The sequence below is a fragment of the Pholcus phalangioides genome, unplaced genomic scaffold (assembly GCF_987345545.1).
Source record: "Pholcus phalangioides strain wild (caught in Gottingen) unplaced genomic scaffold, Ppha-v1.0 ptg000017l_1, whole genome shotgun sequence".
Classification (NCBI taxonomy): Eukaryota; Metazoa; Arthropoda; class Arachnida; order Araneae; family Pholcidae; genus Pholcus; species Pholcus phalangioides.
Window position 1 is genome coordinate 31,228,253 of NW_028301610.1, and position 144,179 is coordinate 31,372,431.

The window sequence follows — 144,179 nt, forward strand, 5'->3', positions numbered from 1 at the left end:
CTGTCATCGAGACTCTGAGATGACCAGCCTGTTTGTCTCTGGGGGAGGGGGAGGGTGAGAGCCATACTCCGATTCCTCGTTTGCGAAGCTTACCTATTTTGCATAAGCAGACCGCAGAGAATCTGACGACGACGGTGTGGGAATTCCGTGGATCACGGACTTTGGATTTCACCGGAACTGCGTGAGCCTCGCAGTACATATTTCTTGTGTGCATTCAATGTTTACGGGTTGGGGTTTGAGTAGGAGGCGAAAGGACAAGGTGTACCAAGCCTTGAACCGAGCACCGACCCTACTCCATTACGGAAGATATACCCCTCCTCCTTCACAATACCAGAGGCTCTACCTCTGCTACACCACTCCGAAGAAATGGCGAACTCGTTCGAGTTTCAAGGGTAGGCTCATGGCCCCCACAAGGGGTGGGCTGACAAGGCTCCAACCCTGGGGACCGGTGTGATTTTACTCATTTTTTTGTTTTTTCACGCTATAAATTCATCATAAAGGGGCCCCGTGAAAGTCTGGTCGGGGGGCCCGTAAAAGATCCCAGCTCAGGGGCCCTGCTTCAGGATGTGGGGGCCATGGGGGCTGGTAGCCGTGAAGCAATCGAAGGAGCTAGAGACCCCCCCCCCCCCAATGTTAAGTCGTCTTAATAGTATCCAGAGCCCCGTTTACATTGTGCAATAAAATATCCCGGGAAGTTACCCGTAACAGGGATTTCCGCTACAACCCGTTTACATGGCGTTTAGTTTATGCCCATGGAGGAAAGAATAACAGGAGGTGGCGTGACCAGCGTGTCCGTTGAGGAAGCATGGGGGAATCAGGGTTGCCAGATGAAGCCAGTGATCGCTCTATTAAAGGGACCAAGTGAGCCCAAACAAACCGTGGCTTCCCATGCTTTCCTATGAGAAACATCCCGTTTTTAAAAAACATTTAAAACTTTACTGTTCACTCTTTAGGAACTCGATTTTTCCCCCTCAAATTCTGTGAACATATTTATACAATTGAACGAGAGCTTTTACAATTTTAGTTGTTATTTGTTTTCGAATATTAACTTCAACAACATGGAACCTTTTGCAAAATAACCAAAATTTACCCATATCTTGTGCCGCAAAATTTCTTTTCAGCATTTTAATACTAAAAAAAATTCTGCCAAAGCATGTGCCTCAGTGCTGAGAGAGAGACAATGTTTAAAGACACTCGAACAATCAAGCGGTGTTTTGAGAAAATCTGACTTTTTTGTGAAAAGAGCATTTTAATGCAAAATATTAGCATATATAATGTCTTTCAGCTGTTTATATTAAAATATTGTAGAAATACTTCCAGTCCAGGTCGAACACAGACAATTTTTTTTTGTCAAATTTTCGTACACATACCACTTTAAAAGCAAAGTAATAGGTACAAAATGAAGAGGAAAAAAACAGCCCAAGTGATTATTTTCCTAAATACTATAGAGATGACTCATCGCGGCTCCTAAAAAAAGTTTTTATTTTTAATATTTTTTTTTTCCTCAATACTATCTATATCCACATAGCGGAAGGTTCGGATGGGCGGCATATATTTCAGTAATGCGTGTTCAAGAATATCAGAGTGGAACAGAAGAAGGGTGGCGAAATTTGTATAGCCTACAGGCAGCAAAACCATGAATACACAGTGGCGGAGGACGTTCGAGCACTTCCAGTACTTTGAGGCACGGGGACGGCAAAATGCTGTTTGCCCCGAGTGGCAAAAATCCTAGCTACGGCCCTGTCAGAAGGTGCTCGAACACCTCAGAATTGATTCAGAAATCAAACTTCCTCATGTAAAGCTTAAGATGAGCGCCCATAGGCCTGAAACACTTTCAAAATGCCCCGGATCTATCATAATGACGAACGAAACAAAGAGGCAAAATAAACAGTTTAAAGAAAAAATTATGAAAATTACATTTTATTGGAGCTTCATGTTATTTTAATTAATCATATTCCCATAGACATTAATGTGATACATCGAATTTTCAAAATAAATTGAAGGCACTGAACTAAAAATGACGAGTTGAGATTGAAAAATGATCTTCCCCTTTCAAAAATAAATTAAAAATATAAAACCCCTTATACAAGGATAAAGTTTTATCTTTCCCCTTTATTGGATCATGTAGATTACCTGAAGACGCATTAAATAGTCATGGTGCTTAAATTTATTTAGTTATTAATATTTGAAAAGAATTCGATCCTGCAAAACACATGTTAAGTACAGGGAAAAAAGCGGTTTGTTTGGGCTTACTTGTCAATCCATAGGGTTGCCGCAACGGCTTCAATTTTCGTGCCTGATGTCTCCTCATTGTATTCTTTCCTCCATGTACAAGAAACTACCAAGAACAAGCAGGCTTTTGCAAACATTGGTGAAAAGAACCGTGACAAGCCGTGAGCCGCAGAAATTCAAGTGAACTGTTTCCCGTTGAAACGCCTCTTGTAATTGATTGGAAATGATCAATGAACCGCTGAGATTTTTTCGCCCGTTTTGCCTGCTGCTATTGGCTACAAATGATCCGTGACGAGCCGCGGAAATTCAAGTGAGCCATGTCCTGTTAAAAGGCCTTTTGTAATTGTTGGAACTCACGACTGGGTCTCGTCCCAAGTCCCACACCTTCCCTTCTAAGAAGTAAGAACGCGTTGGCCACTCTTTCTCTCCCCCCTTTTGCTTCCTACATTTTTATTTTTACGTTGTTTTTTTTTGCTCTTTCACCTCGGACTGGGTGCACTTTTGGAGAGGGGACGGAATTATTTTCCTTATTGTTGTTATTTTGACTGTCAACCAGTGGAGTCTTACGCATGGGGCGATCCCTGGGGGAATCTCAGGTGCAGAGGAGGCCTCGTGAGAATGAGACTCGCCTGCTCCCCCTAGTTGCGGCCCTGCGGACACTCCCCGTTAGCGGACACCTCCCATTACCGAACACTTGAATTACGTCAACGGTACTTCGGATGTGCTATTGATTATTAACGGACACTCCTCGTTGGCGGAAAAATTTTTCGGTCCCGTGAGTGTCCGTTATTGAGAGGTTCTAATATAGCACAAAATTTTTTATGTGCGAGATATTTCAATGCAGTCACAAATCTTTCAACAAAAATCGAAATCACTTAGATATTCAATTGTGAGGATTTGAGATTGCTGCTTAGTAAACCTAAGCGACAGTCACCACACACTTAGAAAATATCTATTAATAATAAAATTATTTTTATTATAACTAAGTGACAATTGTAGTTGTGTCTTTTATTAAAAATAATTTTATTATTAATAGATATTTTTGTGCGATGCCAATATTACTTTGACTTCAATCAATGTAAATATGTATATACATATGTTTTATGAATTATAATTACCAACATAGTAAAATTAAGTTTGTGAATGAAGTTTACTCTAACCGTTCTCGAATTTTTAACCCTTTTTATACTACTCAGTTGCAGGAAAACAGATGCAAAAAAACGAAAATTCACCACCGCATCTTTAAATTTTTTTATGCGGATTTTTAACGTCACTTCACAGGGGGCGATGAACACTGCATACAAACATTTTGTGCGCATTTGATGGATGTAAATGACGGATTTTTTTCAAAAGTTTCCGAGTTTGAGTCGAAGTGAAAACGTCGAATAATTGAGGTTTCACGTTAAATAAATAAATGAATTATTTTAACATTAAAATGTATTTGTTGTATTGTTATTTAAAATGTATTGTTACCAATTGCTACCAAAGCTAAACGTCATATAAATGTGAAAATCGTATAACTGAGTGACTGGATTTTAGCTTTGCTTGCCGTTTTTTTGGGATAGAACCGTATATGATTCATCCAAGTGGAAAAAAAATAACTCCTTTAAATAACTGCTCCACTCATTCAACTATTTTACTAAAACATTTCGAACAACTGTATTTTTGCAGAAGTGAAACATAAATATTTTTCTGTTCAATCGATCCAACAATGTCGTCTGTTAATAGAAGTTTTGAGGGGAGATGTGTCCTCAAGACAGTACAGCGAATAAAAGAGGCCGATGCGGAATGTAGCCTCTTTCTTCAGAAGCAAGGAAAAAAAATCCCTTGATTTGTTCGGACTGGGAGAGGAAGGGGATTATTAGAGGTGCGTGAGCGAAATCACGTGATTCAGTACCAACGTCATTCAACAGCCATTTCGTACAACACTTTTTGCGTGAAAACGCTTTAAACTAGAAATCTCGATGAGTATTAGTTACAAAAGTTGGCACCAGAGAGGAAAATAAGTCGCACTAAGGAGGAAAACGTTATAAGCGGGATCCACTGTATGGATTGAACCCCACGAGAGTAGGGCTGGCGGAGCTTCAGGACTGGGGCCTGGACCATTCTGGTCATTTTTTGTCTTTTTTTCACACTATTAGTTCACTATTGAGGGGGTTCGCTGAAGAGCGCAGCCTACGGGTCCCTGTTCCAGGATGTTGGGGGGGGGGGGGTGTCATGTGCTTTATCGGCACCCAAAGGCAATTTCACTGTGGAATGCAACATCTGTTTATGCCAATTTTCGTTCCATCCGGGCATTATGACCTTCTACGAACTGAAACAGCAGGGGTCGCAAGGTAGCCCTGAGGACACACACAAAATGCTGGTGTCCTTATACGTCCCAGTATTTTTTGTTTTTCCGGCCATCCCAACTTTTTGGCAAAAGCATCCCGTTTTTTCCTGTTTTGTACACGAAGCCTACTTGAGTTTTTATTCTTTATTGAAGTCCTTTTAGACTCATAAATTATGTTATGATAATTACAACTATAAATAAGAACATTAATCACCCACATTTGTCTTGGCGAAGGTTTTTTTTGTGGAATTCATTTTAATCTACTGCAATTTGCAGTAATGCTTCAGTTCCCACCAGCATATTTCGCAAATGCACCACTATTCCGCGATTACACGATGTTTTTCGTAACTTTTTTCCACACAGCCAATCACGTTGCTTCAGCCTCTACAATAATTTGCGTAACTCTACGATATCTTCATTTTCGTATCTGATCGCGGATCTCGTATCTGATGTTCCGCGAGGCATTTCAAATGTTCAATCGCGCTATTTTCAATGTTATAAAAACGATTTTATTTTTTAAACCAACAAAGTTATGCATTGAAAACAAACTTAAATATTCAAACAGTTAAAGGAGGATAACGACTTTAAATTTCTGAAAATGTGATGGAAAATCCTTGTAAATTTTAGTATAAAATTTCTCCAATTTATTAATGCATTTTTCGATAGTAAATCGACTAAAAATAAACCGATAAATTATAGTATGAAAAAATATATCCTGCATGTTAATAATCGCAAACAACTATGAAATATTTAAACATCTATTTAAATATCAGAATTTCTGAAGAGTAAAGATATGCTAAAAGGAATTACATATTTTAGAGCATTATTATTGGTCTAGATAATTTTTTCTACATATTTTTTGTTATAATATTTATTATATACCGAAGTTTTAAGATTCGGCCAAAAAAAATACATTATAAATTCGGTACAAACTGAAATATTCAAACAGCTAAAGGGGCGGATCACAAAAATATTTTCAAATTTTAGTAAAATATTTCGATCCAATTTATCAATGCCTTTTTCGATAGCAAATCGACTAAAAACAAACAGAAAAAGTATTGTATAAAATATATATATATTATGCACGTTAATTAGTCGTACACAGCTATAAAATATTTAAAAATCGGTACTTAGGAAAAGAAAAGACACTAAAAGGCAACTACGTTTTTTTTATTATTAGTCTTAATTTCTTCTGCATGCTTTTATTATGATATTTAACTGATTCACAGTATTTGCATTTTAAGAGTCTGCAAAATATATTGTGTAAAATGTATTGCATCAGCAAAAAGAATTAAAATGTTGAAATCATTTTCTGACGAGGAAAAAAAAAGGAAAATTTTCGCTAGTGAGACTCGAATCTTGGTCTTCAGGTTCGCACTCCGATACACTATCACCTACACTAATTCAGCTGATAGACGAGAACTTAAAACTGTTTATCACCAAAAGCATATACTTCAAGTGAAAATTCTTTTTAGAAATTTATTACCACCATCACTCGCTAGCATTAAGCACGGAATTTTAATCATTTCCTGTTTTAATTAATCCAGTTCCTGTATATCTTGTATTCAATCATTCCCTTACGCGAATTAAAATTAATAATTTTGTTTGGCATACAGTGTTAATTTTTGGAATACATTCTAGTAATTACATAACGAAACCAGGACCCTTTGCAGAGTAAAGTGAGCCTATTGTTCTCAGGGAAAAACAGTCCCAGAATCCTTTGCGTTAGCTCCAGTCAAGGTTACCACAATAAATAGCTTATCGCATGGGCTCTTGTCGCCAAGAAAGATAGAGATGATTTGTTGCCAACTCTTAAAACAAAAACTTGCTCAAGAAAACTAGATGACCATATTTTCTGTATTTTACGGTATAAAAATTTATTTCATTTCAATCAAAATACGGGATTACACTATAAAAGTTTGATATGATAAAAGTCCTTTTATAAAACTTGAAAAATGCTACCAATGAGATCATGGGTTGCATTTTCTAGAATGTAACCAATAATCTTATTATTGGCATTTTTCAAGTTATATAAAAGTATTTTTATTAAAATTTTGTAGTGTAAGGCCGGTATTACACTATAAAAGTTTGATAAAAGTACTATTATAAAACTTGATAAATGCAGCCAATAAGGTCAACGGTTGTATTTTCTAGAATGTAACCAATAACCTTATAGGTTAGATTTTTCAAGTTTTATAAAAGGGATTTTATCAAACTTTTATAGTGTAATACCGGCCTAATCCCGGAATTAGGGGGAATTTGTTTGCACTATAAAAGTTTTATAAAAGGGATTTTATCAGAGTTTGTAATACCGGCCTTAGAGAAATGTGTTAAAATATTTTTTTAATTAGAAATGTTTCACCTCAACAAAAATCATTCACTGCCGCGTTTTGGGAAATATGGTTATTACATCATTACATCAGTACAGATCCGTAGCGTGCCTTATAGGGCGCCCCCCCCCATGCAGACTTTTCTTACGACTCCCTTAAAAAGATCTATTGTTATGCTAAATATGTGTACATTTTCTGGCCCATTTGGCTTGGGCCCTTAGGGCAGTTCCCCGGTTGCCCCAGTCTTCTTACAAGCCTGAATCAGCGCCGAACTTACAAAAGTCAGCGGTCGCACATATATTACTAGGCCGCAAAATATCAGGGGTCGTAAAACGGGCGATTAAATGAAATTAAGATCTGATAAATGAAAAAAATTTGTTCCATTATGAGTTCAAATGCTTGGCAAAGATTTTTACATCATAATTTTATCGATTTATAGAAATGCCGTATGGAAAATATGTCGTTATAACCAAAAGCGGATTAAGGTCGTTTGAGATCTCGAGCGCAGAAGGAGGGGCCCAAAGCGTATCAATAATAAAGCGTCTTTAATACGCTTTGGAGGGGCCCCTTTAATCAGAAAAGGCATGGGTATTTTGCAGTTCTCTTAAGTCGGGCCCCGGGCGTGCCACTGCCATTAAATCGGCCTCTGCTCATAGCATACTCAAATACAGTAAAACCTCGATAAGTCGTCACCTCAAGTTAAAGAAAAATTATGACGGCTTAAGCGGAGTTCCGTCAGATTTAATGTGCAACGTTATGAAAATCGTATAAATTTAAAGTAATATGACATTTATTAAAGTATGAATCAAAATAACAATATTAATAAAATTTATAGATTGCGAAAGAAAAAATAATAGAAATTTTTTACCTTTTTTATCTCTTATTACTTGTGTAGTGAAATATACTGTACATTTAGATTTAAACTAGTAATTTTTAATTTATAGACTAAAAGAGCAACTGTTTGAATATGTAGCTTTTCTTCATAACAGAACTCTCAATTGCACATTAATTTTACATATACATCTGATTTAATTTTAGTGTTTGAATTCTTCATCAGTAGTTCATGATGCAGCTACAAAGTAATCTCGAACACTTTTGACTTGGTGGAGGGGCCCTGGGCAGGGAAAAGTAAACAGAAGACCTCAACTTGGGAAAGCATGTCTAATTTTTTCAACAAAGATATTTTGTTTAAATTTCAAGCCCTAAATTAGTAGATTCCATGCTTTCTATGATTATTTATTTCCCGCGCCTGCGTTGCACTTTGACTTTAACTTGATTAATTTGATTCTTCGATTTATACATAATTTTTGATTTCCTTGCACTATATGTAATCTTTGACATATCAATAAATTTTGGTTTTTCCAGAGATGCCCCCCCCCCCCTCCCCGAAGTGCTTACGTTGCTTCTTGCGACAGAGCTTGGGTGTCTCGGGGTTTGTCCAGTTTCTCTAATGGAGCTCAGGCAGAAATGAGATCTAGCCTGAACAGTCCCCAACGTTCCAAAAACCTTATTTGGCAAATGAACTTCCCCAGCGTAACTTTTGTTACTTAAATTGTTCCGTTTGGGTATATAGGATTTTATGGTGACTTTTAAGCATATGGCAATGCTGTTAACAAGCTCTTTTTTTAATGGGAGCCATAAAAATATTCTGTTTCTCTTTCTCATAACTTTTTCATAGTACAACTTAACCGAAATTAGCAATGAGTAAATGAGGGTTTAATAACATTGTGGTCTATGAGAGCTGGAAGGGTCTGAAGAAAAATGACGATTTAACCGGAGTGACGACTTAACAAGGTTTTATTGTATGTTCGGAATATCATAGTGGAAGCTCCCATCACAACCAAGTCAACACGAATAGTATTAATTGTGGTAACTTTTCATGTAAAATGTGTATATTTTAAGCACAGTTTTTAACAAGCTCATTTCCCTTAGCAACAATAACCGAAAAATAGTATATGCTAAAAGAATTTGCTTTTTTAGTGCAAAAACATATTCAAAGGTTGTTAACCAAGATCTTATATAATGTAGCAAATTTAAATTTATTTCAAGTTATTTTTTTTAGAACTATCCCCATGGAAGTAAAAGTAAACATTCAAATTTTGAATTGCAGTCAAATCCCATTACACTGAAAAAATCAGGACAGAGACCATTTTACTGGTAGTTGCATTATCTCACAGATATTTTCATTTTCTTTCCCATAAGAAGCAACATTATCTGGTTCTGTATATCACTCTTAATATTCAATAATTTTTTTTTCATACTTTCACCATTAAGCCCAGTTAATCAAGGTTCTCCTGTATAGTAGTAACAGATTTATACAGATTATTATACAGGTTGATTATAATTTAAAGTTTTGATTCTAAAACTATACAATAAGAACTACTGGTCAGAATAACTTGAAAATTTGCATGGATACTTCTGAAGCAATGAGAATTTTTTTCGGCAAAAAGGAAAAAGTGCAAAATGTGCAAGTCAAAGACACTTGAAACGTAAGCGTATTCACTGAATGTTAAAGAATGGCAGCGCCATCTGCGAAGCGGAAGGGAAAACTTTCAGATTAATGGCCGTGGCTCCCCCTTTCCTGTACTGCTGATTACGTCATTTTTCCACGGATTTTCGCTGCTAAATCAGCCGTCAATGATGTGAGAATTAACTCATCACCAAAGAAAACTTTTCAAGCGGCGTTACTATCGAATTACAAAGGAAACCGATTCATCATTCAAGCATCGTGATTTAAAAATTAATTAGTCATTATTATTTAATATAGCTGAATTGCATTTCATGACCTCTATCTTGGATTGCAAATGGTGAAATCACCATAAAAAATAAAAAAACGCAGATAGACTATTTATACTTTAACTTTCCGTCCATAACCTTGGAATTATGTTATGAACAGTGGTTGAATTGCAAGCACATCCACATCATGACATACTCTGATCTGTTGTTGAACAAGCATGTTTACGCTTTCACCTCATTGCCAGAACACAGTGGGTAATATATTTAACATTTCTTAAGCAAGTTCAGTTTTATTTATTCAATTACTTCATTTTTGTAATGTTTCCATGAATTATATGAAATTGTGCAATGCTAATTAAATTATTTTGCTCTGACTGGCTATCATTTGCATTCTGCTAGGAAACTTCCCACATGTTGAATGAGTACAGTGTCGTTAATTTTATATTTTTAAATATTTTTCCCATGTAAATTCGAGTCATTCTGATACTGGCTTTTCTAAAAAGTGTTTTGAAACCAGAACTTTAGTTATAATCCCTAAAGCAGAATGTGCCAAAATCTGCGACGTACGTCGCAGAACAATTAGGAAGAATTTTAAGAAAAAGTGCAAAAATGCACTATTACATGTATGGGGATTTTTACCGCAGAACATTTCGTCAGCTGATATCTCGCCACAGAACAGTACTAAACATTCTGCTTTGGGGGGTTATAATCACCATGTATATCATAAATCACTGCTAATTAATCTGCATTATTTCAGCTTCATTAAATACAATATATTCACCTAATTTTTATAGCAGTTTTTGCAAAATAACTTCTTAATTAAGCATACTGAAAGTAACTGGAGGAAAAACATTTGTATTATATGGTTAATAACATTAAGAATTGTCAAACAAAGTAATTTATTGAGTTAAGCAAAAAAATAACTAAACTTCAGAAGTGGATTTTTGTTACAATGTAAGAAATATTTGTAGATTAATATGGGAATAGTGTTAGGTACATTAATAAACATTTTATTTTAATTAATTATTAGAAGTTTGAAAAAACCTGGTTTAAACCAAGAAAAAGTTTTTTTCACCAACCCTGTTCTCCAGTCTCATGGAGTTTGCTAAAACAGGATTTGACTGCATTTTAATTTCGCCACTATAAAAACTATTTTTGCTGAGTTTTTCTTTCTCCCCATGATTTTTACCGCTACGGCAAACATTTGTCAACCCCACTGGCTATTGATGAACAGGTTGGGAGGAGACAAAACTATCACCCGTTTAGACTTTTTAATCCTTTTCTGGCACATACATGAGGGTGAGATGAAAAAAATTGTTTAGAATATCGAATTCTATTAAGGCTCAAAACTTACATATCTGCATGTTAATTCAATGGAAAAATAACACATAAAATCACCGATTCGCACGAAGGGTACAAATTAAAGGTATTATTGGCATGCATTTCAATCTTGACTTACTTCTTCGGCTTAGTTGTGTTAATATATTCTCTATCCTTGGATTGGGTCTTGGCAGCTGCTTCATCCTGGTGGGTCTTCTTTCATCTTTTTCCTCCTGGTCTTTACACATGCTGCCAGGATGTGTATTGCCTTCTCCTTAAGATAGTGTCTCGGGATGACCCTGTGAAAGAAAAATTCATGTCGATAAGAATCTGAATATGGTGCATAAATTATAATAGCTGCATTGTGTTTATTGGCATGCATTTTAATCTTGTATCTAATGATGTATTTGTTTGTGCCGTGTAGAATCAATAAAAATTACCTCTTCGCCATATATTTTATGTCTCCTCTTGAGCTTCATTCATGTAGCCTAGGATGAAATCACCTTTAAAGTCCGGATAGTCTGAATTGAACTCCTGTGGCAATTTATAAACAACATAATTCGTTATTTCTGAGCCAGTGAACGCGAATCGTAAGTGGATGGCCCTGAAAAGGACAGAGTCTTTTCTTCGAAGGTTGACATGACGAAAAAAACTGAAAACTACGAAAAATATGAAAAAAAATTGAAGTATTAAAAAATTAAAAATATAATCAGCGGTACAACCACCGGATTACAGAAAATAAAAACGTGGATGAAAATATAATCAGTGCTGTTGCCAACTTCAATAACGAAAAAAGGCAATAATAAATAATAAGTTAATCGCCAATAGTGCCAATCAACAATCGCGCCAAAGACTATATCGTGTGCTTATCTGTGATTGGTCACCTACTTTCAGAGCATCGAGGGACCAAGGGCAACTAAGCACTGGAATAAAATAAAATTTTACAATGGTGGGGGACAGCAAAATCATGTTTGCTTCCTTCCTCACGCAAGTCCCAGTTATGGCCCTGTAAATAATAATCTTCTCAAGTTATTTAAATAAGTCGTCCTCCAGTATTATCCTCAATGAAAATATTTTAGAGTGATTTATAAAAAAAACTAGCCAAAGCTTGAACATCTATATCAGTGACAATTTGATCGACAAAATTTTTGTAGTCCAAAATTTCATGATTCAACAAAATATTAGCTGTGCAAGCAATGAAAGTGTTTATAATGTTCTGGTCGAATTGACTGGCCATGGTTCCTTTGAATAGAACTAAGAATATCTTGATTTTATTTTTTAAACTGTATAAAGATGAACACCATAATGTTTCAGTATTTTTATGGAAAATATGAAACACACACATAACATTCTGACATGTACAGATTTGTTAGAAATTCTGAGGAATATGTATGATATGCATGTAGGTCTAGTAGTAGTTTTAGAAAAAGTTGTATAATTTCAACATTCTAAACAATCTGGTTCATAATGAAAATGAAGCGAGATCAAAATGATTGGCTTGGTCCTTTGATTGTTCAAATGTCAAACTTCCCTTCATAGGCGGATACAAGGAGAGGGCAAATGAAATAAAAATACATGAAAGAAAAAATGAATATGAACTCAATTGCAACTTCTTGCCTCTCTGCTTTAGTAAGATTTGGATCTTCTAAATCATTAGTATCTCCAGTGACTTTTCCAATGCTGTACTTGAACCTTTTCAGAGCTCACTAGAAGTATTATTTCTGCAGGACACCAGGCATCAATCTTTCTGCTACCTTGACTTTTACAACATCTCTGGCCAGTGGATTTGCTAATGAAATTTCCCGACCTATGACAGACAAAGGTCTTCCGCATTCCTCCTTTTATGCTATACTGATGGTGCCTTCGACAGAAACATTTCGACTGCTTCTCCATTTCCACTTTCCACAAATCAAAATCTGCAACAAAACAAAAAAACCCATCAGTTTCAAAATTATAAATAACTTCATACCTGTCACTTTTAAATACTAGATTGATAACCTTGACAAAAATTACCAATGAAAAAACAACTTTGAGTTGGAGTATTTAGATTAAGGGTCTTAAACCTTCCTGAGCAGTGAGCACTATTTATGCCCACCATCAAATGAAGAGCACCTTCAAGGCAATTTTGACAAACATACCTGAAATTAACATAATTATAATCCTTGGATACAATTTTCAAAGATGTTTAATTTAAATGCTTATCAAACGCCTGCAAACAGTGAAATCAGACATAAGCATTGACATTTAGGTGTTTTGGGGAGCAACAGGGTAGAGATAGCTGGTTGTTTAGATGATTGAAATGAGCTGAGCGGTTCCAGAGAAAAATCAACCTGTGTGGGACTAATATTTTTGGCACTTCTTCTCACCAAAAAACTTTGAACTCCTTCAACTGGACTGGGATTTGACATCCCCTCGTAGACCGAACACATACTGCAGCAAAACGGTAAGAGCTAGAGAAGAGCATCAAAAACAATTGTTTTGTTGTACACCTCACATACTCGAGCAGAGAGACAAAGAGCCCACTCAACAAGGATTGGAAGTAAAAATAATACTTGTTTCCCTCGTGAGGTAAGGTTTTTCTCTATCTACTGTTTGGTTTGTTTCTCCCTCCCTCTTCTGCAGAGGTATCATCACCTCCTTACATTTCAGAACACTTCGGTAATTTTTGCTCTTCCCCACCGTGTTTACTATGTGTGGGCACCTCTTCCTCTGCCCTAATGCATTTTCTCCTTCCAAATCACCTGCTTATCTCTTCGCTCTACTACAACTCCAGCCTTAGGGCTATGCACTGTGCAAGAGTCTACACAGTCCAAGAGTTGCCTTTGGAAATGAGGATGGCATTTAAATCAGACACGGCAGAGTAAATAGCTGTTTACATAAATTCAATATTTCTCTAGTTATCAAGATGGATGCAAATAATGAAGGGAATGTGGGTCCTTGGGACAATTACAAGTTTTAACCTTTTGGGAGTGTAACAGAGAAATCACCTAGTAGTTAATCATAATATCCAAAATGTTCAAATGGTTTAGTGTCAGTAATTGTAATTAAATTTCTAAACTAAGAGCAGAGGCACACCTCCCTGCCTACGCCTCTATATATAAGGAACACCATCGACAAATAAACTCACCTTGGATGGATGAAAATACGTGCTCCTCATACTCTATCACCAGACCATGATTTTCATGCAGATGATTGCGGAGAACATGGTGCCGACCGAACATAGCTTCACATTCGGGGCACTTCAATTTTTCCACGGCTGTATCCGAAATTGAATGGATTGTTCGCACATGCCTTTTCAAGGTATTTGCCCAGGAAAACACCGACTCGCACAAATTGCATCGTAATTCTGAGCGATTCCCCGTATTCTAACGTATCAGAAGACGTATTTGGTCCTGATAAGGGCCGTTTATTTCCATGATCGGATGACATAACAAAGACGGCAACAGAAAAATAAATAGCAGAAACAAGCAAGAAAACAACGACAAACACTAGACAAAAAAAATGGCTGAACGAAAAAAAGCAGAACGCGATTTTCTTCGCCAACCTTCAATTCTACGCCTTTTCGCCAATTTTAGACGCCAATTTTAAAGCAACCTCGCAATGCTCACTTTGCTCTCTAAACGCTCCGAACGAAACCACCTTGTGACCGAAAGCACAACAGATCGTACGATATTAAGGTAGTGGGAATTATTCTAAACCAAGAAGAGATTTTATTGGCTGAAATCGTGTAATCGCGGAATAGCGGTGCATTTGCGAAATTAGCTTCCCGCCATTGTGATTTTTTCCATAATTAAAGCAATATTTGACAACTTTGTCTAGTTTTGGCGTCATTTCTGGCGATGATTAGCAATGTCTCGTATTTTCCCGTATTTGGAGTCCAAATTTCCCTTGAAGAAATATGGTCAGTTTAAGCCTGAACTCCTTTTCTTAAAATGCAAAAAACGGGCCATGCATATGGTCTGATGAAAAATACTTGTCAATTCAATTGTTTGTTAGAACCTAATAACTATATTGAACAAAAAACTTTACTTTATGCACTTAATTTCAAAATCACTGAAGAATATTTAATCATCATCTATATTTCAGATGAAACTAAAAAATCAAGAAACCATAAATATGAGTTCATCTATAGGCTATGACGAATTAAAAAAATTTTATTAAAAAAAAAAGAACATGCTTCAAATGCAAAACAAACTCTGATTGGTTATTTGACGCTGGATACCCACTGTTGTAAAATTCTGGTACTGATTCAGGGGAGATTTTTTTTAGACTGTTTTTGAGACACATTGTGTGGTTATGACCGTTGTTTGTGATGATGATAGTATGTGATGTGATGATCATGTCAAATGTTTAGATTTTAATATCGCTACTAAAAAGATTGTTAGTTTGAATTTTCATCTAAAGAAAACCATTGCGAAACTGAAATGGGAACGTTGCAGGTAATCATCTCTCAAATACTATCACACATAACATCCGATCACGTTGTTCCAATAATCCCATAATATTGCTACCTGTTACTACTTTATAGATTATGAGTGACTTGAAATTTATAAAAATCTGCCATTGTTCAATAAAAACCACGAACGATATACAATATTTATGAAGTAAATAACATCCAACGTTAATAATTGTAGGATGCTACCAAATCAGTTTCATTTTTTGTCATTGCATTTTATTGTAATGAGGAGGCATTCAAATGCCTCTGTCAACATTTAAAAATCGTGTTAGACTATAAAAATACTTCAACTAGTTATATATAGTTATATATGTAATAGTTTAAAAGTGCCTCATAGCGAGCAAATTATTAGAGATATGTACAAATAGGTCAGTTACTGTATATCTTGATTTTGAAAGATGACAAAATGAGGTTATTAAAAGAATGAAAATTTGCTTCATGTAAATGTTATAAAGCAACAATTTTAGTCCATAAATTGATTTTAATTGAAGCTGCTAAAACTGAAATCGACAGCTATGATCTTTGGTAAAAATTATCTTCTCTATCTTGTACGTAGCGATCAGGGCTGCAAGGCCTGAAGATCTAGGGCAATGTTTCCCAAAGTGGGCAATATCGTCCCCCCCCCCCCGGTGGGCGATAGAAGCTACAGGCATAATATGGGAACCCTATGGGTTTGCTTGAGCTGGGGGGGGGAGGCAATAAGAGAAAAAAATTCCTGAAGTAGGGGGCAATGGAACAAAAACCTTGGGAACTATGATCTAGAGAGGATGTGTGAGGCAGGCATGTCTGGTGCCCCGGATGCTGGTTTAGAGGGGCATGGGGCTAAGATTCTATTTGCAAGGTTGTGCCAAGTTGGCAATTTCTAATTTCGCCAAGTTTTTGGACCCTTGGCAATGCAGATTTTTTGCTCGCCAAACATAGTGAGAATTCAACATGGCCACCAAAGAAAATCAGCAATTTTGTGATTAAAGCAAAAACAATAGCGAGAACATTGCAAGAAGGAAGTACGGAACCATAAAGGAAAGTGTTCGTCACGAGATCCAACAAACGATTACATATGGATTGGGAGTGCTGGTTCCAACAAACACTGCACCAACCAAACTTTTTATGACGATTGCTGTTTGAGACCATATCAGTGGCACATTTTCAGTAGGAAACTACGGTAATCTATTGGTGAGAAAAAAAGTTTTTTTCTTCTGATTGAAGAATGTTCATCCAGTTGAAATGTTGAAAAATTCACTATGACGAGACCTACGACACTGGTGATAATATGAATTGATAATGCCACTAAAGTAAGATAAGGATAGCTCATTGGCTTGAAAAAAGTTCTTTTCGCTTATGAAAATTTTGAAAAAGGTCAAAGTGCCAAGGTAGTCTATTTGGGACAACAAAAACTGCAGAACTTGCCACAGTTTCGCTTAAAGAATCTCTGCTTTCTGCGGAATCCACTTTTTGTTCATTAAACATCATGAGAAAAAGGACATAAAAATTGGTGCTTATCCTGGGCATCAGAACAGATTTCTGTTTCTAGTTGCGGCCCTGGTGAAGGTGACCATAAAAAATTATTTACAAAATTCCTTTTTTTTTCATTTTTGGGACCACTCACACTAATTATTCTCACTAATGAACACACTCACTAACTTCTTTGATGGGAATGCTCGTGTAGTAGTGGTGCCATTTGCGTTGCAGGAATAACTTGGTATTTTTCTGTTTCATTTTGCTAACCCTGATTCTATAATGGCCTTAACCAACATTATTCTCAACAACTCAAAAAGTACTTGCTCTAGGGTTTCTCATAAGCATCTGTTATAAAAGATACAGTAAAAGTTTATTCCAAATACATGGTATACTTTTTTCTATGTTTTCAATTGTGCCAGAATAGCTATATGTCGCCAATATCACCTTCCCTGACGCTAAAACATGTTTGTATAACCTAATGCTAAAACATGTTTGTATCACCTAATGCTAAAACATGTTTGTATCACCTAATGCTAAAACATGTTTGTATCACCTAATGCTAAAACATGTTTGTATCACCTAATGCTAAAACATGTTTGTATCACCTAATGCTAAAACATGTATTGGGTATTCCTAGTGTCCGGCCTGCAACTCTAACAAATAGTGCCCAATCGGGTATGGAGATAAAAAAAGTAGTTGCCAAATAGGGGTATATCATGTATTTAAAATTTACCACAGTAAATACCAAAAGCATTGATTACTGCTGTTTGGCTACTTTTTTTCATTCCCTGAACTGACTTGGCGATATTTGCCTTGATCTTTTAAAAAGCACAATCTTTTAACTTGGTGATTGCCATCTATAACAAGACAAACTATATTGGTGACATGTCTGTTCGTTCATGATTGAAAAATTATTGACATAAGTTATCCATTTTCTGGTAAATGGCCCAAGATACAAACACATTATATCAACAGATGATAGAGACAATGTCATATGATGCAATCAGTTGGCCATTTTCAAGAAAAAGACATGAAATGAAATCAAATTATGTTTATGACTGCCATATTATTCCGCTAGATCACTGTTGTTGGCAATATATATCAATATGTTGCAAAATTATCGTCAAATTGTGAATGGTATCTTTGTGCTGTGAGAGTTCTGCTAAAGCTTGCTATAATATAGTGTATAATATTTATGAATTTAGCCTACATATGGGATGCAATATGCATGATCATATGTTAAATAATATTGCCTATTTTATTAATGTTATATTATAATCAAATCAATGCATGAAAATCAAATATAAATTCTTGTAAATGTAAAATTCAAAATTTGCAGCAATATATTTCAAAGTACGATCAAATCACAGCTGCTAGAGTGAGTAGCTGTGAATTGCTCTTTTAAAAAGAAAGTTAAATTTGATAGTTATGCACAAATAGCTGATAAAATTATATAATTTTTAGAAATTGATATTTTTAACTGAGCTGTTATCTTAAAAGGTTGTTGTTTTTCTTCATTATATCATTACAACAATGAAATGAATTGAATATGGTGTCTGAGAGACACCACTTGAGTACCCCAGTTTAAAATACAAGTGGGTCATGCTATGCTAAGAGCAACATGATTTCTTTTGTGTGCCGACCCATCTAAACATGAAGATCACAAAATTAAAATTTGGTGAATTTTTAGTCTGTTTATTATTTATCACTCTGAAACCAGCATTTTAAATCAGCTATTTCTTCAGAGCTAAATATCAGTGTATAATTTGGAGGTTGATTTTATATATTGTGTTAATGTATAGTAGGGTGAATATATAAGACAGAAGATTGAATGTGTGAATCCTTGAAAGAATCTTTGATAATTCTTCTCTCATTGTAGAAGGCAATCGAGCTTGTGACCAAAGCTACAGAGGAAGACAAGAAGAAGAATTATGAAGAAGCCCTGCGGTTATACGAGCATGGGGTTGAATATTTTCTTCATGCAATAAAATGTTAGTATTTTTTTTCAAGTATAATAGAAATGTTCAGAAATTTTGTCTAGGGATGTATAAAAAGTTTATTTTTTTACTATAATCAAATTGTGTTGCATGATAACTTTCTGCGAAATGCTGCTTGATCAACATGCATGCCTGTAAGAATAGGTCCACTGTTTTGATTGACATAATTAGTGTATCACCTGGCTGAAAAAAATCATGGTTTGAATTCTGGTGTTGATATGAATGCTTAGCAATGAATGTAGACTGTGAATCCATAGTCAATTAGAACTGATTAGCTTAAAATTTGGAATAAATCCTTGTCCTTCGATCTGTAAAGTGGCTAGGGTAGACAGAAATTAATTGAATTTTTTCATTTACAGTCACGTAAAATGCAGTGTATATTTGGAACATTTGGCTACCCATGGTATCCTTGCTCTGGTGATCATATGCTTGTGGTGCCCTCAAAGCAATTACTATTGTGTTTGTCAAATAAATTGATTTGTCCTAATCACTGTGTAAGCACTCATCAGTATCATTGACTCTGGAAATACAGTGTGAGAACCACTGATTTAGTGTTCTAGATCTTGATTTGTGTCACATTGATTCTCCTTTTAGATCAAGCTTAATGCTAGGATACAATGTATCCTAGACATAGGCATACACAGAATTTTCTTGAAGGGGGTTCAGATTTTTTCTTCTGAGGGGAGTTTACATTTTTTCCTGCAAATTAACACTATAATCTTGGCTCGAGGGGATTAGAACCCCAAAACCCCCCTTTGCATACACCAATGATCCTAGATATATACTATGTATCTGCAATTTTGCATATTCAGCCCTATGTATGGATATATTATCTAGCTGGAGAACATTCTTATAAGAGAACATATATTTAATTTCTAAAATTGAGATAAATTAACATAAAAGGTTAGATTTAAAAGAGAAATGATATGCAGGGGTGGGAACTCTGCGCCAATTGCGCCGCACTGCGCCAAAACTAATATCTTGCGCCATCCTGCTCCAATAGCGTATTTTCGTATTTTTTGCGCCAAATAGCGAATTTTGCTTCAGTATGCCCGGAATTTCGGAAAGGACGAAAAAAATTTTTTGCTCCAGCTAGCTACGAAACGATTCTTTCCGAGAAAAGCGTGTTTTATTCCACTATATCTAAACTACCGCCTTAGATTATCGGCCCCTCATCGGGCTTTCCATTGTGAAACCCCGATATTATCCGCGATCGTCGAACTGAAGATGGTTTGCAATGTCTTTCAGCGTCAAAGTGCAAATGCGAGTGTTTCCGTTTAAAAAAAAAAGTTGCCACTGGAAGCAACAGAAATTACTGTAGTCGATCGTCATTGTGTTAAATCCCGATGTTTCGTGAAAAAAAATTTCATTCCGGGAGTAAAAAGCGCATGTCCGCCGAATTACGAATGTTAGTTTAGAAACTTTGCAGAATAACGAGCGTTAAATCGTCAATATCGCCAAATAACGGGTGTCAGATCGCCAAATAACGAGTGTCAGATCGCCAATCTCGCCAGATAATGAGTGCTGAATCGCCAAACATCGTGTTGATTCTTCCGAAATTCTCTCCCATTTTGCAACAAAATCTTTTCAAGTATAAAAAAATTGAAAACTTATAAAAATGTTTTAGCTCATTTGAAGTGCTGCTGTTCAAGGCAGCAAATAGTGCCCTCAGTAAGCAAAAATCATCTTAAATAAGCGGGTGCAAAAATTTTTATGACCGCTACTCTTTCAAACAAGGTGTCAAAAGCCTAAAACACCAAAAACAAAAATCAAGCTGACGAAAAGATGTTTGATATCAAAAGACAGTGCAGTTTTATTTTGAAAAGGGTTGAGGGTTAACGAAAATATTCTTGTTAATTTCACTGTTCCAATTTATAAATATCTGCTCCGAATCCCATATTTGCTGCTCCGAAACTGCTCCGAATCCCATATTTGCTGCTCCAAAACTGCTCCGAATCCTGAATTTTACTGCTCCGAATCCTGAATTTTGCTGCTCCAAATCCTGAATCTTGCTGCTCCAAAGTGGACTTAGTCACTTCCCACCCCTGGATATGTTAAAATTTAGCAGAAAAAATTTGTATCTATTTCTTGTTTATCTTTTAACCTTATCATGTTTAACCCTAGCTATCTAAACATTCATCCAATAGACTACCAACTAATAGTTACTGAGTAACACTGAGTTAAGTTTAGTTATCTAGGTTTTAATAGCATTATTATCAATGACTATACATGATCCTAATTATTTTCACCTAATGATGACTTTGGCTGTTAACAATAGTGAAATTAATGATCCAAATATTAATGAAATTAATATCCAAATATTAATGAAATTAATATCCAAATATTAATGAAATTAATATCGAAATATTAATGAAATTAATATCCAAATATTAATGAAATTAATATCCAAATATTAATGAAATTAATATCCAAATATTTTGCTAGAATTTTTGTCATTTATTTTCACTGTAGATGAAGCTCAAAGTGAAAGATCAAAAGAAACTATACGAGGAAAATGTATTCAGTATCTTGAGCGGGCGGAAAAACTGAAGAACTATCTAAAAAAGAATAAAGGAAGGAAGCCTGTTAAAGATTCAGAGTCAGGAACAAAGACGTAAGTTCCTGAAATGTATTTTCTTCATTGTTTTACGGGCAATATTATTTTCTTGTATGCCCTCGAAATCTTTATGGTACCTTAACAATATTTTTATATGTTGACCACATTTCCACCCTACTGTGGTGTCATAGAAATGGTATTTTAGTTAGCCAGGTCATTAAATCTGCACACTAAAGCACTATCTCTGTGTTATGATTTGATTGTGTGAATCAGATAGAGTAGAGATTCCCACATTTTTAAAGTTTTGTAGCACCCTTGTTAATAAGGTTATTATGATTTCGATCAGCTAGAATTCAATGCTTCTTACCAGGAATCAAACTCAGACCTGTTAGACAGGAAGTTTGTATACTAATCACTTAGCTCCAATGCAACAAACATATTTGATCATATGTTAATACATTAAATTTGTCAAATTGGACACCACCTTGTAATAGCCTGTTTTAATTTAAATTGTTGAAAATCCTGTATTACAGGGCTTGACAGGCACCAAGTCACCATGACCACTAAAAAGTTGATATTAGAACCTATAATTTTATGTATGGGATTACTAAATTGGAGTTGAGGACATCAGACCTGACATCATTAACTGTTTGGAAATTATGTCAGCCTGTTTACTAACACAGAAAGTGGTTACAGTAGACACTCCATGATCCAGCTATGCCCTAATCTGGCCCATCCAGTGATCCTATGTTTTTAGGCAGGCTTCCTGTGAGTGTAGAATGGAAAAACATGCCACTCCATATCTGTGTGCAGAAGTTTATATTATTTAGATAAGCTTTTTCAACTGACTTCCAGTATACCTTGGTCTAGGATAACCAGATGAGGTGCCTGCAAAATCGGGACAAATCCTGGATATTGTTGTTTAAAACCAGGACATCCATTAATAATAACCGAGACAAAAAACCAGGAAATTTAAAAACCACACTAATTTCAGCAGTTTTTGTTTTAGAAGCCGCATGTTAATCGAATGAGTAAAACATTCAGTAAGAATTTTCAATCGTGACAGCAAAACAACTAGAAAAGCTTTCATTATTCTATTAACATTGGTATAAAACAAAAGCTATATGAAGGAAACATATGTTTCCTTGATATCTTGGGCTGAGAAAAAAGCTGTTTATCTCTCAAAGCCTTATATGCTTTCCTAGTTTGAGAATTTTCTTAGCTTTTGTTTGTGATAGGTTATTAAATTTTCATCTATTCTAATCCTCCCAATTCTGTGATTTAGCAGCAGCAAAAAAGATGATTGTGATAACAGCAGTGAAAGTGGTGAAGATGATCCTGATAAGAAAAAGCTTCTCAACCAGTTGGAAGGTGATTGAACTTATTGGAACTTTTTTCAAAACTTTTCAGGAGATTAAAATTTAAAATTGGGGTTTCTTTGTGAATGTAATTAATGTTTTAAAAGTTTGATTTCATTAATAGATTAAGATTTTAAAGCACACATGTAATGTAAGATGTAATTTGGGAGTATTATCTATGATTTATAATTTTAGTCAAAAGTTTTTCAATGGGTTCAGTAGATTACTGCATAGGAATTTAGTAATATTTTCATTTATATTATATTATATTTTCATGGCACTAAAAATATTTAGGAGATTTATAGATAGCTTTATAAATTTCTGTAAGAAATAGCCAATACATTCTTGCTGAATATCTATCTCCTGTATGAGTTGTAGAAACTGTCTGACTGTTGTATGGTTAGTGTGTTAAATCCGGCTACACAAGTGAAGTTTAAATTCACAAGGCTGTTTCTGAATGTCATTTAAAATTGCCTTTGGTAGTAGTGATCTCTCATTAGATGGGGACAGGGTTGTTTGGTTTAAACCAACTGTTTTAAACTAAACGGTTTTAACCAAGTGGTTTTTTTCAAAAAATCAAATAAAAGTTGCCTAAATATCATTTTTTTCCTTGAAAAATATCATATTCATTCATTATTAGCCAAAAATGTTTCATTTTTACCACATTTTATATCCTTGGGGTACATTCTGATGGTATATCTTTAAATGACATTTAAATGACATAAGATTTTATAAGTGGTTTTTTTCAAAAAGTCTCATAAAAGTGGCCAGAATATATATATATATTTCATATGAAGTATCTTGGTTATTTAAAGTTATATATAAAAGTCAAAATTTCTCATTCTTACAACATTTTCTAACCTTTGGCTATGTTCTGATGCTCTATCTTTAGCAAATTCATGAATAAGGATTGCATCACACATCTAAATGCAGTGGTGTATTATCTCACAGGGTTTCTTTTTCCCTTCACAAAGAAGCAGCTACAGTAGTGACATTATCATGCTAGGGGCAGGTGGTCCTATAATCCAATAAAGACACCAGCTGTCCTTAAAGGACAAAGACTAGTGTACTAGTAGTTACATTACCTCACATACATTTTCATTTTCTTTCCCATAAGAAGTTGCACATCTCCTACTGTATATCTCCCAGTCTTAACATTCAATAGTTGTTTTTTTTATACTTTCACGCACACACACTGTTAAGCCCAATTAATCAAGGCTCTACTGTATAGTAGTAACAGATTTATGAACAATAATCAGCTATATACAGGGTGATTATAATTTAAGTTTTGATTCTCCAAAACTATACAATAAGTACTGATCAGAATGACTTGAAAATTTGCATGGATATTCCTGAAGTAATGGAAATTTCTTTCGCAAAAGAAAAACGTGCAAAATGTGCAAGTAGATGATGCTGTACTTGACGAGCAGTATAATCTATTTTGTGCAACCACATCATTTCGGCACTTCCACAGCATCAGTGTGTGGATAGAACTTCTATCAAGATGCACATTGCAATACCAGCAAAGCAGCTGCTGAAGACCCATTTTGACAGGATGCACCTTAACCCTTGTAACTTCTGGCTGTGGGTGTAGCTCAAAATGTTGTAAACAGTGGTCAGATTGCAAACTTTGGTGAATTGCAATCTCCAGCATATTCCCTATATGTTACAAGTTCCTCAGGAATATTAACGGGGGGTGGAGCGTTTGGTTTAATAAAAAGCTGAATTGCAAGAACATCCACATCATGACCATGGCATACTCCGATTCTGTTGTTGAACAACAATTTTTGTGCTTTCAGCCTCAGGTTGGACAACATATTTAACATTTCTTAAGTAAGTTGTAGTTATTTGTTCAATTACTTCGTTTTTTGTAATGTTTCCATGAATTATGAAATCGTGCAATGCTATAATTAAGGTATCATTTTGCCATGACTGGCTATCATTTCAATTCTGCGAGCAAATATCCCACATGTTGGATGATGTCATTAATTTTACATTTTTAAGTATTTTTTCCCCTTTACCAAATAAAATTGCATTTTTTCAGGAATATTTCATGTCAATTTTCAAGTCATTTTGACAATCATTCTTTTTTTACAGTGTTTTGAAATCAGAACCTTAGTTATAATCACCCTGTATATCATAAATCATTGCTAATTAATCTGCATTATTTATGCTTCATTAAATACATTATATTCACCTAATTTTTATTACTTTTTGCAAAATAGCTTCCTAATTAAGCATACTGAAAGTAACTGGAGAAAAACCTTTATATACTATATGATTAATAATAACATTGAAAGAATTTTCGAACACACAGTAATCCATTGAGTTAAGCAAAAATAATTAAATTGCAAAAGTTGGTTTTTGTTAAAATGTAATGAATATTTATTGATTAATTAGCATGGGAATAGTGTTAATTGCATTAATAAACATTTTATTTTAGTTAATTGTTAGAAGTTTGAAGGACTTTTCAGAAATTTCATTGTTTTTGATGTTAACACTATTTAAAACAAAAAACCGGTTTAAACCAAAAAAACCTGGTTTAAACCAAAAAACCCCGGTTTTTTTACCAACCCTGGATGGGGATGACATGTATTCATTGTGAATATCGGAACAAATACAGGGCTTGACAAATTAAGCTATAAATAAATAAATAAATATATTTTTTCAACTTTCCAGGACTTGACCTGGTGAACATGACCTTTGCCATGTTGGAAACATGCTGGCATAGATCCCAAAATAATAAGGAAATAAGTTGGTGAATGTTTCACCATGTGTGCAAGCAGTATCATTTAAATATATTCAAATTTATTCCAGTGAAAGTTCATTTGTATGTGACAGAGGAGGTAGATTAAGTAAGTGATAATGAGATAATAGTAAGTGGTAATATAAGTGATAATGAGATAATAGTAAGTGGTAATATAAGTGATAATGAGATAATAATAAGTGGTAATATAAGTGATAATGAGATAATAGTAAGTGGTAATATAAGTGATAATGAGATAATAGTAAGTGGTAATATAAGTGATAATGAGATAATAGTAAGTGGTAATATAAGTGATAATGAGATAATAGTAAGTGGTAATATAAGTGATAATGAGATAATAGTAAGTGATAATATAAGTGATAATGAGATAATAGTAAGTGGTAATATAAGTGATAATGAGATAATAGTAAGTGGTAATATAAGTGATAATGAGATAATAGTAAGTGGTAATATAAGTGATAATGAGATAATAGTAAGTGGTAATATAAGTGATAATGAGATAATAGTAAGTGGTAATATAAGTGATAATGAGATAATAGTAAGTGGTAATATAAGTGATAATGAGATAATAGTAAGTGGTAATATAAGTGATAATGAGATAATAGTAAGTGGTAATATAAGTGATAATGAGATAATAGTAAGTGGTAATATAAGTGATAATGAGATAATAGTAAGTGGTAATATAAGTGATAATGAGATAATAGTAAGTGGTAATATAAGTGATAATGAGATAATAGTAAGTGGTAATATAAGTGATAATAGAGTAAGTGATATTTTGATTAACATGATTTCTTTTTCTTAAAGGGGCTATTGTAATAGAGAAGCCAAATATCCAATGGAGCGATGTCGCTGGGTTAGAAGGAGCAAAGGAAGCTCTGAAAGAAGCTGTCATACTGCCTATTCGTTTCCCTCATTTATTTCAGGGGAAACGCAAACCATGGAAAGGCATTCTGCTTTTTGGTGTGAGTGAATTTTCTATAAATATAATCTGATCTGAATGTGTAATTATATTATGCATATCAATTTTGTCATAAAAACTGGCGTCTTTTATATTTCATTAAGTAAAAACTGAAATTTTGTATTTTTGTCATTTTAAGCACTTGTGGTATTCATACTTTTATTCTTCAAAGCAGTATAGTAGAGTAAATTGCAATGAACTTCTTGTATAAAGAAAAATTTGTGAAATACTTTTTCATAAGTCACTTACAATAAAAGTCATGCACTTCCATCAAAGTTTATAACATAGAAAATTTGTTATTCAGAAGTAATTTTTTTTTTCTATGTTATAAACTTTCTGATGGAAGTACAAGACTTTTTTAATTGTTAGAGACTTGGCTTTGTTTCACTGAACAATAGCTATACATAATTATGTATATGTACAGGGTGATTATAAAAAAACTATCCCGACATATAGGCCTCTAACTATCATACCATTCACAGAAACTAAATGAAATTTTGGTATAAGGTATTTTGATGTATGCGCTCAAGAATGATATGGAAAACAACAGTGTCACTCTAATAGTTACGGTTACAGTGAGAAAATTTCGAAAATATCAAATGGCAACACCTAGTTTTTTTGTATTGGAATGTGATCTCCATTGTGAAAAACCCTAAATAGCATTCGAACGGCAACTGTAGCATGAAAATCACCGGCGGTAGATAGGCTAAAAGTGAGGACAACCAATAAGGACAGAGAAGCAGCATAAAATAAAGCATTTTATTGTGTTTTACAAATTTTCCACATGACCTTGTGGAGGACTAATCAGGCTGGGATCTCAGCCGAAGAAATGAACATTAATGCTCTGGTGCACGGCCAAGTTCTTTTTACGTTTTCCTTGCCTTGCTCCGGGGATTTTTGTGCTACAGGTGCCATTCCAACGCTATTTAGTGTTTTTCAGTATGGAGATCGCTTTCCAATACAAAAAACTTGGTGTTGCCATTTGATATTTTCGAAATTTTCTCACTGCAACCGTAACTGTTAGAGTGACACTGTTGTTTTCCATATCATTCTTGAGCGCATACCTCCAAATACCTTATGCCAAAATTTCATTCAGTTTCTGTGAATGGTATGATAGTTAGGGGCCCGTATGTCGGGATAGTTTTTTTTATAATCACCCTGTATATATTTTAATTCACGTATTTGATGTATGCTTCTATATTTGATAATATATTTTATGATTATCATTATAAATATTATAAATATTTCTTGCAGCCTCCTGGTACAGGAAAATCATTCCTTGCTAAAGCTGTTGCCACAGAAGCCGATAATTCAACCTTTTTTTCAGTATCTTCGTCCCATTTGGTATCAAAGTGGCTTGGTGAAAGTGAGAAGTAAGTGATTATGTGTATATTTATATGAAAAATTTAAAGTTCTTATATATTTTTCTTACTTTGAGACACTAAAAAACAGGCTCTTGACCTCAATATTAAAAAAAAAAATTGTGCAAGTATGCTATGGATTATAAGTTTATATTGGCTCTAGTTGAAAATAAAAGTGTTGTTGTGGGCAAAATATTTTTGCAAAAATAACTAAATTAGAAGAAAAACAGCAAGTATCAAGTTATTGGGCAATTATTTTATCAAGGCCTGTTGTGACCTTGTATTTGTATTTAATTTGTTATGATATAATAATGCTACACAGGGTGAAGTCTGTATATTACACCTGTATTGGCAGTGAAAAAATTAAGTGAATGGCAGTTATGCGTCTTCTTATAAGAAGGAAATTTGGTATCTGATCTTAGAAATGACTACTAGTTAACGCGTGAAAAAAGTCTTTGAGAGCACAAAACCGTCAATATTGTAGTGAGAATTGAACAATCTTTGTTGGTAGTTTCAAAAAATATGCATGTAGGTGTAATTGAAATCTTCATTCAGCCAATTTCCTATTACCATATTTCCTAGCATTAGCTGGCATGCCATAAAGCTCGGGGGGGGGGGGGACACATTTCCTGAGTGTAAAATTATCCAGTGACTGAATCAATTATCTCTGATACTTTGAGAAAATGCTGCAAAGCATATCAACTGTCTCTTGTAATGAAGAATACTTTTAGTTTTTAATGAAATTTACTTTTCTGAAATTTTCTATAGAATCAAGCTTTTTTATTTAGCTGCTGGAGGTACTATATTTTGTTTCCTTTCATAAGTTTAACAGTTAAAAATTGCAATTGAAATTGATTACAATGAAACAAATCTGTCATGCTCTTATTAGAGCGTTTGGTTTGAATAAGCTGCTGTGCCAATTCCTTATAAAAATGTAAATTGATGGCTTTTCTCTATGCAGTGATGTTTAAATTATACATTATCAAGCAAAATGTAATACAAGCTTAACCCTTTATATACTGAGAGATTCTTCAAAATAAAAATTTCCAAATTAGAAATCTATTTCTATTTGAAAATATGCCAAAACTAAAGAATGCCTTTATTCAGCTGAGCTAATTGCCGTGTATCAGACATTGTATTTTTAACAAATTCTACTTGTGCATTGCAATAATCAATATTATCGGCTCCATCACACTAGAATCATGAATGTGCAATGTAATTGCAAAAAAAAAAAAAGAACGTGAGAAATGATGTTTCAATGTTTACTCTACCTATTTTACTCTATGGAAGTTATTTTTCCAAAATGTTTTGTAATGTGTGTTTCAATAGGGCATTATTAAAACACGTGTGTTTCAATAATGCCCTATTCGTTTTCAGGCACAACTTAGATAGCAAAACAAAGTATCCAAGCAGTTGATAAAAAAAGGAAAATTTGTACATTCATGGTTCTGGCATGTGGTATATATATTGATACTTTTACAGGGTGACTTGGAGAGAATCACCCAATTTCTCAAAATTGTATATTTCTTAGAAATTAAAAACACAGAATATAAAGAATGATAAGTAATATGTGAATGTATGGGGGGAAATGTGTCTACGTTTTGTGAATTTTTTTTAATGGTAGATTTCAAGTGTAGAATCATTTTGAAATCGGACGAGTCTTTCTTAATCACCCTGTATATGAAAATCAAAGACCATACAATTCACTACACTTCCATCTTGAATAAGGGACACTAAGTACATAAAAAACATAGTAAATATTTATATGATATTAAAAAAATTGAATATCTTTGGAAGTGAATATCGCCTAATCAAAATCGGAATAAGCGTTCCAAAAAGTACTTTCGAGACAGCACGTTTACTGGCAAAAAATTAGGATGTCCCAGAAAATCGGGACATGGCCAGCCCATGTAGGGGTCACTGATAAATTTCTCAATCAGAAGGGGGGGGGGGTCGTGCTTCAAAAAGTTTGCGTACCACTGCTTTAGAGTACCAGGTTAGATAATTTGTTTTGAACTCACTAATTGTTTCAAAAACAAGACATATTTTTTGTCTTTAATTATAATTAAAATGGCCTACCAAATAATTTACATGATAACTATTTATTATTATCATTACATTTATACTTTTATTTTAGTTTATTATAATTTTCTTCTTATTCTACTTTCACAATGTCATATATAAAGGGTTAAGCTGCAAGTATAAAGACAAAACTCTTTGGTACTGTTAAACAATAAATTAGAGTATTCATAATATTGGTATTGAGGCCAGCTCTTCTATATTTTTTGATAAGATTTATTTATTCTTTTGTGATTTTCCATTTAATGTAAAATATAATCTGTGATTATTTAATAATTATACAGGTTAGTCCGAAACTTGTTTGAAATGGCAAGACAGCACAAACCCAGCATAATATTCATTGATGAAATTGACTCTTTGTGCAGTTCTCGGTCAGACAATGAATCAGAATCAGCAAGGAGGATAAAAACAGAAATACTGGTTCAAATGCAAGGTGACAGTTTATTGCATAGCAGATTTGTAATTTATTTATTTATTTAAAATACAAAGCTACAGGTTTAAACCCAATTACACTTGCAGTAAAAATAAAAATTAGCACAGTATATAAAATACGACTACACGATAAAGTACACAAAAGACAAATGAAAAGTAACAAAAATTATTCAAAATACAAGAACTCTACACAAAGATATATACAACGCAATCACAGTAAAAATCTTCTAAAGTCAGTGACAGACGAATGAAAAATATCCATATGTCGAGGAAGCTCCTTATAAAATTCGGAAAATCTGTTTACAGCACAGTAATTACCAATATTATGATTGAATGATTTGATGGCAAATAAGCAATTAGATCTTGTATTGTGGCACTTAATATTGAAACAGATTTTGTTAAGAATGGGTATGCAATCAATTTGGCTAGTCAACAGTTTTTTGAAAAAAATCAAAAGCAAGTAATCTCTGCGTTTTTGTAAACTAATGACATCACACAGTGAAACTGTTTAATAATCACATCAGTGCAGCTGTTTCATAGATAAATGTTAGATAGAATATTGTTATAAGGACCATGTTTTTTGAAATATAAATACCTTAGAAAATTGTTTTGAATAATTTCAAGACTCATAATAGAGCAAGCGTGAAATAGGTTCCAGATAATTGAAGAATATTCCAGTTTAGGTCTTATAAGGATATTAAAGTATTACTATACAATCAATACTTTTAAACAGTCTTCAAATCATCAGCAAAGAGTAGACAATTTTTGAAAAGTACGTATAGATCATTGATAAAAAGGATAAATAACAATATGCCTAAGACAGATCCCTGAGCTACACCAGAACTAGCAACAAAACTTTTTCTTAAATTTGATTTATAGGATGCATACAACACTCTATTAGATAAGTAGGAAATGAACCAATTCACTAAAAGTCAGAGTTAAAACCGATTTTACTAATTTTGCTAATAAGAATTCCATGATTGGTATGGTCAAAAGCTTTTGAAAAATGTATGTATGACATCAAGTTGTCATTTGTTATGTATGGCATCGATAATACAGGCATTAAGGCTCAGCAGATTAGTGACAGTAGACAGACCTACCATTGACAAAACCATGTTTATTTGCGGAAATACAGCACTTGATCTGATTGAAATTTTTTTTTTGTAATATCGAAGATTTTAGTGAACTGAGAAAATAACAGGTCTATAGTTTCAATGCAAGATTTGTCACCCTTTTTAAAGATGGGAACAACTTTTGCTCTCTTCCACTCGGCAGGAAAAATGTTGGTATTAATTGATAAATTGAAAATAATTAGCAATGGAAAAACAAAATTTTTAGCACAAGCTTTAACTATATAAGCAGGAACACCATCCATACCGAGAGAAGAGCCTTTAACATGAGAACCGCAGCACTTTCGGTATACCTAGAACTGCGGACTGGGTCAAATTGACCCAAACTATGAAGAAATGGTGTTTCAAAGCGAAAACAGGAACTTCTCTTCAGTTCCTGGGTTTTCCCTACTGTCATTCAATGTTGTTTAATTGTGTATTCATAATGGGAAACTATTTGTTTAGGAATATAAAATGGGCTTCAAAATTAGCTAAAAAATTATGTAATTCAGTAAAAATAAGATTTAGTATACATTATTTACATTGCTCAGTACAAAAACTTTTTCAATAATCCCATAATATGACATTGATTGAACGCCAGGGTCTCTGCCACCGGACTTAACCTGTTGCCGAGATCTCTTCCAGCCCAGCTTCGTGGCAGAGTCTGCAACAAAGTGAGTGCACCTAAGAGTCTGAGTGTGTAGCTAGTGTTGTGTCTGATATTTCAGTGCTGCCATCTATTCATCTATGCTTCAAATTGTGAGTGAAGTGCAATGATTGAATATTTGTAACGTTGTAGGCCTGTTGCTCTCTGTGGCGAGATTTTTTAACGGGGAGATCGGCTCGCATTCGCGCCTTGAAGTTGGGAACCGCAGCCCATAATATGACAAAGATGTAAAATAAGCGTGTCAAATTAAGTATGAGAAAGTCTATAATATGATTGTCAAATAAGTATTGATTTCTTACTGATAAGTGAAATTTATGATGAGCAGTTTGGAGCAATTTTTTCATTATTCTTGCACAATCACCACATGTTGATGTTGCACAACCAATTTAAAAATTAACAGTTTTGTTTTCACATAACATCAGATGTTACCTGACAAGACCGCACGAACGTTTCCTCTTGCGCAAGGACAACACGTATGATGAATGCAGTTCTTCAATAAGATTTTAGAGAAACTGCTTTTGAAAAATAGTCTGGCCTTCCATACTGCTCTATACAAAATACAGGTATTTTTTTTTTGTGAAATTCAAGATGCTGTAGAAAATGTGGATAAGCCACTCCCATGATGCTACCTTCGCCAAATATTTTCTGGCTATTTGATCGGCTACAACTATGGCAAACTTTGTTGAATTGTAGTGGGAAATAGTTTCTGGAAGCTTTTTGGGACTTCTACTGCCGATATGTCAAATGAAGCGTGCTGAGTAATAAAACATTTTTATATTTTCTTCCTTGATAAATTGTCATTGTGGCATCATTTTTTCCCTGTAGCAATGTTTCATGCACATGTAGTTTCACTATCTTCATTGCTCAGATAATATTGCTCATCGATTTTGTCTCACTCTCCCTACTAAGCTCGTATTTTTTGGCTTTTAGCATTTGAGCACCAGCTTCTGTGTAGAGAAAAAGGTGTCGGTTGCAGCATTTTTGCCCTTGTTCTCAAATTTCTTGATCAGCTGCATCACTATGTGCTCTGAAAGAGAGAGATTTGTTGTACGCTGATCCTTCCCAAGGTTTGGAAATCTGCTCAAAATGCATTCGGTGCAAGCCAGAATTTTATTCTTTTTCTGTGACATTGTTTGCCTACAGAAATTTCAGCTACATGTTTTTTCTAGAGTTAAGTTTTCACTGTCCCAAAACCTTTCTTGGTCCCATCAGAATACCAGGTATTCAAGTTTACAAAGGAAAAGAATACTTATAGCTCTACTTTCCGTTCCTTCATTGAAAAGAAGATAATCTCCTTGGACAATAAATTGGCGCATTGACCTTTAAAGACCTCTATTCTTCACTATCTTCATTTAAAAATATTTTTTAGAAAGGGTAACCACTTCCAAGAAAATTCTACATCCCCCTTTTCCTATAGAATAGTATGTACCCAAACCGCGGTTCTAGGTATAAGTGCTTATAGCTCTGAAACACATGAGATGTGAAGCAAATAAAATTTTCTTGAATTAACATTCATATATGATATCATGAAAAGTCACAAATTTTTTTATCATCTGCACTTAAGTTTTTGAAATAAATTAAAACTAAGTTTGATTTCAGTCAAATTGATCCACTTCGCAGTTCTAGTGTTAAGTTTCTTTATACCACGAACAATATCATCTACAGAAACATTGTCAATAATAACAACATTAGAAGCATTAGGAAAAGCCGTATTGGAGAAATAGATATTTGTCAGCATACTGGTGATGTAACTAGACTTGAAAAAATTCTCAAATGCAGTTGTGCAATATCAGAAGTAGTCGACAAAAAATTATTATTAAACTTCATATTTAAAGGAACATTTCTATTTCCTTTAAATATTTCTGCACTATCAAGTGCAGAAAGACCAAATTTTTTAATGTCATTTTTCAGTGATGATTCAATATGAAAAATATATTGTTTATACTCTCTCTGATAATTTCAGATTTAATTCTAGTTCTGTAAAGGTTATACTGTGTTAAGTCAAAAATTCTATTGAATTTCAAATACCTATTGCTGAATTTTTTCTTCAGTCTAATACAATTTATAATATATTTGGAGAACCAAGGAGGATATCTATGTTTAGATGCCAATTTTTGATGGGGACATGATTGTTGAAGGCAGAGTATAGGCGAGAATAAAACATGTCAACAGCATCATCAACATTATTGCACAAGTTTAAAAAATTCCAATCATAATTACTAAAAACAGTACAATGATCTAAAATTGCTATTTTTGAAATCATAATAACTACGACGAGAATTACTAACAGTATGTCCAATGCAACGAATACTGGAAAAAGAGCAGATCAAAGCTGGGCGATGCTTATCTATAGACACAAGCGGTAAATCATCTTTCGTAACCTCAATTGAGAGAAAACGATTAGAAAATAGTACAAGATCAAGTATTCTATTAAAGTTATTAACTACAAAATTACATTGCTTTAAATCAAACAAATGCATAAAATTGAAAAGATCTGAAACAGATCTAGAGTTAGAGTCATTAAAATTAGTAAACCAATTGATATATTAGATATTTCAGAGAGATTAAAGTCACTCACCACAAGAAGATCATGATTATGACACAAATTCATTCTTTCAAATAGATTAAAAAAATCGATATAATATTGAGTGCTACAATTGAGAATAATAAGCAATACACAAATATAAAATTTTACCCGATTTAAGGAAAATCTTAATACAGATTGCCTCGCAGGTAACTCATTGATCAAGATGTATCTCAGTGACCACAAATTTAGTTTTAACTGCAATCAGTACACCCTCCTTTATTTAAGGATTTGGAGTACCTGTCTTTTCTGAAAACCGTATATCTATCATTGAATTCATTATTCAGGATGTCATGATGAAGCCAAGTCTCAGTAAGCAAATAATATCGTGGCTATGAGCCGAAATAGACGATTTGATCACATGGATAACTTAGTTCTGAGACCCCTCTAATGTTTTGATAGTACACAGTGAAATTTTTACTAGTGTTTGCAGAGCATGATAGTCAGTCAATGTTAGCGTTACTCGAATTATCTGCTGGTTCCCCAGTTCCCTGGTTCTGTGGAGCAATTGTGTGTGTGTGAAGATTCTTATTGACAGAATTTTCTATCTCCACTGGCAGAATCCTAGAAAGCAGTGATGGGATGCACATTTGTTGCATGGCATTTTCTGCAAAGTAGCGTTAACAGATTCATCAGAAGGTATAGCATGGGCTTCTTTATTGGAAAGATTATGGACGCATCATTTTATCCATATTATGCTTCGAAGAGAGTGCTGAAAGCACCAAATCTAATTTAGTTTTGAAGAGTCTGATGACACATGTGTCATTCGCATTTGCAGCTATACTTGGCGAATAGTAATGTAAAGGCCCCAAAGCAGAATGCTTTACATTGAGCCTTCAGCTGACTGAAAATGTTCTGCAGTAAGAATTCTCATAATAGTGTTTTCTACGCTTTTCTTAAAATTATTCTAGATTGTTCTGCAGTAGCACTGATTGTTTTGTGACATACGTCTTAGATTTCTTCATATTCTGCTTTGGGGTAAAGGCATTTTCAGGTTTCATGTTGTCCACCAAAAACACATTCTTTTTGGCCCCAAAATGCAGTCTACATAATCTTTATTTGTTGATATTGGGTTGGTTTGCATAAATTTTTTGCCATTTTTTTGTTTAAAAATTAAATTACTGAGCAGACTTGACGGGAATCCTGCACTCTTTGTTATTCACTATCATACAAAAGTGAATAATCATGTGCTGTGAAAATAAAGCATGTCCAAAAGAACCAGTTAAAGTTACTGTGCATGTTTGACTTGATAAAACTCAGTTACTGGGATTTTCTGAGTACAATTCGCAGATGCTGATTTCACTACTTTGAGAAAAAATATCATTGTATAGTGTAAAGCAATATATAATCCACGTATGAAAATTTTATACATCAATAATGAAATCTTAAGGAAATGGCTGTTTGTCATGTTTGTGGAGAAAAAAATATTTATTTTTCTATTAAAAAAAACATAAAAAAAAAAAATCTTTGAAAAATTATTTTTTACAAATTAGTTTTAAAAATATTTTACAATATAGCAATTTTATAGCAACATAATTATATATAATCTGTACTAAAATAAATTCTGGTGTATTTCTAACATAAAAATCTATTTTGATTATATGCAGGAAAATATTTACTCATTTATTTTATAGCCACATTTTTTTTCAAATATTCTTTGTATATCGAATATAATATTTTAAATATAACAGAATTTAATCTAATATCTATATATATTTTTTGTTTAATATCCAACCCAGCTGTTCAAAGTTTTTTAACGTGTTCTATTTTTTTAACAATAATTTGTTTGTTCCTTAATAAGCAAAAGGTTTACAATAATCTTACCCTGAAATCTCAAATTGGTACCATGGTCAAAATAATGTCTACCTGTAATTAAATGCTTAACTGAATTATGCATTGGTCAGACACATAACTCTATTGTTTTTTATGACAAAAAATCTGATGATTGTTTTGAAATCATAGGTGTCCCTTGCTTCTCACAATTAATTGACTCCACAAAATAATCCTGTGAGACAAAATTGTGTAAGTTGAATCCATCATGGGTAAGGGTGTGTCTCTGGAGGAATGGAAAAAAAAATTGAAACAGTTAGTAAAAGAAATTTTTATGAATGATTTTATCTAACATTTCCAGAAGACATTTATTAGTGAGCATTGATGAGTAGGACTTTAGCATTTCATTCATATTGGTTTCCCCCTACATTCTCAAATTCCACAGATTTTTTTTATTTTAACTATGCTATGACTTAAATTTGTAAGCTTATTTTTTGCATTGAAATCATTATGATCTAACTCCAGACCAAGTTTCATAGGATTTTTTTGAAGTTGACTTTTCAAAATTGTGTTATAGTGAAAATGTTAAAAGCAAAGGATATCTGTATAAGTCATATGTTTCTGAGTTGGGTTATTGACAAATATTGTAAATTAGTATTATACTTTTATTTTTATTTATTCTTATTTTAACATACTGATCTCACCAGGTGTTGGAAATGACACTGATGGTATCCTGGTGCTTGGAGCCACTAATATACCATGGATATTAGATGCAGCCATCAGACGAAGGTTTGTTCCTATGTAGATATTTGACTAAAATTTGGAATATGCTGTTACAGATTTTGGTGACAATTTGATTTTGCAGAAAAAATCCTATAAGGTAACACCACCTCTTATCAGGATATTGATAGCAAGCTATTGCTGAGAGATTGCAAAGTGTGAAATCGAATTGTCACCAAAATCTACTAAACTTTTTGTTTCGACACATGCTGATTTCAGTGATGTATTGCAAAAAAAGGGCTAAATTTCTCCTGAACTAGAACATAGATATAGTTTATTGTAGGCTGTTTTGAAAGCTAGTGGAATGGACACAAGGTTTTGGTAAATTTGACCAATTGTAGCTGAAAGGATGTTTGCAAAATAGGCAATTATAAATATTGGTAACAATTTGATTTTACACTTCACTAATCTTTCAGCACTTTTAGCTTGCCATTAAATCCAGATATTCTGATTAAAATTTTGTTACCTCATAGGATTTTTTCTGCTAATCCCAAAATGTGCTTAGCTTGTGTGTAGGTCTTTTAGAAACTTCACAAATTTGTGTTTTTTAGACTTGATTCATTTCCCTTCCATAATGGATTATCCATCTCATGTTTGTACATAACTTAAAAGCAGAGATAGGACAGGATTGCTATGGTGTTTTATATTTTACTTGGGCTCATCTATCATCCCCCTTTTGTTTGGCAGATTAGGTCATGTTTATCCTGTATATCCTGCACTTTTACTCTAATACTCTTACCCATGCCAAGCTGAGCATGTGAGTTATTGGAAACAGAGATTTTTCCTGATTACTGATGAATTTTTTTTAACTTGATAGGTATTTTTGTTTTTTAACCAAACTATATATCACAATGTCACGTGTCTTTTCATTTTCTTATCTACACATGAGTATTATATGAAAGTGCAAGTTTATTTCATTGAATGCCTAAAAATTTTTACTCTGTGCAGGTTTGAAAAGAGAATATATATAGCTCTTCCTGATTTCCCTGCACGATTAGCTATATTCAAGTTGCATATTGGTAACACTCCAAATGAATTGACAGAGGAGGATTTGAAAAAATTAGCACATGAAACAGAGGGGTATGCTGTAACAATCATTGATTCCATTAGATCTATCTTGCAGAATCATTCACAAAACATGTTGCTATCTTATAATTATTTATCTTTGTTGTAGGTTTTCTGGTGCTGACATCTCTGTGCTTGTTCGAGATGCACTGATGCAACCTGTGAGGAAAATTCAAACAGCTACCCATTTTGTGAAGGTATGTCTTTTATCAGACTTGGCTTATCACATAGAGCTCTAAGTAGTTTTTGTCTGAATGTATTTTATGTTCTCTGTATAAAAAGTTGGCAAAAATTGAATCTTTGGTGTCTATTGCTAGAATTTTTACTTTACTTGACACAAAAGATAAGGGAGGAAAGAGCAATGTGCAAGAAAGAATAATATTTTTTTTCTGTACTAAGGTTGTTTTATTACTGTCCCAATTTGGTTCGGTGTGAAAACAAATAACTATATCACTTTACACTATCAGGCAACAAATGACTGACTTAGCTTTCTATGTGTTAATTGTCCCATGTTTGAAAAAAAAAAAACTACTTTTGGGGGGGGGGAATTATTCCCAGAGAATTGGATTGGAAAAAAAAGATTATCCCAAGTGTAATGTAAATTGTTGCCATTGTGTCAAATCACAAAAAATACACTCATTGCCATAAAAATTTGCTCACCAAGAAGTAATTGTCGGATTGTAACAAAACTTGGCATGAAGATACGTGTCTGGCAGATGATAGATGCATAGCGTGATTGCAGAATGTGTAATGCCACCAGAGAGCATTGAACTTTGTTCTCCTTGGCATATAAGAAAGGTACCCAGAGGAATTTTGCCTGTGCTTAATCTGTTGCAGAGGGATGTTTTTTACTAGGGATGCTGTTATGTCACCATTGAAGACAATGTGATCAGCTGTCAGAGTTGGAGAGGCGAAGAATCATCGGGATGATGGAAACCTGGAATGGATGGTCAGCTTGGTGAGTATCCCACCACTTAGGCCGATCTGACTTTACTGTGAGGTGTTGGGACCAGTGGATGAGAGAGAGGTTGCATGCATGGTTGCCAGGCTCAGGATGCCCTCTGCAAACCAATATCTGAAAAGACCGTAACATCACTCGATGAGCATACACATCACCAACTGCATAATTTTCTGCCAATTGGACACCAGCAGCAGCTTCACTACAGGCCCCTGTATTTGTCCGTACCGTCACGAGGAACCTTGCTGAAGAACATTTTGTATCATGGCAGCCATTACGAGTGCTACTAATGATATCCACTCAACGTAGGCTCTGTTTGGAGTGGTGTTGAGCTTGACGGAATCGGACCACAATCGAATGGAACCAGGTCGTCTTCAGTGACAAATCTAGATTCAGTTTGGGTAGTGATGACAACCATATACATGTGTGGAGGCCCGTGGCAAACGCCTCAATCCTGCCTCATTATACAGTGGCACACCGCTTGCACAGCTGGTGTGATGGTATGGGGTATCGTCACATACGATATCCTGTCACCTTGAATATTCATGACAGCCCAGCAGTACTTTTGTGACATCATTCAGCCACACGTGTTGCCACTCATGGGAGGGCTCCCAGGAAACATTTTTCAACAGGATATACTTGACCACACACAGCAAGGGTGTCACAGGAATACCTCTGCCACCTTAACACCCTTCCTTGGCCTGCCCGATCCCCATATTTGTCACCAATCAAGCACATCTGGGATCACTTAAGACAGCAAGTTGGGCAGCCTAGGACTTTGAACTAGAAGCGTGCTTACAGCAACTGTGGAATGAGATGACGCAGGACACCATACAGGACCTGTATGCTTCAATGCCCACCCGTATCGCATCGTGAATTCAAGATATAGGTGTCCTTATGGGGTACTAGAACCTCCATTCATTTGTAGTTTTTCCTGTAACAAATTATTCTTTTGCTTTAATTATGTAATCACTTACCTATATACATCACCTTTGTACTCACATATATAAAATATCATTCCATTCGGACAACTCTTTCTTGGTGCGCAAATTTTCATGGCAATGAGTGTATTTCATTTTCGGAGGGAGGGGGAGAGAAAGTCAAAATTTTCATCAAACAACCAGCATCAATTTGGCCTTTCAACATCTGGAATTGGCAAGATGACTTGTATCTGTTTGACCATACATCCCGTTTCGTGCCGATGGTGATTTTTTGTTCACATGATTTGATTTGTAAATTACAATGACAGGTAATTTAACCTACTAGTTAGCAATGATTGGGGACTTGGTTCTAATTGGCGATGGCTTGCCTGATGTCACATTTTTGCAAGGGGGAAAAATCTGTACAGTTTTACTTTTATTAATAAAAAATCCCTATATTGTATTCTCAAAATCCCTTTTACATTTATTTTTGAATGGAATTTAGATCCGCACAAAAACCTCCCTAATGCTCATGCTTTAATGTTGACAGCTATTACCATAAAAAATATTTTTCTCTTCAGCTGATGTATAAAGATTATATTATTAAAGTTCCCTTATTCTCAGCTGTTTACAGCTGTAATTATTTGTCATAAAATTATGGAATTTTGAGTACCTCTTAATAAAGAAATGGGAAAGACATTCAGCAAAAAAATTTTCCCAAATATTGAAAATTGATGGCATGTTTCTATTTTAGTAATACATTACATATTTAGCTACATTATTGGCATGTAACATTAGGGGGCGTGGTAGCCCAGGTCGATAAGATGCTTGCCTAAAGTACCAAAGGATGTTTAGAGGTGTTGCGAATTCGATACCCGGTTCGTCCTTGTCAGAAAACTTTCCTGACACAGGGGTACAACAAAAACGGCGACAAGACCTCAGGGAAAGGAAAAAAAGCTACCGCAAGGAGTCCCCCATCGAAGGGTTAGCGCACCAACCCCTCGACGAGTATAAAAAAAAACAAGCCTGCATTCGGAATCTGCAATAAATTGTAGGTCCCGGTTTAATTAGCCCTTGTGTGCAGAAAATGACTGTGGTGCGACAAAAATGATCAAATGTAACATTAGGCAAATTGTGTTTAATTTTATAGCTACCATTGTCAGTTACTTTCTAAAATCTCAAAATTGCATGTTCAGCAGAACAAGTTTGTCAATACATTGAGTATGTGACACAAAATGCTGTTTTTCTGAGCAGCAAAGGTTTTTGTGTGGTCATGGGCTGATGGCATCTTTTAAATAGTCCCACTGTTGAAAATCACATAGATTCAGGTTTGAGACATAAGAGGTGCAGGCTGGGCATAACAAAAGTGGCTGCCTATGACCCTCATTACTTGTGTAAAATGTCTTTTGGTAACATCTTTAACCCAACATGCAATGTATGAAGGAATTCCATCTTGAGTACAGACTCTTTATCTAAGTGTTTGCAAAGTTGAAACAATTGAGTTCTGTAGCAGTGATTTCTTTTGCTGTTCAATGATAGAGCATGCCACTGGACCTAGCGGAATTTTCTCATTAAAAGATTATTGCTCCAAAATAAATGATGGAGAAAATCTCCACACCATATTGTTACTCTTGATGAATGCAAAAGAAAATCTATGATTGAGCTGAGATTTTCTAAAGCTTGAATCCTGCAGTTGTATTTGCTGAGCCTTATCAATAAAAATACATTTTGTCTAACCAAAGGAGGTGTCAAGGCCATTCGGAATCGACCTCATTGTGAGCAAGAAATTGTAATGAGAACTTTTATTGTAACGAGAGCTGTTCATAACTCATAAGGAGGCTACTGTGGAACAAATAGAAGTTTGTACAGATAATACCATAGGGGACATTTCAGAGGATCTTATGGACAGTAGATTTCCCATCTAATGCTTCTGTGACATGATGAATATCAGTGTTGGCTTCCACTAGAGCTGGGACCTTCTTTACTACCTCTATAGAAAATGAGTTTTTCTCTCTTCTGAGATGAACACCCAACAATTCTGTTGCTCTTAATTTCGTTATTATTTTTGAATTCCTTTAGAAGTGATTGGACTTGTTCATAGCCTATTTAGACTAGAATTTATGTAATTCGGTTGGTGCAGAATTGCTATTTTGGTAACAGAATAGAGTTTTTGTCCTTTAAATGGGAGGAAGTTAAGTCATTGTGATACCCCTTTTTGTTAGGGAACTTTTTCATTTCTTAGGAAAAATGATGAATGCTTATTAGCTTTCTGAAACTGGTTCTGGAAGTAAAGGGGGTTTGGCTTGAGCGGAAGTGGAGATTTACTATTAAAAAATTAGTATAAAAGCCTGTTTAGTATTTCTTTTACGATGGAAATGGTGGCTTTCATAACCAAAAGCTACCAAGTGTTTGCAAGAAACACTCCTGTTTCTTGGAAAAATTCTGATAATTGTCATTTAAACTGATTCAGGAGAGTAATAGGCAAGGGGAGACTGAATTATTGTTCACAATTTAGAGACACCATGTTTTGGCTACTGCAAAGATTTTCATTCAGTGCATAGAGATGGCTACCAACTGCAAGAAACGTGCATTAAATTTGAACACAAAAATGGAGTTCATATATATAGGCAAAATTCAAGTGTTAGAGATTTAGAATCTTTTTTCACAGATGTTATTGGTTGTTGATTTCATTGTCACTATTTTTGAATAGGTAGGCAATATTTCCTTAATTTATTTATTTTAAATATTAAAAAATTTTCACTTTTGACAAAATTAAGTGTTTATTCTATTGCTCTTATTCAGGAGAATGTTTTATATTAAAGTTCAACTATATATATATATTGGAGCATTAAACATGAAATTTCAAATGTATAGGAATTTGAAACAGCAAATATGAAAAAATTCAAAATAATATGCATATCTGTTTAATACTTGTTGGTTTATAGTAGTTAGGGTGATGTTCTCAAAATTTAAGTTTTGTAAAATGATAGAAATGAATCACTGCATATATTTTTATTTGTACCTTTATAAAATGGGAACCTGCCCGGAATGGGAAATAATTTCAGTCTCTTGATGTTCCGTTGTATACAGATTTCACTGTGGTAATATTTATGACTATTTTTGTGCTAAATGCCTTTCCAATTTTTTATTAAGGGGTACCCACAGTGTCACAGTTTTCTGATGATTAGCTTTAGACCTTCCTTGTTCAGAGCTTTAGACAGCTCTGAACAAGGGAACATACACAAAGTGTTTGACTGTTGTATATTTCATTTTTATTTTTCCCCTCTTGTAATAGAGAAGAGGTCCTTCTCGAGCTGACCCTAACATTATTGTAGATGATTTGTTGTCCCCATGTTCTCCTGGAACAAGGGGAGCTATAGAGATGTCATGGATGGATGTTCCAGGTGATAAATTAATGGAGCCCACTGTAAATATGGTGAGTAATAAAATTTTTGTTTTCATTGTTTTGTTCAATGCCTTAGAAGTTAACTGTGACTTTTCCATATAGGGAATGTCATAGAGATGCAACATATCTTTTTCACGATAATTGGTTAGGAAGGAAAGTGGTGTATCTTGAAAAATCCAAAATCTGAATATTTAAATTGAGAGTTTGATATCTGTATTTTTAGTGTATTTTTACGGTACAAATCAATCAAGAATTTCTTGAAAATCAAATTAGAAAGGTGTTGCCCTGTCTTTCCTGATCACAATGAAAAAATTCCATATTTCTGAGTGCAACATTTGCTGAGGTATTTTTGGAATTTGAAATCAGAGAAAATGTGGGGGAAAGAACCACATAAACTGACAGACAACTATTCTTTCCCTCATTTACTAGGTTCTTTCCCGTATTTTCTCCAATTTTTGAATTCAAATATCTCAGCCGATATTGCACTTGGAAACATAATTTTTTTTTGTTGTTCTCAGGGGAGACAGGGCAACAACTTTATAATTTTTGACAGGGTGTCCCTATAAAACGTCAATTTTTTTTATTTCAGTAATTATACAACCCCTTGCAATATAAATGACATATATGTCTTAGATCTACACATTATTTGAATGCTTTTTCTAATTGGAATTATGTCTCTAGAATCAATGGTTCACCAGTAATTTGTGGCAAGGGGACTTAGCTATGCAACCCTGTTTATGGAGGTTTTTGTGTATATACAGGTCATGTTCCTGAAGCAAAGATACTACAGCTTATATTATCAATTCAAAACATTTTTATTTGACAAAAAATGTCCACTGGAAATTATTTATTGGCTATCGCATTATTTTTCAACATAATAGCCACTGATGTCAAAACATGAGTACTAGCCTCTCTGTATGCCACAGTCATAGAATTTTGCCACTGGTTGCCATTTTGATCTTGTGATTGTTAATGGAAATATTTTTTTGTGAATACATGCTGGACCCTCACATTTGGATTAAGAAACTGTATGGCAGAGCAATCTACACATCTGTTGGAATTCTGGATTAGGTCACCATTGTAAACACTTGCTACTTAAACCAGATTTAGTGCAACATTGATGAAAGACTGTGAGGGTAAAGCAAAAGGATCATGATCAAAGTCAGTGGTTCCAATTTATGCAATGAAACACTGCCTTTGTGCCTGTATGTAATGTGTCTTGACTTTTTGGCTAAGTCATATATATACAGTGAAACCTCAGTGTAATGCTAGTATGTGGACCAAAAAATATTATTTAAAGTGGTGATTCCCAACGTGGGGCAATTAGATTTTTAAGGGGAGCAATTTAAGTCTTTCTATGAAAGCCTGGAGCCTTCCGAACTCCATTTTTTATATCAGTTAAAATTTTTAATTTTTAACCAATTTCTCGATATGACTTTTTCTTTTCTTTTTCTCTTTCAGTGCAAGGGGTTTGAATGTTTTGTGTTCCACAGAAAATTTGTGCCAGTAAGATAAAGTCCACGGATCCCCTGTACCATTAAAATAAAAATCAAGGCCATGAACTCTATTAAAAATAATATTCTGTGTGTGGCAACGTAAAAACAATAAGCTAATTATTTTCTCATTCAAGCTCATTCTTCTGAAGCCTCTCTGAGGACTCCTGATTAAGTGAACTACTGCTTTTGACTAAGTAAAAGTAGACAGAATCAGAGAGGGAGGCAAAGACCCCTGGTTTTAAAATTCAAGAAAAAAGGCAAAACAAAAAATAATTGTTTTCACACATTTGAAAAAAATAAAAAAAAACTTTATTATGGAACTATGAATTTTCAGGGCGAGGTACCCCTGACAAAAATATGTGTAACATCAGGATTTCAGAGATGCTGTGGTAGGGCATAGCCTAAAAAAGGCTGAGAATCACTGTTGTAGAGGGATTATTGTTATATCGAGTATGCTTGTTGGAAGTTTACACATTAGTTATATATTCATTCCTGTATTTTCAGAGTGACATGCAACGTTCACTGTCAAGTTCTAAACCAACTGTGAATGACGATGACTTGACAAAATTGAAGAAGTTTATGAAAGATTTTGGGCAAGAAGGATAGTTGTGATATAGTGAGTATCAACAGTATTGACCTTTTAACTTGAACATTTTGTGTGGTGATAAAATATTTATTGACATGATGTGGGAATTTTTTCACTTCACATCACATTTCTACACGTTTTTAGCTGAAAGATATCCAAATTTTTGGTGACATGAAGTATCATATAATATGAAAATTAGAGTCAATCAAGTAAATAGTTTAACATACACTGATATTTTTACTGAGGATTTGCTCACATATAAATGTATTTTACTTGGGTTGGTTATCAAATCTTAACCCCCAGTTGTTCAGTGGAGTTGTCCAGTTATGTTCATACAAAGCAAACACTGTTGTCAGAATAAAGCTGAATGCTCTCTTGTGAGTCAGAAGCAAAGTTCTGCTTGTGAAATCAAGTTATTTGATTGGCCTACTCAAATTTTCTTAAAATTTCCACTTGAAATTTACCCATGCCAGTAATGATGCAGTGTTGATTTGTTACCTTTGTTTAATACAGTAAAATCCCTCTTTCTGGGGGCACTGGCAGGACAAAAGAAATTGTTTGTAAATGAAGGGCCACTGCAAAAAAAGAGTTCTCATTGAAAATTGTTAAATAAAACTCTATTATTTAGTCATAAAAGAGGAATGACTACATCTGTGGGGTAACCATTAACCCTTTGAACTGGTTCACAGAAATTTTAATGTTGATTTCCGATTCACAGTATTTAAATTTAAAAAAAAAAATCAAACTTTATGTAGCTCTGCTGAAAACAATTTATATCTTTTTCAATTTTAATTCTAAAATTGTAAAAAAAAGGTGTTATAGGAAAATGTCTACTCTATACAATAAAAATTTTACTGTGATTATTTTAAAAAATAATCAGGCGGCAAAACATTTTAGTGCCTCTGACATACCATGTTCTGAGATTCATGCAGAGGGGTTAAGAGGAGTTTTCTTGTGTATATTCTTAAAGGCTTGAATATATGAGCCTTTTTGAATAAAGATGAACCAACGCTATAGTTATTGCCTTTAGTATTGATTCTTGCTTATTGTGTGTTCATGTTATTAAAATTTAACAATGTTAAACCCACTTTGAAATTGCTTTCATTAATTATTCTGAAACATATATTTATGAATGAGATCATATGATTATTTTTCTTAATTTTTTTACTTATTTTTGTTTCAGATATCAGAAACATTTTTTCAAGTATTCACATATGTTGTTTCAAGTTTTTTCTTTTTCTTTTTTTGTATACTGAACTCAAGCTCATCAGTGAAGCAAAAACAAGTGAAATTCACTGAAACTTTCAAGTTCCCTCTAGTAAAATTATTTCTGATAAAACATATTTTTCTTTCATGGAAAATGATAGAAAAAATAAGAATGTGATGCAAAATGTATATTGATGAGATAAGGGTATACTTTAATGTTGATTTTTTTTTAATTATTTCATTTTGAAAGCAGCTCATCGTTACTGCAGTAGGAACAGTGGCAAAATGAAAAGTTTATTTCCATTTTATTGTTTAAAAAGTATTCTCCATTATTCTTAATACAATCAAGATGCATTCTATATAACAGCATGAGCTGTGCATGAGATTGTCAACTATGCATACAATATGTACATGTGTGAAAAGTGCCCCTGAAAGAACATTCATATTTTTGTAGATCTCTTCAGTTAGCTCATTTTTTATGCATTCGTGCAAGTGATTATTAGTGTTTAAAATATGAAGTCTGACATTGTAGTAATGTTTATAAGAATGTAAACATTAATATATTTTTTTTAAGCCTCTGAAGAATTGTTATTCCTGTTTCATGTACATATTAGTTACTGTATTTGATTTGCACTTAGTAAAATAAAGATATCAATATTATATTTTTGTTCAATGTTTTCAAGTTATCACTCTCATATACATGGTGTTCTTAGCATTATGTGAAGTATATTTTCAACTTTTAACTTATTATAATGAAAGGGGAATTTTTCTTTATGTTGGCTGAACTGGTGAAATAAATTATTATTCACTTTACATTGCGTAAAATAGTGTTTTTAAAATCTTAATAATGTTTGTATTAACCATGCGCATTCTGGCATAGAATTAAGAATAAAACTGTGTTGATAAGATCAGAAGACTGATCTTAATCAATAGATCTTATATTTTTGCTCTCACTAAACCTATTATTCCAGTTAACATAAAAAACACTCAAAGACATGGTTATTACGGTCCTTGAAACTCTTAAAAAGTCCTAGGGGAAAAAACAAGAAACATTTTCATGTTCTCTAAATTAATCTAAAATATATATAAGTGCTTGAAGAGAAAAATTCAGACTGTCGGTTCATGGGTCACAAGTTTTACGTGAATACTTATATCTTGTATGTATTTAATTAGATCAAGTGAATGTGGAAGAAAGTCAAATTCAGTAGTCAGTTTCAATCAGTCATTGTGTATGGATTTGTGCATTTCTGCTGTGACAAATTTCTTTTGCTCCCAGTATATTTTAAGTATGATGATCTGGATATTGCCATATTTATCAAAAGCTAACAAGTTGGTGTTCAAGATCAATTTCAACTTTGTGGTGGTGCTGCTTAAAATACCAGGTTTGTATGGATTTTTCAAGTTTGCTTAGTGCATTAGAAAGCAGAGTCATACCATTGAGTGCAAGGCCCTGCAGATTTACATCCATGTGCAGGATCTTAATCTTTCTATATTTAATTAGCTTTCCCAGGATTCTTTTTTGAACCTTTAGTCCAAGAAGGGTTGCCCCTGCATAGTTGGAAACCTGACAATTCCTTGAATTTTTGTCTTGAAATAGTGCTAACCGTTGGAATGATTCTTCTACTTTTTAGCTGCGAAAAAAATTTCATCTTCATTTTTCAGTCTCAATATTTCTATAGCTAAAGAAAAACTATTTTAAAACATATTTATTTTGAGAAATCATTATCTCTCTGAAGCGCAGTGTATAATTTTTTTTTGAAGTCACATCTTTTTTTTGTTTTATTAAAAATTTAATTTTTATGGTATTATATCGATCACTTTTAGATGATTGAGGAGTTAAAGTATTAAAAATGCTCAAATGCTCGTGTCAAAGCCATGCTCCTTTTGCTATGTGTTTACCACCATTAATTTTGCTTTAAATGGTGGTAAAATTTCTAATAAAATATAAAATAGTACTTCAACTAATATCTGACAGACTAGAATTTCTTGGTTATTTTGGAAATTTTAAGCCTCATAGATCCATTCTTCTTTTCTGCCATGCCTGTCATATTTGGTCACACAAAAAATTGATTTGGGGAGACATATTTCTTTTGCATGTGTGCAAGGAAAAAAATGTTTAGTATTGTGATCGCTAGTTCAATTCCTCTGAATCTTACTACTGTACATAGTCTATCACCAAAGAGGCAATTTTCTACCACATTACCTCCATAGAGGTGGCTGCATTAGAAACATGCTTTTTTATGAAATTCAACAGTGTATATATGCAAGTTTTGTGCATGTGTGTTCAGGTGCTGCTATCTACCTTCCAAATTAGAAACTGGCAATGAATGAATATTCTGCATTTGTTTTAAGGTTTGTTATTTACTGTCGTGAGATTTATTCCTTTGAATTTGGTGCATTGTCATTTTTTTTCTGTGATAATTTAGTTTATCACAGAATATTGCATGATTAAAAATTTTAACGATTATTCTGCTGTTTTAAGCTTGTATAACTCAAATATTGTTCATTCGTAGAAATTATCAAATATATGTATATATATACACAATTGGTAATTATTTGAAGAAAGAATATATATATATATATACAAGATGAAGTTTATGCAAGAGTGAAATAGAACCTATGCAGGGGTCGTCATCTGGGGGAACCCCATGCATGGTTTGAAAAGAGTAGGCATTTCTGAAGCATGGCTATGCCTGAATGCATTAAAAATGCCAACCCTTGTTCCCGACACCTGCCTTCTCAAAAAATATAGAATGAAAAGTGAGTAAAAAATATATTGAAGAAATACAATGTTTGAAAATATACGGAGCTTCAGATTATAAGCAAAATGAGAGGCATGAGAAAAATATATACAAAATTATAGAAAATTACTGGGAATTTTTACAAAAATTACAAAAAGTAAATTAAAACATTCAAAATGTCAAAAATTAATCAATGTAGTTGAGATGTTGTTGAAGAAGGCAGCTTTGAAAAGATTTTCATTCAACCGCCTTCTTCAATGACATCTCAACTACATTTAAAACAACACAACTGTATCCCTCCTTTTCTTAAGATGCGTCCGGTGATTCTTAACTAATTTTTGATGACATTTTGAATGTTTTAATTTATTTTTTGTACTTGTGTATATATTTTTCTCATGCTTCATTTTGCTTTAACCTGAAGCTCTGTATATTTTCAAATATTGTATTTCTTTAATATATTTTTTACTCACTCTTCATTCCATTTTTTTTCATCCAACATGTTTTTGAGAAGGCAGGCGTCGGGGAACAAGGGTTGGCATTTTTAATGCAATCAGGCATAGCCGCCCTTTAAAAATGCCTACTCTTTTCGAACCATGCATGGGGTTCCCTCTGATAACAACCCACTGCATAGGTTCTATTTCACTCTTGCATAAACTCCATCTTGTATTTTTTTTTTCTCTCTAAAGGATTTCCAATTGCGTATATATATTTTTTGAATGAACAAGTAAGCAGCACTAGTGCTTTTGTCATTTAAAAAGCTATTTTAGCTATTTCTTCATTCTCTAGCTTCATATCTCTAGATTTTTTCAAACCACAATATTTGTTCCTTATATATATACAGGTTGTTCTTTTAATGGACTGACAAACTCAAAGGGCTGTTGGTAGGCATCAAGAGGAACAAAAACTGCAACGGAACATGGTGTCTCAAACCATGTTGAGAGGGTGAAAATCACAAAAAACACATGCTGAGTCCAGAGGAGACGAAAGTTGGATGTCAGTTGATTGCTGAATGCTTTTGTGGGTTCGCTCACCATATCTGGCGTAAGCAGCATCACGAAGCGCATGCACTGGGGTAGGATCATGCGCTGCGGATGACGTAAATTAGTGCTATTGTGGTAATAAGCACGTGTAGCAGTTAGTTGTCTGTTTCAATGAATATCCTGATGGCTGACCCCACAAACAAGGAATTGCTTCAAAGTGTGCCAGCCGCAGTGCTGCGAGACATGTAGTTCATACATGATGGTGCCCCTGCTCATTTTTCCCATGAGGTGCGTCATCACCTCAATGTTACATACCCGAGGAGGTGGATTGGATGCACAGGACCTGTTGCTTGGCCTCCACGTTCACCAAATCTCAATCCGTGTGACTTTTTCCTATGGGGGTCACCTTAAATCACTCATTTTTGCGACACCTGTGGACACACTGGAGGATCTCATATCGTAGATTGTCGTCGCTGCTGCAGACATTGAAAGCATACCTGGTATCTTCAAGCACATCCGGGAATTGTTTTTACATTGATGTAGACTGTGCAATGACATCAGCGGCCGCCACTTCCAACAACTCTTGTAATAATTAATCAAATAAATCTTTTTGTTGTTATTATTGTACTTTTGTTGTTCCAGCATGACATCAAAACCTGTATGTGTTTTTTGCAATTTTTGTTCCTCTTGATGTCTACTAACAACCCTCTGGGTTTGTCCATTAACGGAACACCCTGTATATATATATATATATATTGGGGGGGGGGAAGGTTAATTCAATCTTGCTATTATACTAAGTTCTGTTATGAATTTCACAGAATAAATGACAGCAGAGGAAAATTTTTCTTGAACTGTTTAAAGATCGTTTGATCGTTTTTGTCGCACCACGGTCATTTTCTGCACACGAGGGCTAATTAGACCGGGACCTACAATTTATTGCCGATTCCGAACGGCAGGTTTGTTTTTCGTACTCATCGTGAGGTTGGTGCGCTAACCCCTCGATGGGGGACTCCCTGCGGTAGCATTTTTTGCTGCGGTCAAGTCGCCATTTTTTGTTGTACCCCTGTGTCAGGAAAGTTTTCTGACAAGGACGAACTGGGTATCGAACTCGCGACACCTCTAAACATCCTTTCGTACTTTAGGCGAGCATCTTATCGACCGGGCTACCGCGCCCAACTGTTTAAAGATAGCTTCATAACAAAAAGAATTCAATCCATTAGATCAGTGTGCAGCGGACAGGTGGTATAATACTGCAAACTCCCACTCCGGCAAGTAAACTTCCACATGCAAACTCCCACTCCGGCCGCCGCTACAAGTGATTCCCAACGTGGACGTTAATGCCCCCTGGGGGCGATGGGAGAAAAAAATTTCTGAAGAAAGGGGCGAAGGGACAAATATAAGGTTGGGAAACTATGCATTAGACTGAAATTAATTTTTTTAATGGGGGAAGTTAAAATCTTGTTTGAATTAGATATTGTTTTCTTCCCTTTTCTTTGTCCAATTCAAGTTGGTGAAAAATAAAATATATATATGTGCAATATATATAAAGATAAAGCATTCCTCTTATAGGTTTATATACAGGGAGTGATTCCATTATTCCCCTTACTGCATTTTACTGTTGAACCATTGATCCTGGAGTAAGGTGGCCAGATGTCCTGGTTTTCACTATTTTTAGTCCTGTCCCAAAAAAGGCTTTCAGGACGCCTGTTTGTCTTGGTTTTTGCTTGTGCAATGAAATAGAATTATTTTCAATATTTTTCCAATTTAATTTTTTAGCTACATTAGATGCTTGGAATTTGTTATTTCAATGTTATATTTTTGCCATGAATACTGTGCTACATTGCTGATAGCTCTTATTCATATAGCAGTATACTTATTGATTATACTGATTGGAAGCAAGTGACTTACAGAAATATGAATGGAATTGTGGCCAGATTGCTTTGCAGGCAGAAATTTTGAGAAATTTGACACAGAGGTTATAGATGATACAGTAAAACTCCTTTTAATGGCCACCCCTCTTTTACGTTTTTTTTTGTCCTGCCGGTGTCTACAAAAGAGAGGTTTTACAGAATTAAAGAAATCAAACATGGCCCCACTTTTGCTCCGATATGGTATATAAGCCCATTATTTCATAAGGTTTGGGTTGTCTATTTCAGGGAAAAGCGTTTTCAGTGTTAATCTAATGATTTCAATCGGTTTTAAGTTATACACTTGAGCGCAAAGCACTGCTGTGAAAATTTACAATAAAAATATTGGAGCCATTGGAACGAATTAATCAATTGATTCCTATGGGGGAAAAACTATTTTGGTTTCTGAACAATTTTCTGTTTATGAAAATGACTTCTGGAACAAATTACATATAGTAAGTTCATAAACAGAGGATCAACTGTAAGTAGAGGTATAGTCGTTATAATATGAGACTAAAAGTACTCAAGTCATTCCCCCCTCCTAGTGTAATTTATTAGTATATAATGTAACACATCTTGCCTTTCATGGCATATGTCCTTCAATCATGTATATACGGGATGTCTGACAACCATGGCTTCCATCCCAATGTTTTACTCGTTTTTTTGGCCCTGTGTGTAGAAGTAGTGATAGTATTTTTATAATAAATCGTTAGTTTGCAATTTTACACTAATGTTCACCTAATGAGAGTTTTGAAAATGCCCCGGTTATTAATGGGTGTTGGTTTTAATGTTGGTTTTTAACAATTTCCAGGATTTGTCTTGATTTTGCAGACACTTCATCTGGTCACCCTATCCTAGAGACATACTTCCAATGGAAAAATTTTTCCAAATAATGTGTGGAACTAAGAAAAAAATCCCGGATCATGCAAAGCCTTGAAAAGAAAAAGTTTATTGTCATTGATACTCATAAAGCTCTTCTGTATGTTGAATTTTGATGAAATAGTATATAAAAATTCAGTTCATTTGGATGAAAAATAACTGAAAAACGGTAATTCCTGAAGTTTTCTCTTCAGACCTTGTCATCAGAAACCAAGAAGAACCCAAGAAAGGCATCACACTGTAATTTTTCCTTCAAATTATTCTTTTGTTTTATGCTAAAAATTGAAGCATACAGAAATTTTCCACGAGTGACTATCACTGCATGGGAATGGGTGCGCTAAACATTTTGTGACTCCACGCCACAGATAATACACGGATGTTTTTGGTGTCCTGGCAGCACTTGTCATATAACATCACGTCTCAAGCAAAAAAGCATTGACAGCATAGGCAGAGATTGACTTGGAAGTCGGGGGGGGGGCACAATGATGATGATGTCAGCTCATATATACATATATACATTAGATCAGTCGACTCCACCTGTGACGCTGGGCCCCCCCCCCCCCCGTATCTTCGCCCATGTTCAGGGACATGTTCTCCGACAACCTCCAGAAAATTTTGTGCTCTCTAGTTTAATGCTGGCCATCCTTCCATTCTGTGTCTCATCACATTTCATTGGATTTTTGCACCACAAATACTGATTCCAACTCTGTGCAATGGATAAGGTATCATAAATTTTATTTCCTGTTTTAAGTGCGAATCAAGTCCAAAAGAAAAAGGTTTTTTTGGAAACTTTTTTTTCTGTAAAAAAGTGAAATTCTTGAATCGCAAAACTTACATAAACTTTAAAGGACACCTTTTATATTAGAATATTAGAGAATATCCAAAATTTGTTTGGGTTACATGGAATGACCCCATAACACCATCAAAGGTTGTACAAGATATGTTAAAACCTCTGCATTAGAAGAATATTTGATTACAAGTTGGTGCAGTTTTTTTTTTTAGCAAATATTTTTTCTGCTCATTACTTGGGTGAATTACTAGCAGAGATGTTTGTAGGTCAAGGTATCACTCTAATTATCAAACTGACTAGGAAAGGGTCCGAAGGCGTTCTCCTCAAAAAATTAAGAAAAAATTAAAGTACATTCATCTCACCCCCAGAAACTCATAAAAGCAAAAAGTTAGCGGTGGAATGCAGTTATTAAAGCCACAAAAAATTATTAAAAATGACAACAGTCATCACCTCTCGTTCTTCTTTGCGATATCTATAAAAACTTGTTTTCCCCTCTTTTTACGTCATAATAATCCACGTATTGCGCGCGCAATGATAAACTGCAAAAAAGTAGCTTATTAAAGACTCTCTTGTTCTTTGCTCCAGCTTCTTTTTTTCTAGAAACTCTCTAGTTATTTCTCTTTTTTTTCTTTCTTTCACTGTCTGTGCTATACCTAATCATATAGCCACTGGATATATCCTTATTCCAGTCGCCTTACCTAATCATGTGTTGTTTGAATGATGTCACTCTAAGACTAGGGTTGCAGGATTTTAAATTCATTCTTGGCCTTTATTGGTATTCAAAATATTAATATTTACTAATTTTTTTTGAGCAACCCATAATAAATCCGCCGGATATTTTTATATTTTTGTGCATATTTTATAATGAGTAGAATTAGTGGTAATTTTTTTGAAATTTTTTGAGGACACTTTTGGATCCTTTCCTTGTGAGTTCTAATCTGATTAGCCATTTTATACATAAAACTGATAGTATTGGAACAAAATGAACAAAATAAAGAGATATTCGACTTTCTGTTGAGAGTCTCCATTTGAGCAAACACTTTATTTGAAATCATCCAAAGTTAATGATTTAAGCTCCCTATTTCTCAGATTGTCAGGTGACACACAAATTCCGGAAAATATATTTGGCAGTTGTTGTTCATAAATCCACTTGATGTTTTGATCACATTGAATTGGATTTCCTAAGAAAAAAATCAAATCAATTAAAACCTTTTTAGACTTAACTAGCCATTCTTTTTTATGTGATCACCATAATAAAACTCATGATAAAAAAAATTGAACTAATAATATATTAATTACCATAGAAGTTGACATCTGTTAATTGAGGCCAAATTAGACCCCAAGTTCTGATATCAATTGTATTTAGAGCATTCATTTCAATATGTATCCTCTGTATGGACGGAAATCCATGGAAAATGTTTGAAGGCAACTCTGTCAAATGATTATTGCTACAAGATTTCAAGAAAAAAAAGAAACTTTAGTTAGGACAATAATAATGCATCATAAAAACTATGTACTGTGTACAACAAGATAGATGTATATCAAAAATATTCATATGTTATCAATGAGTAAAGACAGTTATATATATGCCCAATGTTGAATATATTCGCTTACTATTTATTCATATTAAATTTATCTCAAAAATGAATTTGCAGGTAGCAAAACGTTTGTGTACTCTGAAGGTTTTATTTAAAAAGTTCTTGTGTATTATGCAAGCAGAAGTTCTACAAGTTGAAATTTAAATAGCAGCACAGCTTCATGAGTCTTGATTGAATAATCATGATAATCTGCTGTATGGGGTTATCCTAATGACAAAACAGCTGACAGATTCATAATTTTGTAGGGATTATAACCAGTGTTGCCTATAGTGAACAAATTTTCCATCTAGATCCTTCATCAAAAACAACTAGAAACCGGACCTAAAGAACCAGAATTAATTTTAACTATTATTATTGTGGAAATATATATTGTGTAATTATAAAAGAATGGTAAAATCACATAAAGGAAAATATTTAACAAGTTGCTCAATATTCAACGACTTCAACTGATGTTGATGGAGCCACTGAAATTCATTGAAATAAATGTTTACGTTTCATATGTCTCTCTCAGTTGTCCAATTTTTTTCACAATCGATGCTGAAAAATTTAAAGTTATGTGACAGCACTTATTTCTTCTGCATAGATCAGCATTGATTCCAAAACAGCATTCACCATGTCTGTACGAATTCCGTTTATAGATTTTGCATTAATAAGATTTAACTGCCATAAAATTCTGACTCTTTCTGCATAGGACCAAATCAGAAAAGACCTTGTCATTGCAGACTTATACATTTAAAAGATGATATATATATTGATATTCCTTAATTACCTTGATATTCCTTAATCTAATCTAACTAAATGATCCTAACTCTGACTTGACGTGACTAGATTATTCAGGGTTTTAACAGTCAAGGCTATTCTCTATAGCCTAACCTTAATAGCCTAATTCTCAATTTCATTTAATTTTTCATTTGTAATTAAATGAAAATTTATTGGAGTACTTTTTTGTAAATGAATTCACACACAAAGGTATTTTGAAGAAAAGGATCCACACATTATTGGAAAAACAAAATTAGACTAAACTACACAGGAAATTTTTAAAACAACTGTATTTCCCATTAGCAACTAAATGGCCCTGCAAAAAGACTAAATTTGGTTGTAAAACAACCAAGTTGGCAACACTGATTAAATCTTTCTTATTCAAAAGTTTCGTCACTGACTATGGTTTGCAAATAATCTAAATTTCCAATATTTAACACTGGAGAAGTCGACACTCTGTTTAATACATAATGATAGAAAGCCCGCCTATCTTTATCTACACAAGGCTTGAGCTGTGAAGACAGACTAACCACTTTATGATCAAGGACGTAATATTGCGTCCAAACCTAGTGGAATAAATTCAAACAAGTTCTCTGTTTTCTTTCCTCTCTCCTCATCATTTCGAAGCTTTGTTGCAACCCTATAATTTTTTTCCTCTTGGTTTTTTGTATACCCTGATAGTGTTTTTTTTTCTTTTGTGATGTATCTTTTTTATAAGCGTGACAGCGGACAGGTAGGATGAAGAGAGAGAGAGAGAAATATACTTTGTACCTACATTTTCTTATCAACTTATCTATAAAAATTTCAATTTTGTCAATTTTCATAATTTTTAAGTACGATGTGCGACCGGAAGATATCAACCGATTTAAAAAATTTTTACATCTTTTTTTTTATTATTAAAAGAGACTTTTCCGTACTAAGGATTTGAAAATAAAAACTTCGTTTTTTCACTCTACAGCACACCTCATTCTGCGTGGTCGGTAAAACATTGATTTAACGGCTCAGCAACAGTGGGCTTATTATACGTGGGCTCTCAAAAATGAGATCCGGGTGAGATTTTTGAGAGTAAGCGAGTAACTTTGTAGGTAAGAATTTTTAGCTTTTTTTTCAGAAAAAAGGCCTCTACATACTGCAACTGGGCACCTAAAAACAAAAAAATGACAAGAATCGTTCCAGGCCCCAGGACTGAAGCACTGTCATCCCCACTCTTGCAAGGGTCATGCGGAAATCCATGATGTTCATAAGACGGCATTGCTCAGCAGGTGTGGGGGAAAAATCCCCTTTCTTGCTCAAAGCTCTGCTGATAGGGACTCTTTAAGATGAACTATAACTCTAGTTTCAGGGGGGGGGGGGGTGAAAATGAGAATTTTTATACGGCCCCAAGTCAAAAAATTTAAATTTGTAGCTCACTTTTTATTAAACTGAAAAAATTTACTCCGTAATACTTGACTTGTAAAAAAAATTTGTTGAGATATCGATAATTGAAATTCTTGATTTTTGACTTCCAGAAGTCCTATAACTTTTTACTTTAAGTGGTTTTTAAAATTTTCCTGATTCGCATTGTATAACTGCCACAGTAGAAACCACTAAACCCTCTAGAGATTGCCACCTATTTTCAAGAAGAATATTTTTTTTCCGATTGCGGAGCAAATACATGCTTCCCCCAGCACAAAACAATAATAATAAGAGAACAAGGAAGAAAAAAGAAACTATCCTTCTCTGTTATTTATTATGTAATCATAATCGTATATAACCTCCAGAGGGAAAAACATCGTTTCTTCCCCCCCCCCTTCTGTTATCAGACTCTGAAAAGAAGCTGACTCCACCCACTGGCAGTTGAGTGACAGGACGGAGGGGTGGGTAAACATTTTATCAGGAGAAAAACACACACACATCGGTATGTCGTCTCGAGGTTACCGTTTTGGGAGTTTTAAGAACCCGAGATAATTTGGGATTGCCGTTTTGAGAGGGTTTTAAGAACCCGAGATATCTCGGGGCTGCCGCTGTAAGGGTTAGTTATGACCAAGACCTGAATGTTGTTGACCTGAAAAATTTGCAAAAGAGTCCTAAAATTTCGAAAAAATGCCTTAAAAATTAAAAGAAAAAAATTCCCCCAAAATGACAAAAAATTCTATTAAAATAACAAAACAAATTTCTTTAGAAACTGAATCAATCATTATATTAACTGGAGGTCAAAGGGGAAAAAAATTCTTGTAGTATCTCTCTTTATTGAAAATATCACATTCATATTCTCAACATTAGATTTTATCAAATTTCTGAAAAGACAGGATGAACTTCTGTCAACATCAACAGACGTTATATGGGATATTTGGAGGGGGAAACCACTGATTAGGGGCCGTTCAAATATTACGTCATCATCGATGGGGGGACGGGGTTTCCGATTTGCTGACTTTTGATGACAAGGGGGGTTTGGATAATGCTTACGTCATCAACCACCCTTTATGAAAATATTAAATATTTTTAATAGCATCTTATTTGGTGCGCCAAAAACGAGAAAAAAACCTTTCGATAGTTTGAAGTAACATTCCCCCCTTATTGATAAGTGGCCTACAGAGCCACTTTAGTGACCTCTAAAAGTTTCATGGATCCAAGTGATCTGGAATGTGTCCGGGCCGCTTAAGTGCTCTGGAACTGTTCCACGCATCACTCCGTAATTATAGTGATACGTAATTATATGCCGCGGATCACTTAAATAATCTGAGAATGTGCCGCGGGTAACTTTAGTGATGTAGAACTGGGGGCCACTTAAGTGCTCTAAAACTACGTCCCATGTCACTCAAGGGATTTCTAAATGTTTCACGGATCGCTTAAGTGTTCTGGAACTGTGCCCGGGTCATTTAAGTGATCTGAACATGTGCCACGGGCCGCTTAAATGTTCTGGAATTGTACCACGGGACACTTAAGCGATCTATATATAGATGTGCCACTTAGTTCATTTTTTTTACAAAATTAGGTTTAAGGAGAGGCAGCATCAGATAACCCTCGGGGCCATATTTGGTCCGTGGGCCAAGGGCCTTTATGCGATTTATCATTGTATGGCTTTGGGGGTAGGTCGCAATGAATTTATTAAAAATAAATTTTGAGTTCATAGCCTTTAAATATTGAAAATTAACATTGAAAATTCACAGAAATTGATTATAATAACATATAAAGGCATTTTCTTCCGAAATTTCAATTTAAAAAAAATAAAATTTTTTGCATTAAAAAAAATAAAGTTTTGATCGTGGGGGGGGGGGGCACGAGCTCCCTCTATGCTTCCCACCTGTGTATGTCTCTGATCCCACCAATATGCGTTAGGATTCAGAGGACCAGAGCTGATGACGAAATTTTGCTGACTTTTGCCGACAGGGGAGGAGGGGGGTCAAAAATGGCTAAAAATTTGCTTAGGTAATACTTGAACGGTCCTTTACTCACAGTGTTAATTTCTCTTCAATTTCAGACGCTCCTGTAAATACATCAAAAATTTTTCTACAGAGGCAATAAATTCATTTTTTTCCTACTATACTTTTCAAATTTCATGGTAGAAAATTGGCCTACCCCACTTTTAGCACACTGAATTTATCCCGATAGCATCTTAATAAGCTGCATACTTTTCTGCAAGAACTGAAGGATGGAAACCAGAATGCTGAGAAGATTGATCTTATGTACGTCATCAGCTCTTCAATATTCTCAAGGCAAAACAAAGCTTAAGAAATTTTACTGCATGCAGCATTCGTACGGATCAAAATCATTTAATACGAATTTGCCGGTTTCAAAATTCCCCGCGTAGTGCATGCAAGTACTATACCATGTTCCCTTTTATAAAATGAAAATTCGTCTGTCAACATTTCATACAGAATCAAAATTTCTCGAATTCACTTTCATTTATTGTTTAATTAAGTGTAGCCAGTTCTTGGGATTTTTGATGAATAAACTAAATTTACCTAGAACTGATTATACAGGGTGATTCAGAAAAGATGGGAAAAACTAAGAGGTGACAGTACACAGGAAAACAAACAATTTTCATCAAAAAAGCATAGTCTAAAATGAAATGCAAACGTGCTACAGAGCTCAACATAGTAAAACCGAGGATACGAGGAGAAAACACGAGAAGTGACTTTTTTACGTATACGCCATGGTTCTCAATTCCTGTGAATATGAGCACATTTTAAATGTCGTGAAACACTTTGGAGCAGAGAAAACCTAGCATTTTGCAATACACAAAGCTGTGGACTGCTCTACTGGATGTATGGTTTGACTTACCTACATCTGCAGAATACTCTCGCAAGTCCAGTAGAAAGTATTTTTGTCGTATTATTACAGTTCAATGCGCCCATGGGAAAGATAATAGATATTAGACAGATATAGTATCTGAATTTTCTATAGAATGATAAGACATAAATTTCGTAGACATGCGATCAATAACAAAAAACAACAAGAGTTAAATTTTGATTTTTACCTTAAAAAGAGAGAAGTTAATCTATTGGCTGTTGTTGGTAGCATATCTCTCGTTAAATTCTTAAGTCTTTCTTGATATATACTGAGCTCTTTCAAATTTATAAGAGAAGCAAATGCCGTGTCTCCAAACTTTTTCGTATGTGTTGTACGTAGATGAAGATGCTCGAGACCTTTTGGACCATTACTGAAGAAATCGTTATCTATTTCTGGAATTTCGACACTTTCCAGTGTCAAAGACTTGAGATGCTTCAAATGGGACAGATCTATCCTTGGAAATGGAAGTTCACTGAATCGGAAGCTATCGTGAATTTCTAGAACTTCTAGAGACCCTTCTAAACCAAGAAACGCTGGTCCAGGTCCGATGTCGAACACTGTAGGCTGGACATAGGCAATGCGCAACGATCTTATTTCCATATTTATAAAGGTGTCAGAAGGTAACACTTTGACGCTAGATTCTTTCAAGACAAAGGTGTTCAATTTAAATCCTTTCATTCCGTTGATTGCTCGCCGTAGTGCATCATAAGATGACATTCGCGCACAAATTACGTTCGCTCCACCGTTTTTAATATCGCATGTACATGGTAAGATGCTTTCGCTTGGTGGACAATTAGGCGATGCAACAAACGCTGAAGTATGATGTACTGATTCTAAAAGTAATAGTACGATAGCAGTGGCGATAAAGTGAATAGCCATCTGTAATGGAGAAAAATTAGTCATCTCTTGAATGTGCTAAACATGATGTGATAACAAACAGATACAGAGTGTAGCTAAATTGATGTTCAGAACTGTAAGAAGTGATAGAACTCACTTAAACAAACAACTTTCACCATAGAATGTGGTGTCGGAAAGCAAGCGGCGAGACGCGAGAGGACACTTTATCTGGAGTGGATGAAACGTTACCTTTCGCAGGACCCGTCATTAAGCAGGTGCTGCCTGATTTACTACGAAATATACCAGCAAATCTTGGAGCGATTATATGGTTCCAGCATGGCGGAGTACTAGCACATTTCCTCAGGATTGTGCGGAAGTACCTGGACATTGCCTTTCCGAACAGATAAATTGGCCACGGTGGGCCTGTCGCTTGGCCTCCCGATGTGTCCTGCGTAGATATTTTTCACTGGGGGACAGCCAAAAAGCGTCGTTTACGAGACGCCCATCGAGTCGCCAGAGGACTTTGTCGCCCAAATTAGCGTTGCAGAGGCAGACGTTCGTAAAATGCCGGGAATCTTTCAACGTGTACGCGATTCACTCCGTCGCCGATGTGATGCCTGTATTGCAGTTGGTGGTCGCTCATTTGGGCATTTGTTGCAAAGTTTTCGATAATAAAGGGTTTTTTTTTGGTTTTTATTATTCGCCTTTACTGTGTTCTCCATTTTCACCACGCAGGCACCCCTTCGCGACTTGCTTTTCAACTCCACATTGTATGGTGAAAGTTGTTTGTTTTGGCGAGTTCCATCACTCCTTACAGTTCTTACCATCAGTTTAGTTACACCCTGTATACGTCACAGAATCTAAAACTAAAGTGAAATAATAATACATATATATACAGGGTGCATAGGTAACAGGGCGTATGGCATTTTACTGGCGAACCGGAGTATGCTGTAAGGTTTTGGAGACCATACCTACATAGGGGCATAGACTTGGTTGAAGGGATGCAGAGAAGAGCTACGCGTGTCCTTATTGGCACGCGGGGCTTAAGTTATGAAGAGAGACTTCATTTTTTGAATATGTTTACATTGAATGAACGCAGGTGTCGAGAAGATATGATCGAATGTTCAAAATTTTCAACGGGATTGATAGGATGGACCATGAACAATTATTACACCGCCAATCGACTGCTTTTACAAGGGAACACCAGTATCGATTGGTAAGGGACAATGCGAGGTTATGGTGTCGCAGGGAATTTTTCTCTAATAGGGCTGTTAATAAATGGAATAGCTTACCCCCGGAGGTAGTAAATTGTAACACAATTGACACGTTTAAAAAGAAATACGATAATTATGGTGGGGTAAATCGAGAAGCTATCCATACTTAGAATAAGACAACCATAATATTCTTTATGGGCATTGTATAATATTTTATCATGTGTATATATTGTTTATAACTTTTGTGATTGTGTTTTTAATTGGGTTGCTGTAATTTTAAAATATATGACAATCAAATATACGACATCCATATTTGTTATGGGCATCTTTTTCTCAGCCACCTCGTTGGGCATTTTGCCTGTTGTGGCGTTGTATTTGTATTTGTATAAATTAGTGTATTTTGAAGGCGTTCAAGTCATATCGCATATGGATAAGGTAAAATCGTATAGTTATGTCGTCAATATAGTACAGTCAACGTTGGTTATAACGACTAGTCGTTATTGAGACTGCCCTATTATAACGACAGGTATGATGAGTTTCAATTTTTTTCCTATTCATCCCATGTTATGTTACGTCCAACCTAACGGATTACAGAAATTTCGCCTTTGGCACATTTCGTTCCCGGTACGAGCCTCCGGACACTTCGTCCCTACTCTAAACGTGTAAGTGACTGTATGAGTCATGAGTGGCCAAGTGAGTGGGTGAGTGGCAGTATGAGTGAATGGCCGCACGAGTGACCAAGTGAGTGGGAGAGTTACTGTATGAATGACCAAGTGAGTGATCAAGTCAATGACCGTATGAGTGATCAAGTCGAAGACCGTATGAGTGATCAAGTCAATGACCGTATGAGTGATCAAGTCAATGACCGTATGAGTGATCAAGTCAATGACCGTATGAGTGATCAAGTCAATGACCGTATGAGTGATCAAGTCAATGACCGTACGAGTGAATTACCGCATGAGTGACCAAGTGTGTGACCGTGTGAGTGATCAAATTAATTTTCATATGAGTAACCAAGTGAATGACCGTATGAGTAACCAAGTGAATGACCGTATGAGTAACCAAGTGAATGACCGTATGAGTAACCAAGTGAATGACCGTATGAGTGACCAAGTCACCAAATCATATGGTCACTAATACGGCCTCTCACCCACTTATATGGCCTCTCACTTACTCGGTCACTCACTTAGCCACTCATACGGTCAAAGGAGGTGAAAAGCCGGATGCAAAATTTCCGGATTCCGCAAAAATTGCGTTACTTACCCTTTACCCTTACCCTAGACACACAGTATTTCATTTATTAAATCGAAAATTTATGTAACGTCTACATGAATTGGGAGACATGTTTCGTAGACCAGCGGTTGAAAAACACTGGTTTATACTATACAGGGTGTCCTGTTAGTCCTAATACGGGATTTATCTCATCAATCGTTCGTCCTAGACACGTAGAGGTATGGCTTCAGTTTAAAAAATGCTCAAAATGCGTTCAGAAATCACCCTCTTTTGAGAGTGATAATACAGTTGTGTCGCAAAATAAAAAATCTTAATTTTTATACGACCCCCCTCCCCGTTGTCTAACTTCCAATTAGAAAGTTGTTGCCCTGTCTCTTCTGAGCGCGAAATTTATGAATTTTTTTGCTGATGTGCAAATTATTTCTCTTAAGTTGTTGTCGCTGTTCCGCAACTTGTTTCTTCTATTTATGCCTTTTTTTTTGCCAGTCCTCAAACCATATAATTTCTCATATTTATTTACCTTTACCGGTCCGCAAGACATTTCTCCCATTTTTACCTTTCCCGGTCCGCAGTTGTAAAAAGGTAAAACATTAGTATAAACCAAGGGTGCTCAATCTATAGGAGATTGCGGGCCATTTCATTGGTTCGAAACCGTGTCGCACGCTACTCATGTGATATGTGAATGTGCTGCGAGTCACTTGAGTGATCTGGAACTGTGCCGCGGGTCTCTTAAGTGATCTCTAAATGTGCCGCGGGCCCAAGCTATATGGGAATGTGCTACGGCCCATTTAAGTCTTCTGGGACTATGCCGCGGCCCATTTAAGTCTTCTGGGACTATGCCGCGGGCCATTTAAGTCTTCTGGGATTGTGCCGCTGGTCCGACACAGATCTGTAAATATGTCGTGGGTCACTCAAGTGATCTGTATATGTGCAGCGGGTCATTTGAGTGATCTGCAACTCTGCCACAGGTTTCTTAAGTGATCTGTAAATGTGTCACGGGTCATGTAAGCGTACCTGTATTTTGTGCCGCGGGTCATGTAACCGTATCTGTAAATGTGCCGCGAGTCACTAAAGTGATCCGTAAACATGTCGCGGGTCCCTTAAGTGACGTGGAACTGCACCGCAGATCATTTAAGTGACCTGTGAATGTGTCGCGGGACTATCAGCGATCCGAACTGCGCCGTACGTTATTCACGTGATATGCAAATGTGTCGTGGGGACTCTCGGGTATCTGTGCCGCACGTTATTCGGGTGACGCACAGTGGTGCGTTTTGCGAAAATCGTGGCCAAATTCCCAAAAAAAAAGGTTCTGCCGTTCGACCCTGATTTTTTCACAGATGAAGAGTGAATAACCCCCGGCTTCTGACGTACATTTTTTTTCGTTCATCACCTCTTAGTTTTTACCCAGAAGGAGGTCCAATGTGGTGATCCAAGTAGCAGTATACCGCACATCAATCTAAACCTTTTACAAAGCCGCTCTCGTTCAGAAATTTCGTAGCTCTCCGGATAATTTTAGGCAGTTATTTCTTTTCTTTCGAGCGTGTCAAGTCATTTTTTAAAAAAGTTCATTTTTGTGAGTGGCGGTAGAAACAAGTGACCTGATGTGAGCTCCTGAAATTCATTTCCCAACATACTTTAACATGTTTAGTTTATGAAAAAGGTGAAATTAGCTGCTAATATCTGCTACTCCGCTGACCCCAGCGACTCTTCTTCAACATGCCATAGCTGAGGCTTGTCTATACAGAGGCGGAATAGATTTGAATTTGAGAAAATTTCTTTAAAAATGGCAGATTATTTGAGCTTTAACATTGAAAGCTGCAAAACATGCCTCAGATTTTTTTTTTGTCTTTTTTAGTTTCAAACTCAGGGTGCTCCACTGTGAAAAAAATTTAGGACTCGCCTGCAGTGTGAAATCCCCTGTGGTCACGTGGAACACATACTGCTGTAATAAACGATTTGGAGGCATTCTGTGTGTTCGTTACTTACGTATCTTTTAATTGACTTGTGTACGTTAGCGCCACCTATCTTCTGTTTTTGAGTGGTTTCTTTCCTGTCTTGAAAAAACTCCCGTGACCCAGCGATGCTAACCCTGCAGACCGTTTTTCATTCCGATTATTTTTCCGGTTTTTATGAATTTTTGAAGTTTCCACGGACTTTTTGCCTGTAGTTTTCTGCTGTTGGAACGAGAATAGGTCGAATAATGATCACAAATTTGATTTAACAAATTGTAACCAGGGCCGGATCTTGCATCCTGTGAACTGAGCGGCCTCAGAAGGCACCAACTGAAAGGGAGTAATTTTTTTTGGGCTCCGACTGGAGCGGAGGAGCAATTTTTTATCACCAAAATATCGTTTCCTTACACTTGAAAAATGTACTGAACCAGCCCTGCTTGTAAATGATTAATTTTAATTTTAAAATTTATTTTTACTTTGTCGGGGGCCCACGGGCCAGTTGTAGGTCACTCTTGCTATAAAGTATGAAGCGTGGATTTTTTTTCTTGTTGGCTTCAAGAGAGACAGGGCAACAACTTTCTAATTGGAAATTAGAGTACGGGGGATCGTATAAACATTTAAATTTTTTTATTCTGTGACACGCTGTACTTTTAATCTCAAAACTGGTACAGAGTGACTTCTGAACACATTTTGAGCATTTTTTAATTGGAACCATAATTCTAAGACGAACGGTTGATGAGATAAAAGCCGTACCAACGCTATCTATCGGCTGTTTTTCAGTTATTCCCCCCCCCCCCCGTCTTAAAAAAATTCCCGTGACCTAGCGATGCTAACCCTGCAAACCGTTTTTCATTTCGGTTATTTTTCCGGTTTTTATGAATTTTTAAAGTTTCTACGCGGACTTTTTGCACACCCTGTAGTACATAACAGTATAATTTTTTTCAATGAATTATTATTTTTTCAAAAAATGATTAGAATTGGTCTTACCTCGAAGTTCGGATGCTGTCTTCAAACTTCTTCCGAAGTATTTTAGATTTCCCTTCAAACTTTTATTTTTGTTTTATTTCATTCGGTTATCATCCTGATGTTTTTCCCACAACAGTTAAACACAGGGGGGAAAACAGCGTTAACTTTAGTCATCTCCCAGACTTAATCTTTCTTTTATTTATTCATTTTTTTCTTCTTCTAGAAATACATCTGCAGGATTTCACATTACCCCGTTAGATGCTGTTTGTCCTTTTGCAAGAAATCACACACACACATTACAAAAAAAAAAAAAAAAGCAATATGACTTGAAGGTTATTCACGTGGTAAAAGAATTAGGAAACAGAGAAGAGATGTGTGTAGATGGCAGCTAGCTTTTTTTTGATTATTGGCACTTTTTTTAAACGGGAATGGAATTAACGGCACTTTTTAGTTTGGATGGTCTGCACTTTAAAACGGATACTTTCCTCTAATTATTCGTTTTATAGTGGAATGTTAAATCCAACGGAGTTTTCGTAACGATTAGTTATCGTTATTACTGATCGTTGATTAATTATGACAATAAAAGTGAAATAGTTAATTAATTAATTAACAATTATACAGAATCCAATGGAGTTATTGTAACGTTTAATTATATATATATCGTTATTACTAGAGCCAGGATTATATGCACTTGAAATTGTCAAAATATGCTCCTAAATATACTGGCATATGCGTTAAAAAACCAAAAATATGCATAAAAAAACCAAAAATATGCATAAAAAAACCAAAAATATGCATAAAACACCAAAATACATGCTAAAAATGTAAAGATTCTAAAATATGTACCAAAAAAGCGAAATATGCATTAAAAAAAATCATATGTTTTTAAAATTGATATTTTCTATTTCTTATATAGTGCATATTCATTTACAAAAAAATATCCCCGCATATGTACAAACGACATATGCACATAAATTCTACATATTTTATATTTAGGTATTTTCAATTTCTAGTTTGTTACAGCTGCTCATTAACGAAGTACAAGTAACTAAATAATTTCGATACCATTTCTAAAACGAACTGAACACTTTTGACTTATTTTTAGAAATACCCTTACAATAAAAAACGGTTGATAGATATTCAGAAAATACAGTATATTACAAACACCTCTAATTAATTCCCATCTGCGGAAAAAACCGATGTTATGAAAATATTGTGCAATATTTATTTGAAAAATTATAATAAAAATATGTGATTCGCTAAAATAAAAACCTTAAATATTATTCGCTTATATTCTGAAATTTTTTTTTGATTTTCTGGATTTATATGCATTAATGCTAAAAAAGGCGAAAATATGCACATATGCATTTGCATCTAATCCGGGCTCTAGTTATTACTAATCCTTGATTAATTATGACAATAAAAATGAAACCATTAATTAATCATTAATTAATTAACGATGACTGTATAATTGTTGAAGTCCAACGGAGTTTTTGTGACGATTAATTATTGTTAATACTAACCACATTAATTAGTTATGATGTAATAAAAGCGGAATCACTAATTAATCATCAATTGAATAATTAAAAATAATTAGCGATTACAGCAAATCCATAGGAGTTTTTGTAACAATTTTTACGTTTTTCTATTCATCAACTATTTATGACATAACGAAAGCGAAATCGTTAATTGAATATTTACGATTAATTAGCGATGGCGTTGGAATCTTGTGTGAATCGGTATAAAGATAATCACTGTACAAGAGCTGTAGCCGCGACAGCAGGGAGCGACTCCCGTCTTGCAGCGTTCGTGGTTGAGGGAACGACCCTCTAAACCCCTGCTATGAGTAGTTCAATATAGTGAAAGTACACGTCTTAAAGAACGACACAAAAGAAATGATAATAAAATGTGATAATATACGATCAGTTAATTATTAATGAATCATGTTAATATTACTTAATAATTGTCAGGAACAACTAAGTTCATGTTGTTAACTGATTCGTTAAAAACGGGCTTTTATTCGCGGCACATTTACAGATCACTTAAGAGACCCGCGGCAGAGTAGCAGATCACTCAAGCAGCTCGCGAGACATATCCATATCACTTAAACGTGACCCGATGCACATATACAGATCACTTAAACGTGACCCGATGCACATATACAGATCACTTGAGTCACCCACGACATATTTAAGATCACTTAAGAGACCCGCAGCGCAGTTCTAGATCACTTAACCCCTTGAACTGCAATTTATTTTCAGGCAGCACTGCTCAGACGGAGAATTTCACGGCGAGCTGGACTCGTCATTTCAGTTCAAGGGTTTAATGACCCGCTGCACACTTCCAGAGTACTCAAGCGGACCACGGCACATTTACAGATCACTGGAGGACCCGCGGCAAAGTTCCAGATCACTCAAGTGGCACGCAGCACATGTACAGATCACTCAAGTGGCACGCAGCACATGTACAGATCACTCAAGTGGCACGCAGCACATGTACAGATCACTCAAGTGACTCGTAGCACATTCACATATCACTTGAGTAGCGTGCGACAGAGTTCCAAACCTAATTAATTAAGAGGCCCGCGTTACGTTTTCGAACCGATGAAATGGCCCGCACCTTCCTACAGGTTGAGTACCCTTGGTTTATACTAATATTTCACATTTTTACAAGTGCGGACCGGGAAAAATCACTGAAAATGGCGGACCGGTGAAAATGGCAGAAATAATCTATTCGAATTCGAAAAACGCCATATGGCGTGTTACCTATGCATCCTTTTAGTCTAAGGGTATGATCATAGTGTAGGCGTGTTTCCGATTCAGAGAGTGGGAGTGGTTTACTCGTGCCGGGAGGGTGCACATACTGTAAACCGGTTTTCGGCTGCTCTACTTTATACTATCTATTTTTTTACTCGTCAAACCGGCGAGAGAGGAAAATGTGAAAAAATAAGCTGACGTAAAGAAGTAAAAGCAATTTTGATTCTCAGGGTTGCCAATAAAGTATTTACCATAAAGCAAGGGCGGCCAAATTCTTTCTGTTCAACGGTCAGGTGCAGCGTCATGTATTAGCCGCACCAGTAAAATGAGAAAAAGACCCGAAAACTCGCGCATTTGTACACACCATAAGCACTTATAATATGGCAAAACACGGGTAATTTAGTCGCTAAACTTTGACACTGTGGGCATTGTATTCCCTTTCATCCTTCATAGATGCATTCATTGTTTATCTGGTTGCGTTTCCCAGCCAGATGTAATGCATCCAAAATTAGTTTCTTCTGTAAATTAATTCTATCAAATCTATTCATAGTTTGAATTTTACTAATGAAACGTGTTCCAAATTTTCTTCAATTTTGGCAACATGGAAAATTTACCAAACGAGGTGGCGGAAGAAAATAGTAAAATAATTGCCTCAGTGCCAAGCTTTATGAGAAATTTGTGTGTTTGAAGAGGCAGCATATATATGGTGATAAAATAGCAAATTATTTTCGTCACTAACTATAATGAATGCAGAGACGTACGTGAGGAGGGGGGCACAGAAACCCCTTGCTCCCCCGAGCCGATCGAAAATTAGAAAAAAAAATTTATATTTCGGTGAAAAATTAAAATATCGGAAGAAAATAATTTTTGTGTCAATTTAAATGCTTTTTTGAAAGGTGGTAACTGAAAATTTTTCGGGAGAAAAATTTTGTGACCCCTCCCAAGATCGATCCTGCGTACGCCTCTGATAGAACTTTCTGCTGTTGGAACGAGAATAGGTTGAATAATTATCACAAATTTGATTTAACAAATTGTAACCAGCGTCGGATCTTGAATCCTGCGAACTAAGCGGCTTCAGAAGGCATCAACTGAAAGGGGGTGATTTTTTTGAGCTCCGACTGAAAGGGGAGAGAAAGCAATTTTTTATCACCAAAATATCATTTCCTTACACTTGAAAAATGTACAGAACCGGCCCTCTGCTCTTGTAAATAATTAATTTTAATTTTTTAATTTATTTTTACTTTTTCGGGGCCCACGGGCCAGCTGTAGGTCACCCTTGCTATAAAGTATGAAGCGTGGATTTTTTCTTCTTGGCTTCAAGAGAGACAGGGTAACAACTTTCTAATTGGATATTAGAGTACGGGGGGGGGGGTTGATAGTAAACATTTCGATTTTTTATTCTGTGACACGCTGTACTTTTAATCTCAAAACTGGTACAGAGTGATTTCTGAACACATTTTGAGCATTTTTTAATTGGAACCATGATTCTAAGACGAACGGTTGATGAGATAAAAGCCGAATTAGGACTTACAGGACACCCTGTATAGTATGAAGTTGCTTGCACTATGTACATCCTTCCAGCATGAGCAACCCACGCGCACTTTCGGAATCGGAAACATGGGTGCACTATGTTCTCATCCTTAGAATAGAACCGTCTAACATATATTACGATTTTTTTTAAATGTACGTAATACGTTTCATAGATTCCTTGAGAAAGTCTCTTGGGAAAGAAATTTGAATCTGGTCAACTGAAAGAAACTGATCAAGCACTGAAAGAAAGGGTTTTTCCGCCATACATTTGCCTTCACTACAAAAAGTCCATTTCAAAAGGGGTTCAACACGTACATGGATCAGAACCAGGGTCGCAACTAGGAACGGGGGAGAGCAGGCAGGTCTAGTGCCCTGGGCGCCGGATGCAACCTCTCGTTCAACATTACAATGGGGGTGGGGGACGCTAAAACTGAGTGTTTCCCCCGGCTGACCAAGCATCTAGTTGTGGCCATGATCACAGCGAATACTACGGACTGATTACGATGTTAAGTAGGGAAATGTTTGTGGACGGGGGGGGGATAACACCTTCTAGCCTCCTACATAGTCTTGCAGCAGATAATGATAACTTTCATGGAAAAAAATAAGTTTGGTTAAACCTTAGCGTGAGAATGCGTGAAAAAACATTCGACGGAAAAAAAAATGATAACATTATCAGAAGTCCAAGGTTGATGTCACTCTCCGCTATCCATACAAAGGTTTTCAACAGCGGGCTGGTGCGAAGATGAATGCAGGAAAGAAAGACAATTAAACTAACCTTGCGAAAATCGAATTCTCGTCCTCTCACACACTTACCGGATGAGAACGCTAGACCACTACGCTACAAAGGCAACGAACATCAATCTTTCCTTAGAGCTCGTGTGCACTGAACTGGGCCGTACATGGACGGTCGGACCTAACTCAGGCCAGAGCTCACAATTGTTGACACTGCCACTAGAGATGGCGACTTATCCAAAGAGTGACATCATAGGATAAGTCGCCATCTGGTGGCAATATCAGTATTGTGAGCTCTGGCCTGAGGTGGGTCCGACAGTCCGTGTACGGTCCCGTTCAGCGCACACGAGGTCTAAGGAAAGATTGATGTTCGTTGCCTTTCACCCGACAAGTGAGAGGACGTGGGTTCGATTCCTCGAAAGGGCAGTTGAATTTTCCTTCTTTCCTGAATTCATTTTCGCATCAGCCAGCTGTTTAAAACCTTCGTATTATCCGATGACCCGATAATGAAAAACGAATTTTTTCCTATGTTATGATATTGGTCCGTTGTGTTCTTTGCAAAAGTGATAGCAATACCCGAATGTTGACATTATCCATGATTCTAATAAGTGGCGTCTACTGTATTTATCATTCGGTTATTGTGATCAAAAATCCCGAGTCCCGATGTGATCGAATTAAGCGGCGTGGACTGTATAAAGAGGTTACACGATCATGATTTAGGTATACAATTATAAATAAAATATGTAATCCTATATCGCATATTGAAATCATGAATCGAATATAAAATCATAATTTGTAATTCATCTTGAATTAGTTCCTTCTCCCATCCAGGGGCGAGACTCTCGCGGTTTTTTTCCTCACCGCTATCTGTGCAGGGCCGTCTGAAGATCATCATGGGTCCCTGGGGCAAATGATTTTTCCGTGCCCGTACCTGGAAATTTCTTGAAAATTTCAACCAGTTCTTATTTTTGTGAGGCCCGGGTGGGCCCATGCGTTAAGACGGCACTGTCTCTCTAGCCAGGCCCGTCATTTGGGGGGGAGGCTTTTGAAAATACACTAAAAATGGTGTATATATATATATATATATATAACAAATACACATAGTATATATATATATAAAATTATAAATACATTGAGTACATGTTCTTTGCCCCGCCCCCCTGGAAAAAGTTGAAATGCGGCCCTGTCTGTAGCCCCTTTTGACCACCAGCCTTTGCATCTTCACGTAGTCGTCAACTTCTTAACCCAATATTACACATTATAAAAGTTTGATAAAATCCCTTTTATAAAACTTGAAAAATCCAACCAATAAAACTCATAGGTTACATTCGAGCAAATGCAAACGATAATCTTATTGGTTGAATTTTTCAAGTTTTATAAAAGGACTTTTAGAAAACTTTTATAGTGTAATTACTGGCCTAAGCTTCCTAATTTACTGCCACAGGCAAGAATATTATAAACACAGTAAAAGTCCGCGTTTTATAACGACAGTTCACAATCAAAGCTAAAATTGTCGTTATAACGAACTTCTCGTTATAAACGAATTTTATGTTTTTGAACTGTAGAAACACAAATGGAGAAAAAACACACACAAACATGATAAATTTACCTTTATTTTTCTTTTTATTTTGAACTATTGAAATATGCAGCTAGTTGACTGTTCGTGCATACAAGGAGGCTGATTTTGTAATAAAAATTTGCATTTTGTGGAATGCAGCAGTTTCTGCAACCGGAGTATTCGTTGCTGTATAAAAATGTCCAATAACATTTAAGGGAAAGAAAATGATAAAGACCTGGTTACCCTGTGTCCAGATTTGGAAGATTCCAAGAAAGAAGAGGGGAGGGGAAATAGGATTTTTTCAAGGAAAATAACAACGATGTCTTAACCAGAGGTCATGCCCCACCTGCCCAACCAGCACATCTACAGCTAAAATTATGTGTTTTTCCACCTCCTATATAGATAACAAGAAAAGGTACAGTATGGGGTCTCTTTTTATCTACGGGAGGTACTGACATTCCCCGTAATAAACACCTGTGAATAGGTAGAAGAGATTTAAAAAAATGCCACTCTTTGTGTGTGTATAGTCTCCGTTTTATATATAGTTCTTAAAAGAAAGGAAAGTTTCGAAAATTTTCGTTGTCCTTTATAGCGAATGTGTTCTCATACTCATTCATGAATAACTCGCTATAAGCGGGTATTTTTTTCTGTCTTTAACATAAGACAATGCTCTTTTACAATCACTGGCGAATTAGACCGAACACAGAGTGCGGCGACTACTAGGTACGGGAGTGCATAATAGACACTAGCGACGAAAACAATTGCATTGTTTTGTTCTAGATCGCACTCAAAGAAGAGGTACGCGACTTGAACAATCCTGTTTGTTTTCATCTCGATCTGCTGATTTCAGTTATCTGCTGAGAGATTGGTCCGTTTCTCTTTTTTTTCTTTCTCTCTTCTTCGGAGGGATCATCACACCTCTACATTTCAGAACCACTTCAGCCATTTTCTCTATCCTCTTTTAGTATGTACGGACATCTCTTCCTCCACCCCTACGCATTTTTTTCTTCCTAGTCGCTATTCTCTTGGAACTCGTATCTATTCGCTCCACTATGATCGTAGCCGTCCTAGGGGTGGAGGAACAGATGTCCGCACATACTAAAAGAGGAAGAGGATAGGGAAAATGTCCGGAGGGGTTCTGAAATGTAAGGGTGTGATGATGATGATCCCTTCGCAGAGGAGAGAAAGAAAAATAGAGAGAAACGGACCAATCAGCAGATAGTGAAAATCAGCAGATTGAGGTGAAAACAAACAGGATTCTTCACGTCGCGCGCCACGTTGAGTGGCCTCTTTCTCTTCTTTGTGTCGCTCCTCGAGTATGTGCGGTGTAAAACAAAACACAATACAATTTCTTCCGTCGCTAGTCTCTATTATGCACCTCACTATGTGTTCGGCCTTACTGGGGATAGAGAGATTCTCGTTAGGAGCCGTACTCGTTATAACGGAATTTTACTGTACCACGTTTCGACCGTTTTGTTGAAATTTTCATGCTAGACAGTGGATACGAAGATTTTGTATTTTAGTATAAAAACCATAGGTGAAGGAAAAAAAAATTTACTAAATTATTAAATGAAATTTAAAATTTTAATGAGCTCGTAAATACAGTTGATGAATGAGGAAACAGTTACGCAATGGACTTATTTACAGCGATAGATGGGAAGATCTATTGGAAGTCTTCTAGGTAAAGACTGCTCAGTGCTTTTCCTTTCATAGAATCAGGCTTTGTGCAACTTCCAGCAAATATGTCTGGTAAGCGGTATTTATATATCCATTTGATGGATTCACTGCAATTTATTGGATTACCTAAAATATTAAAAAAGAAATGAGACATATATATTCCTGCATGGAATTTCAATTCTATTCAAAGATATTTGTTATAACTGTATTCATTGACGTATGCTCATTTCGGAAATTACTCTCGGACACAAAAAGACATTATCAGACTGTTGAATGCATTCTCAACTTCATACAATAATAGAATTGAATGCATCCCAGAAAACCAGGGCCACACTCGTGTCAAGCCTGGTCTGATAGTCATTCGCAAATATTTACTTCCCCTGATGCAAAGAGACAGCAGCGGCATTGGCTGGCTACACATCGGCCCAGTTTGGCCAAATATTCCTTGGCGAATATTTGCTTCCAGGAACCTCTCCGTGGTGTGACTGTTGGCGTTCTTCGACCAATGTGTGGACAGACGGATTGGAAGATCGAGAAAGAAAACTGCACCTTTGACTTAGGTTGGAAGTCGGAAGGTACTGGTCATTCTATTCGACCAGCTTTCCAATATCTTCCAATCTCTAACATTGACGATCATTGACAGTGGTAGAGAGACCCATAATACTTGCCCATGACCAACATTGGAACGTATTGTGCCAGCCTTGACACAAGTCTGGTCCTGGCTTAATAAAAAATTTGAATCTGTTGAACTTACCGAAAAAGTAAACGTGAGTTAGTTGATTCCAAACTGGAGCCCAAATGATTTCATTGATGTCACTGAATGCATTGGCTTCAAAATATACTTCGTGTAATGAAGGCATTCCACTGAAGATGTCTTTCGGCAAGACGGAGATGTTGTTATTGCTGTAATATAAGAATTATAATTTGTTTATACACTTATAATTCAAAAGCTATTAAAATTTTCAATTAATTTTACCTGATAGTCTGTTAGTATATTTCCATACCTTAATTCGAGGGAAGAGAGATAATGAGATGGACGTGGTAACATATCTCTTGTAATATTGACCAGAAGTCCTCCTGCGACTGAAAGTTTTTTCAGATTATGAAGAGACGAGAAAGCATGACTTCCTAGTTGCTTTGTGCTACTCGTCACGATGTTTACTTCGGTCAGAGAATAAGGTCCACTTTCAAACCAGTCGTTTCCCAACTGTGGAATGAAGTTTCCTTGCAATTTCAATACACTAAGTCTTTTCAGATGAGAAAGATCCATTTTAGGAAGTGGGTAATTCACGTCTGAAAAACATTCATTGATTTCAAGTTCTTCTAACGTAGATTCCAATCCCATGAAAGGTGGTCGATAGAGACCATCAAACAGAGCTGACATTTTCATGGAAGCAAGTCGGATCGATCGAATTTGCTGTCCCTGGAAGGTATCTGAATGGAGATGAGTGACATTGGATTCTTGCAGGTAAAAACTATCAATTTTGTAGCCCTTTGTTCTAGACAGAATGACTTGTAGATGATCCAGCGACTGTATTTTCCTGCATATGATATTTACTGTATACACCAATGAGCCAGAAGCCTGGCACGTGCATTGTTTAATGGTTTCAGCTGGAGGGCACATAATACTCACGCCATTCACCCCACTCCATATCATCAAAAAGGTTGACACCACCACAAGATTCATGCTCAATAATCTTGTACCTAGAATTACGAGAAAATATAAACCTGAATATCTAAATGAGATAAAGAATCTGGATATAGACAGTATTACTATGCGTTGAAAATGAGATCCATTTGATATAATCTGGTTATTATCATCGGAGTAAGATTGATAACTTTTGTGATAGAATCTCACATTCAAATTGATTGATAATGATAACACTTCCGATAAAGTTTCCCCATTTGTTTTATATAGGATTGATAGAGCTAAACATGGCTCGAGAATGCGACTAGAAAAATTTTCTTTAATCTCTTTACGATCACGGACGTAATATTGCGTCCAAACGCCAGAGGAATGAATTCAAACACAAGTTTTCTTTCCTTTCTCTTCACCATTGCGAAGCCTTATTGCAACCCTATAAATTTTTCTTCCCCGTTTTTTCTATACTCTCGATAGTGATTTTTTTTGCCCACATATAATGTATCTTTGTACTATTTATGTACATGTAATACATGTAAGAGTGAAAAAGAAGAGAACACGTAGGGCGAGCGTGAAAAGAGAGACTAAAACAAAACTCTCTCTCTTTCGTCTATACCTTATCTATTATACTTTATATACACTATCTACCAATAAGTATTTAGACACCTGTGATAGAAAAGAAAAACTAACTTTATTCAAAATCAATAGTTGGTAGAGCATCCACGAGAGGCAATTACAGTGTGAACCCTCCGGGGCATACTTTCCACAAGTCCTTGTGTGACGGCTAGTGGTATTTTCTTCCACTCGGCTTGGAGAAGACATGTCAGTTCCTTCACCGATTTTGGACGGGTAGCGCACCCCTTAATTCGTCGATCCAACTCGTCCCAGAGGTTCTCGATAGGGTTCAGGTCTGGGCTCTGGGCAGGCCAGTCCATTCGATGAACCCCATTGGCACCATACCAAGCCTTGGTTAACCTCGCAGTGTGACAGCTGGCATTGTCGTCCTGGAAGTAACAGGGGTCCACCCCGTAAAACTGCCATAACGTAGGAAGCACATTGTCATCCAAAATAGTGCAGTAGGCAGTAGTGCAAAGGGTCCCAGTCCATACCAGGAGAAACACCCCCAGACCATAATTCCACCTCCGCCGAACTTGACTGTTGGCACAATGCATTCTGGCAGGAGACGTTCTCCAGGCAGACGCCAGACCCAGACCCTGCCATCCGAACGGTAGAGGGTGAACCTTGATTCGTCGCTGCAAAGAACCCGTTTCCACTGATCTACGGTCCAATTTCGATGTGCTTTGCACCACATTAACCGAGCAACGCGGTTGGACTTTGTGATCAAAGGCTTATGGGCAGCAGCACGACCATGAAAACCAATCAGATGTGCTTCCTTACGGATGGTATTTATTGAAACAATACTCCCGGATGCCTGTTGAAACTCCTCGCGGATGAGGGCCATCGGTTGGGTGCGGTTCTTCCGAATTTCTCTGGACAGCACACGTCGGTCTCTATCTGCCAGTTTCGTTGGTCTGCCGACTCGGGGCAAATTCCGACAATCACAGCTCACCTTCCACTTCTTAATCACATAGGCCACTGTCGATTTTGGGTACTTCAGCTCGCTAGATATGTCCCTTAAGGATCGGTCATTTTTGTGATACCCGATAATTATACCTTTCTCGAAATCAGAGAGCTCCGAACTGCGCGACATCTTGCATCCTACACGATATATACCGGCGGAGGGCGTGACGTATCTCAGGACCGCAGATATCGTCATTTGCATAGGTGTCCAAATACTTATTGGTAGATAGTGTGTATATATATATATATTTTTTTTCTTTCTCCTTCCTTTTTTCTAATGTGCGGTTATGTTAGGACGAGGTTCCCAGATTTATCGCCGATTCGTCAAATACAGATAATCCAAATTACTTGCCGAACCCTTGTACGGGAAGTGGTTAATGTTGCCTTGGCACTTCTGTAATTTTCTTAGCATGTCGCGAATTTGAATTAACTGATAAATATATTTTGTGTTTTTTATACAAGTGGTAAATGAGGGCAAAATGTAATTTTTGTATCAGAATGAATTTTTTCTCTTATGGAATCAAAAAATAATTAACTTTTTTTAAATAAATTTTTTCCTATCTTCGTTTCACTAAAGAGAGTCGTGCCCCACAGATTGAGAATTACTGCTGTTAGGGTGTGTTGTGTTTCCAGGTTGTATCACATTAGCTAATATTTTGCGATGCTCAAGAGGAATATAGACCTTGGCCTACAGTTTGGAGCAAATTTCAAAGGGTTATCTCAAGTGATTCCATGCTCTATCCGGGGTTCAAACCGGAGGTACATTAGCTATTTACACGGTTTCTAGACAGGGGCAAAACTACTGGCGCCGCACCAGAGGGGACGCTAATTTCACCCTTTAACATTACGAGGCGCCAAAATACGTGCTTACTCCGCAGCGACCAAGCATCTAGTTGCGGCCTGCTTCCAGGTGATTACAACAGTCCAATTTAAAATTAAATTTTAAAATATTCTACAACTCCACTCAAGCTAAAAAAAAAAAAATACTAAAGTTACTGAGAGAATTGACAGGTAGTTGAAAGCCCTGTATGGTTGTAGTAGACAATAACCAAGGTACTCAAGTCATTTAACTATTGTCAATGAAGAAAAATTTACGTACCTTTTCAACGTTCAATAATGAGAATCGTTTGTCAACAAAAATGTTTGTAAATCGAAGTGTCTGATGTTGTGTTTAGATTATAGTGGTGAAAATAATATTTATAGTGTTAAAACTTAGAAATCTTATCTAAGTGATATCTTTTCCTGAGAATGAGCATGTGCGTGACAGTAGCTATGGACAATGATAAAAAAAAATCGATCCGTCGATGGTATCAGCCAACTTTCATCCCCTGCTGGCAATTTCGATAACAGCGAAATGTCGAGGCCCCCCGCAGAACTAAATTTATGGCCTGTTACCCCAAATTTAGATAATATAGCCAAATAAATGCGTATTACCCGACAATGTACGCAGCCGGCATCATGTCAACAACGCCATAGGACACTGCGTTTGATCAAACGTTTGTCCCAGAGATTTCACGTGACTGAGTTCTCTTGTTCCCCATTACTTCATATCGACAGAGATAGACTATGTATTGGCTAATAATCTTAATGTTCAAAAGACAATATTGTACGCCATTTCGGATAACAATCATCTAATTAACGGATATAAGGGCTGTTAAGAAAAAATACCCATCAACTCGAGATTCCCTGCAGTGTGTGTTATTCCTATATAATTATTTCTTTAGTTCATTATAATTGGAAATTTTGTAGTCCGTTTCATCTGTGTGTTACCGTCTGATAAAATACGAAAACATTCACTAAAAGGCTTCAATACAAGATTTTACAACAAACGAATATAAACCAGTTATCTTTTTTGTTAAAAATACATTTTTAAAATTCATATTGGTTAAGAGTTACGAAATTCATCATTAGCACAGTCTAAGTTAGCAACTCACATAATGCTTAAAAGTACACAAGTTTCACCACCTTTGCTCGTTATAACTCAAACAATGTATAAGAGTTGTGAATGTGTGACATGCAAAGCATATACCCCAACCATCTAACGTATTACGACGATAATACTGCAGGGGCGCGGTAGCCCAGATCGATAAGATACTCACCTAAAGTACCAAAGGATGTTTAGAGGTGTCGCGAGTTCGTCCTTGTCAGAAAACTTTCCTGACACGGGTACAACAAAAAAAAAAACGGCCACATGACCGCAGAAAGTCCCCATCGAGGGGTTAGCGCACCAACCTCTCGATGAGTATAAAAACAAACCTGCCGTTCGGAATTGGCAATAAATTGTAGGTCCCGGTCTAATTAGCCCTCGTGTGCAGAAAATGACCGTGGTGCGACGAAAATGATTAATACTGCACTGATTAAGTAAAGTTTGTTTCGATCAGCGAGTCGCATATTACTACTGTACCACACATCAACTCCGGTCATATCGCCATATATATATAGCAATTTACCAATCAGTGTCGAGTGGAAAATTTTTCTAGGAAGTCTTGAGCCGAGGGAGGACTTTCGACAAGGGATCAAGTCTGATAGGGAAACATGTCTTTCCGCGGGATCGGACCTCACGGTAGCCTTCATGGTAGTAGAGAGAGACACATACAAACATCTTTTACCAATATATGCGCTCCAGATTCCCATACATAAGTTGTTGCCAAGGCCGGGATTACGCTATAAAAGTTTGATAAAAGTACTTTGAAAAATGCCACCAAACTTGAAAAACAACCAATAAGCCGGTAAAATGTAACAAAATTTGAAAAATGTGCGTAACCTTACCACAATCCCGCTAAGATATTTTACCTGACAAGGCTACGAGTGGGAAGACCTATTATGTCATTACAAATATATTGGGGCATTTGCACAAATTATATAGATGTTAGAGGGTCCACTGCGCCCGCTTCGGTTCACGGAATCTTTGCTCCCGTTACATTTGGTCCCCGGAAATTTCACCCCCTAACATTTCGCCTGCCCTGACCGTATGAGAGATCATATGAATGATGGTACAAGTGACCAAGTGAGTTGGACATTTATCCGTGGCAATTAACCTGCCCTGACCGTATGAATGACCGTACGAGTAAACATGCGAATGATGGTGTGAGTGATCGTATGAATGATCAAGTAAGTTGGACATTTAGCCCCCGATGGTATTTTGCCTGCCCTGACCATGTGAGTGACCCTATGAGTGATCAAGTGAACTGGAAATTTACTCCACATTTCATTTGCCCTGACCGTATGAGCGATGGTATGAATGACCGTATGTGTGAACAGATGATTGATGGTAAAAATGACCATGTAAGTGACCGTATGAGTGATAGAGTTGGACATCTACTTGTGACACTTTGCCTGCCCTGACCAAGTGAGTGACCATATACTTCCTGACATTTCACCTGCCCTGACCACATGAGCGACCGTATAGTGAACATATGAATGAGTGACCGCATGTATGATCAAGTAAGTTATTTTATATCTGTAGACATTTATACAGATTGGCATTTCACACCTGCTCTGAACGTATGGGTGATCGTAGAAATGACCACAGGAGTAACAAAGTGAGTGATCGTATGAATCAAGTGAGTGATAAAATGAGGGATCGTATGAATGACCAAGTGAGTGATAAAATGAGGGATCGTATGAATGACCAAGTGAGTGATAAAATGAGGGATCGTATGAATGACCAAGTGAGCGACTACGTGAGTTGGACCGGATCTCATTTGAAACCCGACATTCCGCCCCTTGTGTAAATGTTATATGTATATATACAGGGTGATCAGAGAATAAGCCCTTATTTCAAAATTAAATATCTCTACAACAAAGATCAATAGAATTATGCGGTAAACGGTACGTTTATTAGCGAAACTAAGAATGTTGTACAGAATATTTCGAAAATTTAGTTTTTTTATAATTGTTTAAAATTAAAAAAAAAAACAAAACTGGAGATTTTGGGGTTCCGAAAATCCTCATTTGCGTGAGGAGAAACCACAGCATTCGCCTAAAGTTACTGCATGGGCTGCGGTATGCGCCATGTGTGCTGACAAATTGTTCCAAAATTGTAACGTTCAGTAGTAATCGTTTCTCGCACGAAGAAGGGGCCGATAATGCCTCTGGCGCATACCGCAGCAACTTTAGGCGAATGCAGTGGTTTCTCTTCACGCAAATGAGGATTTTCGGAACCCCAAAATCTCCAGTTTTGTGTTTTTTTTTAATTTTAAAAAATTAAAAAAAAAACTAAACTTTCGAAATTTCTGTACAACATTCTTACAGTTCTGCTAATAAACGTACCGTTTACCGCATAATTCTATTGATCTTTGTTGTAGAGATATTTAATTTTGAAATAAGGACTTATTCGCTGATCACCCTGTATTATATAATTATAATATTAAAAAGCATATGTCTATTGCTGCCACAAATGCATTGGCGTACGTATTAAGCATGACGGGGAGGGATTTTAATGTTTTTCTTCAGGACTGTTACATACTCCAGCTTATGTTAAAAAATTTCGCTGCAACGTAAATTTGGAAACATTTCATGCTTTGGGGCCGTTCAAGTATTACGTCATGATCGATGGAAGGGTTTCCGATTTGCTGACAAGGGGGGTTTGGATAATGCTTACGTCATCAACCATCCTTTATGAAATAATCTTAATGGCATCTTATACTCGGTGAGCCAAAAACGGGGAACCTTTCGATAGTTTGTGGCCACTTGAAGTAACCTCCCACCTATTGATAAGTGTCCTACAGAACCACTTTAGTGATCTCAATGTTTCGCGAATCCAAGTGATCTGGAACTGTGCCACGCATCACTCAAGTGATCCGTAATTATATGCCGCGGATCACTTAAATAATCTGAGAATGTGCCGCGGGTAACTTGAGTGATGTAGAACCGCACTGGGGGCCACTTAAGTGCTCTAAAACTACGTTACATGTCACTCAAAGGATCTCTGTGTCCCGGGTCAGTTAAGTGATCTGAAAATGTGCTACGGGCCGTTTAAATGTTCTGGAATTCTACCACGGGACACTTAAGCAATCTGTAAATGTTCCGCTTAGTTCATTTTTACAAAATTAGGTTTCAGGAGAGCAGGCGCATCAGATAACTCCTAGGGCTATATTTGGTTCATGGGCCTTTATGCGATTTATCATTAATAAATTCATTGCAACCTGCCAAATAAAGATTATATGAACTCAAAATTTTTATTTGAAGGCTAACATAAAGGTAGTTTCTTCCGAAATTTCGATCAAATTTTTTATTTGCATTAAAATAAATTTCTTGATTGTGGGGACACGAGCTCCCTATGCCCCTCCCCGTGTACGTATCCGATCCCACCAATATGCGTTAGGATTCAGAGGCCTGAGCTGACGAAATTTTGCTGACAAGGGGTCAAAAATGGCTAAAAAGTTTGCTTACGTAATACTTGAACGCAGGGCAGTCATTTCAACTTTTTCCAGAGGGGGGGGGGGGGAAAGCACATATATATACACACTATTTTTAGTGTATTTTCAAAAGCAAGGGGGCAACGGCCCCCTAAATGACGAGCATGCTTGAACGGCTCCTTTACAGCAAATTCCAAATTTTTAGGGCCCCATTAAAGTACTACATAACCACCCTTAACGGGGGGGGATGAAGACGGGTATCTTTACAGACTCACAATTCATATAGTCAGTCACTCATGGGGGGGGGGTCAATCATTTGGAAACTCATACAAGCATTCATACGGTCAACTTCTGTTATCCATATGATCAATCACTCGGACACTGCCGTCAGTCATTGTGACCAATTCATTCCTAAAGCAGAATTCACTCACTTGGTCCTCACGTTCCGGGGCCGAAATGTTCAGATCCCACCCGCACCTAATTCAAATGGTCCTTACGAGTTGAATGGTGTCACTATCCCGGATGCAACTAGAGTCACCGATTTGGGAATTCTCATTGACGAGAGGCTTAGGTTTTCTGAACATTGTTCAGCGGTTGTCAAAAAAGCGAATAGAATGCTTGGTCTCATTTTCAAAAAGGTCTCTTCGCGTTCTCCTAAAGCCATTCTTCCGCTTTTTCGAGGCTTAGTTCGTCCTGGACTGGAGTATGCGGTAAGGTTTTGGAGACCATACCTACAGAGGGACATAGACTTGATTGAAGGGGTGCAGAGAAGAGCTACGCGTGTCCTTATTGGCACACAGGGCTTGAGTTATGAAGAGAGACTTCATTTTTTGAATATGTTTACATTGGATGAACGCAGGTGTCGAGGAGATATGATCGAAGTGTTCAAAATTTTCAATGGGATGGACCATGAACTTTTAGTACACCGCCAATCAACTGCTTTTACAAGGGGACACCAGTATCGATTGGTATAAACAATAAAAAAACCCGCATTAGCGCCCCCCCCCCCCCCCCGAAAAGGATTCGGCAGTAAATTGTCCCTAGACGATTTGCCGGGGCTATTGTCGGCGAATTGAATTGAGTATCGATTGGTGAGGGACAATGCAAGGTTATGGTGTCGCAGGGAATTTTTCTCTAATAGGGTTGTTAATAATTGGAATAGCTTACCCCCGGAGGTAGTAAATTGTAACACAATTGACACGTTTAAAAAGAAATACGATAAACATGTTGGGGTAAATCGAGAAGCTATCCATTCTTAGAATAAGACAACCATAAGTATTCTTTATGGGCGTTGTATAATATTTTATCATGTGTATACATTGTTTATAATTTGTGTTAATTGCATTTTTAATGGGGTTGCTGTATTTTTGAAACATATGACATCCATATTTTTATGGGCATCTTTTTCTCAGCCACCTCGTTGGGCATTTTGCCTGTTGTGGCGTTGTATTTGCAAGATATAGACCCAAATTAAAATCTCCAAGCGAATTTTTGACGAACGAAAAATTAATGGCCAGTTGACTCCGGGGAAGGATATGCGCAAATCGGAGAAAATAGTGATTGAGCTTAACTTAATGCGAAACAAAAAAATTTGCAAAGTTGAAATGGAACTTTTACCAAAATGGTTGAGAATTGACGAATTTTTTGCATTAATTACAAAAGAACTTGTCAAATTTATATCAAAGTCACAAGCTTTTAAGTCAAATAAGCGAGGTTCCCCCCCCCCAAGACACTGGGGGGGGGAAGAAACTTCAAAAATTTGGATAATTTTCAAAAAGGTTTTTTTTGAAAAGCTAAAAAATTTGTAAGAGTCTTTATAAAACAAATTTTAAAAAAGGTACCGACACTCAGTCTTTCAATTTAAAGAATTTCGAGCAAGAATTTGAATAAAAATTTTATACAACCGTTGTTGCACAACTGCTAGTTTGACATAGGCATCAAGCATTTAATTAAAACTTACCACCACCCCTTCCTGTGGAAGGCCACATCCTTCAACGAAGGATTTTTTCAGCAGGCGCAAAGTAGAGGTCAGTTGTAGTTTCTCAAACCACAACTGACAAGTCCGATTCGCAAAATATTTTGGGCTTGTTATGGATAAAATATGAAGTCTTTTGACCAGATATATGCTACCCGCCCATTGAATTGAATTCCATAGCCTGTTCTATATTTAACAATCTCATTACGCCCCGTAAAGTAAATCGCCTGAAACAAACCAGAACAATGAATACATAGTTTGCTTCCGTATAATGATTTATTGGAGATCAAAATGAACTTAATACATGTACATATGAGCACCAAAGCCAATATTGCTCAAACTCCTCAGCTTTTGAGCTTTCATCATTTTAATTAGAGACAATGCAAGTTGTTTCTTGGTTAGAGCAGAAATAACAGGATAAGTCTTCAGAGATACTACCTTGGCTACCTTCGCTTTGGCTAATCCCACTTTCCCGGCCTTGATCGCTTTCTTCACGGCGATGGTCTTCACGATTGGAGCAAGCTTTGCTTTTCCTATAATAGCTTTAGCTGCTGCAGCTTTCACTACTTTACCGACTGGAACTGCTTTCATTGCGGCTGCTACTTTGGCTTTTGCAGCTACGACCTTGACAGCTTTAGCCTTAGTCTTGACAACGGCGGCTTTCAAAGGAGCTTTGAAAGTGATGACCTTAGCTTTAACCGGCAGGAATTTCGATATGGAAACTATGTCGGGAGTAACTATCTTGACAGGCTCCGCCACCTCTGGCTGAACGGTCTTCACCTCATGGACTTCGAGAGGAACTGGTGCTGGGTCTATTGGTTTTGGAATCTCGGGACCGAAAGTATGCTCCGATGGCTCTACAACGACAGTGATAGTTTCTGGAGCCTCGGTGTAGTCTTCATCAGGCGATTCTGTTGGCTCTACTTCCACTTCAGAGATCAGGTCTTCAACGATTTCTTCAACAGTTTCTGGTTCAATCTCGTCCTCCACTTCGAAGTATTCTCGGGCAGCAGAGCAGTTTGCGCTGTACCAGTAATCGCAAGCCAAAATGGGTTGATTGAAGATGGTACCAATAGGACACAAAAAGCTTTCTCGTCTATGAGGATAGCATACATGGAATACCTGTCAAGAGATAAACCAAGATTTTACACAACGCAAAAGATGCAGATATAAAAATATTTAAATGCCAAGAGTCTCTGCCCCCTGCGGCGGACATCCCCACATCTTTAGTCTCGCAAAGTACCATGAAGTGACGTGTGAAAGCATCAGCTTACCGACGAACTTTACAAAATTGGGAAGACCCCCCCCCCCCCAATCAAGCATCCCAGAAAACTTAGTCATGGGGTCCCCAGGCTGTAGCCCTGTTGGACCACGAATTTACTGTATTCATTTCACTAACAAATACATTCCAGGGCCCCAATTTACTGAATTTTAGTGGAGTCAAGACTGGATTTCAGGATTTGCAACAGTGAAAGCCAATGTCAAAAATATTAATCCAAGAACTCCTAAATGAGTCTACTTCCCCCCCCCCCCCCCATAGGGGCACCAAAAACCTGGACATTCCTGCGAGAGCCACGAAAATTGTATTCATTCTAACAAGGAATAAAATACATGGCCGCGTAATCAGTTTCTTTTTAAATGCCCCCAAACTGGATACATCTTTGGCTTCCACTATTGCAGATTTTAATGTTAAAGCAGCAAGAAAACTAGATCCGTCAAAGGCCCTTGGAAATAAACATCCCTTGAAGGTAAATGGGCAATGCTGCCACGCCCGAGTACCTACCCTGGGTACTGCGAGCACTGGCGATATGTATATCACCAAATTTTACACTGACTACCCCCCCCCCCCCATGAAAAAGCTTGTCTGGGGTCGCCAACTAACCCAGCCTAGGGGCCCTGCTGCAGCACGAGTGTCACGCCTCCGTACATACATAATTTGGTCCCCGATGGGTAGAATGGTTCTAGATACACAATTATAGTTAAAAAAAATGAAAACTTCACCCAAAATAGAGACTTGGTTATTAGTGATATTTAACCAAAAACATTAGCGACGCGACTTCAACAAGCTGATGTGTTAAAAATTCAGTGTCTGCTCAAGCAAACAACCCAGAAAAATTACTGAAGGAGATAGTTGTGTACTTCGAAACTGGCTATAAAAGTTACGCATCCTTGCCGAATTAGTTTTATACTTTGTGATTAGCTGGGGGGGGGGGGGAAGGACACTTTGGACAACACGAAAACATTTTAATTATTACCTAGAAATATTTACCTGGCAGTTAGCTTCTACATCAGCGTAGAATCCAGGAATACGCTTCTTGTCAGCGCACGTGAAAGAAGTCAGTGGTATTTCGGTATATGCTGGGTAGTCAACGCCGGCAGTACCCCTTACGGAACCAACAAAGCCAGGATGCTCCTCTTCCTCCACGATCTCTATCAGCTCTTCATTTCCATCTTCGCAGGGCAATTCTGGGTTTGGTTCATAAGAATCGGTTTGCTCAACCATCACATCGGGCAGAGGTTTACGGAGCCTCGCAACGTACACTTGTCTTCTCTTCTGGAAAGCGTTATCGTCCGTCTGTTCGCTCGGATCCGAAACAGATTCTTCAGTTTCCGAATCTTCCTCGGTCTTGGCATTCAAAGCGTTGATTATTTGGGTGACGGTTTCATAGTTCACATCGACGGTAGCATCGGGATCGTGGTCCGCCAAAGCCGTAGTAGCTATAAGAAAAATATTGAGCGGGTTATTTCTATCAGAAATTACGTGTAGTATACTTGCAATTCACAAGTCTAATCGGCTTCGTGATTGGATGCTTACAGCGCCCAAGATCATAAATGATCAATCCATGGCCTGCCGAGTCATCCAATGTGGCCAGAAACCAGATTTCATAGAAATGAACTCTGCGGCACATTTTCAGATCACTTAATTGACCCGTGGTGCAGATCCCCGTTATTCATGCGGCTTGCAGCACATTTTCAAACCAAGAGCAGAAACACCCGAATAGATTAATAAATGACGAATATACTTACCACAGCATACCAAGCAAACAAGTATCCAAAACTCCATCTGAAATAAAAGGTAGATATTGGCTTTATATACACACGTTTATTAATATAGTTTTGATACACTTCCGAAATTTAGTGAGCAAGGTTTGAATGACAATTAAAATTAGTTTCAAGAACTATGGTGGGAGAAAAATTGTGTTCAGTAATGAACTTATAGGACCAGATTTAATCTTTAAACGCCACAATTTAAATAGCAGCTAAAAATAGCAGCTTTAAATAGCATAACTAAATAGCAGCTTACGTTACGCTTCCACATTTGGAAACAAGATCAACTTCACTTACACGGATTAAATTCATTTAGCGTAATACGCAATCAATCCATGTATTAAACGAATAACTCACCTTAAACCGCCAATTAAATCAAGAGCCAATTCAACTCGCACAAGGAACTGTACTGTTCACGGCTTCGTTTGCAGCTTAAATACTGTTTTGGAATTCCCTTATTGGAGAATTTCTAGTTTATAAACTAATTTGCATGATACATCGTGGCACGTGTTTATTAGGCGATATCCAAGGATATTCGCAAGTTCATGTGATTATCTGGTAATGTTTGAATAGAAAGGAAAAGAACGACAACTACGTATAATTATTTATAACTTAATATTTTTAACTGCATAAATAATTATAACCTCTTGCTTAATAACACAAGCTGCTCAACTATTCCCTGCCGCAACAATACTCGTCAATGAGTTTTATTGATTTCTCTTAAACATGAAGTAATATCATTTCTTTGACACCGTGTTAGTTAATAACAACTAGCTTGGTGATAATAATTTTCTAATGATTGGACACACATATTATTTTGAAATTTAATAAATTGAGAACGAAAACTGATTAACAAAATATACACGGTTAAAAATACTAATATCTAATTTTTCCCTGCTCGCACTTAACCCACGCCTCTTAACGACGGCGCAATCACAACCTGTCACCTGAGTGGTTAGCGTAGCATCCTCTGAATATTCATGTTTAGGTTCGAATCCCGGCAGGTTTATATTGGGTTTTTTTTGTCTAGTCTTTTGGAATTGATCCTGTATGGAAAAACTTTTTCAGAATTAAAATATTATATATTTTTTCTCTTACTTTTTTTTACATATCGTTAAAAAAAGTAGGGTTAACTGGCAGTCTCAAATTTGGACATTAACCAATTTGTACCCACTGCACCCATTTGAGTACAGCGAGGATTTGGCTTTGTATAATATTTCAGCCATGTCACTAGATGTATATTTCAGCATCAAGACACCTACTCAGAGACTGGCATCGAAAAAAATTCTCGAGAAGCCATTTCTGGTGTTAGAAATTTAACTCTTGATGTTAGTGCATTTTATTATTTCGTGGGTGCTTTTGTTTTTCCACCTTATATTATTTTCGTACAAGTGATCCTTTTCTGATTGATTATTTATATTACAGTGTTTGATGTGAATAACTATCACAATTCAACTTCGTTTCATTCAACTTTTGTTTTCTTCAAATATGTCGCTATATTTTGCTGTCCTCAATTGAGAACACTTGTCGTCCAGTGTCATACTTCCCTGTTGATATATTTAAAAAAATCTCCTGGAATATTCTTAATTAGTGCAATTTCAACAAAATATCCCAATATCGAAATGGAATTCATAGTGCATCAAGGTGTGGACATAACATAAACGGGTTAAAATGTCTTTTGCACCTGTTTTAGTGACCGCTAGTCTAGTACCAAACTCGAGAACGTTTTCGCATGAATGTGGTATCGTTTGATCTACTTCAACAAGATCTATCCGTAAACCTATCAACTCAGACGTTCTTAACCTTTCATAGCCGCGGCCTCGAAAATCAAAAGCATGATCAACTTCGCAACGCATGAGACTGGTTTCCGAAATTAGTGAAACCAGGTGGATTTATGACAAGAGTGTAAGTGGATTTGTACAATCAATATCGGAAGCCTCTGCGACCCATAAGGTTAAGAACCCCCTGCATTAACCCCTCGAATGTTTCAATTGCTCTTGCTTCTTTCTATGAAATGGTTTTTAGTGCCGGGAAAAAATTTCCAAAACTGGAAGCTACAGTAGAACAGGGAGAAAAGCGATGTCTTGATATATACACGAAGCAAAAAAATCCAACGATGTTAGCTAAAACTATACCAAATTCAACACCAGACAGCTGTTTCGGAGCTGCTACTATAGCAGTGGGAAAAAGTAAAACGAAATGAATAGACCTGTTACAGCGCAGATGACTCATTTAAATGGAATAATTGGAAGCATTTAAATGAGTCACCTGCACTATAACAGTCTATTCATTTCATTTTATTTTTTTCCACTAACTAAGGGGCTATAGTCAGCACCTCCTGGAGATAGAAGGCCTCCGTACGATGCCCGTGAAGTCAGCAAGTAGTCCATTTTCCCTCAGAATATTCAGAGAAAAAGTTCCCTTCTCGTGCCAGTATCATCGTTGTGCGGAAAAGAAATGAGCGGGCTCGGAATTGGCGATTTCTATGCCCCATATCCAATCACCATGCGGTATTTGTTAGCCAACCAGGAAGGTTCTACGCCAAAATAAGAAAAAACGAAATAGGATGCTGTGTTTCAAAATATGACAAACTTGCTAGGTAGTATTTATGACGTTACAGATGAACTTGACAACCCGTGCGGAGGCCTTCTATCTCTAGGACGTGCTGCCTGAGTTGAGTTCCAACAAAATTACGAAATTGATTACAAAGTTCTTTAACAGATGACGCTACAGTTTGAAAAACAAAAATATGTGGTGTTTTTAAAATCCCGGCTGAGACGTTTGCCCGAGATCCTGCAAATTATGTTCTGAGATTACACCATGTCATATTTTAGGTTTTTTTTCCCAGACTGCAGTGCGATCTGTTCCGAAAATTCATAACTAATTTTGAAACTGCCCGACTACAAATTTAGTGTTTCCCAATAGCACAATGTAGCAAACGGTACATTTCTATTGTTTCTTGTTCTTATGTTATTCATTTTTCAAATAGCCATGCCAATTTTGGGACACCCTGTATATATGCTATTACTAGAGCCTAAAAGTTTAGGCATTAAAAATGGTAAAAAAAATAAGCTGACAAAAGGCACTAAAAATGCTCAAAATAGGCACTGAAAAGGGCATTTATAATTTATAACTAACTTAATTATAATATAGGTATTTATATAAATATAATTTATAACATTTATAATTAATGAAAAAAAGGAAAAATAGCCAAAAGCCAAAAAATATTAATGGTCCGAAAACTGGCTAAAAAAGGTTGCACTTACTCCGTCTACTGTTTCTATTATAGTTTAATTTTGATAATAATGTTAATTATTAAGTTATTATAAATTGATCTCATGCCAAAAATAAAGTGTTTGCGGTGCCTCCAGGATTAGATTGACTCCAGGGCCACCGTTACCAGGCGCGGAGTCCATAGAGAGAATGGTCGTGGGGCTCCTTCAAGTTACAAATAATTCTCGTTTATTAGGAATGCCCATTATCATTTTTATGGTTGAAAAAAAGCTATCTTGTTTTATTTTTGTAAAAAAGATAATCTTATTCTTTTTGATTTATACAGTATTACTAAATACAGGGCTGCAACTAGATGCTTGGTCAGCAGGGGCAAGCACGCATTTTGGCGCGCCCTTGTAATGTTGAAGGAGAGGTTAAAGGATTGTAATTTGTGCCCTCTCTCTGGTCCAGGGTACCAGACCAAAGCCTCCTAGATGTACAAGCCGTAATGTATCACTCCGCCGAGGTTGTGACGTCACAATCCGGGTGCTTAGTGTGGCTTTTTTGGATGTTTCTAACGAACCACGTGCGTTTATCGTCATATTTTATTCAAATTCTTCAAGTTTTTAATATTTATTTTACCATTCACAAAAATTAAAACCCATCTTTGCATCCACTGATTGTTTCAAATTTAGTTTCTTTCTTCGAACAATAACCGATTGGAACAACCTCCCGTCAAACATTATTGATTGTACAACAGTTTCTGATTTCCTTTGTAACATCAATCGTCTCTGTCAAACTTCACCGCATTCCCTTGTATAGGCCTCGGCCAAGCAATATCGCATAAATAAATAAATAAACTATTACCGGTTGTTGCTACTTTTGATTTGTTGTAGCACATTTTCAATAAGAAAAATCGAGAAATTTCGTTTAAATAATTGTAAAAGGAACCGAGAACTTCGATAATCATCTGACGACGGACTTCTGAAACAAAAGGGTACGTGTAGCTATTTGTACACAGTTCAGTCAATACGTCTGAAATATTTATTTTTTCTGACTTTATTTTGCGTAATTAATTTGAAAGTAGATATGTTCGCTGCTGTTTCGTGTCGAAATTTCATTTCCTTCTGTATTGAAAGCAGTTTTTTTATCCACTTGTTTAATCGTTGTGTGGAGTACATTTTTCAGATCTAATAAACATTTTTTTAATATTCAGTAAATCAAATTTCTCAGGTCTATAATTAATTAAAAATACAAATATTAATGTACTGAGGGACGGGAAATTTAATGCAGGGATAGAGGCTACTTTTTAAATAAATAATAAAATATTTTGAAAATTTAATTTGCATTTTAAACCATTAAATTTAAATGTGTGTCATCTCCCTGTGTTAGCATTCACGCACGCGCGCGCGCAATCTCCAGAATATTTTATAATTCAATAATTTCGTTGCCTATATGCTGTATGCTAGCTGTTACCCGCGGCTTCGCTCGCGTGGATTTGGTAATCTGAAAATTACTTGGCGATGATTTTTCCATATATCATTTGAACGCCTCATGACGCCCCTCCCCTTCGGGGTTGAAATTTTAGAAATCCCTTCGACCAAATTTCATATTTATAGCTTCAGTGGTTTCGGCGCGGCAATGATTGCCCCATATAATCTTTGTACCGCCTTATAACACCCTTAGAGGTTGAAATTTAAGAAGTCCCTCCTTAATGAGTCTTTAGAGATCATAAAATGAAACTACTGACAGAATTTTATATTTGCAGCTCCAGCAATTTCGGCTCTGTGGGATTTCTCTATGTAACCTATGAACCCTCTCCCCATGAGTCGAATCTCAGAAAAATCCTTTCTTAGTTAGTCTTTACGTCATGAAATAGAACCGCTGAACAAATTTCATAATTATATTGATTTATAGTGATTTATCTCTGTTAACTTTGAATCTCCTTCTGACCCCCTTAGGGGTCGAATTCAAAAAAACACCCTTCTTAGGTAGTCACCGCCATAAAGTGAAACTACTGACAAAATTTCATATTTATAGCTTCAGCGGTTTTGGCTTGGCAATGATGAATCAGTCAGTCAGGACACATGTTACTTAGTGTATATATATATAGATTATAAATACTACACCTGTAACATTTTGCATTTTCATGTGGGTGTCTCGGTGCTGCTGTGTTTTTAGCTGTAGGCCAAACTGCAAGGGGAAGCGAAAGACCGAATGGAACCCTCACTGTACTGAGGAAAGAAATCAAATTTTAGCGCCCCTGATGTGATAATCCTTGCTGGATAACCATTGTTTGACAACAAAATTACCAATTAAAAGAAAATCACCACAGGAAAGAAATAATGAAATCAATAGCAAACAAGAAAAGCAGTTCAAAGAGTGTCACTGTTTCGCACGATAATCACACATCTTGTACCTGAGTCTTCTTACGAGTGGTTCCTAGGAAAAGACCCAAAGTGTACTTCATGGTAAAATAAGTGAATTTTTGTTTTTGCTACATGAATAGTTGGAACTGAATTTCATAAAAGCTGCTCGCTATTCCCCACAAATGTTATTACGGACATCAATATTTTATTTTAACAATCCAGCTGCATATCGCCTTGTGAGGAATTCAAATAAAAACTGATACTACCTCATGCATCTAACTTCAAGTATTGCTGCAAAATGTAGGTATCCCAGAGTATGGTACTGAACTCAAACCAGAGACATCTAGCAGGAAAACGTGAACTTTTTGAAATCGAGAAGTTAGTTGGTTCGATAATGCCCAAAATTTATGTTCAGACAGTAACATTTTATAAGGAAGTTTCAGTTAAAGGTCTGACTATCAATTTGACATCAATACAAGATGATGGACAATATTCAAATGTCTTTGTGATTGTGGTAAGTCTCTGTCATGATTGTATCAAAATAATATCTAACGCATTCCTGAATAATTACACAAAAACTAAAAATGATAACTTTAACGCCAAGTCTTCAATTAAAAGAAACTTGTTGCTATAAAACAATCTTAATTGCATTGGATAGGTTTTTTTTTTAAATTTGAAGTATTTTTGAAAAAGTACGAAGGTGTGTGTTCATTTTGATTAGATTTTTGTTTTGCATTTTTCAGGAGATATAAGTCTTTTTAATTTTGAATCTTTTTAGTATTAGAATCTTCTTAGTATTTAAAAAAAAATGATCCCATTAAATATTTTCAACTAAAATACCATTTATGTGTTCATAATTCACCATTTAAAATTGTAAACTAAAATTTATTTTATGGAAATTTTATAAATGAGTGCAATATAAGAGTAAGACTTTTTTCATAATGTGTAATATTGCAAGAGAGTATATGTATATTAGTAATTATATCCGATCATGTGAATTGAAATGTGTTCTTGAAGTTCCCCTCATGCATTAATAAACATTTACAAAAATTTTATGATAATGTTTAGAGCAGCAACCAATTTCCCTTTGAATTAGATTGATAATATGAATGTAGTTCGGGGAATAAAAAATATTTTAATAGCATTACTGTTTTTGTATTTTCCTGTGCATTGTTTTGTGTATCCTTATATTTTAAATACAAATTCTAATAAGTTATATTATATAAATAAATAAAAAATCGCTGAACAGTGAAACACATTTTGCCTGATTTTTCAAAAATATTTGCTTGGGAGCCAAAAATATCTAGAAATACTTGTTGGCAGAGAATTTGAAACCTCTTTTTCATATTTAATTCATTAATTTAGTATTCAGTGTTTTCATATACCATACTAGGTAATAATTGTAATAAAAAAAAGCAACCCTTCCAGCTACTAATCCCCCACCACGATAAGTAGGAATGTGATGTTTTTAGAAAATGAGGCTAATTCCCGCTTCAGGGGTCAGGTGTCATTTTCACCATCAGACCCTGTCATCGAGACTCTGAGGTGACCAGCCTGTTTGTCTCTGGGGGGGGGGGTGAGAGGGTGTGAGCCATACTCCGATTCCTCGTTTGCGAAGCTTACCTGTTTTGCCTAAGCAGACCGCAGAGAATCTGACGACGCCGGTGTGGGAATTCCGTGGATCACGGACTTTGAATTTCACCAGAACAGAGTGAGCCTCGCAGTACATATTTCTTGTGTGCATTCAATGTTTACGGGTTGGGTTTTGAGTAGGAGGCGAAAGGACAAGGTGTGCCAAGCCTTGAACCGAGCACCGACCCTACTCCATTACGGAAGATATACCCCTCCTCCTTCACAATACCAGAGGCTCTACCTCTGCTACACCACTCCGAAGAAATGGCGAACTCGTTCGAGTTTCAAGGGTAGGCTCATGGCCCCCACAAGGGGTGGGCTGACAAGGCTCCAACCCTGGGGACCGGTGTGATTTTAATCATTTTTTTGTTTTTTCACGCTATAAATTCATCATAAAGGGGCCCCGTGAAAGTCTGGTCGTGGGGCCCGTAAAAGATCTCAGCTCAGGGGCCCTGCTTCAGGATGTGGGGGGCCACGGGGGCTGGTAGCCGTGAAGCAATCGAAGGAGCTAGAGTCCCCCCCCCCCCCCCCCATGTTAAGTCGTCTTAATAGTATCCAGAGCCCCGTTTACATTGTGGAATAAAATATCCCGGGAAGTTACCCGTAACAGGGATTTCCGCTACAACCCGTTTACATGGCGTTTAGTTTATGCCCATGGAGGAAAGAATAACAGGAGGTGGCGTGACCAGCGCGTCCGTTGAGGAAGCATGGGGAATCAGGGTTGCCAGATGAAGCCAGTGATCGCTCTATTAAAGGGACCAAGTAAGCCCGAACAAACCGTGGCTTCCCATGCTTTCCTATGAGAAACACACATCCCCGTTTTTAAAAACATTTAAAAATTTTCTTTTCACTTCAGGAACTCAATTTTTTTTCTCACAAATTCTGTGTATATATTTATACAATTGAACGAGAGCTTTGACAATTTTAATTGTTATTTGTTTTCGGATATTAATTTCAACAACATGGAACCTTTTGCAAAAATAACCAAAAAATTTACCCATATCTTGTGCCACAAAAAAATTTCTTCTCGGCATTTTAATTTAAAAAAAAATTATGCCAAAGCATGTAACACCTCAGTGCTGAGAGAGAGACAATGTTCAAACACACTTGAACAAACGGTGTTTGAAATCTTTTTTTTTGTGAAAAACATTATGTGTATGCAAAACATTAGCATATGTAATGCCTTTCAGCTATTTATATTAAAATATTGTAGAAATATTTCCAGTCCAGGTAGAACAAAAACTCGAGCACAGACACAATTTTAGATTTCAAATTCAATTCGAAACTGTTTGTCAAATTTTCGTACACATATCACTTTAAAAGCAAAGTAATAGGTACAAGATAAAGAGGAAAAAGAACAGCCCCAGTGATTATTTTCCTAAATACTATATGCCATAGAGATGACTTATCGCGGCTCATGGTCTTTTTTTGGGGAGGACCTCTGCCTATAATGCAGAAGGCAGCGAATTTTGTGGCCCTGAAAATTTGTGGGCTATTCCATTTGCCGATGCAGAACAGACAAAACAGACCCTGTTCCAAGCCACGGGTTTGATGACCAGAAAGAGCAGACATCTTCAGCTGCGAATTGAGTAGGGGCTGGCATCTTCAGCTGCGAATGAAGCCGAAGCAGATATCTGCAGCTTTGAATGGAGCGAAGGCAGACATCCCCCCCCCGGCCCTGGGGGTGGGGGTAGTGCCAGATGATTATTATTTATGCCTTTGGTTATTATTTTACATTTGGTTGCAAGTTTTAAAAAAAGCCCGAAATTTTTAATTTATAATTTTATATAACAAATATTAATTAAGAAGCCTAAAAATATTAAGAATCAGGAACATTGGAATTTCCAAATTAGGAATAAATGTCGTGTAGATTTTCTGGTGATTTCGAGTGCATAAGTAAGATAAAGTGCATTTAGTGTTATTGTGTTTGAAAGATAGATGGCGCTACAAATTCTTTGTTCTACATCTACGCTTCTAGAGTTTCCTTTGTTTTTAAATTTTCATAGAAAAACGATGTATCACTTCTATAATAGAACATTGTGATTCATAGGCGGGATTGACTTGAAAATCTGTTGGGACATGATGATGATGGCTGGGGGGGGGGGGGAGAGGGCGTGATGCTAATTCATACAATGCATATACATTAGATCTGTGGGCTCCACGGCATTCACGCTGGGATCCATCCCCTCCCCCGTGTCTCCGTCCATGATGTAATTGCAGTACTCCATCCAATTTTGCAGATCAGAGCTGCAACCACGGTTCCCACATGAGGGTGGGAGCGACGGAATGGCCGTGCCTAGATCAGCGCCGTCTTAATGCATGGGCCCACCCGGCACGGCCCAGGGCCTCCTGATAATGAGATCTGGTTAAGATTTTCGAGATTAAGCATCTGAATTGGTAGGCACGCATTTCTAGTCAGATGGGGGGGGGGGAGTTCAGAAAAATCTATTTCCCCGGTGCCCAATGATGCTTTTAAGACGACCCTGGTTTAGATAGACTAGTGGTATCTAGGAGGCTTTGGTTGGGCTGGGTGAAAATAGCGTAGAGGGAGGTTTTGTCTCGAGCTGCTGTTACATAGAGGGGCCCAGTGGGAAACTATGGCCTTAATAATGGATGTGTGAGAGTCCATGGTGCCAAGAAGGAAACATTGAGGGAGCCTAAGACCTAAGAGGTACGGGAGTGTATAATAGAGACTAGAGACGAAAACTATTGTATTGTTTTGTTCTACATTGCACATACTTCGAGAAGCGAGGTGAAGGGGAGAAGAAGGTCGCTCATCGAGGTGCGCGACTTGAATAAACCTGTTTCTTTTCACCTCGACCTGCTGATTGCTCCGTGTTTCTCCCCTTTTTTTTTTCTTTCCCTCTGCTGTGGAGGGATCATCATCATCATCATCACACCCTTACCCATTTCAGAACCCCTCCGGTCATTTTCTCTATCCTCCTCCTTTTCTATGTGCGGGCATCTCTTCCTCCACCCTATGCATTTTTTCTTCCTGGTCGCAATTCTTGCAACTCGCACTCTTCGCTCCACTATGAGTGCAGTCCAAAGACTGTGCACAGTCAGGCATTCCGTATAAGGGATTCAAGGGCATATAGAGGAATGGGGTGAGCTGTTTATTGTACATTCATGAATTTTTTTTTGAAAGGAACACACAAATGCCTTGAGCTTCAGGTTCCGGCACAGATCATAAAGATTGAATAAATCTTCAGGCCTGTATTCGAATGGACACAGCCTTGTTTCCACCCACGAAATGGATTTTCCACCTGTGCACTACATAAATTTTCCCGCCCTACTCCCATTCTAGTCTAATTTTTTTCATCACCCACTTCTACCAAATGTGCAGCCCTGAGCAATATGTCCAGTTCATTCAGCCCCGTCCCAACCTGGGGAGTACGCTGATCGACCTTTGCAGGAAGCACATAAAGTTTGGGGGTGGGGCACAAAGTATTTTTCCAGAGAAATTAATGTGTCTTCACAGAAACCATTTTAAGTTAACAGAAACTGATTATAATAGCATATAAGGGTATTTTCTTTTGATTATTTTAATTTTTTTAATAAATGTATTGAAAAATATTTTTTATTGTCTTGGGAGGGAGCACGAGTCCCTTATGTCCCTCTCCCTGCGTACGCCTCTGTTTCCAACCAAGATCAAAGAATGAAACCTTAAAAAAAGCCTGCATATATATCAGCAATTCCCTTTTTTATGCTTATAACAAATATTTAAAGTTTCTTTAACCACGTTATGTTTGTTTTGTGAGGATTTAATGTTCTTTGGCAACAATGACGAAGTTGCAAAAAAACGACTGATTTTCCTCTGTACATTTCAACAACTAAGATGTCTTGCTTCATTTCCTAAATTTCAATTTTTTTTCTTTGAGTGAACATATAGTATTATGAATTTCAATTGTTTCTTTTTTAAGACGAACCCCCCCCCCTCCCCCCGCGGGCCGAACCTCTGGGCTGGAGTTCAGTGAACTTCCCTTTCCTAGTGGGTAGTCTATACACGATCATCTTAACAACAGGGGTCCTCGGGTAAAATATACTCAGGTGCCTGTACTAAGCTGGAAGTAACAGCTTACATATCAACAAAGACATACTTACTCTCGAAAAGCATAGCACCAGATTTCACCATGTAATCCCCATATGGACATGACGCCCTCTTAGACTGTGCCTAGATGAGCCACATGCGTTAAGATAGCCCTGGGTTTTATGGTCAGTTTTGCAGAATTCTGAAATTAGTAACAATTTTTCCAACCATATTTCACTCTCTCTCTCTTGAAAGCTTTATTTCTTCATAACTTCCTGTAGCCAACTGTTATAGCTCCCCTTCTATTTGATTTTCATCCATGTGGCCCTATTGGAATATCCTAATACCACAAAGGGGGGGGGGGGTTGAGGAGCAGTGTTTTATAGTATTGCAGGGAACACTTCACTGAAATATCATTAAGTATATTTTTACTATTTACAGTAAACCTTTCTTTTTTGAGGAAAAACCGTTAATCAGAGGTTTGAAATGCATACTTTTAATATACAAGGGAAAATTATTATTTGGCCTTAAAACAGGGGTGACCATTAAAAGCGGTGTTACTGTATTAGTTATTTTACTACTTTTATGGTATTTATTCTATATGAGAGTAGATTTTCAGATTGTGATGTTATTTCAAGAATATAAAGGTTAGTAAGGAAAGTGGCTAAACCGAATTTTACTGGCAAACTGTTGATCCTAAAAGCATATATCCAATTAGAAAAACTATCCAAATAACGTGTAGGTCTGAGATACGCCATTCCTATTGCAAGGGTTTGCATAGTTATTAGAATATAAAAAAAAATAACTTTTTATACAGACACCCTGTGCTCAAAAACTCAATTAGAAAGTTGTTGTCTTGCCTCACCTAAGGCGTACAAAACTCTGATAGTTATCTGCTACTTTTCCCAACTTTTCTCCAATTTTTAATTCAAATATCTCGGCAAATGTCGCACTATTGCAATATTGAAACGTGGACTTTTTTTTGTTGGCCCCGAGAAAGACGGGGCAGCAACTTTGTAAGTGGGTTTTGAGGACAGGTGTCCGTATAAAAAGTTAACATTTTTATTTCAATAACTATACAAAACCCCTTGCAATATGAATGACGTATCTGAGGTCTACACGTTGTTTGGGTACTTTTTCTAACTCGAAGCACGCCACTATGATATCAACGGTTTACCAGTGAAATGTGTTTTAGCCACTTTTCTTACTACCTTCAGTGTTATCCGAAAAAAATAATTCGGACGAGTAATTTCACTCCTCTCCAAAATTGCAAGGGGTATTTTTGTAAAAAGAAGAATATTTTTTTATATGAAAAACTGATAAATATAACACTAAAAAAGTTACCTGAAATTTGAGGGAGTATTTTCACTCCTCAACAAAATTTGGGGGAATAAAAGGGAATTTTGATGCGTGAAACGCATCTAGATGTGAATTGGTGAACACTGCTATATACACCTTGTATATAATTCTCCACACTTAAATTAAGGATGAATTCAGACTTCAATGAAGTAAAACTAGAATAAATGCGAGACAACAAAAGAAATTGAGCCAAATAAACTTTAAATCCTTAAGAACCATCTTTTAATCATCGACAATGACTTTAATCCAAATCATTCTTACAAGCATATTTTTTGTCATATTCCAAGCTCATGACATAGTTTTCGGATAGATATAATGTATTATAATTTTTCAAAAATGAATTCCAAGCAAAGCAATATTTTTATGCGTGAACAATAAAGTAGACTATTTTTGACGTAGAGTGCTTCATCTAGTGAAATAAAATGTGAAAATTGCTGTAATTTTTCAAAAGAGAAAATTATTTCGTAAGAAAACCAAAATATATATCAGTATTATTGCGTCAAATATAATCTTTCATATGCTTGATTTAACAACCACTTCATGCTGGTTTCGTTTGTGAAGCAAAGCATCCGTGAATAAAAGAAAATTAAACCTTGTTTTTCCCCCTATAGTACAGTCCTGCATAGCTCAGCTTGCAGATTGCGGATTGAAGTGCTAGCATCCACATTTTCCTTCTGGACATTTGCAGGAGTCACCGCATTTGCAACCAGGGGATTTGGTTGCGGAATCACCCTTACATGTCTGGCCTTCGGCATGGCATTGGCCTTTACCTGAATCGCAGCATTTCTCATCCTTGCAGCAATCCTTGGGATCAGCTATAGAAAAGAAATGATATAAGTATTGATATAGGGCGATATTTTTTGCATTATTCTTTTCATAAGTATTGATATCATTACATAATTTTTTTTAATAAAATGATAACTATTTCGTGGTGAAATATAGATTAAGTGTGTGTAATTGTTTAAAATTTTTTAAAAATGAATTTTTCATGGTAATATTTGCTAAATGATCAATTTTTCAGTCGCTGGGGGATCATGTGATAATGGTATATGCATACTGTACATTAAAATGATTCCTGCTGAATAGCACTTCATTTTCATGATGGCTTATCGATAAAATGATTACGTACATGATCCGTCTTTTATGGGACTTTTCCATATTTTTCTTATTTTCTGGCCATCCCGACATTTCGATAAAGATATCGCGTTCTTTTTCGACGAATTCCAATGTATCGATAATTTTCATAACTTTGTATTACATAAAGACACACACACTTAACTTTTTTTATTAGATTTTAATTCACCGCAGATTTGCTCCGTGATTTTTCTATGAAAAGTTTTAATTCGAATGTAATTTAGCATATTTCCTTCCCACTGGCTAGCAATTTTTCTATAATTCGCTTATTTGACAGATTTAGCCAGCTATTGATGATTATTTAGGCGATGCTTAGTGATGTCTTGCATTGATCTTAATGCCCCACATCTTTCTCGATGAAATAAGATCGCTATAGGCAGGGCGACTGTATCATCCAAACGAATCGTATTCCCTGATGATTTTATAAAAACATTATGGCTATTGTACAGTCTCACAAATCAAAATTAATTTCATGGAATAAATTTTAAGAAAATACGTGCGAGAGGGAATATTTTCAAATTATTCAATCAACCAGATAACATATTTAATAAATGAATCTAAGGAAAAGTTGGTAATATATTGTCTGCCTTAGATTAATTTTAATACATAGAACTCTATGTAGACTTACGTTACTACCAAAATTAATATTAACAACTGGAAAATCGAAAAAGAAATAGCTTAAATATGGGCGCAACTAATTTAAATATATTTCTGAGAGATTTAAGTATTCGAAATGTTATATTTTCCACTTTTTTTGCTTAAAATGATACTTATAGCCTTAATATCAAAGATTTTTGATTTTGTCCTATCGGAAAAACCTCGAAAGCATTATGGAAATGTTCTACATATATGTAGGAATCGATTAGTTTCAAAGCGTGAGAAATCCATTGTTCACAGCTGATGGAGATGGAAGCTCGCAATCACTTTCTCAGCAGGAATCCGTGGTATTAAACCAACTCTGTTCGGCGTTATTCACGGAGAAACACGAATAAAATCACAAATCGACTCGACACAATCGATCGATTACAATATACTTTTTGTTTTACTTTCTCTTTGGCTTGTATCGTATAGTACCATTAATAGTAACTGAAAATGAAACATTATTGATTTGCACATCGTGCCTATCAATTAATAAGTAGATGACAAGAAGATAATTACACTCCTAAGCCAGTACAAATATTTACAAGACAACCGAAATTTTTCGACATATACACATCATGGGCGGAGATACGGAGGGGGGGGGGGCAATGCCGTCAGCGTCAATGACGGAACCGAATTATCTACTGTATATGCATATATATGAATTGGCATCATCATATGCCAATATCACCCCAGCCTTTCATGTCTGTATCCGCCTATGATACACATACGAAAATACAATAGAAAAAATAAAAAAATAATTGAGGGGCACAACAATTCCAATGGTATAAAAGTAATTGAGAATAACAATGAATTAGAAGAAATTTGATTTTGAGGATCATTTCTAAAACTGATGATGCTTATAATGGCTTCTACTCGAGCAACGCATAAAACCGCGTTTTTTACTACAGTATATTCAAAAATACATGAGTAACAAAACTGATCAGTAGCTATAAGGCCTGTTTCTCCTCAAGATGGCATGACGCGTGCTGCATTTTCAAGTTCGCTCTTTTCAAGCGCCTTCGGGCAATCAAATAATCATCAAGTAATAACGTCTCCGGTATGAAAAAAAGTTTAAAGAGATAAAAACAAAACGAGAAACAACAAAACTAGGATCAATGAAAACGTGCCCCGAATAAATTTAAGTAACGACTTCCTTGAGTAACGTTACTCAGTAAAAATAAAGACAAGCGTGATATTCAGTGTGTGATCATGCTGATTCATAAATGCTTATAATCATTATTGCGAGTTGACCTATGAACTGACTTCTTTACAAAAAGGCATCTTTAACGATAAAAACGTGAAGTTTTAAACATTTATTAATGTATTTATTGGGCATTATCGAGAAAGTGGGGAGCTTTAAACAAAAAAAAAAAAAACTTTTCGATCATTATTAAAATGCCATTTTCACAATTCTAATTTAATGAGTTTTTTAAAAAGGCACGAAATATTATCTATAATGAGCTGCTGATGCTAACTTATTAAAAATAATGTCACGAATGTCAATTCTTTTTTTTTCGGGAGAGTATAAAAAGTTATTTAATTTAACGCATCCTAGTTAAAAGATCTGATCTCTCTCTCTCTGTATGTTTCTGGAGTGAGTTTCCATATAGTGAATTTCAATTTAACGAACTTTTCTATACAACGAAATTTCTACAGGAGCGCTCACATTTCGTCAATTTACTTAGAAATTTATGTCTCTATATAATGAAATCACTACTGGTACTTTTCACAAAACACAAAAATATGTAAGTAACACATGGAATAGAATCCCCCCCTCCCAGTCTCACTTAGACCTAAATTGTCCATGCCATTTCTTAAACCCTTTCATACTTACATGCTTGTGAAAACCTTTCTGGAGTACATCAATTTTTCTCATTTCCCATTGACTCTTAGAAAATGCCCAATTTTATCTGATAAAATTTCAATTCCAGCAGAAAAAGCAATGAAAAACGGTTGCCAAAAAAAGTTTCGGCATTGCAGTAAACAGTTTATTGACGATTGATTATAGAAAATGGTTATTTTATTGAACTCTTGTCAAGTATTGGTCCGGAAACGAAAATAAAAATATAAACTATAAGGCAACGGTGCCCACAATGCGATCCACAAAGGGGGTTTCTGAAAACTTCAATGCACATAATACGATAAGTGCGCCGGTTTGTGGTGCATGAGCGGCAGTCACCTTGCATATCTGGTCTGCAGGCTCAAAAGGTTATACAACCCTGCTTTAAAGTCACAACAGGCAAATTGCCTAACGAGGTGAATGAAAAAGTACCTTTTGAAGAGGAAAAAAAAGTCTATATGTGAAAATTTGAACAAATCAATCAATTCTTAAATGGATTAATGTGATTCGGGATGGTTATTTGAGAAGAAGGTAACAGCGATGGAATAGAGATGAAAAGAAATCAACTTAAAATTAAATATCCGTCTAAACCATAGTTCCCAACCTTTTTGTCCCATTCCCCCCCCCCCCCAACGCAATTTAACCTATAGAATCCTATGAAGCTACTCGTATCTTCTACAGCCCCCCAGAACATTCTATCGCTCCAAAGGAGGCGTTAACGCCCATGTTGGGAATCACTGTTCTAAACAAATAGAAGAAGTTTGCAAATGCAGGAGACTGTTCTTGACATAATTCATTCACTTTCAGATGCAAAAATTTTAATGAAAATGTCAGTGGATTGCATTCGAAACACGTCAAATTACAGATTCCTTGAAATAAACTATAATGTGAATACATTGTTTTCACTAAAATTCTACAGACACCATTTCCTACAATTTTAACATTTCAGTAATGCTATTGTATAGTCTAAAATTAACGAAAATTAAACTATTAACACATTTTATTCTTATTAAAAATCAATAAAAATAAATCGCACAACAAATAACTTATGTTCTCGACGAAAACTGACTTCTTTATATATAAATACTCTGCACGCTCTTCAACAGGTTCTTAAAAGCACGTTTGATACAATTAAAAACACTTTAATTATCTTCTAAAATTGAATCTTTACATCAAACGCACGTTGAATCAAAAATTTTATTTTCTCAATAAGTTTATGAATCAACGTGCGTTTGATGTAAAGATTTAATTTGATAAGATAGTTAAAATGTTCTTAATGTTCAAACGTGTTTTTAAAAACCTTTTAGAAAGGTTACATATAGATATGTACACTCCCATTATACGATAATTTTCATTTTAAGGATAGGTGTCTCTCTCTTCAAAAAAATAATATTCTACGAAGTTATTTTGGTGTAAATATTAATCATTTTGGGTGATTTCTTCTCTTCGAATGCTCACGTAACGTTTGTAAACTTTGAGTAATAAGATTATAAATGGAAAATAATAGTGAGGACGAACTTTCTTTCGAAACAAAAAAGGAGTAAATAAATTCCTTCAAATAAACTCTATATCAGGGCTTCAAATTTGTAAAGTTTGCGTCTTGTAACTAGATTGCAGCTTTTATTATCATTATTTTATTCCACGTATTATTATCAGAGCGAATCAAAATGAAAGAATGGAAAGTAAAAAACAAAAAGAAAATAAAAACTATTCATGGAATGTTCCGCCTCTACACTACTATTGATCCCGCATTCCAGCATGGCACGAAAGAAAATACGCGACCCTCTGTTCTCTATTACTTTTATAACAGCAAGCGAATGAGTCATTCCTTTATCTTCCCACGCTCTTCTGGGAAAACTCACGAGTTCAGTTGTTGATGGAAGGATAAACCAGATAAAAAAAAATAATAAAGAAAGAAAAAAAAAGAATGGCGGGAAACCACTGTTATTATGATGTGGAGGGATGGTACTAAAGAAAAAAAAAACAATATAATAATAACAATCTCATGTTCTCATTTCAGGACAGGAAATCCTGGACAGAGTAAAGAAAAATGGAGCAGCTTTTGAATCATTGTCACGAGAGACAAAAAAATTATCAAGTATAATATTAATAAGTAGCTTCCTTCATTGCTGCGTACAAGGGAAAAAACCATAAATATTACTTACCTCCCATCACTAAACGAAACTAAAATAATTTGAGAGTAATAATAGCAAAAATGTAATCGTTAAATTAAATATTAATAATAATGAATAAAATGAAGCTTACCGCAGCATGGAGATTTTTCAACATCAGCCATTATACTTGTTAATGAATAACAAAAAAAAGGCACCGAATAAAGAATGAGTGAAACAACGTGTTCGTACGCCTACGATAACGTGCACAAGAATACGTCGGAATTGCGGCAAACGCCGGTTTATATACGCCAGAGTTTTTCCCGCCGAGTGCAAAAATGAAATAAACAAACAAATAAAATAATACGTATGTGTAATACAACTGAAGCAAAGGAATAAAAATGCCGGTCCCGGAAGGAGGAGCCAATAGCCGGCGTTCTTTTACGATTCTGCCAATCAACGCGTTACACGTCATACTACGTCGCCATTTCCGGTCTTTATTTCATTTTTTCCCGCTATTCTTTATGTTGTTTTTGTGTTTTATTTTTTATTATTGGGTTTCTTTTTTCTTACTGCGGTCGGTTGGCTAACCGGCGTATTAGATAACGTACAAAAAAGAAGGTATTCGTTAACATCATACAGAGTTGAGAGGGAGTGAGAGGAGGGTCAATAGAGTTTATTATTATTTTTTATATATTTTTTATTATCTTCTATGTCTGTCGAGCGAGTTTGAGTCATTTTTTTCTTTGCTCTCGGTTGGCTTGTACTGGTACAGACAAATATCAAACAAATAAATAAACAAAAAAACGACCCACACCCACGTGACCATTTTTTTGCTGTTATTTGCAATTTTACCGCCAGTTTTATTATTATTATTTTACTTTTGATATGTGTGTAAATCTTAGATAAATAATAATATACAAAGTTAGGAAAGCTATGAATTACATGTTTTTTTAGTAGTTCCGAAAGAAAAATAACAAATGCTTTATATATAAATATTTTTTCTTTGTTGTAAAAATGACCGTCGTTTTTCTCTGCGGCCATCAAATTCCTTATTAAAACAGTTCTATTTTTAATTGTATTTAGGCAATCAAAAAGTTTGATCTAAAAAGAATTAAAATTTAAAGCCATTAAATGAGATTCATTAATGATACGTATTCAAAAAAGTAAGTTTTTCTTTCTCGCTGGTTTGTATAAAAAAGTTTGGTCCACAATCAATTAAGTGCTTATCAAGATGTATCTGGGGGTTATGATCTTATATCATGCAGTGCATTCGAATAGTTCGGGACTGATTTTTTCTTGAATGTACTGCTGTAGTCATTTGCTGTTTACGAGTGAAATTAGCATGTATGAATATCGAATGAGAGACTTTTTTTCAAGTATTGCGAGCCAGGCATTAACTTACAGTAGATATAAAAAGGTGCGTAACCATATTGTCAGAATTGACGTGATAGAACAAAGAATTGAAATTACGCTCTTTTGAAAAAAGTGACATGAAAACATACGGAATTATATGAAGATATGTGGTTCAAATTGCTGGAGCCGTACAAGAATTTACAAGTAGAAAATTGCTAAAAGTCGTGAATGAAATACAAAGTTTAAGAATGGCAGTGAATCTCTTGAAAACGATGTAAGAGATTCGTGTTCGTCTACCAGCACAAATGATGTAAACATTGAACAAGTGCTTACAGTGCTGTCCCGTAATTTTCGATAGACTGTTCAATTGATATTAGAGGAATTGAACATAAGTATGAGGAGTGTTTATTCTATCTTAAAAGATTTGAGGAGCCTGTTATAAAGAATGTACATGGTGAGGCCGAAGCTGTATCGAATGGGAGATGGGTTTCTGCAACCTGACGATGCTCCAGCACATTTCTCTTTGATTATGCAGCAGCTTTTCGAAAAAACTCTGACGAGTTTAAGAAACTGTATGAATGTTGCAAAATATGTATAGAGAGAGAAGTCTTTGTTAACTATTAAAAAATTAACATGAAACAAAATTTAAATTTTTCATAGCAACGGGTTCCGTTTATCTTATATTTTGGGCATTGACTCCAGAATATAACACACCAGCTCATCTGACATGCATTAGTTCGTAATACGTTGTTATAATACAATACTCATTTCGGTGTCACATACATACAGTTAGCGTTCCGTGAAGTTTAAGTACCTCTTTTAAAGTGTAAGTTTAACAGCTATATCTTGTTTGAATCTCTCGTTCCGTGAACGATTCCGTGATGGGAGTAAATATTATTTTTTCATTGATGTTAGGACGATCAATATATTCCTTTGAGCGCCCATTTTCTTTTCCAGAGTAGCCAGACAGCCTCGATTACAACCAGACGAAGACATTGATTTTTTCTCCTCCCGTATTTCAGTGCAAACTTAATTTTTTGTCTAGCCATTGGTACTTTTTTTTCATTCTTGCGTAGCAGCCAACTCTGCAGGATTTCCTTGTTTCGTAAGGCCCGTTTATAATATGTTGGTTATTCGTTTTGTTTTTTTTACGGATCACATGCTGATTCGACAGATGCATAAAGCTGTTTTCTGTTCATTTATTGAGATCGATTTAAAATACATTTCAATATTGTTAACACAAATAATTTCTCTACGTTCGTAATGTTTAAATATAAAGTACCCTCATTCCAACTGTAGCTATTTGTTTTGAGCAGATTCTCGTATATTCTATAGCCCTCGTTACAAAATTCTTTGTTAGATATACTCACTTTAAAAGATCATCATTACTTTTTTCGGCTGAATGTTCCGAATCAATATGTGACTACCGGTGATATTCTTGTTGTAAACGCTCTTGGTAGGGTTACCAGACAGTCTGTATCTTTAAAAGTATTTCCACCTTTATGAAAAGATTCCGTTTTTTAAAATTAATATATGCATCAGGGGCCTTGAACCTTTTTGAGTCATGATCACTGATCATCGGAAGAGTTCCCATTAGGCGACTCCTACATGAAGCAGAGCAGTGTGCTAATTCTTGAAAGCTGCTTTAAGAGTTCACAATTGTTGATCAATAACTCGCGAATACGAAATCGAATTCCATCATCGAGCACCTTTGACTACTTCAATGAACCCCGTGCCAATAAATCTCGCAATAGAAGAAGGGTGATGTCATGCTCCCCCCTCCCAAGGGTGGGGATCCCTGTTGCCCAGGACAATTCTCATATTTTTTTCACGCTATAAATTCACTATAAAGGGGCCCGTGAAAGTCTGGCCCGCAAAAGATCCCAGCTCTATTATGTGTGGGCCATGGCTGATGTAATCGATTGATTTCAAATGAGGAAAAACTGGATTGTATCGCAAAATAACACGAACGTTGAACAACACAAATCAAAAACCTGAGAGGAAGGAACGTGTATTTATTATATCCCGGCTGACTATACGTCTAGTTCTTGATTCCAAATTGGAAATCTTTTGGCGCTGTTTTGCTTTGATAAAAGTAATTTGACCAACCTGTGGGTCCAAAAGTTGACCATGGTTAACTAAATGACTGATTCTTGTTTTTATATCATATCGTCAGCTATATGTACCCGGATGTCATGAGTTGATCTGATAACTCTGTTTTTGGTGATTCTGAATTTTAGCGTTGGGGCAAGCGAAACAAAGAAAATATTTATTGTATGGATTTGGCGTTGCTTATTGATTGATAAATATTGGTGATTTTGAACGGACTTCGAGCTCAGGATTGCGAAACCTTTCTTTTTTTTTTTTCGTTCGCGACACACCAGGTAAATCTCATAGCCACAACTCTATACTGCTAAAACGTATCGTTTGGTAATGTTTGCTTCAAGATTCTCTCATTCTCTCTCCATGATTTCATGTCTCTATGGAATTTTCCCTTTATGCTCGAATAAATTCATTTAGTTGAGTAATGGAGACAGTAAAAAATGGATTTTCCGAAGAAAAAAAAAATTATGATACATGGCAGTTTATACAAAACGTGGCATTTTGATTAGTCTGGACCAGAGTTTTCGGCCCAAGAAAATAAAGAGTCATCATGGATGAGGAGGGAAGAAATAAATAAGAAAGAAAACCGTTTCGCATCAGTTATTTGGCTCCTCGATTTAAATTCCAGAAACCAGTTTCGAGGTTAACGATCCATTGATCTTGAATAAAAACCTTTCCCCTATACAACAGCGTGTATTTCCTTTCTTCTACCCCCCTTTTTCTTTTATTTCTGTTGTCTATGGATCGAAATTAGATTCGAATCAAGCCCTTGATCACTATAATCTCGTTTTCCCATCTAAAAAGTACAAAAAATCAAGCAAATATACAGACAAATTTTAGTCAAAGCTAAAATTGATACTTTACTGGTAATCAGTATCGATATCAAATATTTGAAACCTGACTCGATACACTATTTTGGTTATTTTTTCCATGGTGGTTCATTAAATAGAACTTGTACCAGTTTATGCGTAGGAGTTCAAACCAATTCAGAGGTTTCTATAGACAATTTTTAAGGTTATATTGATATATTATCAGCAGATGTTTGGGATAGTCTTTACGTGTTGTGAAAAGGACGTGGAAGAAGATTAGATTAATGAAAATGGGTTAACTTAAAACTGTTTGGTGTGAGAGAACATTGTGTGCAAGTCTTGTAGAGCTTTCACTACCCTATTGGCAGTGCCGTCTTAACGCATGGGCCCACCCGGGCACGGCCCGGGGGCCTCAAGAGAAGAGGGGCCTCACAAAAATGAGATTCGGTTGAAATTTTCTAGAATTCACCTGGTAGGGCCTCAGAAAAACCACTTGGCCCGGGGGCCCATGATGCTCTTAAGACGGCCCTGCCTATTGGCTCAACATAAGAAAGTTCTGGTCACGTGAAAGAAGCTCGGTGCATTCTGAAACATGAGACGATCACATTACAGAGGCCTCTTTCGCAGGGACCAAAAGGCCATGTGTGAAAACTCCAGCTTTCTACGGAGTAACAGTCACGTGTTTCTCTATTTACTCTATTTCTTACTCTATTTCTCTTTTATGTATTCTATAGTTCGTTTCAGGTTAACTTTGCAGTGGAAGGGAAGCTACGAGGGAACCGCATCACACGTTGCTATGACAACGAAAGCCTTTCAACCAATGTATCGATGCGCGGTCGCGGTAAGGTATAGCTTATTCTCACTGAGAAAAATCTTTTCACGTATAATGGTGACCATTTTTTTTTCTAATTTAAAATTCTTAAACGAATAAAGATCGATTCAGAACAATATTTTTTCAGTATTTTCTTCAATCATTCAAAAAATTGAAATATTCTGCATAAATGATCATCGTAAGCATCCGATATATGGGAACTATATTTTGTGGCGAAGGAATACACTCTCTACCTTTCTCTGCACTGCAAAGTTAACCTGAAACGGACTATAGGAGTGCACAACCTTTCCAACCGACGGGCCAGATATGGCAGTGGTTCACAAATTTTTTCCACGCATGGCTTCCTACCCTTACCATCGTTTATGCATGATTCCCTGGAATAGTCCGGAAAAAAATCCACAAAAGGCACCGAATAGTACTCGTCTATATCGACAACTCACCACGACACCCCTGTTAAAGATTAGCGAAACTCCTAGGAGCCACGATGCACACTTTGAGAAATACCGAGATGAGGGTTATTACTACCGCTTGTGTGCCAGAAATATGTATGTAGGTGACCGTAAAAGACCCCCGTATTTTAAGGTACATTTCCCGTAATTTCGGCCATCTCAAATTTCTTTATAAAAAAAAATGTCTCTTTTCTTCCAGTATTTTCAACGAAGCTTTACTGAGAAATCAAGGATTAAGATATTTCTCTCCATAACTTTATAAACTATATCATGACAACTACGTTATAATTATAAAAATTAATTATAGTCATACGAATATTCATCTCATATATCTGTCAAACTCAAAGATTTTTCATAAATTACATTTTAATCCGTCATGATTCGCAGTTGGTGTCATGATTCGCAATTTTACAGTGGTAAATGGCAACTGTGTTGACATTTAGCAATGTGCCGCATTTTAACGGAATTTCTCTCACGGAAATATGGCCAACCCAGCTATATATCGTGTTGTGTGTTTTCTTCCGGAACATCTTTCGCGGGTCGGAAGCAGATGTGGATTCATGGTTTTACTGCCTGTGGACATTCAAGTTTTGCCACCTTTCTTTCTATTCTACTCTCATTTCCTTGGCCACACATTCCTCAAATTTGCCTTCCCCAACTTGCTGCCCTGGAATAAAGCCCACTAAGATTACTGTAAATATGCCTCTGGCCGGAAGTTGTGTCCACCGATCATGACCTCCCCCCCCCCCCCAAAGGTGGAGGCTGACAGGGCTTTAGCCCTACCTTATCATTTTGTTTTTTGATTCAAATGATTCTTATCATTTTTATTTTTTCACGCTATAAATCTACTATAGAGGGGCTCATGAAAAATCTGATCTTGAGGAAACACCAAATACCCCTGGCCCTGATGAATATGCTACTGTTAAAGCCGGAAATCGGCCAGTTCCAGTTGACCCGTCCAATGTCCGAATTTCGGGCTTTCGCCAGGTTTTGGCCGGCTTCTATGTATCAATCCCTATGATTCGGGTTTATCGCCACGTTGGCGTATTTTTTGTGCTAATTATGGCCATTTATAATTATGGTTAGCTATGGCAATTCAATTGGAATATCGATATCTTACGATATATAGGAGCCGGCCAAATCCCCGCTAAAGCCCGAAATTTGGACATTGGCCAGGTCAACTGGGCCGGCCAGTTCGCTGCCCGATTTCGGGCTTTGGCAGTATAACACATACATAGTTTAATTTCATTGTTATGTTCAACTAAACGTATTATTCATTTTGGAATCCTTATGCCTGATTACACCGAGTGGTGTAGTCTTTTTGGTTAAAATTTTCTGTTAGGTATTAGATAACGTACAAAAAGAGACTGGCTAATTAGGGTGATCCAAAAATAACTAGACAATTTTTTCTTCTGAAATAGTCGTTTTTTTTCCCATTAAAAACGATAACTGATGGATTTGAATTTCTCGACATTTAACAATCAAAATCATCCAAAAAGAAGAATTTAATGTATTTTTTTTTTTGCTATATTTCCTCTGTAGTGGTCGTGAGCATGCTCATATAAATCATCACGAAAGATTCGTTGTAACACTCGTGTTTAGTTGGTTAGTTATTTTGTTGTTGTTTTTTTTCCTTCCTTCTGGTGCTCTCTTTTCAATGTTTCATCTGATGTGGAACGACCTAAGTACTATATAGCTAGATTTGTTTTACTCTGTATTGGTCTAGGTCGGCCATGGCCATTGACCGACGTGTTCTATTGCTGTTGCGGCAGGTCAAATGCGAAGGATCTGATCTTCCCCCTTTTTTTGTTGTTTAAATTGAATCCATTGTTGTAATTCCACACGTCTGAGAATTTGTCTTAGATTCATGTCCAGAGAAAACAAAGTATCATGATTGTACGTAATCAAATTTACCTGGAATGAAAGAAAAATTGCTGAAATTCATTTGATTATGTGAATGTACGAAAATGATTTAAATAACGTGTGTTTTTATTATTATTATTATTTTTATCTTGCACAAAATTCCAGACGGCGACGAGCTATTACCACACGCAGTTCGCTCCACAAGACAGCTATAGCAATATAATTAAGGAGGTCGGAAGAAGTCACTGTATATAACGAAGTCGTGAGACAGCAAATATTAGGAGAAGAAAAAACTGAATAGTGTTAAATATGTCGGTTATTATTTATTTTATTTTTATTTTTACTTTAAATGACACGCGCGTCTCCGGTTTGGTTGTTGTGTCACGATAATGAACCATCATTTCGTGATGTAGGTGTTACTATTATACAACAGCAGGTCTCCGGAATGAACTCTTTTTTTTTTTTTGTTCCTTTTACCCTCCTCTGATGATTTTTAATGAGGACACGCGAGAGGTCTTGTATTCATACACGTTAGTTTTCATCAATCGTGATCATTTTCCCGCATTTCAAAGCTGCAAAGTCGATTGACATTTGCTCATTGGAAGTGTTGCTGGATCGATCGGTTCGAAATGGTTTCTTCCCCGCTTCAAACACTCATTCAAGAACTTATGAAATATACATTGTGTTTGATCATTTGATTTGATTCTTGACCGTACGCTGATCTAAAACCGCTCTTTCAAACGACTATTCTAACGATTCCCTGAAGGTTGTCGAACCGGAGTTTGGTGCCGCTAAGCACGTGTCTGCTAGGCCATAGAATATGCTACATCGATTTCCGTTAAAAAAAAGGAAAAATCACAAAATTAGCGATTATTCTAAATGTTACGTGTGAATTTTTGTGAATATTGGCCTAAGTGTGATTAGTGGTGTTTTGGGTCGTTCTGGCTGCGCCTCACCAAAAATTGTCCCGTTTTAAACACCACTACTAGTGTGTAATGTGCAAATACATTGTAAGGTGTAAAATGACATGAAAAACTTCTTTCTAGATAATTACGGTATTTTATTTCCGAAATTAGCACATGTGTGAAATTGACAAATTCGATAGTACGCTTGATATAGGAAATGTATTTTCAAATAGTGTGGCAAGGATCTGAAAAAAAAATTGGGCGCAGTAATACATATCTCTCTCCCTGGCTATAGTATCCCGAACTGCATAAAAGCTTTATATCCGTATAAAAGCACACATAAAAATCAATAATATCTCTATACAATATAGAGTTATATAGACCATAGCCTTTAGTGATCACGTTCCTCATGCAAAGACATGGAGGTCTGTATGTCCACCAAAATCGATACCACCCCTAACACAGACACACACACACATTGCCTACTCCGAATAAATCCCTTCCACAAATGTTTTATTAATGATTGCGGGGGGTTTCAGGTTCTCTGCAAGATAAACCCAGATTCATATGTGAAAAAGATGAATCCCTACATTGATCTGCTGTTCAGCGGGTATGAGGACGCGCCCATTGCGAAAGCTTCCTTCTGTAACCAGAGCTGAGCAGTAGGCCATATGGCTGTAGCAGTACTCATATGGCTGGTCGTTTCGCGTACGGATCAACCACACTATCAGATGATATCACACACTTGCGATTGCAGCAGCAAGAAAAAACTTCGGTTGAAATGTGGTCGGAGATCTATTGCTTCATGCCCGTAAATGAAGATACAGTATCGGGGTTTTTGCCTCTTCTGGACACTGTCCTGGGCTGAACTTTCTGGATGCCGAATCTGCGATTAAGAAGCCGTTGCCAGAATAAAGAACTTATATATAGAAATATTCATATTCAACCATCTGACCAGCTCTGTGTGATTTAGACCTGTCTCTAATCTGCAAATGGCCCTCCATTGCCTTTTTTATGATTTTTCATTAATTTATGGAAACCCACACATGCACCAGTAATTGTCATATGGTGAGGTGCTGAAGTTTTCCAGGTAATGCATCTTTAACATTCACCGAATTCTCTACTCATGGTAAAATAAGTTTATTTTTTATTTTAATATCACATACTTAGAAAGGAATGGGGCATGGGGAGGTATGTGCCGATGGAGGTCAGCATAAGCACGTACAGATAAGGATTACTCCCCGACCTAGCTTAGAGAACAGCCATACAGATGCAATGTTCGTTCAGAAATGCTGAATTGTACTGCGATGCGATTATTTTTTTTCTTCGGGTAATCAAGGTGGCTAAAAATTGCAACTCTATCGTGATCTTACAATATTACTATAACGGGTGATATGCAAATTTGGATGTAAAATGGTGTTCCGTCTTATATAGTTAAAGCTTGTGCTATAAATTTTGTTTTTCCGTTGCTAATTATATATTTTCAATTTATCGATTACTACCAAAATTTTTCCTGCTGAGTGGAAGAGGGCAAAAGTTGTTCCCATTTTCAAAAAAGGTGACAAATCTTGTATTAAGAATTATAGACCCTTGTTATTTTATCTCCGTTCGCTAAAATCTTCGAATCGATATTACACAGAAAAATTTTCAGTCAGATCAAGTCCTGTATTTCCACGAATCAACATGGTTTTGTAATGGTACTGTATGTTTGGAGGGTACTGTCACTAATCTCCGTGTTATCGACGCCATACATAACAAACGACAACTTGATGTCATATATACTGATTTTTCAAAAGCTTTTGATCATATCGATGATGAAATTCTTATTAGCAAAATTAGTAAAATCGGTTTTAACTCTGACTTAGTGAATTGGTTCATTTCCTACTTGTCCAATAGAGTGTTGTATGCATCCTATAAATCAAATTTAAGAAAAAGTTTTGTTGCTAGTTCTGGTGTACCTCAGGGATCTGTCTTAGGCCCATTGTTATTTATCATTTTTATCAATGATCTATCGTCACTTTTCAAAAATTGCCTACTATTTGCTGATGATTGAAGATTTTTAAAAGTATTGATTGTATTGATGTATGTTATTGTTTTAGAAAATGAGTTGTCTTTACTTCAAGAATGGTGTATACTTAATAGACTTAATCTCAATATTGATAAATGCTTTGTTCTTTCATTCACTCACAAAAAGAATTCTATCTTTTTTACGTATAGCATTAATAATTGCTTAGAAGAACCTCTGCGACCGATTTGGGCGTGATTTATAGTACCAATTTTAACTTTGCTGATCACATTAGAAATCTTTGTTCTGTGTCATATAAAAAACTTGGCTTGCTTAAAAGAATGTCGAGAGATTTCAACGATAGCAATACTTTAATATCCCTGTTTAATACGCTTATAAGATCCAAACTGGAATATGCTTCAATTATCTGGAACCCATTTTCACGTTCGTCATATTATGAATCTTGAAATTATTTAAAACAATTTTCTAAGGTATTTATATTTCAAAAAACATGGTCCTTATAACAATATTCTATCCGCCACTCATCTACGAAACAGTTTCAATGTTATTAGTTTACAAAAACGCAGAGATTACTTGCTCGTTATTTTTTTCAAGAAACTGTTGACTAACCAAATTGATTGCATATCCATTCTTAATGAAATCTGTTTCAATATTAAGTACCACAATACAATATATAATTGCTTATTTGCCGTCAAATCATACAATACTAATATTGGTAATTACTGTGCTGTAAACAGATTTTCCGAATTTTATAATGAGCTTCCCCGACATCTGGATATTTTTCATTCGTCTGTTACCGAATTTAGAAGATTTTTGCTGTGATTGCGTTGTATATATCTTTGTGTGGAGTATTTTTGTATTTTGCATAATTTTTGTCACTTTTTATTTGTCTTGTGTACTTTATCATGTATATAGTTGTATTTTCTATTCTGTGCTAATTTTTATTTTTACTAAAAGCTGTAATTGGGTTTTAAACCTGTAGCTTTGTATTTTAAATAAATAAAAATAAATAAATAAAAATGAGTTGAGAATACCGCATTTTAATTTGGATCAAGACTGGCTGATGGATTTGGACGATGATGTAAATGTCTAGATTTTCTCAGATCATCAAGGATAGTTTCATTCACATTATGGGAGTTGGAAGATCGCCTCCACCAAGGCAATGGTCCATTGTTTCTCTTTTTCCTTATGGGCGTATCACCAATTCATCACTCTTTCATCTGCTTAATTGGATCAAAAAACGTATTAGTATTCACACCATAAATCCGACTCATACATTGTCTAAATGTTAGGTTCCCGAGAAAACTGGAACAGTTTTGTCCTGTTCGCAATAGTACACAAAGAACTGTCTTCTGATGTACCCAATATGGAGTAATATTTCAGTAAATTTAGCCTGAGAATTATTCCTTTATTCATACCCAATAAACAGAACCGGTTTATTAATACTTTTGGAGTACTGGCTGGGAAGACTCAAAACCAAGACATACACTATTTCTTTAACTAATCATTACCCCAGCAAGTTTGCGAAATATTAATGAAAACTCTCCAATCGCAAAATAGTTAAGCGATTCATAAGTAGAAAACCCTAGATCAATATGAAACTTCTATATATGAATACTTCAAGCCAATATTGTAATTACACTCGCTAAACATTGAGTAAGCAGATACATATTAGGCAAATCAAAATAAACGAAAATCTCGTTTCATTTTTGTCACCAGCCAACGTGTCACATTCGTTGTAGTTCATTGAACATGCTCTCTACATGAACTTGTCAAGTTATCGACTAAGTTAAACTTGACCTTTGCTTGTTCGTGACCAAACTTTATAGGGTCAAAGAACTAGTTCCAATTTCCGTAAGTAATTTCTTCATTGTTACGCTCCAGACATAACGCCCATGAATATATTAAAAACTTGGCTGTTTGATTTTGACAAAATTTGTTTGGCAAAACTTCAGATATTTGGATAAAATATACGTGTTCTTTAAATTTTATTGAAGTGAGCTCCACGTAAAGACGAACTCTCAATATATTTTCTTCTGCATAGAGCTACTGGAAATACCGATATCCTCGTGAAGGCACCTTATATATACAGGGTGTTATGTTAATGTACGGTCAAACTCAGAGGGTTGTTAGTAGACATCAAGTGGAACAAAAGTTGCAATGGAACATGGTGTCGCAAACCACGTTGAGAGGGTGAAAATCGCGAAAAACGCATGCAGGTTTCAACGTCACGCTGGAACGACAAAAAGTGCAATAATAACTACAAAAAAGATTTATTTGATTAGTTATTACAAGAGTTTTTAGAAGTGGCGGTCGCTGACGTCATTGCACGGTCTACAACGACGTAAAAACGATTCCCGAACGCGCTCAAAGATACCAGGTATGCTTTTGATTCCGTCCGCAGCGCGTGATCCTCCCACCCCAGCGAATGCGTTTCGCGACGCTGCTTACGTCAGATATGGTGAGCGAACCCACGAACGCATTCAGCGATCAAATGACATCCATCTTTCGTCTCCTGTGGACTCAGAGCCTGCATGCGTTTTACGCGATTTTCATCCTTTCAACGTGGTTTACGACACCATGTTCCATTGCAATTTTTGTTCCTCTTGATGCCTACTTACAACCGGTAACAACTTGTCGGTCCATTAACAGAACACCCTGTATATATATACACATAAAAAAATGTCATTCTTCCTTCCTCAGGACCGTACTTCTCATGCGAGTACACTATTCCAGCTCAACAAAATTTGTGGCGAATGTTTGGCGGTCATGTCTGCACAGGGACATAATTTCGATTTATGGGATGTAAGGAAAGTAAACGGGATAACGTATTCCCCCCACGTTAGCCGGCATGCCGTAAAAATCTGGGGATGTCACCTTTTTCAATGGGAGTTTGTGGTCCTTTTCGGGCAAGAAAAGCGAGGTTCAAAAAGATTGCATGATAAATTCAGAAGACCGATATCAGTATACTAAATATTGAATAAATACGCGAATCGGAATAAAATAATAGTTTTTACTGTAAGAAAAACGTTGTTTTTTCAGGAATTTGATAAATAGAAATTGAGCATTTTACTAACACAATTATCTTCAGCCCAATACAAAATGCAGATACTGTATTCTGCATGCGCACAAATTGAAGAGATGTGCTGTCACTTTCGTATTAAAATATCGTGTTCATGACCCCCATATCCGGCATTGGAGTCTCTAGGCTGGAATTGGTGTGGCCCTATGTAGTGAATTTATAGCTTGAAAAAAACCAATAAATGATGAGAATCGTCTCGGGCCCTGTCAGTCCCCACCCTTGTGAGTGACCCATAATTATGTTTTGCAGTGTACAAGTCTTTAATTTTCTGCTTTCTTATTCAAATCTTAAACACATGATCAAAGAATACAAAAATAATTCGGAGTCTACTAATTTTTCCATTTAGTTCATATAATCTATGAGAACGAATATGCTTAGTTTCCGACAATCGCAATTTACCAAGATTTACGGTAGCGAAAGCAAACGGGAGAAATTCGAAGCATCTTCGACGTATTTTGTAAAATACAAATGATCCTAAAATCCAGAGAACAGACGAGGGTCAAATCCAGATATAGTCCAGATATTTAAGAATTCGCTGGAATCTGTGCCTCCAATTTCCCGGCAAGCCTGTCTCCCTCGAATTTCCCGGCATGACTGTTCCCTTCGATGTTTCCTGGCATGGCTGGAGCGAGAGAGAGAGAGAGAGATGTGTGTCCAATAAACATTGAACGTTTTATACCTCCTTGTATACACATTCTCAAAGGAGAATGGTGAAGATTGAAAAGCTTTCTTCCGTAAAGGAAGTTTAAAACTGTCTGGGAGAAGAAAGCTTTAAGCCTCATTACCTCTCGTTGATTCTGTCGAGAAAAAAATATCTTCAATACTTCTTTTGGCTGGCCAATAACTGCATTCCTGTTGAATCCAGTTTGTATTCACACCACTTGACTGGTTAGCAGAGGACTGGTCTCAGATAGCACGAGATAAAAACTCACAGACGTATCTTAGCCGTATGGAAGTCATGTAGTTATCGCATAAATTTTTTGGCTGGTTTAAAAGTCAGGACGAATCCCGATTGATGGGAGTATGACTTTATTTGTATGATGATCATACATTTTGTTTTTCGTGACCAAACTTTATAGGGTTAAAGAGCTAGTCCCATATTTTACAGGATAGAATAGCAAACAGTTTTCATATTACTTGGCTGCCAGAATTTTCGAAATCATCCTTTCCAAACTTTTTTTTTGAAATGATTTTGGTGTAAATGTTAATTTGTCAACGATTTTGAAAAAGCAAATAATATGATCACTTTATTTAGTCACCAAGTTTTGGTGGGGAAGGTCTAATCCAATGCATCAAAGTTATACAAAGACTGTTTTGCAACAAAATTTAGCACACAATGCGAACAAACATTAAAATCCAACCAAATCATATATAACCAGTTTTTCCGACAGAGAGATATAACTTCATTCAAACTTCTAGAACCAATGGCCACTGAGACTGCGTACACATCCATTAACACAATAGATATGATATTTTCTATTCAGATGGATAATGCGTTGGTAGGGGGCGAGGCCGGTCACTCATCTTCATCATAAAATGCGTACGTACTTGAATGTAATGGCGATGATAAAAAAAACAAAAAAAAACCCGCAGAAATTCTTTTGCATATCCGATAGTTTGAAGGGATTATAAAAAAATCGCGTACAAGACATGCTACATGTAAGAAAAAGCCTCCATCCGGTAGAAATGAGAAGAACACAACTCGGGGTAGATTCATTCATCATCTCTCTCACGTTGCCAAGTATACGAAATTATTTCCTGGATGTGTAAGTAACACCATGATATCTCTGATGTCGGTATAACAGTCATTTTCAGACATCACAATTATTATTATGTTTCTCGTCGAGTCTGACCCACTCAGCCGTGCAAGTTAATTTGAAGGGTTTTTTTTTTTACATAGTTATATATTCCTCAATCAACAATGCAACACTTGGAGGTTATATACGAGTACTTGAGAGAGACGAGAAAAATGAAGAAACAGAATGAAGGAACAGAGACGAAAACGGGGCGTGGACAATGAGAAGAGAAACACAACCAAAAAATAAGGGCAAAACTAAAAGAGTTTTTAAACTGAGACGCGAAACAGCAGATGCGTATTGCAAATGATTCTCTCTCTGAAGGGCAGACATAGCAGTCTGCTCTTTTTTCTCTATCCCATTCTTCCATGTGCAGCATCAAAAGGTAAAGAAGGATGCATATTACCTGAGAAATGGGTTTTTTTTTCTCATTTTTTGCCTTGACCTTGGCACAGGTTGGTGTATAAAAAATATATATATGTATATCCTTCCGAAGAGGGGGCGGGGCAGGTCACTCATGTTCGTAAAATGCGTACGTACTTGGATGTAATGGCGGATGAATCTCAAAAAAGCACTACAAGAAAAAAGGAAATGCCTTTATATTTAAGTTGTTTTTTTGTTTTTTTTGCCTTTTTTTTCCTTTGTTTCCTTTTGCCAAGTCCATAGGAATCATGATGATGATGTTCCACCAACCGTACGTACTCCGGTTGTTGTTACATCAGATACCCCGCAAACTGACCCAATCACGTCACTCTTTTGTGGTGGTACGATTCCGGCGAGTTGAAAAAGTAATTGCGGCATGAGGGGGGTATATTCACGATGCATGTATACATGTGCAATTACATGCGAGGGCTTGTGAGCTTTTGCGCGTTATCTACTCGACACATCACTGTAGGTTTCAGTCGATTGATACGATTAGGTGTGAGGTACTCGAGTTCATCAATGGAGGGAATTTGCGTGAGAGAATAAATCTCCCGCAGACACTCGCTATTGAACTTCCTACCACGTGGGATTTTCTTTGTTCCTGTCTCGTAAAGAGCTATCGGAATTGTTTGTCTCGTATGGAAAAGTTCGATCAACTAAACGATTTAATGAGTAATTTATCGAACAACACAATCATTACTTAATCGTTATATACGGAATGTTCCCAAATGGTGGGAAATCCTATATTGCTTCGCTTTGATCAGAACTAAAACAGGCATCCGTGTCAGATGTGTAAGATTAAAAGGGAGAGAATTTGTTTTTTTATATTGCAACTCTCCCACAACAATAATGGCTTGTAGATGAAGAAAAAGAAGTATGTAAAAACTTTATTTTTTTGACAAGAAGCGTGCGTACATTGTGTGGCTCAGCAGGTTACTCATTGAAACAATAGAGGATTCCTGCCTCGACATTCGTCACACCAGGAATGAATACCACAACATCAGTATTTCCGTGCGTGCTCGTCGAGTAAACACATCTCCAGTATTCGCCTATTTCCGACACGAGAGATGCCATTTCTCCGCAATAATTCAATGCAGGAGCAGTGTATGACATGACAAACGACCTCTATATAGTTCATCGAACTTTTTCAAATATAGTTTGTGCGAGTGCGGTTTCAGCTTCTCAAGTCCTCGGTTTTACTTTCTGGCTGTTGCACCAGCAAAGACGGGACACACACACTCTTATATGTCAACACGATAATTTTATATATATAAGTCGATCCCGTTTATAACGTTTTTCGAATAACCGTCATGAAAAAACATTGTAAGCGGGAAATCTTAATGAGAATTGCTTAAGAGTTGCGACTACGAAAATACGTCGTACTAAGCGGGGGAACGTTATGAGCGTCATCGACTGTAGTTCGTCTCATCATGGAAATTATGCAGAGTTTAAAGTATGAAAGCTCTAGTAATCATTTTAAAAAAGCCTCTTTCCGCCATGTCTAATTCAAGGCTTTCGTCGCCTCGTGATAAAGCAACCTTGAGAGTTATTATGGAAATGGGGAAGTCAGGAACGGTTCCACTTTATTATGCAACCTTTGCCACGAGGCGTCCAGGAAGTAATGCAGTGAAAATAATTGAAAAAAATTGGATCATCACTTTTATAAAATACATGCTTAGTAGCGTACGGTAATTATTTCGGGTGTTTGAATTGCCACTACAATTATTTTCTTGTTCCATTTTTGTATGAGTTTTGAATATGACATTATATACGTTTTTTTTCCGCTGACAAAAATCATTGAATACGTTGGCGTCATTTTCAGACCTAAACGCTTTGGATAAAATCACGCAATGGAGAGAGTCGTACCCTTATTCATACCTTTAAAGATTTATCCGGCATAGTTAAGCAATATTAATTGAATAGCATTAGCATTCTGTGTGTGAAGGATGATCCATAACAAGTATTAGCATTCATTAGCACACCTTGAATGACCTCGGTCACAAAATTGATTATTTTCACTTGTTATACGGGGGAATAAATCGATTAACCATCAAAATTTACTTAACGAATAAAACCTACGCAGGGAGTGAAATGAAACCTATCTAGTAATAAGTAGATAATAAGATTGGATAATTTGGACTCTTCTCTTTCCTAATCCCCAAAGATGGTATCGTATAAATGTCTTAAAAACCTTTATTTGCCTCTTTGGTATTGACCATGTCTCATGACATTAACGTCTTCATGTTTGTTTGGTTATTTTTTTTTTGTTTCAAGTAATTGTAAAAGATTTTTTATCAAACTTTTATATCTCTCCATAAATAACTTTTACTCCATCTCTCCAAAATAATTTCAACATTGTGTCGGAATTCCGGCAATTATCCCTTAATTCTTCAAAAACAGTTTTTATGAAAATTACTCGCAAAAGACCTCCCCTCGATTTCATCTTACACTATCAATAACTCCTTAATCACCGAAGTTTCTAATTATAAATATCTGGGTGTAATTATTCCTGCCGACCTCCGTTGGAATCTCCATGTTGATTACGTCTTTCCATATATGTGTCCCCAATAACTCTTTTTTCTTAGTCGGAACCTCAAAACTCCTCCCTCAGACATCTCTGCTTCCAAACATACATCCTTCCTGTACTCTCATATGGCTGTGAAATTTGGGGGACCCCCCCCCCATACTCTCTCCAGTATAGACAAATTATCTACAAAGAATCTATTCATAATAAATCCGCCCGCTTCATTCTTAACTGTTGTTAGTCACCCTCTGCCTCCGTCACTGAACTCAAGCGCCAACTCAATATGCAACCGCTTTTTACCCGTAGATATATCTCTCGATTATCTTTCCTTTTCAAAATCCTTCATGCCCATTTTCATATCGATACTTCCAATTTTCTAATTCCAGCTTCATACTTTTCAAAAAGAATTAACCATTCACAAAAATTGAAACCCATCCACAGATTGTTTCAAATTTAGTTTCTTTCCTCGAACAATAACTGACTGCAACAACCACGCGTCAAACATTATTGATTGTACAACAGTTTCCGATTTCCTTTGTAACACATCAATCGTCTCTGTCAAACTTCACCACCGCATTCCCTCGTATAGGCCTCGGCCAAGCAATATTGTATGAATAAATAATAAATAATAGTGTAATTCCGGCCTAAGACACAAGTTATTAGGTAACATCATTGAAACAGAGATATTTTGAGGAGTTTCAAAGAACGTAATTTCTTATACATCGTTACTAGTTTCGGATTTTCCACTTATTGGATATTTACAGACACCACAAATAATGACGTGATGTCTCTCGTTGCAACCACCAAACAAAAATGCCTCGAGCTTGTCTTCTTTTCTCGGAAATCGTTTCGTTTAGTAACTAACTCAGTGACGTTTCACTTCCATGGAGTAAGTCGAGTAGTTCTTGCTAATTGTCCCGTGTTGTCTTAAGCCCTTCGGTAAGAATCTACGCAACAGAAACAACGAAGTTCTTTCCCCGGCACTTGACCCCCTCGTGTCACTCGAATTTCTGCCTCTGAATCAGAAGCAGAACAACACGATGAAAGTACGTATAATCAAGATGCGGTGAAAAATGAAAAACAAAACCAAACGTTTGGCCATCCTCAGTCATTTTATGATTCATATGCATAACCATCTGCAATAACTCTCTGTCTAATCCTCAGAGAATCGTTATTCTTCCAAAACAGTGACAAATCACAAATATGTTTCTAAAAATATATATTTTATGTTTTTGAAATTCAGACTATTCTGTCTGGATATATATATATATAGTAAGAACTCACACAGAGAAAAATATGAATATCAGTTTTTTGTCTTCTGTACGAACGATATGTCGATAAGCAAATTCGATTGAAATTTAATAAGACAGACACTCGAATAAATCATCGCTACCAGTCTTGCTGACACAATCCATAATCTCTTTATCTATTCTTTATGACTGAAGGATGCTGGAGGAAAGAGTTTTAAGGTCAGGACTTTTCGAACCACCTCATAACAGTAGGAGGGAATGACCATGAGAAATTTCATTCCAACAAATTCACACACTTATTGCCCGAGAGAAAAAGATAGCGATAAATTCTTATTCGTCAGTTCTTTTTTTTTGATTTCTATTAAAAAACAACGCTCTGATTCTATTTTTGTAAAAAAAAAAAAAACATAAGGGAGATCTTTGTGTGTGTTTCAGCAATCTAATGATTTGTAAAGATAAGCACCATGAAAAGTTAACGATTCTTGACCATGAAAAATGGATGGACACCCTATCTGTGTATATATTGAAAATTTTTAAAGATAGAAAACTATCTCTATTCAAACCTGACGCGTATAATTCGATGGAAATCGCGAAGTTTCAACTATACTGTATATAGTATATAGGGGGAAGGTAGTTTTTGATTTCGTTTTTCCAAGTTTTTAAAAAAAGTGTGATTGATACTTCGGGCTGAGATGTGAAATAAGATTATGAAAGAAAGCACCGTGTGTCATATTGAATGTTTTGATCAATTTGAATTCGATCGTCAATTGATCAAGAAAATAAATACAACGAAACGACGCTACGACGATACTTGATATCACGATAAATCCCCTCTGCAATGATATTTTTCAAATCTTGTTTGGAATTGCCTATAGTCTAATGTTGAAGTCCTATCGATACAACGATATCCTTTACTACCGGTAAACCCCTCTATAACGATATTTTTCTTTGGGGATATTTTGAAACCGCTGTAACGGCATTCTTTATATTTCACTGAAAATCACATTCAATATATATTTTTAATTCCTCGCTATTGTTTGTTCTTTCGGGGGGTGTTTAAAAATATCGGTATCTTGCATTATCTACCATCCGAAAGTGTAGATGGAGTTGTCGTGAAGCTACTTTCTGTGTATCACACACGATAACCCCTCTACAACGATATTCTTTTTTCCTTTTTTCTTGGTCAGCAGAGTATCGTTATATCGAGATTTCACTGTAGGTCTACGTTCACAGTGAAGTGAAGAGGTACGAGTTCCAAGAATTGCGACTAGGAAGAAAAAAATGCATAGGGGTGGAGGAAGAGATGTCGGCATATAGTAAAAGAGGAGGAGGAGGAGGGTAAAGAGAATGGCCGGAGGGGTTCTGAAATGTAAGGGCAGGGTGGTGATGATGATACCTTCGCAGAGGAGGGAACGAAAAAAAGGGAGAAACGGACAAATCAGCAGATCGAGGAGAACACAAACATCGGCGGAGATAAGATGACTTTTTTTCCGAGTTCACCTCATCATAATATCCAGAAAATAACTGTTTCCACAAATATTTTTGTCCAACTCCCGCACCTCGTTCAGTGGCCTCTTTCTCTTCTTTGTCTCGTTGCTCGAATATGTACGGTGTACTTACTCGTTGGCTTTGCCGCCTGTGGTCTACACGAATCTTGTCGCCCTTCTCCCATTTTAGTCTAGTCTTCTTAACTACTCTTTCCTAGAATTCGCCACCCTGTGCTATAAGCCGTTTGCTCCCCACTCCTGCAAGTACACCTGTGTCTATAAAGTCACTCTTTCAATCATTCACATGCTTGCACAATGTTTTTTTTTTTCACTCACATACTTGCCCACGCTCTAGGTTACTCACTGACATAATTCCCAGCTCTATAGGTCACTCGCTTGGTCCTCCACATACTTGCTCACTTTCCAATTCACTCTTTTGTTCACTCACGGGCTTTTATAGGTTACTAGGTTACTTTTTTGGTCACTCACTGGTCTAGTCCCTTGCTGTTTGGGCAGAGGCTGATATATTGAGGGTTATACAAATTACAAATTTCGCCGCCCTTCTCCCATTCTTTTAGTTTTCTTGTTTATTCATTCCTCAAATCTGCCTCCCCTCTGAACTTGCCGCCCTGGGCTATAGCCAGTCAAGCCTCCCTCCCACCGCTATGGTGGTCGAGTGGTCATAGTGACGGACTCGCATCGCGAGGACCCGGGTTCGAGCCCCACCGTCGCCATAGTGGTGGTCGGCTGAAGTTGGTTTTCTGTGGTTCCCAACTTCAAGGCGCGAATGCAAGCCGATCTTCCCGTTAAAAAGTCTCGCCACAGAGAGCAACAGACCTACAAAGAGCACAAATGCAATTCAATCATAACACATCACTCACTTCCCTTCTGAAATATAGATGGCTGCACTGAAAAATCAAACACAACACTACATATGTACTCAGACTGTTAGGTACACACACAGTTACACCTCCGGCACAACTCACTGGGTAGTAAATCGCCCATAAATGGTGATAGATCTGAGTTGTCCTCGGTTTGAAAGAAAGTCAAGCCGCCTTCCCCCCCCCCCCCCGTTAATACACTACTTCTCTTTGATTTTCTCCTTGATGTTTCCGGTTCTAATATGACTATTACTCTAACGAAATAACTAGGATTCATTAAGTTAGTCAGTATCATGGTTTTTAATTATGGCTAGTTAAATTATGTCTTTATCACCTGGAGAGAGAAAACGTAGCTTGCAACTTTTTCAATTTGTTCGTTGGAAAACAGATATGTTTTTTCGATCCATGATACCCAACTACGCCATCAAGGTCTGATAGAATTAGCCAGTTGTTTGTTTCAAGGAGTTTTGGAATTCGTTTCGACATTTCTGGGTTTGTTTAACCCCTTTGCGTACTTGCTGATGGCGATACATTTGAATGATCTGTGTTAAACGTATAGGTGATAAATATGGTAACCTTGTTCGCACGTTAAAGAAAGGGAGAAAGGGAAAGAAAGAAAGAAAAAAAAAGCAATAAGGGTGGGGAGGAACTTTTTCGCCTTCACCTACATGTTCTCTTTCTCACTTCCATGTACAGTATACATAGAAGGATTAGTTCCGAGAAACATACGTGTGTGTGTGTTATATGTGGGAAGGAATGCCGTGGAGAACGAAAAGGGGAAAAGCTGAGGAGAACAAGGGGGGAACACACACACAACTTTGTTTCATAGGGTTACAATAAAGCTTTGCGATGGGGGAAAAAGCGGTTGAAGAAACAGTCAGGGGGGGGGATTGAATTTATACAAATACAAATACAAGGCCACAACAGACAAAATGCCCAGCGAGGTTGCTGAGAAAAGATTCCCATGACAAATATGGATGTCATATTACAGGGTGTTCTGTTAATGAACCGGCGAACTGAAGGTTGTTAGTAGGCATCAAGAGGAACAAAAATTGTAATGGAACATGGTGTCGCAAACCACGTTGAGAGGGTGGAAATCGCATCGAAAAACGCCTGCAGGCTCCGAGTCCAAAGGAGACGAAAGATGGATGTCAGTTGATCGCTGAACGCGTTCGTGGGTTCGCTCACCATATCTGACGTACTGACCATATCTGGGTCACCTTAAATCACTCGTCTATGCGACGTCTGTGGACACACCGGAGGATCTCATACCGCGGATTGTCGTTGCTGCGGCCGACATCAAAAGCATACGTGGTATCTCCGAGCGCGCCCGGGAATCGTTTTTACGTCGTTGAAGACCATGCAATGACGTCTACGACCGCCACTTCCAACCGGTTTTGTAATAATTAATCAAATAAAGCTCTTTGTAGTTATTATTGTACTTTTTGTTGTTTCAACGTGACGTCGAACCCTACATGCGTTTTTCGCGATTTCCACCCTCTCCTTCCGTGGTTTGCTACACCATGTTCCATTGCAGTTTTTGTTCCTCTTGATGGCTACTAACAACCCTTTGAGTTTGTCGATCCATTAACGGAACACCCTGTATTTATAAAATACAGCAACCCAATTAAAAATGCAATTAAGTCCAATGACATTTGTCCGCAATATTACGTTCCTGGTCGTAAAGGGGGTTAAGCAATCTAGAGAGACCATTCATCGAAGCCAGGATCCACAAACAACTCAAAATGATTCGTATTAGCTATCTCACCTTATAGAAGGTGAACTCTTGCCGCAAATTACGGGCGGACCGTTGATTCTAAAGACATACTTCCAATTAAGAAAAAGCCTCCAAATAATGTGTAGAATTCAGATACGCCATTGATGTTGCAAGGGGTTGTATAGTTACTGTAATAAAAAAAATCAACTCTTATTTGGTCAGCCTATCTTAAAAAAACCCATTTAAAAAGTTATTGCTCCGTCTAGGCCAGAGGTCTTCAACCTCTTTCTAGTCGCGAGCACTACTTGTACGCATCATCAGAAGAAGAGCACCCTTACGGCAAGTTTGACATACCGATGCATGAAATCAGGATGATTTCAATCCATCAATACAATTTCTACAAGTGTTTACTTGGGACGTTGATCAAGTGCTCGCGAGCACAAAATCGAACCCTAGCATCGAGCGCTATGGGTGCTTCCGGGAGCACCATGGTGCTCGTGAGCAACGGGTTGAAGATGCCTGCTGTAGGCAGTGGCGGATCATGATTTTGGGAGGCCCCAGGCGCAACCTGATCTGGAGGCCCCCCTATCAGGGGCGGATTAAAGGTAGGGGCTGTCACACCCCCCCCCCCCCGAGAGCAGAAAAATTAAATGAAAAAAAAATGTTTTTACGTTTTTGACTGAATAACAAACCAAGAAAATAAATTTGATTAAAAAAGGGGGAAAATTCAGAATTTTTTCCAAAAAAAATCAGAACCGTCCTGAAAAATTGAACACATGGCCACAACCACCGCCCCCACCCACAAATTTGCGTTTATCCACCACTGCACCCTTTTGGCCCTAATAAGAACGAGATGGTTCACTAAAATGAACAATATTATGAAAATCATAACTTTTTTTTTATTTTTGCATCACCAAAACCATAAACACAAAAATAAGATAAGGAAATATAATGATATTCTCTGGTACTAGATGAAAAATAATCACACTCGCATTAAAAAAAAAAAAATCACAGTAAAATTCTGCATCATATTTTTAGTAATCTAAGATGTCCGTCCTGGTGCCTTCAGCCACACGGCAAAAATGGAGATCCGTCATAGTTTTAGTAATTTAATATTACTGATTAATAAAGATGGACAATTTCAACGGATGGAACAGTTCGTTTAAAGTGGAACTTTTCTTGCCTTCATTCTCGCGAACTTATCAATAAGAGATTCATAATCTAACAATTGTACAACATCATTTTCTATAAACATAAGAGCCAAATTGCTCAAACGTAATTGACTTAATGAATTACGTAAATAATTCTTAACTCGCTTAAGTACGGAGAATGAACGTTTACCGCTTGCATTGCAAATAGGCATTGTCAAAAAGATTCTCAAAATTGTTTCTACATTGGGAAATGTATACTGCAGTCCGTCAATTATTAATTTATACATATTAGTAGGATCGGATATTTTTTCTTCCTTAGCATATTTGATGAAATGGAGAACTTCATCTTTAAAATATTTAATGTCGATATCATTACCGTATTTCAACGATAATCTATCTACACACTCAATAACTTCATCCCTACTCATTTTCTCATTGAAAAAAACTTTAAAATCGTTCAATACATCGTTATAAACAGTGAATCTTCTGGATAATTCAGATATGAGTATATCACATATCACATTATGGATGTTAACTATGAAAGATTGTCGCCCATTGAAACATGTGTCATTGCTCGATGTTTCTCCAAACTGCAATTTCCTTTTTCTTATTCTGCCATCACAATCTTTGTAATTTCTATTCTCTGTTAGCAAATTTGCTTCGTTTTCAATATCTTCAAATTTGTTTCTTACAACCATTATGAAATCGGAAAGAGATTTGTACAGATTTGCCCCATGGGCCATGGAGCAAATTCGACTGCGTCTTGCAAAGATTTGCTTGTTGTATTTATCCGCTGCAACAGTTTGTCCCACAACACGGTTATCAAAGCTGTTTCATAATCATCAAATTCATTTGCTAACTTTTTTGCCTCCAACTTACTCATTGGTTTCTCCGTTTCGCTAATACTAATTTGAATTAATGATTCCTTTATATTTTTATAATTGAAATGAATTTTTATAATTTTATAATTAAAATGAATAATAATCATTCTAAATGCAAAAAGGGGCCTTCAACTTATATAGCTCGTGATCCAAATGTGACCCTCGGAGCCATAGGCTTACACGGGATTTTCTCAAGGGAGGGGTTTTCACATCATTTTTCCCCTCCGAACGAAGGGCGGGGGGGGGGGGGGTCAGAACCTCAAAATCCCTTCCTTGCGTACGTCAATGCTCGGAGCTATTTGGGCCCACCGAACGTTTTCAGAAAATGGCTACTTTACATTGAAATTATGAAAGGAAATTGGAATTGGTTGAAAAAATAATTTCAGAATTAATAAAAATTTATATTTAATGAAAGAAATTATATCAGAATCACTTTTAAAAACAATTTCAGAATTTTAATTATTTAATAATTGATAAAAATGTTTAATTGAAAAATAATACCAGACTCATTGAAAGACGTTAAAAAATTAATGAAAGAAATATTTAATAGAAAAACATTTCTTCAATAGAGGGAAGAAATTATAGAGTAAATATAAGAATTATATTTTTAATGGAAGAAATTAGTTCAGAATGAATTAAATTTAATGAAAGAAATTATTTCAGAATGAATTAAAATTATTGTCAATGAAAGAAATTATTTAAAAATTTTTTTTTAGAAATTATTATTTTTTATTTGTTTATTCTATTTTATTTTTACTATTATTATATTAATTATTATTATTTTCTCTTTCAGCCACCTCGTTGGGCACTCTGCCTGTTGTGGCCTTTGTATTATTTGTATTCAGAGTGAATAAAAATCTTCTATATTATGCCCCCCCCCCTCCCATTTCGTTTAATAACGAAAAATGCCACAGTATAACATTGTGGCCCGCGTACTTTATAAAATGTTTCAATATGGCCTGCTATGCCTCAAAGGTTGGAGACCCCTGCAGTAGACTCTCGCTAATCCGGTACGTATTAGACCACGGTGTGCCAGATTTTACCGAAATTGCTGGATTAACTTTGAAGAAACCCATTGAAATAATATATGAAATTTCGTGCAAAGACATAGTCAGGACTTGATCAGCAATTAAGAAATATTAGAACGTGTTAAGGGGTTAGGGCATCAGGAGAAAAGTGACACCACACCACCTAAATATCCTGGACTACTGTAGTTGAATTGAAATGCTCAAATAAAAATTTATCAGATAATTTATATATTTTTAGTTTTGCTTACCGTTATTTTTGGAGATTCTGCAATCTAAATCCTAAAGGAAATCTTGAGGATCGGCATGAACATTTTTTTCATTACAATAACACACATTACAATTACATTAACAATAAACACTTTTCGGTCTGACACAAAGATGTTGTCTACCCAAGCCTCCTTGACCAATCCAAAAATGTAGCTTTTTTTTTTAGAAAGAAGGAAAAGAAACCCCCTTGATTTTTTTCAGCCGGGGAGGGAGTGTTAAAAGAGAAACAGAAAAATCACGTGATTCAGAATGCATGTCATTCAGCATTCATTTCAAACCCCACTTTTTTTTTGTCATATGGTCGTATGGTTCCAGTCATAGATTGCAAATGTATATGTTGTTTGAACCAGCTTATAGTATTATATAGCTTATAGTATTTCATTCAAACAAGTGGGAGACAAAATCACAATAATAAGAGCTCTACTACATTCATTTTAATTAGTGTCTCTTCCTGTCGATGTCGCCGCTTGCCGATAGCCATCTTGCCATCCATTATACTGTATACAAAAGCTTACACCAAAGCTGTCGTATTATCGGCGCCCATAAAAAGCATTTAATTTAATACTGTGGAATGAGACATCTGTTTATGCCTTCACTCCAATTTTCATTTCGGACAGACATTAGGACCTGCTGTTCTCACCCCTCCTCCTGCTTGTGCCCTTAGGGAAATACTGTTTGAAAATGACCCTCCCTGAATGATCGCTTTACAATGTCTCTTCTTTCTTTGTCGGGGAAGAACTGGCCCTTGAGAGCTGCGTCTTGTAAATTGTTCTTTTCTTTCAATTCCCGTTTTTCTTCCTAATACGTACAGTATACATAAAAAAAAAAAAAAAGATTGCGGTTAAAAAAAAAAAAAGGGAGAGCAGATACTGTACTTAGTTCAAGAGATTTGTTGATGCGCATGTAAATTCATATGTAGGATGAAGCACACAACTATTTGGAGGCCCCCCGCTCTGCCGAGGCCCCAGGCGCGCGCCTCATGCGCCTGTGCGGTAATCCGCCACTGGCTGTAGGCCAACAACAACAAAAAATTCCATGTTTCTAAGTGCAATATCCTCTGAGATATTTTTTGGATTCGAAGTAATTCGACAGTATAAACTAACAGAGAACGCGTTTTTTCCTCGTTTATGCTCGTTAAGCTTATTATATGCTTCATGTGCTGTTCTTACTTTCATTTTCAGTGATTTTAGAATTCAAATATCTCAGCGAATATTGCACTTAAAAACATGATTTTTTTTGTTGGTCTCAGGAGAGACAGGGCAAATTGGGTTCTTTCTCTGACTGGGTTTTTTAGGACGGTCTGGTAAAATGAAAAGTAACTTTTTTTTATTTCGTCAACTATACAACGCCTTGCAATATGAAAATGACGTATCTAAGTCTACACGTTATTCGGATACTTTTAGTAATTGAAAATATTCCTCTAGGACAGGAGCCTTCGTCATTTCTTGAGTAACGAGCACTGTGTGCCTACGCTTATCATCGAACGAAGAGCACCCTTACGGCAACGTTGAAATGCGTTTACCTGAAATCTGCATAATTGTAATTTTTAAGGCAATTTTTTACAACTTGCTTAATTGAAGCGTTAAGTGCTCGTGAGCACGAGCATTGGGGGTCATCCAAGTATTACGTCAGCATGGATGGGGAGGAGGGGGGGGCATCCGATTTGCTGACTTTTGATGACAAGGAGGGTTTGAATGATGCTTACGTCATCAACGAACCTTTATAAAAAATACGAAATATTCTTAATGGCATCTTACCAGCACCTCCTAGAGATAGAAGGCCTCTGCACAGTTTGCCATAAACGTCATTCAGACTGCCTATCAAGTTTGCGACATTTTGAAACACAGCATCCTATTTCGTTTCTTCTTATTTTGGCGTAGAATCTTCCGGATTGGCTCACAAATACCGCATGGTGATTGAATGTGGGGCATAGAAATCGCCAATTCTGAGCCCGATCATTTCTTTTCCTCACAACGATGATGCCAAAAACGAGAAAAACCTTTCGCTAGTTTGTGGGAACCTGAACTAACATTCTCTCTATAGTGAGTCCTGCCTATAACAAGTCCCCTACAGAGCCACTTTAGTGATCTCTAAATGTTTCGTGGATCCAATGCGCTCTGTCAATGTGCCCCATGTCACTTAAGTAATCTGGGAATGTACCGCGGTTAACTTGAGTGATGCAGAATCGCACTGGGAACCGCTTTAGTGCTCTAAAACCGTGCCACGTGTCACTCACCACATCGGATAACCACCAGGGCCACATTTGGTCCGCGGGCCAAGGGTTTACCATATATGGCTAGCAATTTTGAGTTCTTGTCCTTCAAATAGCATTGAAATTAACCGAAATTGATTATATTAACATATATAAAGGTATTTTCTTTTGAAATTTAAATTTTTTAAAATGTTTTTTGCATTAAAAAAAATTTTTTTTGATCGCTGGGGGGGGGGGGGGGCACTCACGTACGTCTCTGATCTTAATTTTTCTGATGAGGGGGGGAGGGGGCCAGAGTTGTGCTGACTTTTGGGGTCAAAAATGGCTAAAAATTTGCTGACGTAATACTCAAACGGCCCCGTTGAACATTTTTAATACAATACAATACAAATACAACGCCACAACAGGCAAATTGCCCAACGAGGTGGCTGACCACACCCTCCCCCCCCCCGCGGAACCCCCTACGATTCGGTACATGCGGGAAAGTGCGTGTACGTGTAGTGAAACCTGACGTGAAGTTTTTTGTTTCTCTGTAATGCTTGTTATGTGTAGTGCTGCCATCTGCCACCAGTTCTTCTAACTATGAGTGAAGTGTTATGATTGAATGATTTATCGTTGTAGGACTGTTGTTCTCTGTGGCGAGACTTTTTAACGGGGAGATCGGCTCGCATTTGCGCCTTGAAGTTGGGAACCACAGAAAACCAACTTCAGCCGACCGCCACTGTGGGGTTCGAACCCGGATCTTCGCATCGCGAGTCCGTCACTATAACCATTCCACCACCACAGCGGCTTTTGAGGCTTCAAGGAGCACAATGGTGCTCGCGAGTACCAGGTTGAAGATGACTGCTCTAGGATCCACGGTTCGCCGGTAATTTGCGGCAAATGGTCTTTAATCGTTCGCTCTGATGTATAATACGTGACAACGAAACATCAATTTCTCAAATCGCGGCGTATGTTTCGTTATATTTGCGGAAGAGTTCCTTTAAATACAAAAGACAAAATCTTTAACCACAACAGGCAAATTCCCCAACAAGGTAGCTAGAAAAAAAAGTAAAGAAATAAATAAGACAGCTTTTCTTTAGGCCATTGCTCCCTCCTTCGATTTTTTCGAGAGAAAAAGATTGGTAGTTCATATTTTTGCCTTTTCTTTACAAATGTATGCTAAAACGTTTTCTGCAGGTTCCAATGATCACTCGCTTTAATTCATAAATGCTACCTCGTTGTCTAAACTTTTGAATGACTGGGCATATATGATGATTTATCGTTTAATTGATTATGATTTATTGCATTTTTCATGCTATGATTTCGGACAATGCCATACCAGTCTCCATATCTAGTCCTCTTTATCATTATGTCAGTTATGAACTAACGGCGGGAAAATCCATCTTATGACGTCAAAGTTCTCAGAAATCTACAACCATTTTTTTTTTATGGGATATTTATACATGTGCAATGACTTTTTTCACCCTTTTTCTGCTCATATATATAATCTGTTGTTAAACAACACACTCTAAAAAAGTTGGTAAACTCTTACTTATCTTTTACAAAAAGAACCCGTTCAGTTATTTTTTCACTTAGACGTTCAAAGTGCTGCTTTTTTTTCCCCTTTTCGGTTATCTGAAGTTTTCCGATAAAAGCATTTTCGTTTCGTACGTGTACTCCAACCACACGTGTGTTGTGCAAGTCACCAATAACCTCTTTTCCTTCATTCACATCCTGAAATACGTTAATACCTTTACATGCAACTCATCTTACCGACACATTGTAACGAAAACTTACACTACTTCCTATCCCAAGAACAGTAGTTTTTATTTGCACGAGAAAGGTTATTACATAAAATTAAACTTACTTTTTAGCAATAGAACTACCGGAGCGGTCTTTTTTTCACAGCTATTGCGAAAATTCGCGATACTGCTGTAAATGTTGATGTATTTTTAGAATAAATTAAGTGCCATAAGAACTAGGGTTGTGTGTTGTCGTATGGGAGGGTTTTTAGGGAAACATTGCTCCCTGGGACCCCAATCCCGTGAAAAAATATTATGTTCATATTTTTTTCGAATTTGCATTGCGTTCTCATATTTTTTCGAATTACATTCATTGATTTGAAAATTTCGTATATCTGAAGTCTAAGCTTATTTGAATACTTTTTTCTAATTAGAATTATGCGTCAAGGGTCAATGGTTCGCCAGTAAATTCGGCTATGGGACTTACCTTACTACCCCCAGAGCGGTAACTGGATTTTTGCCGCCCCCACAACTTTAAATTCGATACTTTTATAACGGTTTTCTTTGTTCCCGCCTAAAGCTGCCGCCCCTCTAAATTTTGCCTCACGGGGCAGTTGCTCTCCTGCCCCCCCCCCTCAAGTTCCGGGCCCGTAGTACCTTGTATTATTAATTGAGAACGCTATTTTTTTTTTAAAACATACATATGTGAAAACTCAAAAGCGTTGCGAGCTTTAAGACGTAATTCTTAGGTATTAAGAATTACGTCTCATCATTCCACCACATAGTTTTAGACAATAACTATTGCCTTCGGTTCATTTTAGATGACAGTTGGTGTTCATTATTTGATCACCGTTTGATCTATGTGTACTGTAGAGCAATATACCATGGAAAGGACATATGCGTGATTGGTTCTAAGCAATAAGGCATCAAGGGGCCTACCATCCGCCCATCCTTGCAAAGAATAATCCGAGAGAAACTAACTTCTATATATAGCACTCGCGCACGTGCATTAGAGGCAAATAGATGTTCGAGAATTGATATATTTAATTGGGCTAATCAGCTATCAGCAACTGTTGAGCAGTTGGTAGGACGCAGAACCGAAGGCAACCGAGAGATTCATGGTTCGAATCCCACCCGAAATGCTATTTCCTCGCTTACATCTTTAATTTTTTGAATGGTTATTGATCTGTTATCAATTTTTTATTTTTCACTTGCACTCAAAGCTGTTATTAAACATCCCGGCATCCCCGGAGGTGAGCGGGGTCACGATGCGCTTGCTGTGAGGGGATGGTGGATCAGCCAGCCGTTCAACACACGTTTTATTACTTTTCGCGTAATAAAATGAAAGTATTTGATGTTTTTGTGATTGTATATTGTAACTATTTTTCAAAAATAAATAAGAAAATGAATTTTTCACAAACGCAACGCCATCGCGAGAGTGTAGAATACCGCAATCGGAACCTCAATCAGTGGTTCCCTCCATTCCTTGAAAAAGCATCGTTTTCCCTCCGTGTGTACGGAGGAAAACCCAAAGAATCATCCGAGGAAAGAATAACGTTTCGGGTTGCGTCCGATTCTGTGTCGTACCAACTGCTCAACAATTGTTACTATCCGGTCCTAATTAAACACATCAATTCTCGAACATCTATTAGTCTCTAAAATGCGCATGCGCTCTCAGAATGGACACCTATAGTAATCGCGAGAGACAAGACGTCACACTTTCTCCCGAATTATTCTTTACAAAGATGGGGGGATGGTAGGCCCCCCAGTATTTTGTTTGCGTTTTTGATACACCACGTGCGGAATAACTGTGTTTCAAAAACAATGAAGAGGCAGTTGTGCAGTAAAAACTAAATGAAAGAGGTAAAGGATTCATTAACCAATAGCATTCGATTAAACAGGTGTCTATTTTTTGCTTGTTTATGGTTCAGAGTACACCACATGCCATCTGCCGTTGAATGTATCGAAAACAAAATAACCAACACACAACAAATATGGCATTTTTATATCTGGTGTGAACCGAACACGTGTAACGTTGCTGTTTAAGCAGGTGTCTTTCAATTTGTCCATGAATTTCAATGCATCGGACATGAAATACTGTACGTGTTCGTTATTATAAAGTTCGTTAATTCAGAACATCAAAAGCACTGGATGAACTGCTACCAACCAAGTGAATCAATTATAACTGAATATTTGATCCGAATTAGTACCACTTGTAAGGACGCTGTGTGACCATGGGATTGTCGTGATAGCTTCACACGCTGTAGCGCTGTAGGTCTAGAGTATTGTTTCCCAAAGTAGGCAATATCAGCCAGTGCCGTCTTAACGCATGGGTCCACCCGGGCACGGCCAGGGGGCCTCAAGCGATGAAGGAGCCTCACAAAATGAGATCTGGTTGAAATTTTCAAGAATTTACCAGGTAAGGCCTCGCAAAAATCACTTGACCCGGGGGCCCCATGATGGTATTAAGACGGCTCTGGATATCACCCTTTGGGGGCGATGAAATGGTCCAGGGGGCGGTAAACGCTATATATATACATATATATATATATATGTATGGGTCTGGTATAGAGGTGGGCTTGGACGAGATGAGAGAATAAAAATTGGAGAAGGGGCCAAAATGGAGAAAGAGAACAAAAATTTTGTGAAACTATAATCTAGAGCAGCGGTTCTCAACCGGTGCTCCGTGGGGCCCTCAGGCTTCTTGTGCGCTCTCCAGGGGTTCCGTGGCCGTTTGAGGAAAATAGAAAAAGCAGTAAAATTTGAAAAAATTATAAATATTTTTAAATACTAAAAATAAATCAGTAACTTTGATGAATAATTAAAAAATTGGCCTACGGGGCCCCACCATAGTTTTTTTTTTTACTTATAAGGGCTCCGCGAATCAAAAAAGGTTGAGAACCGCTGGTCTAGAGCCATATAGTAATAATAATTATATATCTTTAGTCTGTGTCTAGAGCAGCGTTTCTTAAAATGTGCGTCGTCGACCTTTGTCAGAGGTGCCGAGGTGAGCTGGAAATATTGACGTTTGCTTGTTCGGTGCTTTGTGGGGTTCTTTGTTTGATTATTCTAGGGAACCGCAGGGGAACGTTGACCACAGCCAGGAAGCCGCGAGACCAAAGTGAAAGAACCGACATTAGCCATATTATTTCATAAAAAACCAGTCATTTGCTAACATTTCAGGGGGCGGATACCGGACCCCTTGGTCCTTTCCCCCTTCCGCTACTGACTTGAATGTGGTACAGAATAAAAGTTCTAGTGGGGTAAGTAGTATGGGCCCCGGTTTACCGCCGGAAGTGACGTCACACTTCCGGTGTTCAGATATAGTACGAGGTGTCTTATCTCTTTTCCGGTGTTAATTGGCAACAGTTGTTAATTAAATGACTTCCGGTGTTGAGATATAGTACGAGGTGTCTTATCTCTTTTCCGGTCATTAAGTGACATCTGTTGTTCATTAAGCGACTTCCGGTGTTTATCAAGCGACCTCTGTTGTCTATTAGGTGACCTACGCTGTTTATCTCTACAGAATGCCAACATCCGGTCATTAAGTGACATCTGCTTTCGATTAAGAGACTTCCGGTGTCTTATCTCTACGGAATGACGACATCCGGTGTTTATTAAGTGACATGTGTTGTTAATTATCCGACTTCCGGTGTTTATTAGATGACCTCCGTTGTTTATCTCTACAGAATGCCGACTTCCGGTGTTTATTAAGTGACATCTGTTGTTCATTAAGCGACTTCCTGTGTTTATTAAGTGACATCTGTTGCTCATTAAGCGACTTCCGGTGTCTTATCTCAATTCCGGTGTTTATTAAGAGACTTCCGGCGTTTATTAAGTGACATCTGTTGTTCATTAAACGACTTCCGGTGTCTTATCTCTACTGTTTTCTATTAAGAGACTTCCTGTGACTTATCGCCATTATTTTTGACTTCTGTGTTGACTTATTTCTATTGGTAATTAGGGACTACGGATCATTGAGGACTACGGACGCTGTAAATATTTTTGACAAGCTTCTAGACGTATCGAGTGACTATATTTTGAAAAAACGGGACATTTCACTCCAGAGCGTTTCCACCATCTATAAGAGGGGGCTTTTGTCCTAATTTCCGGTTTTTGCCAGAATTCTCACCTTGTCTCGGCACTTCCCGCCTCTTTCCTTCCCCCAATGATATGTGTTTTGACGACGTCATGTTACGACTTTAAAGCATGTCTTTACGCCCCTGTTATCACTGTTATTCGCTGATGTATTTATGTTCTCTTACTTATCCCTCTAGCTGACAGTGTTCAACCACATAGAAGGCATCCGTGCAAAGCAAGGATCCGAAAATTTTAGCAGTTCCTTTTATTCCAAATTGATTGTATTATGATTTCAAACGTATCCTAAAACAATGTATTTAGAAAAAAGAAAAATATCTAGTTAAGAATCTCAAATTTATTTACAAATCAAACTTCTATTTATCTCAGACTTGTCTCAGTAAATAGTTTGCATTATGTTGTTTGTCAGTCGTTATAACTATTTTTTCCAACTTGCTTCTCACCATACAATTTTTTTCTAATTCGCTGTCGATCTACTGTATTGCCGTTAACGCTGAATCGTTTTAAAATAAGAAACATTGTAGAAAAATTGAGAATTAAAAACGATTTAAAACAAATTTTATAAAAGTAAAATAAAAATGACGTTTTATATAAAAAAATTAATCGAAATAAGTCTTCAAAACAATAAAAATAAGATATAATTACAGAAATAAATAATTTTGAACGACTAAAGATAATAATCTAATATAAATAAAATAACAAAAGTAATGAAAAAATGAAACATGAAATAGTAACGATGAAAAAAAAATAAAGGAGTGAAAAAACTAACAATGAAAATAAAATGATTACACAAAGATAATAAAAATCAAATAGATAAAATAATTACGATGAGTAAATTAAATAAAGAATTAAAAAATAACAAAAGAACGAATAAAACTAATGTTAAAATTTGAATAATTAAAAAATTAAATGAAATAAAATAAAATGATAATACAAATAAAATAACAAAGACAAAAATCCAATAGATAAGATAAAGACATGAAAAAAAAAAATTGAATAAATAAATGCAAAAACTATCAATAAAATTAACATAGCGGTAGTAAGAATAACAATGAAATTAAAATATTAAATGATTAATAAAATGAAGCAAAAACAAATGAAAATAAAAAATAATAATACCATGAAATAAATAAAATACTAACATAAATAGCTGTATTAACAACTGAAAAAATAAAACAGATCAAAATAATTAACTATGAGATGGTTGTTTGAATATATATTCTTACTAAATTTAAATGTATTCGAATGTGTTTCTCACCAAGCACCCTCGCTGCATACAACGATTTCAATATAACATTACTGAATTCTTCAGCGGAAACTTCATAGAGATTTTCATCACCACACTATAAACATTCAATTTTTCCTGATTTGAAGAAAGATTTTGCTGATTATATTCAAATACAAATACAACGCCACAACAGGCAAAATGCCCAAAGAGGTGGCTGAGAAAAAGATGCCCATAAAAATATTCTTGCAGCATTATTCCTTAGATATTCCATACCATACATATGCACAAACATCTAAAGTGCATGCAGTGAACTGCTACCATTCACTGAAACGAACATTTTCTTAAAAGACGAGAGGAGAGGTTTCGGTTACTGATGACAATGATAAAGGCTAAAAAAAATAAACTGCGGTTTCTGTTATGATGTGTGTCAACTAAAGAGTGGACATCCTTCATGACATTGGTGCGAGAAAGAATACAAGTTACAATGTTCTCAGAAGCAAGTGTGTGTAACCAATAAAATAATTATACTCTAAGAAAAGGGATAAAAAAACATTAAAAGTGATAAAAACGATTGAAAAAAAATTTAATATGAAAGTCAACTACCAATATGAGTCTTTTTTTTTTACTATTTCTAAATCGCATGTCATATCATAACTTAGAATGACTATATTATTAGCCGAGCATTATTTCTCTCTAAATTATTTAGTAGGAATCTTTCATTCATTATTCCTTTCGTAAAAGTTCTCAGTGAATGCTTTCCCAAAACAGATTTTGGTTTTCAATCTTTGATTCGGTTATACTCGATTTTTTTTTTTCTTGATGAAGGACTGAATTCTCAGTGGTTATCCTC

General features: G+C 36.4%; 5 protein-coding genes and 1 long non-coding RNA gene across 7 annotated transcripts; 1 reads left to right on the forward strand and 5 right to left on the reverse strand.

Moving 5' to 3' along the window:
• Positions 1-12,562: 12,562 nt before the first annotated feature.
• On the reverse strand, positions 12,563-14,412 carry LOC149072898 (uncharacterized). The gene is made up of 2 exons (XM_089247393.1): positions 14,078-14,412; positions 12,563-12,866 (listed from the first exon to the last, which is right to left on the reverse strand). Exons 1-2 carry the CDS (start codon positions 14,169-14,171, stop codon positions 12,604-12,606), a joined length of 357 nt encoding a protein of 118 aa, XP_089103519.1. The 5' UTR covers positions 14,172-14,412; the 3' UTR covers positions 12,563-12,603.
• A 790-nt stretch (positions 14,413-15,202) lies between these two features.
• Vps4 (vacuolar protein sorting 4) lies at positions 15,203-47,580 on the forward strand. Of its 2 annotated transcripts, none has more exons than XM_089246232.1 (13): positions 15,203-15,389; positions 18,744-18,855; positions 21,334-21,475; positions 22,704-22,789; positions 26,348-26,505; positions 27,756-27,874; positions 30,226-30,374; positions 37,211-37,292; positions 38,232-38,363; positions 38,458-38,545; positions 43,522-43,662; positions 45,633-45,744; positions 46,898-47,580. In XM_089246232.1, exons 1-12 carry the CDS (start codon positions 15,375-15,377, stop codon positions 45,732-45,734), a joined length of 1,326 nt encoding a protein of 441 aa, XP_089102358.1. In that variant the 5' UTR covers positions 15,203-15,374; the 3' UTR covers positions 45,735-45,744; positions 46,898-47,580. The 2 variants fall into 2 exon arrangements, with proteins under 2 accessions (XP_089102358.1, XP_089102359.1); XM_089246233.1 differs by having other exon boundaries at positions 15,223-15,389; positions 22,707-22,789.
• A 7,662-nt stretch (positions 47,581-55,242) lies between these two features.
• On the reverse strand, positions 55,243-67,196 carry LOC149072900 (protein artichoke-like). The gene is made up of 4 exons (XM_089246834.1): positions 67,070-67,196; positions 61,034-61,725; positions 55,517-55,665; positions 55,243-55,398 (listed from the first exon to the last, which is right to left on the reverse strand). The coding sequence occupies exons 2-4, from the start codon at positions 61,723-61,725 to the stop codon at positions 55,259-55,261; spliced, it is 981 nt and encodes a 326-aa protein (XP_089102960.1). The 5' UTR covers positions 67,070-67,196; the 3' UTR covers positions 55,243-55,258.
• A 7,996-nt stretch (positions 67,197-75,192) lies between these two features.
• Positions 75,193-79,697, reverse strand: LOC149072901 (oplophorus-luciferin 2-monooxygenase non-catalytic subunit-like). The gene is made up of 4 exons (XM_089246822.1): positions 79,624-79,697; positions 76,306-77,005; positions 76,056-76,204; positions 75,193-75,427 (listed from the first exon to the last, which is right to left on the reverse strand). The coding sequence occupies exons 2-4, from the start codon at positions 76,986-76,988 to the stop codon at positions 75,288-75,290; spliced, it is 972 nt and encodes a 323-aa protein (XP_089102948.1). The 5' UTR covers positions 76,989-77,005; positions 79,624-79,697; the 3' UTR covers positions 75,193-75,287.
• A 6,418-nt stretch (positions 79,698-86,115) lies between these two features.
• On the reverse strand, positions 86,116-89,303 carry LOC149072902 (uncharacterized). The gene is made up of 4 exons (XM_089246288.1): positions 89,265-89,303; positions 88,887-88,923; positions 88,129-88,577; positions 86,116-86,981 (listed from the first exon to the last, which is right to left on the reverse strand). Exons 2-4 carry the CDS (start codon positions 88,921-88,923, stop codon positions 86,157-86,159), a joined length of 1,311 nt encoding a protein of 436 aa, XP_089102414.1. The 5' UTR covers positions 89,265-89,303; the 3' UTR covers positions 86,116-86,156.
• A 12,412-nt stretch (positions 89,304-101,715) lies between these two features.
• LOC149072903 (uncharacterized) lies at positions 101,716-107,504 on the reverse strand. Its single transcript, XR_016194342.1, has 2 exons — positions 107,392-107,504; positions 101,716-102,325 (listed from the first exon to the last, which is right to left on the reverse strand). It is a non-coding gene; the product is annotated as an uncharacterized LOC149072903 (long non-coding RNA).
• Between the last annotated feature and the right edge of the window lie 36,675 nt (positions 107,505-144,179).

What these genes read in the sequence shown, in the direction of transcription:
- LOC149072902 (XM_089246288.1), bottom strand. Translation starts at nt 88,923, where the DNA reads ATGGAGTTTTGGATACTTGTTTGCTTGGTATGCTGTG. An exon ending in TGTTTGCTTGGTATGCTGTG is followed by an intron (nt 88,578 to 88,886) that starts GTAAGTATATTC and finishes TTTTTCTTATAG; the next exon opens with CTACTACGGCTTTGGCGGAC. An exon ending in ATGTAGAAGCTAACTGCCAG is followed by an intron (nt 86,982 to 88,128) that starts GTAAATATTTCT and finishes ATCTCTTGACAG; the next exon opens with GTATTCCATGTATGCTATCC.
- LOC149072898 (XM_089247393.1), bottom strand. Translation starts at nt 14,171, where the DNA reads ATGTTCGGTCGGCACCATGTTCTCCGCAATCATCTGCATGAAAATCAT. An exon ending in CGTATTTTCATCCATCCAAG is followed by an intron (nt 12,867 to 14,077) that starts GTGAGTTTATTT and finishes GTTTTGTTGCAG; the next exon opens with ATTTTGATTTGTGGAAAGTG.
- LOC149072901 (XM_089246822.1), bottom strand. Translation starts at nt 76,988, where the DNA reads ATGAATCTTGTGGTGGTGTCAACCTTTTTGATGATATGGAGTGGGGTG. An exon ending in CTCTCTTCCCTCGAATTAAG is followed by an intron (nt 76,205 to 76,305) that starts GTATGGAAATAT and finishes CTTATATTACAG; the next exon opens with CAATAACAACATCTCCGTCT. An exon ending in AACTCACGTTTACTTTTTCG is followed by an intron (nt 75,428 to 76,055) that starts GTAAGTTCAACA and finishes TTAATATTTTAG; the next exon opens with GTAATCCAATAAATTGCAGT.
- LOC149072900 (XM_089246834.1), bottom strand. Translation starts at nt 61,725, where the DNA reads ATGGCTATTCACTTTATCGCCACTGCTATCGTACTATTACTTTTAGAA. An exon ending in TTAACTTCTCTCTTTTTAAG is followed by an intron (nt 55,666 to 61,033) that starts GTAAAAATCAAA and finishes GAAATCTTGTAG; the next exon opens with CAATAATCATTTGACAGAGT. An exon ending in AACAGATGTCAACTTCTATG is followed by an intron (nt 55,399 to 55,516) that starts GTAATTAATATA and finishes TTTTTTTCTTAG; the next exon opens with GAAATCCAATTCAATGTGAT.
- Vps4 (XM_089246232.1), top strand. An exon ending in TGGCTTGGTGAAAGTGAGAA is followed by an intron (nt 27,875 to 30,225) that starts GTAAGTGATTAT and finishes ATAATTATACAG; the next exon opens with GTTAGTCCGAAACTTGTTTG. An exon ending in GATGCAGCCATCAGACGAAG is followed by an intron (nt 37,293 to 38,231) that starts GTTTGTTCCTAT and finishes TACTCTGTGCAG; the next exon opens with GTTTGAAAAGAGAATATATA.